The sequence below is a fragment of the Squalius cephalus genome (genome assembly GCF_949319135.1).
Source record: "Squalius cephalus genome assembly, chromosome: 3".
NCBI lineage: Eukaryota > Metazoa > Chordata > Actinopteri > Cypriniformes > Leuciscidae > Squalius > Squalius cephalus.
In genome coordinates this window covers 55,842,335-55,986,513 of record NC_137124.1, presented here as the reverse complement: position 1 = coordinate 55,986,513, position 144,179 = coordinate 55,842,335, and the positions used below count along the sequence as shown (strand labels likewise).

Here is a 144,179-nt window from a genome sequence, read left to right as displayed (position 1 = left end):
ATTTACGGGAACAGATATTTACATAGAGATGAAAACAAAAGTTGTGGTAACTCACAGAATCAGACAGAATGCAGATGGACTATACATATATGTACAGTATATCAGATTTAAAGGGATAGTCCATCCAAAAATTAAAACTGTGTCATCATTTACTCACCCTCATCTCGTTCCAGACCTGTAGGAAACAGTTTTGGTTCCCATTGACTTCCATTGAATGGACAAAAAATGGGAAGCAAACCTCTTTGGTTTCCAACATTCTTCAAAAATATCTTACTTTATGTTCCACAGAAGAATGAAAGTCATAGAGGTTTGGAAAGACGTGAGTGTGAGTAAATGATGACAGACTTTAAGTGCTCTTCATGGAGACTGACTCCATTATTCGATGTTCAATACTGTCATTTTTTTTTGTGTGAGAATGTTCTTGACGTTCAATAATTTACTTATTGCAGAAATGTGAGTGCTTTTTAAGTGACTAGCACACAATGAAGTCTCAAGTGGTCATTTAAAACTAAAAAAAGTCACAGAATTGAGGAAATTTATTCTATACTATTCTTATACACGCCAAACCCAGACAAAAAGGTCAATCTTTTCGTTATGGTCTCCACCCTGCAATCCCATAGGGTGTCACGATTGTCAGAGAGACAGGAATACTAAACCAGCCTCTAAGCACCCTGAGTAACAACAACAGGCCTATTCGCGCACACACACACACACACACACACACACACACACACACACACACACACACACACACACACGTTGTGTTTTCATGTTTAATGGAGACTTTGCATGGACATAAATGAGTTTTATACTGTGCTAACTGTATTTTCTACCCCATCACACTAACCCTACCCCTCACAGAAAACTTTCTGCATTTTTACATTTTCAAAAAACATCACTTATATTAGTATTATAAGCTTTTTTCCTCATGGGACCAAAAATGTTCCCACAAGGACAAGGATTTTGGATATTGCCATCTTTGTGGGGACATTTCGTCCAAATACCATAGGGTTTACCTGAACCACACACACACACACACACACACACATATATACAGACGCAAACACACACACACATATATATATATGTGTGTTTGCGTCTGTATATGTGTGTGTGTGTGTGTGTGTGTGTGTGTGTGTGTGTGTGGTTCAGGTGTGGTTCACGTATACGTGTGTGTGTGTGTGTATGTATATATATATATATGTATATATATATATATATATATATATATATACATATATACATATATATATATATATATATATATATATTTATATATATATATAAATATATATATATATATATATATAGATATATATATATATACACACACACACGTACATGTACACACACAAAAAAAAATTGTTATATATATATATATATATATATATATATATATATATATATATATATATAATATACACACACACAGACACACACATACACGCGCACACACACACACACACACACACACACCACAGAACAACTGTCACATTCATAATAAAATCATTCATCAAGAGTCAAAATTACCCTAACAAACCTTCATTATTCATTCATAATATAATATAATATAATATAATATAATATAATATAATATAATATAATATAATATAATATAATATAATATAATATAATATAATATAATATAATAGTACAATATATATAGTATAATATAAAAGTACTTTATCTATAATAATAATAATCCAAATTACAGTTTAGGTCTATTCATTTTTGTATGAATAATTTGTTAAAGATGTAGACAACAAATGAGCAGTTGACAGATTCATATTTGATCAGTTTCATATATTTTTATTATTATTATTATTGTTAATAAATAATAGTAATGTTTTTTATTAAATTATTAATCCAATAAGATAACTTGTTATTTAAACAATAACGATAATAATATTTGAATAAGATTTAATTAATATTACATTATGTATGATTCATTAACTGATCATAATAATTCAAGTAATAATCAGATGACATGTAAGCTTATAGACTGTCCTGCAACTGAGACTGAGGTCTATATATGGAAATGACCAGTAACTGGCGATCATCCACTGATCTAGCAGCAGAAGCCCATCTCAAGAATTCACGTCCATGGGAAAGAGCCAGGGAAATTATATATATATATATATGCTACGTATGCGGCTGTTATATATAGAACAACGTAGGCTATCTTGTTTTGTAGAGATCACACCCTGCTGTGTGCGTGCGCAGCTCATCTAATGACATCAAGTCTTTTTCATTCTGGACTCACTGTCCACAAACATTACGCTTACAAGCATGAGCCTTCTGGATGCAGAGAGGGATGATGTAATTTCCAGCCAATCGTATTTATGCTGCATCACCACCATCCTCCTGATCTGGAGGACGGTTGCTAAGAAACAGCACAGCGAAGCATCCGCCGCATCACCCAGACCCCTGTCGCCGTGTAGTTACCTCCTGTGATTTGCTATTCCGTGTTGCTGTAATTGATCCAATCAGCACATCTGTCACTGAATCGCAAAACAATCTTCCCATGACCCTTTAAATTCAATCTAAAGCGGCCTGCGGAGGATTTACACTGCCAATCACATTGCATTTAACATGTGAATCAAACAAGAGTGACATTTTCAGAAGTAAAATAATGATATTTATTAAAGATTAACGGTTAGGTTGAGGTTAAGCGTATGGCAGGGAGAAGTTGATTAAATTACTACATTCTGTGATTAACTGCTAAACGTATTCACGTAAATAATCAACAGAAAGCCGCGAGTTTAATTTGCAAAGTACTATGTGTTTGAGAGAAAAGGGTGGGCTGTGAGTTTGACGAGAACAAAGCGATAAGATGAGCTCACACGGACACTGAGATGGAGAGAGAGAGTGTGTGAAAGTGAGAAAGAGTGTGTCGCAGTAGACTGCAACATCACCGCCTGTTCATTCTCTCAACTAAAACCAGACTGTGGTGTACTGAACACGCAGAGATCAAGGAAATGAGCGGAAATCAATGTTTGCATGGCATTCATTCAGATATTGGGTCATTAGATTTAAATTGGGTTTAATTTGAAAACGCTGCTATTAGAGCAACACTAATTCATGTCAGAAAGGTATTAGGTTCACTAATTTAAAGCTTCTGCATTAATCTCTTTGGACTATTAATAACAGTGATTTATCACTGAGTAAGTTATAGCCGACTCGTTAACAATTTACAGAAACTCAATGAGATTTTCCAGTTTTCCTACTATATGTGACCCTGGATCACATAACCAGTCAAATGTTTAACGGGTATATTTGTGGCAATTCATACTTTGCAGTCACGTGACTACCACGGATACCTGGCGGGCAACAAACGGGTATTTTCAACGTAGAGTCCTGTAGTTCCAGGTCTTTCAAGTAGCTATCAAGTCTGTTAGCGAGCTAGCTGCATAACTATGGACTAGGATTAACTCTCTATGGATTAACTCCAAGGTAGCTAAATTGTGTAAAGCAGACAAGGTTTTTTACGATAATCGAGCAGTAATAATTCCTCCGTAAATAATCTAGCTCTACTGTTGGATCATCTCTGGTTCTCATTGAAAACCATAGATATCACAAACCTCAAAACAACCTACTGTATCACACACTTTTGTTGTTGTTAGCAAAAGACGACAGCTGTTACTGTGCGTTCACACCGCCACCGGCGAGAGCGTCAAAGTGCCCGGAAGTCATTCATTTTCAATGAATTTTGCCGAGATGAGTCCGAGCTGCGTCAACAGCAGAGGAGAAAGACCGCGAAATTTAAAATACGACTGTTATTGTGTCACGAAATGTATTTATAAGAGTTTCTCAGTCGAGAATGTAGTTGTTTGAAGCTCAAATATGTTGTTTATTTATTATAAAAAACACACTAACAACGAGAAGTGTTTAATTTCACAATCTATAGCTTCGGTTAAATACTAGTATATTAAACATATAAGTTAAAATACATTAATGACTCGTTATAACGTAGATCCTTGATTAGTTTACTGGGTTTCGTTGCTGGAGAACGACGTTCTTGCCCGCCAGCCAGTACTTGTGACGTCACGTGCAAAGTATGAATAGCCAACAATACATTATATGGGTCAAAATTATCGATTTTTCTATTATGCCAAAAATCATTAGGATTTTAAGTAAAGATCATGTTTCATGAAGATATTTTGTACATTTCCTACCGTAAATATATAAAACATTTATTTTTGTGAGTGAATACCAGGGTTCATACACATTTTAACCAATACTTTTCCATGACTTTTCCATGACTTTTCCAAGACTTTTTGGCACATTTCCATGACGCCTATGTATTCCTGAAAATGTCAGTCGACATTATAAGAATAAAAATTTGTGTTAAAATTTACCCTCAAAATTAATACCGTACATTAGGGGTGCGCAATATTGACAAAAATATGTCTCGATATTTTCAAAATTTTTCTTGATAATAATTAGATGATATTTTACTGATTGTGTTTTTGTACTGGTATCCTGGCCGGTTTAGGCCTGTTGTTGACAGCAGACTCACGAAGATATTCATATTTTTTATATTCTATGCAGTGGTCAGTTCACAGCAGTGACCGAAATCAACATTTTTATTAAGGGGCAAAATTTGCCACATTCATAGAATTTTGCCAAATTCTAACATTCAAATTAAATTATATTAGAATAACACAGTACGAATGTCAAATTAAATCATTGAATTAAAATCCATCCTTGCAGTGCAGAGGTGACACAGAAGTGGCATCAAAACTGGCATTAGCCTACTATATTTATACTTCATTTACAATTGCATAAATAAAGCTATTCAATATTTAAATGATTTATAATTTTAACTTTTTAATTAAAGGATACTTTAAACATTAAACTAAAACCACCAGTAGGTGGCGGCAAGTCACTGTCTTAATAAGCGAGTTATTGGAGTCATTTATTCAACCGATTCGTTCAAACGGCTGATTCATTCAGAAAAACAAGTGATTGTTCATTGAATCGTTAAAATGATTCATTCAAAACGCGGATTTCATTAAATAAATAAATAAATAATCGATGTCTGTTGGACTACAACTTTATTATGAAATTCTCGTCGGCGATATAAAGTGAAAATTGACAATATTGTGTCCAAAAAGTAACTCGCAATGTTAACTTTATTGTTAATTTAACTGTTGTATAAAATAAATAGCACATTTGCAATTGTGCAAAGGAAAACGGCACTCTTGCTCATGTGATATTCTAATATAACAACATAATATGATATAAATATAAGACAAAAACTCATTTGGGGGCATAACTGCACTGACACATCACGCAGTGAAAGCAAGCATGAGAGACAAACGCGATGTCAGCTCGCACTCGCAGTGCCTCGTACATAGTTAAAACAATGATTACAATATCATCATAGTTCATAGACAACATCGCACACACTCCTAAGAACATATAGAATGAACTCACAATTGAACTGACTTTTACTCATTTTCTTCTCTCCTCTCGCGTGCAGGAGACAGACGTAGGCTAATATTCTGCGTATCGTTTCACATGCGGCCAGAGCAGCAATCCTCTTTCCGCTACATTCTCGACCCACCGGTGCTTGCAAAACTTTAGCATGCTCGTGCCACTTTCCTGCCATTTCAATTAAATTTCTGTCAGCACCGACTTCGCCTCAGCAACATCGCAACAAGTGAATCGGAAGTGAACTGAACGTTATGCCGCCCGAAATAAGGACGTTAAGACAACGCGAAATATTTTTTTTATTAAACAGTTTTTGTATTAATCACATATTATGCTGTGTTAAAAAAAAAAAAAAATCCATGACTTTTCCAAAACTTTCTGGGTCTTTTTATTTTTCCAAAACCTTTCCAGGCCTGGAATTTGCATTTTTCAAATTCCATAACTTTTCCAGGTTTTTTCAAAACGTACGAACCCTGGAATACAGGTCAATCGTGAACATAAATGGAGAACTTTAAAGGAGATTTTCTCAATGTTTCGATTTTTTTGCACCCTCAGATTCCAGATTTTCAAATAGTCGTATCTCGGCCAAATATTGTCCTATCCTAACAAACCATACATCAATTGAAAGCTTATTTATTCAGTTTTCAAATTAAGTATACATCTCAATTTCATAAAATTGACCCATGTGACTGGTTTTGTGTTCCAGGGTCACATATGTCCTATTAAAGGGGACCTATTTTTTGGAATTGCGCTCTCACGCTAATTTGCCCAGTTTAGTAAATCTGTCCCTAAGTGTCTAAACCAAAACTATCGGGGGTTTGTTTGATAGCACGCATCTCTGTAACTTTAGCAGATCCAATTTCTTCTTACAAGAACATTGGAGAAATCTGGGAACACAGATTCCTGTCAGACACTTTCCCTCCTAGAAATTGCGTAAAACTAATCAGCCCTTTTGTGAAACCTCTTGCAAATTTTGTGTGTAATTAGTCTCAATCTGAGAATAAAAATAATAAGCAGGGTCTAGATCTACAGAAGTATCCCAGCAGGCAATTTTGCGTTTAAAAGACGTCTAATAGCCGTCAAAACAAAGCCCAGACGTCTAGGCTAAAACAAGGCAAAATTTGGGCTGTTAGTGAAAATTTAATAGACGTCTAAACCATAGCCCAAGAGTAGACTAGTCAACAATTAGATAACAAAGAAATAAAATGAGAGAAGAAATGAAACCAAACACCTTGTAATCACGGTTGACTTTGCTTACATGATGGAATTTCATACATCTCGCAAGTTATTTTGGCAAAAACAACGTAACCAAATTCAAGGTTATTTTGGCTAGCAATGGGTTACTCATAGCCGGACTATATCGTGTCTATAGTTAAACTAGACGGTGAAATGACGACTATTTTGGGATGGCTGTCTGATCAGCAGCCAGGCACATTAAGTGCCTGATATAGCCATTTCAAGATCATTCAATTGTGTTATATCTTATATGATATATTTCAGTGATACGGTGCAAGAGGCAGAGCTATAGTCTAAATATAGACTGGCGAAAGGGCGTTTTTAGGCATGACACCACTTCAAGTGCCTTCCTGCTTTATGGCCCTGTTTACACCTGGTATTAGGATGCGAGGGAGACACATTCACGTTTACAACTGGTGTTTTAATCCACCTTGTGATGCTATCGACCAAAACACATCTTAATACTAGGTGTAAACAGGGCCTATGACAGGGCAAAGATATAGGAGTGTTTGGAGCAGGGTTATTATAGTTTTGCATTTTTCATTAGTTTTTATTTTTATTTCGTTTTGACTTTTTGTTTTCAAATTCAGTTTAGTTTTAATTAGTTTTTAAAGTGGGTTTGCTAGTTTAGTTTAGTTTTTATTTTTTGAAAATGCTTAGTTTTAGTTTAGTTTTTATTAGTTTTAGTGTTAGTTTTAGTCTTTTTTTGTAATTTGGGTTATTTGTCAGGGGCAAGATTCAAAAAAGTCAGAAAAAGTATTGTGTAATAATAAAAACATAATACAATTTTAGAAAAAAATTCACACCCCATTGAAATTCCTTTACCTCTTACAAAATCCACACGCTGTACCAAAAATCTACACATCTTCTATACAGAATTCACACCCTATACAAATACCACAGCTGTACAATTTTCACACCCTATAATAAATTTACCCTATGGGGAGAGTGGGGTGATTTGTGCCAGGGGGGAAGTAGTTCCACCCCTTGTTTCTGGAAAACCATAGAAGAAATTGGTCATGTGACCACATAATTTTGAAAAGCAATCACTTTTACTCATCCTCCAAAGAAGAGAGACACATGGCATGAGAGTTAAGCACATTTTAGTGCAAAAAACAGTTTTTTCCCTTTCAAAGTAAAATTTCTATGATTAAGGTTTTTTGATTGTAGTGTCTGAACAATTATAGACAAGTTTGAAAACATTTCACACATCTTTTAGTAGGCTACACAATGAGTCTATACAGTTAGCATGATGTTAGCTCTTAACTGCTGGATCATGCTAGTTTTTCAAACTTGTGGGTCTGGGGTGATTTGTGCCAAAGGGCCTGGGTTAAGTTGTGCCAGATCCAGACCACCTAGACCTACATACTCACAGGGGATAATCTTGAGAGGTGAGGAGATGGGCATGCCTCATCATTGTTTGACTTAGGCCTGCCTGCTATTTGTTTAATTTAGCTAACACTGATTTCAGTTTTGAGCTTGCACTATGTTATTAAAGAGAAGTTTTATTCCGTTTTTAAGTGGCCTATGTCACAATAGTATGTTTAGAAATTAGCCTAGTCACTTTATTCTTATATGTTACATAATTGACAGACAGCGCTATGTCAACAGGCATCTATTGCCAAAGCCTTTTTGCCTGAAATGAGTCACAAATATCATATATTGTGTTGCTATGGTGCTCTAAATGGTTGCTAGGGCGTAGCTTGATAGCTTCACAATGATCCTGAGAGACTGATTGGTCATCTGAGTAAAATGAGCCCGCCCCCTTGTCTCTATGACACTGTGATCCAGAGTTATGTTCAATACAAAATCCCTATGCAATTGACCATAGTAGGAAAAACGCATGCTATGGTATTCCAGGGTGACAATATCTAAATAAACCTTAAATGAGTCATTTTGTATTGAATTTGTCTTGATTTCATATAGCATTACAGTTCATAACATTAAAATGTTCTGTTTTACTTCAGAAATCACTGGCACAATTTACCCCAATGTATTCCCCTAAAGGCACAACTTCCCCCGCACCAGGGGCAAGTTGTGCCATGAGACCACTTTTTTCCCAAGAGCTATATTTCTGAAACAATTTATTTCAGATCCAAAGTTATTGTTCTCAGGGATGCACCACATCCATCCTGAAATATATGTACATCGTTAAGTTGAAGGCATTACTGCCATGGCCTCACTTTAAAGTCACTTTGAGTAAAAACTGGCACAACTCACCCCACTCTCCCCTACAGTCAATAGCCTACTCATCTGGATTGAAGCAGCAAACATTAAGTGTAAAAGTAAAAAAATGACATAACATTATTTAATATTTGAATCAAAGCTTATATAACATCGACAACCACAACCAAAAAGTGCATTTTACCTCAAACTTGCGACTAGTTAACTTTCTAAAAAAGGCGCAATCGCTTCTCGGGTCGACATTAACACACTGACAAAATTATATTCAGAATTTAAAATATTTTGATACCACTTTTTAATGTGTGATTGTAAGGTGTTCACGAGATAGAGATACTAACCTTTAGCGAACTTGCTTTCAACGTCGAACGAACACTCGTTCTCATGGAGACGCGGTGTGCACGGAGGGGAGGGGCTGTGTGTGTGTGTGTGTGTGTGTGTGTGAGCGCGCGCGCGCGCATGTGAAAGACGCATGTGTGACAGAGAGACGGAGGGACTGAAATGCAGCTGAACGAATACGCTGCGTGTTTTAAATAGCGTTAAAAAATGAAAGACCTTGACAAAGACGAAAACTAAGGACATTTACTCTATAATTTTATTTTATTTTAGTTAGTTTTGCCAAACACACATTACAGTTTTAGTTAGTTATCGTTTTTTTGTAATGCCTCGTTTTTATTTTTATTTCAGTTAACGACAATGTTTTTTCCCTCCTAGTTTTCGTTTTTTCGTTAGTTTTCGTTAACGATTATAACCTTGGTTTGGAGTGATCCCAAAAATAATAATAATTCAATTCGGAGAAACCAAATTCAAGGTTATTTTAGCTAGAAATGGGTTACTCCTAGCCAGACTATATCGGGTCTATTGTTAAACTAGACGGTGAAACGACGGCTATTCTGGGATGGCTGATAGTTACTCACGTTGCGAGTACAGAAGGATCTGGATCTCCAGGAGTGCACAGGTGAAGAGTTGTAACACGTTCTCCAAGCCCAGCAGCTCAAACACCTCCTGCATGGGGAAGTCAAAGAGGGGCAGCTCGGACGTGCTGGGTCTCTGACACAACACCGGCCCGTATACGCCCGAAAACTTCAAGGAACGCCCGGCCGGTGGCAGTGGGACCTCGTAGAGGACGTTGTAGACGTAGCTCTCCAACGGGAGTGGAGGGGGCTGAGGCGAGGTGACGGCCTGGTGCAACTGTTCGAGAACCTTTCTGCAGGCGTTGGCGAAGGCCATGGGTGTGATCAGGCAGATGCATTTGGACACGTAGAGTGTGTCCCGGCTGATATCATATGAGTTAAAACGCTGCAAACGGGACAGGGATGGGGCGGCGTGCAGATGTTGAGGGGTGGGACGGGGGTCTTCGGGACTGCGAGGTGTGGGTGGCGTGTGCAAGATGTCGTACTGTTCTGCATTGTGCATGTGATAGAGTGTCTGCATGGCACTGCAGATCTGTTTGCTGGTCACCTCCTCGAAGAAGGTGAGGGCGAAGCCGTAGGTTCGGGAGCCGTCCTCTCTCGTGATGATGAAGGAGTGGAACTGTGAGTCGCGGGTGTCTGTCTGTGTCCGGAAAGACAGGCCTTTTGGCATACAGAGCTGTGGGGGAACAAAAACAGGTTCTGAGGCTCTACAAAGACCCTTAACTGTTTTTGACCTTCAACAAGCGCCCTTAATTTAAGGCATTGCACTCATTTGAATGACCAATTTAGCAGCCAGGCACATTAGGTGCCATTTTAAGAGTGTCGACAACCTTGCATGGTTAGTATTACATTTCAGCAATCTCAAATGTGTTTTATCTTATATGATATATTTAAGTGATACAGAGGCAGAGCTATAGTCTAAATATAGACTGGCAAAAGGGCGTTGTTAGGCATGACACCACTTCAAGTGCCTTCCTGCTTTATGGCCCTGTTTACACCTGGTGTTTTAATCCACCGACCTTGTGATGCTCTCGACCAAAACACATCTTAATACTAGGTGTAAACAGGGCCTATGACAGGGCAAAGATATAAGAGTGTCTGGAGTGATCCCAAAATAAAAATATTCAATTAGGAGGAATTAGGAATTGTTAGTCATCTATAAAACAGAAATCATGCTTCACTTGTCCGTGTTCACGGGTGAGTGTCTTTTTATTATGAAAGAGTCTTTGAGTCTTTTTTTGCTAGTTTCAGTCCGACGCAGTTTTCATTTTAACGTCCTGAGCCATGTTGTTTAAATAGCAAATGCATTTGCGCCCATTTGTGTGTGTTCTGGCACATTGTTGGCGCGTTGCTATTTTGAGGCAGCAGAAATAGACTGAGCCATTGACCAACTGAAACCTGGCACAAATTTTTTTTTTTTTGTTATTTAAAGAGTGCGTTAGTAATGTGCGCCTATAGGCGGGTCCACAACGCACACACACACAGGGACACACAGTAGCACACAAACATGCCAAATATTTAAAATAAAAGGATTACAATGTAAACGATTATTATTGTGTGCATAAAGATATGGTGAATCCGGCTTGTCCCGTAGATGATCTGCTTGCGCACTTTTACCTCGCGCACGAGCAGATCCGTTTGCGCTCTGGAGACGTGTTCGGTCTTTCCACTATCAAATTCCATCATGTAAATCCGCCATGGCATTTAAAGAGAATAGGAGATGAGACTCTGACTGGTTTAACGCTCTTAAATCCCAAAACACACCCATTACTCATTAAGAGAATAGGGACAACCCTTTTTTCCGTCGTTAAACTAGCAAAAGTGGATTTGGACACTCCCTAAGTGAACTTGCACCCTGCGCTTTAGACCATGCGCTTAGATCGTTAAAATAGGGCCCTTTGAATCATTCACTCAGAAAATGGTTAGCTACAGAAAAAAAACTCCAGAGGAAGTAGCGGCGGGTTCTTGTGGTTATTACAGTACGTCAGAAAGGAAATCCAAATGTTCGACTGTCATCCATAGACCTCCCATATAGCTTATCATTTGAAACATGCAAGTAGTAGCAACTTTAAAGAGAAAATATTCAGCAATGGTGTTGGCTTATGAATTTGCACATAGTTTGTCTTAAAGCATTAAAAACACCACATAGACATACAAAACAACATTAAAAGCTTGATTTTCACCACAGGGGGACTTTAAGTAATTAAATGAATATATAAACGTGCAATAAGTCGACTAATGGTTTAAATGAACGACTACTAGTCGACTAGAAAAATCTTTATTTGGGGGCAGCCCTAGATTTCAGTGTAGCTGGATATCTCCAAAACTGGAACTGCTCACAATACTCACCTGAGATAGAATAGAAAGAAAAAGAGATGAAATAGAAATAAGCTTAAAAGAATTTATTAGAACTACACTACATTGTATCTGCCGGTGGGAACCCTGCTCTCTGGGATGAAACTGGGATTAGTTGTTGAAGAACCCATATTCACTCACCATTCCCACTGCATCCTGGTCAAAAGGGTTCCACTCCACATTGTTGGGATAGTGCGCAAGAACTTTAGATTTAAAAGTTCGCCGCAGTGGACTCTGCTCAAAATTTTCACCTGAGATTCGGACAGAAAGAGAAAAAGAAAAAGACAAAAGACAAAGACAAAGAAAGATAAGCTCTTTTTCAAAAACTGAAAAATTGCAATTCAAGCAAACCAAACCACAAATACACTGATATACTTATTTCTTCTGGAGGAAGACACTGGTCTAGAACGTTGCGAAAAAACAGACATGAAAACAGAAAATCAAACCGAGTCAAAGCCAAAAAAGTGCCAGAACAGTTGAAGCAGAAAAGTGTCGGAACACGCATTGGAAAAACGTGCCTTGAAAATCATTCCAAGTGAAGGAGTTACAGCAGCCCACCAAGCGAAACCTTGGCGAGAGTTCACCAAAGCAAAAAGTTCGGAGTGCTAGTAAGTTTCTGCTGCTGAGAGAGGAATAGGAAATGGAGTTGAAGGGGGAAAAGGGCAGGAAAATCAGACAGGTGATCCCAAACTACCCGACCACGAGCCATCTCACACACGGACAAACAGCGGTGCTGTGAAAGAAGTGCGTAGAAAGGTTTAAAGGTTAGCGGGCACAGGCCGAGCTGTGGTTGATTGTGATACAAACAGGAGCATTGGAGGTTGGGATGAGGGTTACCTTCGTCTGCACTCGCCAACTTTCCTCTGGCACCATCACTGAATCTAGTGGCCTGTATATACTGGCATAAAGCTACACAACAGATAAAACAGTGTAATTAATCACTTACATGAGGAGGGTGAGTGAGCATTACTCACTCGTTACTCATAGAGAACACCATTCGTTATGGAGGGCTAGGAGTGCCGCTTAGAAAATACAATCAGGAAATCAATGATCAATTTATTAATTTCAAAATAAAGTTTCAGCCATATTTATATCTTATTTAAATGTTGTTTGTTAAATCAATAACTTTAATAAATAAATTTAATACATTTAAAACAATTTGATTTCATGTTTAAAATATTCATACTTAAAAGAGCCAACAATACATTGAATTGGTCAAAATTATCGAGTTTTCTTTTCTGCCAAAAATCATTAGGATATTAAGTAAAGATGATGTTCCATGAAGATAATTTGTACATTTCCTACCGTAAATATATAAAACATTTATTTTTGTGAGTGAATGCAGCAAAATCGCGAACATAAATGGACAACTTTAAAGGAGATTTTCTCAATGTTTAGATTTTTTTGCACCCTCAGATTCCAGATTTTCAATAGTCGTATCTCGGCCAAATATTGTCCTATCCTAATAAACCATACATCAATGGAAAGCTTATTTATTCAGCTTTCAGATTATGTATATAAATCTCTATTTCAAAATATTGACCGGTCACCGACAGGGGTGGGTGTTGTGAGGTTGCACGCGAAGTCGGAGCTGAAGAAGAAGCTGGCTCAAAACCTCACAACACCCTCCCCCCCTGTCTGTGATTGGTTGGAACACTATTTGTTTTGGTTTTGAGTGGTTGGTGAAACCAATTGTTTTTGTGTGCAGATCTCAGAGCCTAGGCTGCCAAGAGACGCGTTTTTTTCACGGCATGCTTATAACGGATCGTTAGGAAAGATTAGATGAATGTGATCTGTGGCCTGAAATCACTGATACAACCTTTAATAATGTATTAGTAAATGTTAAAATTAAAGATTAATAAATGCTGTAGAAGTGCAGTTCATTTTTAGTTCATGTTCAATAATGAAACCTTATTGTAAAGTGTTACCTTTAAAACTTAGCACAAATATTTGAATGATATCTGGTTTCCACAAAAAAAGTTAAGCAGAAAAAACATTGATAATTGATATTATATATATGTGTGTGTTTCTTGAACACCAAATCATCAAATAGAAGGATAATAGAAGTGATAATGTAATAATAATAATTCACAATATTACTGTTTTTACAGTATTTTTTATTAAATAAATGCAGCCCTTTTGTGCATGAAACTTCTTTCAAAAATATTTATTTTTATTTATTGTCTTTTAAAAATGAATGTTTCCAAATGTTTAACAGGTGCTGTAGCTAAAAGAAAAAAACGATTATCTTGCAACTTTTTCAAAGTGAAATATGTAAAACTTAAAAACGCCTTGAAACCTTGTTGCGTTCTGTCCACTGTTGTGGAGATTCACGGAGTGTTTGAGCTTCTGCTCGCTGTCACACACATTACACACGGCATGTTGAAACAACGGAGACTGAAGGCAGTGTGTGCAAGCATGAATGTCACACAGTAAAATCTCTTCAGCTTCCACATCAGGGACAATTTAAGATCTGATAACCTGCCTTAGACAATGAATACAGCCTTGATGCAACAAGAATAGACGCGTCTCTGAAGGATATTTCCCTGAGGAATGTGTTCAGGGCAAGAACGTGTTTATTTGTCACCGATCTTCACAGAGAGTGTGTTTGACGAGTTCATAGATGTAAATCAGATCCGGTAGTTTCACTGGTCTGGGATCACAACAGAAATAAGGTCAGGAATGTGTGAAATTAACCAACACACACACACACACACACACACACACACACACACACACACACACACACACACACACACACACACACACACACACACACACACACACACACACACACACACACACACACACACACACACACACACACACACACACACACACACACACACACACACACACACACACACACACACACACACACACACACACACACACACACACACACACACACACACACACACACACACACACACACACACACACACACACTAGGGGCTGCTGGGCTGTTTAAACTGTCAAGTATGACCATATGAAAACATACTTCTATATGTGGTGTGCTATTAAATTATGGATTTTATTCCATTCTTTATTAATGTTTCTGATCTGGCATCTTCCATGAGAATCTTGTTTCCATGCAAGTTTTTTCTTTCTCTTTGCACTTGACATCATTATAATATCTGTAAACATTAAATATGAGATTCTGTTGAGAACTGGAATAAAACTAGTAAGAGATAGTACAGTGTGTATACACTAGAAACCCTTAAGGGAATGTTATATATATATATATATATATATATATATATATATATATATATATATAACGCATGTGAAGCAAACACCAAGGCATGTTAAAATCTTTATGTATGGATGGTCAAATTATTAAATTATTAAAATATTATTTCGTTTTCAACTCTCACTATAAGAAATAGCTAAAGGAAATAAAGGAATTTCTCTTAAAAAAAAAAACCTTAAATAACAGATTCTTGCACTTATTTATTATTTATTATGATCTTTAAGAAGAACTGATTGACATCAGTTATGAGGATGTTTTTAAGTATCAAGTTCAAAAGACCCAAACAAGACGTTTTCCTGCTTAATGAAGGTTAAGATTTTGATGTGACAGCTGTTTGACATGATGCATGTAAGAATAACTGATGATAGACCATTAATGTACTGAAAATGTAAGTATATTTGAAGTGGTAACGTGACCATCCTGCAAGACAAACTAAAACAGCTTCAAAGCTGTGCAATAAGTCTATATAGAAATTTAAATTAATCAATCAATCAAAATTAAACTTTGGTGTTTTGTAAATTAATGTCATACATTATATGTCATGTAGATCAAACTGAAACCAATGCACTGAATTAGCCTGGGTTTCCCCATACTGCCTTGAGCAGCGCGATTTTATTCACGCTGCAAGGTAGTCTGGACACGCAGATAACTGGTAACAAAGCCGTTCTATCGAACGGTATTTTTCATATTTAACACTGTTAAGTATGTGTGGTGTGCAGGGTGTGTTTGAACCCAAAATTGTCAGATGTAGGCTAGACGAAATTGTGTGGCATATAGTGGTGTAGCCGCGTCTGTTCGATTTGTGTGGTAACGTTAGCCATGTTCTTCATGTATCGGCCTTTTGACAGCTTCGGCTGAAGTTGTCCTTAATGGTCGTGTAATAACTTCTGTATGACCTGGCAATAAAAATGTTTGTTTGTGTGTCTATAATGTGATAGTCTAAACTGATTTTTTATTTCGGGTGCGGGTCGGGTGTCGGTTCTATTTTAAGCGGGTCGGTGCAGATTTTTATTAGTGCTGCTGTTGGAAAACGGGTCGGGTGCGGATTTACAAAATCGGACCCGTGCAGGACTCTCTGGTGTACACATAAATCTCTGACCCATCGTCGTCTTCTTCGTTGAATATCTGTCGCTCTACATACGTCATCTGGTATAATTTGAAATGATTGGCTATGAGCTGCGTACAGGCGCATTTGATAGACATTCGTAGCGCCCAATAAACGGCTCTGGGCATTCGTAAACCACGCCTCAAATACGAGAAAATGTACATGTGGTTTCCAGACCACGTCTCAAAGAGAAAGTGGTCTGACGTTAGCCAGGCTAGCACTGAATATCTAAAGTAGCAACAACTTTTTTTCAAATGCACCAATGGAGAGAAATTAGGGGTGTAACGATACCATAATTTCACGATTCGATACATATCACGATACTGAACTCACGATACGATATTATTGCGATACTCCAAGACATATAGTTAAAGGTTAAGAAAAAATGTACTGTTGATTAAATGCTAAATATTTGATATAATATTGTGGGTGTAAACAAATAGGCTTGGACAATGGTGACACCAGAATAAATATATTCATGATTCTGAAGCTGAAAATACAGAATTATTGTAGACGAATATGCTTGCACTCTGTCAATGGCTAGATATAGTTAAAATAATGTAGGCCACTTTTTACTGGTAACATAAGACTTATATCATAAGCATTATCAGGACCCACTAATATTCCCCCATTATTATACATTATATTCAACATAATATATTGTAGTTTAATGTAGTACTGACTTTGAAAACTTCAATTTTTTCTCACAGGGTAATTTTTATTTTGGGTGAACTATCCACGATACATATTGTTGCATTTTTGTATTGTGATATATTGTGACACGATATATTGTTACACCCCAATATTGTTATATTGTTTAAGAAAAATACAAATTAATAGTGATACGATAAAAAAAGAAAGCCGAATTCCTAACCCGTTTATGGACTTAAAATTTGTATATATTTTTGGGGATTTTTTTTTTGCATAATTATAGGGATAATTCAAGTAGGATGCGAGTCTTTTACATTTTTCTTGCAGAATATCCATTTTGCTAATTTTTTTATGTAGAAATTCTGGATTGAAATATTCTTGCATTAACTGAAACCAATTTAATAATAAAAAAAAACATTATTGTGCAGTTATTTGTACAGTTTACTAACATTTATCTAAGACACCTTATAAAAAAGCATGTAAATGGCAACCATAAAAAAATGTAATTTGTTTATATTCAATATAAAAACATATCTAAATCAAAATGTTAACCATATGAAATTCTGTTTTATTGTAGAAATGTATTAAATCTATTTCACTTAACCAAAACAGGTACTGGCAGCAAATGGTGTTCACCACAGTATCCATCCAAAACTCACAATCACACCAGAATCACTGCACAGCGACTCAATGCAAGGACTTCCGTGTTCTTCCTAATAACCTGAACATGATTTCAGACGCAGAGGACAAAAGCAATCAGCTCTGGTGATGAATGAAAACACTTGGTCATGGTTCATGCCTTGTTAATTCTCTGCCAGCACCTCACACATGATTTGTTTCAATCACGGGACGGTCAGCACAAAAGGCCCGAGTTCAAGTGAGGATGAGCTAAACGGCAAGCCTTTGAAAACTAAACGCTCATCATTTTGTCAACAGCAAACATGCTTTAGATATTATGAACTGCAAACAGATCAATAAGGCCGAGGTGAAAAGCACCGGTGATGTAAACCAACTAAATAAACAGCAGAAAGAGCACCAGCGGCCTCGTTCAAAACCACAATAAACACCAGGGCCCCAAATATCAATGGTACACCTTTCTGTTTTATTTTTCTATTTACGTTTTTTTAAATCTATAAACAATTAGTTGCTGATCAGAGTCTGTACCGTACAATTTTATTTGATTTATATTTAAAAAAACGATTAACAAAAAAAAAAAAAAAAGTGATTAATCTGTTTGGAATTTTTTTTGTTGATGAAATGACACCTGTAAAAAAAGCTCTGGTACTTTTACAGAGAGCATCAGAGGCGTAAAATTATGCGGAGGGGAAACACACTGAGGTGAAAAGACCCTGTGGTTTCTGGAAAGGTCAGTGCTTAAGAAAAACAAACCAGACCTTATTTCTTACTGCATTTGGGGAAAAGCACAAACATGCCAAAGCAACCACATTCAAATAATTGGTTCAACAAACCATATACATTGAAAACACCCACAATGCATGTTTCGCTCCTTTTTTTCCAATTTTTTCTGTCTGGCCCATAGTAATTTCTAATATCTAATAAATATAGTCGGCATGAAACAGAAGGTGAGATCATTTTTTCTTCCCTATTGTGAAAAAAAAAGAAAAAAAAAGTAGGGCGGGACTTTATTCCGTCCATCTGATAATTGGATCAATGTCGTTTTTTGATTATTACAAGGGCACATGAATAAAAAAATAAAATAAAAATACTGATGTGTCATCAATCAATTATTATAAACAATTCAATATTCCATAAAAAAATATATTTTATGGTGAATTTACCTATTATTTCCTTTGAAAAATAAAAAAAAATGCTTTTAATTTGCTATAATCGTAGAATAAAGCTAGACTATAACAGATGCTTTTTGATTTACAGTACACAAACGGATTTCATGGCTCTAGGCTAAGAGGGAAGAGATGAACTTTATCTTATAAAGTACTTCCGTACGATGGCTGAAAGCTTAGGTCTGTTGGCCAGAGAACAGCCCGAGGCCACGAGCCTGACGTGAATGCATGAGGTCTGAGAGCGTGTTCGTGATGCTCACTGAAGACAACATTAATACATCTAAACCAGCAGTGACGGGCCCTGAAGTACCAGCAGAAACCGATAGCATGATTTTAAAGGCATAGAGCTGAGACTAGTCATCTAAACAGCTGCAGGAAAAATATTGAAAAGAAACCCCAATAGAGTGCAGGGATGACGTGTTTTCGTAGGCCAAAACCCAGAAACAAGCAAGCATTTTAGTAGTTAATCATCCTTCAACGCTGGCAGAATAGGCTTTCAATAAAACTTGGCTGCCTATTCAGTAGAAAGGCAAATTTTTTATTTTTAAATCAGTGCTGACTAGAGAAAACAAAGAAAAACGTCTGCTGTCTTCCCTTTTGCCAAATATGTAGGAAAACTTCAACACCCATAATGCACTGGGCATGTTGCCTTCCAAGGCCACGCCCACCAGTCTGCGATGGATACGCTTCGCAGAGTCAAATACCACCTTACTTTAGTAGGGAATACTATTTAGCAAACTAGTTTTAATGGTGTCGATAGGGGTGTGCCAGTTTCAGAATTGGTGATGACGGTTATGACGTGAGTCAAATGTGACGGTTCGTAACATAACCGCCGTCGGGGGGGGGGGGGGGGGGGTGACGATCGTCTGTTATAGGACAACTTAGTTTGAATAAAATTAATATTTGTATAGTGTTCAATGTTGTTATCAATAGAGATACGCGGATGGGGTATTAGTTCATCCGCAACCGCATCACAAAACTCATCATCCGCACCAACGTTTTTTGACCAGATTTCAAAGCCGCACCCGCCCGCCATCCGCTGATTGTTTTGCGGTCTATGGATGATGCAATGCTCTGCTGATGCGAGCCGCAAGAAAGCCCTTGTCTGTTCTAGAAAGGATGCAGCAAAGATATTTAATGCTAATGTATGAGGCATAGGCCTACGCTGAGTTTCATTCATTTACGATGAGATGCGCTCTAGTTCAACTTCACAATGCAATGCAAGTGAACACGGCGCATCGGAGCCTCGATGTCACGGTTATTATATTGTCTCCTATTATTCTCCTATTTATTAAATACATGCAATTGGTTGATGAAACATTTATTAAAATTAAGAGACAATTTGTACAAAACAAAATTCCCTTTAAAGAACAAAGCAAAACTTAATGAAGTGGTAAAAATCATGTCTGACGATTTACAAAACAAAACTTCATTAAGTGGTAAAAACAATGTCTCCCGATTGCAAATGTTCATTGCTAATGTTTATTATTGCAAATGTTTTTCATTTGTTTAATACATCTCATAATGATGGCACATCACTATATCATAGCTTTTATTTCTGTTTCAAATAATTGGCGGTCGGTCAGGGGGTACTTGGCAAAGAATCAAATACAGTTGGAAACGACGTAGACCATTAATAACACAGACTGTTAACAATTGTTTTTAATTAGTATTTAAACATTCTCTATGATAAAAAATGTTTGTCAAAAATATTTTAACACGGTTTTGGCGGTTATAGAGATCTAATGACGGTGTTCAACTATAACCGTCGGTCTCACGGTTATATACTAACCGTCACACCCCTAGGTGTCGACTTGTAAGTGAACGTTTAACGGGAGTGAGTTACTTCCGGTTTCCAGTAAAGGATCTAGCGCAATGTAGGCAGCGGATAAAGGAGAACGGCGCAACGGAAAATCTGAAAAACCGCCGTGTTGTAGTGAACTGGATGACCACGAACACAGTGTTTTGGGCCAAAAGAAGCGGCCTAACTTCTTGCCAGATCCGCCCAACCTCCCGAAGCAAAACGTGTTCTGTTAATAACCCTCAGCCAATCGGATAGTACATGGATACAAAAATGCGCAGATGTACAATCTGTAGTATTCACGAAAGTGCAAGCTCAAGATAGAATAAAACGTGAAACTAAGGCAAAATACATCAGTGCTCCCTTGGGATTTTTCTATGGCTGTCACTTGTCTTGAAAAAGGAGGTTGCTAACAAGTGGCTAAATGGGACAACAGAGGTTGTTGGGGACATTAAACGTCATCACACTGAACAGGTAAATCATCTACTCATACGCTTTCACAGACTCATTTTGTTAATAATTATGCCCTTGCTTTTCCAACTCAAACTTTCAGGGAAAATGTTTTAAATGAAGGCTGAAAGAGTTGTCGGAAGCTTATGGTGACGTACATTTATAGCCTTATGATAGCTCATTTAAGTCGTATTTAGGTTTAGAAATTCATAAAAGTTGTGTTCATAATGAACAAAGCGTGTAATTACAATTATCAAAACTCCAATGGGAAAATCCTATTTGGTTTTTGTCGAGGGAACCAGGGTGATGCGAACCCGGCCTACAGAAACACGTCATCATCGTAGCGCTCCATACTGGGAATTTAAGAATGAGAAATGACAGATTGATTGTGCATCACTTGTACGCCTCTGCTAATGAATAATTGGACTGGGGTTGATGTGATGACACAATGTTGATCCTTGCAGCACAATGGCGTCGGATGGATGAGAGACAGTCACTCTTAGAAACAAAGGTTTCAACGGGGATCTATATTTGACTGAATTTTAAAGAACCCTTTATGCCAAAAAGGTTCGATATAATGAGAAATGTCCTAAATAATTGCATTTACTTTCATGTTTAGTGGTTTTTCAATTGTTTTCTAGTGATAAAGTATGTTTAAAACTAAATGATAATGAAAATAAAACTAAACTAAAATGGATCCCTTCAAATGTTCTACATATGAAGCGCCTGAAAGACGGTTTTCAACCTTTTCTTCTAACAGTGAGTCTACATTTGTGTGAGCAAAGAAAGGGCCACAAAAAAGAGCAAATGAATATCAGAGTAACAGATGGCGGATGACGTTTTCCTGTGAAAATTCGCTGCTGAAACAAACATATCCAAACAGCTGAGATCAGCCTCTTCACCCCCGCATTTCTTAAACGTACTCAAATATATGAGATATTCCAAGTTAAATTCGCAACTTTGAATAGAACTAAAGCTAATGTTTTCCTTTTTGGTCACACTTTATATTAGGGGTCTTTATATGGAAAAAACAAACAAACAAGGTTACACTTTATTTTAAGGTGTCATTGTTACAGTGTAATTATATATTTAAGTACTGAGTAATATTAATTAACTACATGTACTTACTATAGTGTTAGATTAGGATTTGGTTGAGGGTTAGTTGCATGCAATTATGCATAATTTATAGTTATTACTATGGTAAGTACATGTAACATATGTACACTGTAAAATAAAGTGTTACCAAAAACAATAATTGTTAAGTTGAATTACTTATTGTGTTCATGTTGTATTGCAAAACACTTGTGGTGCCATTGAGGTGGGATAAGAAACTATGTAAGATGATCAAATCTTATACATCATTTGTTAACAAACATGTATTCAATGAGCTCACTGTTTCTGCCTTAAATTATTACATTGTTTAAATGGATACATTTTTAGCTAACTGTGTGATTTTGTATATGTGCATTTCTGAAATACATAACTTAGACAGTTACCTCTGATAACAGATCACTCTATATTGTAATGTGGACTCATGCATTTTCTGTAAAGCTGCTTTGAAACGATGTGTATTGTGAAAAGCGCTATACAAATAAACGTGAATTGAATTGACTAGAACCATAGCTAGTGTTTTCCTTTTTGGTCCCCCTTTATATTAGGGGTCTTTAACTACAATGTACTTGCATTGGGGAAAAAAACAATAATTATTAAGTTGAATTACTTATTGTGTTGATGTTGTATTGCAAAATACTTGTGCTGCTATCGAGGTGTGATACGGGGAAGGTTAGGGACAGGTTTGGGGGTATGAGTAAGTTTAAAGGTGGGTTAAAGAGATAGTTCACCCAAAAATGAAAATTCTGTCATTAATTACTAACCCTCGTGTTGTTCCAAACCTGTAAGACTTTTGTTCATCTTCAGAACACAAATGAAGATCTTTCGATGAAATCTGAGAGCTTTCTGTCCCTCCATTGACAGTACTTTGGCGCTTCAAAAAATGAATGAATGAGTGAAAAATGAATGAATTGAGCCACGATCGCTTTATATGAAGAACAGATTGAATTTAGGCTTAAATAAAAAGCTTTTTCTTTTTTACACACCCTGGGATGTGGTGTACAGGTGTAGTAGAGATATTTAAAGGGATACTGCATGTCTTCATCCCGCCCATAGGGGGATCTCACGATAAAACGCCGTCTTTTCAGTTTCGAGTCAACTAGCAGCCTAGCTGTATCATTTCTTCCGATACTGCCCTCTGTAACCGGTAGGCGTGGCATGGGAGTGGCCTCGTAGGGGAGCGAAGCAAGTGCGTTCTGGGAGTTGTTGTCTTTCATCCACATGAGCCAGAAATACATTTTCTGGCTTTTCTCAGTCTAGAAGGCACCAACTTCTAAAATAATTTCACATTTCTACTACATAAATGACTCAATTTAAATACACATTCATCTTTCCAGTGAAATATCCCTTTAATTGTTGAAGAATGAATCAAGACCATTGGGGCACAGTGGAGATTCATGGTGATAAGCCCTTCTTTGTGCAACCTCAGGCTATTCAGGAACATGCAAGGTCAAAATAAGCACGCTAACAACACTGTGTTCCTCTGCTCCAACAGGAAGACAGAAATGAGCTCATTTTTACACAGGAACAAACACACTCTACACAGGGTTAAAGACAATTGTGACTAATTTCTGTAATTACATGGTGTAGCATGAAACGGCTAGAGCTGGACTGCTTCAAAACGGCTTTAATTGAGCGGTCACACATCTTTAAATTATGCGTAAAAGATGGAGTTAAGCCAGTTTAGGAATTTACGGTACATTCAAATCACAGAATTTCATGACTTTACATGGATGTCTAGTTATTGAGTTCTCAATGCAGCTTAAAAATCATTAAATAAAGCTGCTCTTAAAACGTCTTTATCATGCACATGAGATTAATGACTAATCAGAGTACGAGGAGCTCAAAGGAGCGCTCTTTAATAGTGATGTCACTGAGAAAGAGCTCAAGACACGGGGTGCATGGGAAACTCCTAGGGGATAGTGTTTAAATCGGTATGTGTGTGTGAGTGTGTGTCGAGCGCAGCTGCCGTCCTCAGTGTACCGAGGCCTGATGGTGTGAGCCAGCCAATCAGAATGCTCTGCCAGCAGGGCCTCTCATGCATATGCTAATGAAGCCCTCACCCTGTGCCCCGTCACTGGGAATAAAAGAGGGTTTTGTCACAAACTTTGCAGAATTCTGGCACATGGAACTACTGCAGTTTCATTGCAAAAGCAACACGACAGAGGATGAGAGGGCTAATTTAAAGAAAAAAAAGCTGGACTTTATGTTCTGCACCCCAATTAGCAGCTTTCATTTGATCAGTGATATAACAGAAGATATGCTTTGTTTGGTCACACTTTATTGCATTAAAAAACACATTTTTAGTGGAAAGTAAACAGTTTAGTTAAACTATGAGGAAATGTCACAGCAGTACTAGCCTAAGTGTCGGTTATAAGGGTGTCACGATTTCGATTTTAAATCGAAATCGGTCGAAATTAATGCTCAATCTCGATTATCGAATCAAAAAATGGAATCGTCGATGCTGCCACGCCCCCATGTCAGGTCAGAGCGGAAAAAAAAAAAACACATGTTGAAGTGCTGCCAACTCTCACGCATTCACCGTGAGACACACGCAATTTACACTTTTCACACGCTCTCACGCCACACATCCATTTTCTCACGCACAGAAAAATCGCGAAGCAAAGAGGACACGGAGACCGACAGACTAGAGCAGGTTACTTTATGATATTAAAAAAATCTCAGCTCTCAGATTCTGTCAATTTTATTACGAAATTCAAACAATAAATACCATTTTGGCGCTTGTAAATGTTACGTGACAGATCCCTAGCGCACGTGAACCGATCATCTCTACTAGCTAATAGTAAATAAACACGAACACTGTTGAAAGATACAGTAGTAGGCTACAACTTACCGAAATGTATATTCCTCATACAAAATATCGATCAATCAGTGTTTTTATCAGCGTGAAGAGGTCAATAACATAGCTGGAGAACAATTGTGTCACATTTACCTCAGGAAAGCCATTTAATGAACATATAGGCTATAGCACGTAGTTGGCAAGAAAAAAATAGCTATAGGGAGTATTTTGCTAAATATGTGTTCTATATTACATATTTATTATATTTTTTACTTATATCATTAAATATAAAGTTGTTATTATAATAAAAAGACGCATTATATTTAATTATTTTTAACCTTAAATAATAGCCTACTACTAGCGGATAGGGCTCTCTGTATGTTTACAGCATTTAGGTGAGTTGTTTTTTTTCTTGAGACAAATTAACGCCTATCTTGTGTAGCCTACCTAATATTTATCCAAATGAGTCTATATTAAATCAAATCACAATAATTGAATTGAATTGAAATAATAAAAAAGCGTAGCTTACCAGAAATTGTACCATGTAAACATTGTAACATGTTGTCACTAAACCTAATAAAATTCAGTTTAGTTACTAAAATGTTAGTGACAATCACAATACACTTATTGTGATGCAATTTTTTTTTACAATCAAACAAATCGAGAATCGAATCGAACTGTGACTTTAGAATCGAAAATGTAATCGAATCGAGGATTTGGAGAATCGAGACACCCTTAGTCGGTTAGCATTGGCGAAGTGTTAGTCACAGAGAGACGTCCGTCAACTTCGTCAGTCTCTAAACCATCCCAACACTTCAAAAATATGTGTTTGTCTAAACAGTTCACACTGCCATTTAATGAGTAGAGCAAGCACATCTGTGCAAACTGCATTCCTCTTGTCATTCTTGCTCTGTTTGTGAATGCGATGCTAATAGCAAAGAAGGAATGGTACAGGAAATGAGAACATACACACAAAAGTTCACTCAAACAGGTCATAGACATGAAACCACACAGAAAGGGCTTTTTATATACAAGAACAGATGCATCCTTTCTGGTCCAAGATTTAAAAACATTTTTTAACTTTAAGAGTTTTCTGATGCCACAAATATAACTCAAGATCACAATCAGTGCTTGATCTCTACGAGTTTCCCAGTAGATGATTGAAATGAACACTTATTTTACATAGTGCTTATTCCAAAAATGTGAAGACATTTGTATCCAATTCAGGACTGCTTTTCTGAATCTCAAGCAAAAAGGCAAAATAATTATTTTTGCCCAATCTGTGAGCTTGCTGTGACAAAACGTCTTTCTATTAGAGCTACACGATTCTAGATAAAGTGAGAATAACAATTTTTTTTTGGTTTAAAATAGAGATCATGATTCTCACATGATTATGAATAGACAACTAGCAAAAATAACTGCATTTACTAGAGGTTCTGACACAATGTTAATTGCTGTAGTCTATTTAAAAATATATGAAGAGTTCAGATGCAAAAGCCTCTAAGTGCCATCTGAAATTTTCTTCTAGAATGATCATATTTATAAAGCTTGTATATTTAAGTTCAGTAATTTCACTCAAATGGCAATGCAAATTACCTATTAATTGTCATTTAAGTGAAATTACTTAACTTAAATATACAAGCTTGATAAAAATTATCATTCTAGAAGAAAATTTCAGATGGCACTTAGAGGCTTTTGCATCTGAACTCTTCATATACAGTACTGTGCAAAAGTCTTAGGCATGTTAAAACTGAGACAAACTAAATCCAGAAGAACTGCGGGAACGTCTCCGAGATGCTTGAAGAAAGAAACCTTCCTGCAAAGCTCCCTGAAAAACTATGCGCAAGTGTACCTGGACAAAAGCCGTTTTAAATGCAAAGGGTCGTTACACCATATATTGATTTGAATTAGTTAATAGAAGTTAAATCATAAATAAATTCAATTTGTGATTTTATTTTTGAAAGCATTCTCACTTTACAGCATTTTAACACAAGTGCCAGTACTTTTCACAGTACTGTAGCTTTGCAGGAAGGTTTCTTCAAGCGTCTCGGAGACGTTCCCGCAGTTCTTCTGGATTTAGTCTGTCTCAGTTTTTTCTGTTTCTTCATGTAATCACAGACGGACTCGATGATGGTGAGATCAGATCAGACCGGCTGTTGTCAGACTCCTTGTGCATACACAAATCTCACTGGATTATTACAATTAATAGCAAAAAGAATGTTTGGAAATGTAAACTGATATTACTGACAAACTACAGCAAAAGATATAAATAACTTATATCTGGACTTAAAACCATTTTTTTTGGGGGGGGGGGGGGGGGGGTATTAACATGCCTAAGACTTTTGCACAATACTGCATATAATTTGAATTCTTTTTTTTTTTTTCATCTGTTTGAATAAATGATTCAATTCAACTATGTAAAAATCACTGGCAGTGTAAATGTACCAAAATCAAACGATCCCGGGACACATTATCCGTCTATTTTCCAGAATCTCTGTGTGAAATCGGCTTTTAACTAAAGTTACCACAGTCTGATTTAGTCTGACAGATCCTTTATTGGACTCACTGAATTCATTGGAGCGGTTACTGGATCATTATCCGACTCACTTAATGAACTGAAAGTCATTTCGAAATAAAGCAAGTTTTATATACTTTAGCATCATTACTGACTTTTCTAAGATAACTAAATTAGTTAAAGATGCACACTGAGATTTTTTTTTCTACCCAAGATAAATATTTATTCTGCCTTGTCCTCATTAAAGCACACATTTAAAGGAGGGCAACATATCAGACGTTCACTGAAAAAATCGGTGCTCTTAAACGTTCTTGAATGCAACAGTGACCCACTTTCAACGGTCTAATGGATGTTTTTCATTACTGCTAAATCAGGCCCGACCGTCTGGCCCAACAGAGAAATGCAAGGAATGACAATGGCTCTTATTTTCTGCATCCTTGCCAAGAGATATACTAACTCTTCAGCAATGCACATCATTCCCATCGCCAGCGGGAAGGGTCACGGGATGCTCACCGGCCCATGTGGAGCACTTTTCTCAAAAGTCTATATCAGAATCCATTAAATACAAATGATGGAAAAATACAAGCTAAAATAACGGTTCAACAAAACACAGCGCATTACAGAGATAATTCAATTTATTCTGTGTGGAACAAAAAATAGTGTTTTTTTGTTTATACAATGGAAATCAGTGCTTTCTAAAACTACTTGGTTATCAACAACACACTTCAAAATATCTTCTTTTGTGTTCCTCAGAAAAAAAGAAACGACGTGAGTACATGATGAACTAGCCTACACCTTTAAGCTGTGGTCATGTGATGCAGCACAGCCCTTCAGATGTAAACAAGAGCTGAGAAAACAGACTCATGCGGAAGGCATAAGCAGCTTAACGGCATTATGATTTAAATCAACTGAATGTACTTTGAAATTCGGAAACAATCGACCACAGCAAACAATGCATGTACTGAAATACTGCTGACAAATCAGCTAATCACACCAGCGCCCCTTTCACACAGCGCGTTGATCCCGGGAAATTGCTAGAGTGCCTTCTGTGTGAACGCAAACACGTCCCGGGATTGATACCAGGATGGGGACTTAGTAACATTAGTCCCGGAACGTGCCCTGTGTGAACAAAAGCCAGGACCAATGCCGTAAGAGATGACCTTTCTACAACCTATCCTACAGCATATGTGGAACGAGCCACTCGGCAAACCCAGTGGCGCTACTGGGGAGTATGGACTCGTCTTCATGTAGAAATGACGAAGAGGAGTTATCGGCAGAACTGACATCTGACAGGAGTTATCACATCCTGACGTCACGTGTCTGTGTCTTTACGGGATCTTTACGGGATGTGTGTGTGAACGCACTCACAGATTCCGGAAAATCACTGGCAGTGTGAACGAACCAAAAACAAACGATCCCGGGACACATTATCCATGTATTTTCCGGAGTGTCTGTGTGAGAGGCAAAAAAACAGGCCTTCCTTCTGCCCTCACTGAAGCATGACAAAAAATTCCAACCATTTTTTAGATTTTTTGCACAAAAGAACACCATGTCCTCATCAGGTGCAACACGATAAGTTTGCAGTGAAGTAAATTAACTTTACACTGTAAAACCTAACACTGAAAGTCACTAAATGAAATGAGTACATTTAACTTATTTAAAAAAAAAAGTTAATTTAACTCAAAAACTGCAATGCATTAAGCAGAACTTAAACCGAATAATTAATGAATAACCTATTTGTTATTTTAGCTCTAAACATTTAAGTTGATTTTAATTAATTTAATCTAGTTTATGTTTATGGTTGAAAATAAAAAATAATATTAAAAGTAAATTAGAAACCAGTGGGTGGGTTTACAATTTTTGGGGGGGGTTTCTAATTTCTTTTAAATTTTATTTTTCAATAAATTACTTTTGTATAGGGCCTATACTTTTCATAGCTCATGAAATAAACACATAAATAAATAGATTTAAGTTTTCAGCTTCATTCAAAGCCTACATTTAGGTGTTCTCCCTCACGCACCAGAAAATTTATTTTCGCACCGCGTATTTATTTCAATCTGCCCATCCCCCACACACAGCTCATACGGAGTAACTCGTCGGAACAGGATGGCGGCCATGAACAGGTAAGCACGGCAAACTGCTTCACCCTGTTTAGAGCAATTTTTAACGTTGTATTGTCGTGACTCTTCTTCTTAAAGGGATACTCCACTTTTTTGGGAAATAGGCTCATTTTACAACTCCCCCAGAGTTAAACAGTTGAGTTTTACCGTTATCGAATCCATTCAGCCGATCTCCGGTTCTGGCGGTACCACTTTTAACATAGCTTAGCATAGATTATTGACTCGGACAAGACCATTAGCATCTCTGTCAAAAAAAATGACCAAAGAGTTTCTATATTTTTCCTATTTAAAACTTGACTCTTCTGTAGTTTCATCGTGTACTAAGACCGACGGAAAATGAAAACTATACTCTCATTCCTGCGTAATAATCAAGAAACTTTGCTGCCGTACCATGGGTCCAGCAGGCGTAATGATATGACGCAGCGCCTGAAAATAGTCCCCAGCTCGGTAGACTAGGGTCGACTATTTTCAGGCGCTGCGTCATATTATTACGCAGGAATGAGAGTATAGTTCCTAGCCATATCAGCCTAGAAAATCGCAACTTTTCATTTTCCGTCGGTCTTAGTACACGATGTAACTACAGAAGAGTCAAGTTTTAAATAGGAAAAATATCGAAACTCTTTGGTCATTTTTTTGAGAGAGATGCTAATGGTCTTGTCCGATTCAATGATCTATGCTAAGCTATGTTAAAAGTGGTACCGCCAGACCCGGAGTTCGGCTGAATGGATTCGATAACGGTAAAACTCAACTGTTTAACTCTGGGGGAGTTGTAAAATGAGCCTATTTCCAAAAAAAGTGGAGTATCCCTTTAAGAAGACCAACTAGCTAAAGTAAGTAAGTTACTTATTACTGTAGTAAGTTACGTCATTTGTGTCACGTCATAGAAATGTATGTGTGAACGAACCAAAATCAAACGATCCCGGGACAAATCCTCGGTGTGAAAGGGGCTCTATAGAGGAAAAAAAAAAAAACAGGCCTTCCTTCTGCCCTCACTGAAGCATGACAAAAAAATCCAACCATTTTTTGGATTTTTGTACAAAAGAACACCATGTCCTCATCAGGTGCAACACGATAAGTTTGCAGTGAAGTAAATTAACTTTATGTAATGAAAACAAAAAAACATGAGACACTGAAACACAGCCAATGAGAACATGTTCAATGTTAAATATGGTAGGAGTCAAATATTTTATATAGGCTATAGACTCAAAAAACAAAACCAAAAATTCAGGATACTGCATTTTGTAAAATCCAAATAAGCTTGACAGATCTTTACTGGAAATGGTAGTTTATTTTCTTCTTTGCGGAGTATATCTAGCCTATATATATAGACAACCATGACCACACTTACAAATGCATGATAAAGAAAAAAAACTGACTCGTTTCCTCTATAAACAGCATGTAAGCAGTTTCGTTCCCCTAACTAGGCCAGCCCAGACTCACAAATGTCACCCATGTACTTTTTACAATAGTGACATGTTGAAACATTTCAAAACAACCAAATCTTCTTTTTTCTACACATAAACACATCAGAGCATCAGCAAACCCTTGCAACAACAACGCGGTTGGATGCTGCTTTAGAAACTGGTGTGTTTTTGTATTCCCCAGAGCATCTCAGTGACCTCTCTTTGTCCTGAGGGTCTCGTGTGGGACACCCTCCATTGATCGCGCTTTTCCCCAGGGGGAACGTCATGATGGACACCGGTCACTTTCACTGCAGGCTCAGTTGCACTACAACCATCTCTAAATGTATCATTTATTGCCCATCAATGCATCGACCCTCAACGGACATGGATGATTGCAAGCTTCTCCATGACTCAAAGTTGCACACATAACCGTACAATCATGCTCTCTACCAAAACGCACATCAGGATAAGGATGGTTCGATGGCCTGGGACCAGTGTGAGAGTGTTTCAGAGCAGCTTTATTACTATATCTATGTTTACAATGCAAGCCTTAGTACTCATTTCTGATTTATAGCTCAGATCCGATTTGTTTGTTTGGCTGTCCACATTTTTTTTTTCTCAATGCGGCCAAAATCAGATTTGAGTGCGAACAGTATCCTGAACTGCGCAAAAGAACGATAACAAAGACGGCGCGCAGAATGCTATCATGCGGAAGTAAATATTTATGCATTCATTTATTATCGTTCTTTGTGCACAGGCAATAATGAGGACAGAGACAAAGATGAGGAGAAAGAGAGCAACGTTTTTCTCATATAGTTTTTCCACAAGTTTCGCTTGTATAGATTCAGATTATTTTATTTAATGCCATGTCAGCAAGCATTCAAAGCTATTTTCTTGGCAAAAATTCAATTACAAAAATACAAATATCATAAAAACAAAACAAACAAAAACAGCAAGTCATATTATAAAAGATATTTTAAATTAACACATGATAAAAAATCCAAAAGCTTTTCAGGCATAATCTTATTAATTATGTCCTTAAGTGAAGTAACTTCATAAAAGAGCATTCTGCTTGTTCGCTTGTATAGAGCTGTCGTCGTAACACTTATGAGCATAACAGCTCACCGTCCCTGCGCTGACTAACTTCACTGCTGGCTTTCATTTTAAACAAGTGACCAAAGAACTACCAGTATGTAAAATCTTTGGAGTGACTCCCATCAGTGCAAAATTGTGACGAATGTTGATCTGATATTTTAACCTCTTCAGCTCTGAGGCCTCCCGCGGAACCCCGCGGACCCACCGGTGGGTCCAATATTGCATAATCATAATCATTTAAAAAAATCTATAAGTTGTGCAGCACAAAACTATACATATATGGTATTGTTTGAAAGCTTAGAACCTCAGCTTTCCTGACAACCTCATCACTTTTGCATTTATGTTACATAGAAGAAGATAATAAGGTCTATATTCGACCCCCCCGCAATGACCCCCCCTTGAGAAAATCATATTAATGATATTAAATTTCATATTTATATCACACAAACTCACCAAAAATAAACAAGTCATATATCAAATGAAAGCTCTCACTCTCAGGAATATCACTGTGCAGTTTATTTCACCGATCCAACACTTTACAGTAACATTATTATCCAAGGAATCACGAAAACAGAATCGATTCTTTTGAACAAGCAAACACATGAGTCACATTCCTGGTCGGATCACTAACTCCGTGTGTAGCTAAACGCCTCAAACGCTATATCAGCTCGTTCCTTAGGTTGTTTTCTTCAAAATGAAACCATTTTCACATGTCTATGAGCATGCATGGCCAAATGGCACTGTATTATGTCACCGATGTCCAGATCAAAACATGCGATGCAGACAAATAGTCTTATTATCCTTAGTTTTGATGGTCTATATAGCAGCGATTCCCGATGACGTCATCACGTATTGCGTCATACGACAGAAAAGCTGGGTTTCTAAACTATCAACGGAGACGTCGATCATGCTTCTAGGCCAATCACAGCCCGAGATATCCTTTTGGAAAGTTGAGGAGGCGGGTCTTATTACGCGGCTGACAGAGATCCTCGCAGTTGAGTTTGGGTTAGTTGGAGAGTTTGGACAGTGTTTTTTGAGTAATTGCGAGGTTTTTACAACTGGTTGGAGTGTTTTGTCTTTGGACAATGGCTTCAAGAAAGTTTTTTGTCGGCTTGGATGCTGTCTTGGAGGAGCTTGATGCTTGCAACGATGTCAGTTTCGATTCTGTTAGACAATGCTGGCGAAGACTCTGAATGTAAAAACAAGTAAGTACACATTTCGAGCTTATAAACATTGTATCTGTGTATTTCATGGACAAATGCATGCAACAATGCAAATTATGCATGCAACAGAAATCGAGAAATATCACAACCCATGCACGTGCTAATTCAAATTAGCATGGTTGGTATTGCTAAGCATGTGCGTATTTTTTTGTGCGTCGCGTAAATGTTTTTGTATGTCTGTTGCATGCATATTTGAGATGATTTTTGCAATAATAAACGAGCACAGCCCATGCATATATTCATGCCATAGTTCAAATAAGCTTGGTAGCTTTTGCTAAGCTTTGTGTGCTGTTGTCGCCCACATGTGCTAAAATAACATGCATGTTTGTAGTTTTGCACGCGTTGTTCATTAGTTGCTTTGATTGCATGCATGTGGGCAAGCGTTGTTCATCAGTTGCAGAGATGCATGCTTGCGTGTCAAGCATCCATACAACTGATGAACAAATGCCTGCTAAAATACAAATCTGCATGTAACATTATTTTAGCACATCTGGGCATCTGTAAAAGCACATTTTTATCTCTACATGAAATGCATTCTACATGTTTGTTACATTCATATTTGAATCAGTGCATGCATGAGTGGTGCTCATTCATCTTTGCACATGTATTTGTCTTGTGTGGATATGCAAATATACTATATTCTTGTATCTGTTATATGCATATGTGAATTATTTTTGTGCATGTAATATTAGCATGCATTTCTGAATCGCAGTGTGGATTTATAAATTTACATTTATGCATTTGGCAGATGCTTTTATCCAAAGCGACTTACATTGCATTTCAAGGTACACATTTTACATTCTTATCAATTCTCACAAATTTGTTTTGTTTTGCAGTCTGGACAGTGGTGATGAATGGCAGCCAGATCTGCCATGCACCAGCAGCAAGGAGGTTCCAAGACCCCCACACCCTCTGTTGGTGATTCTGTGAGGCCACAGAGCCACACAGCTTTTTATGGACAATTTCTACACGAGCCCGTGCCTTTTTATGGACCAGCTCACTAAGAAGACTCTGGCGTGTGGCACAATACTTCCCCAAAACCAAGGCAAATGACATCAGCCGCAAAGCCCAAAGGGGAACCATTCGATGGCTCCGAGACGGGAAACTTCTCTTTGTTAAGTGGATGGACACACGAGAGGTGACCATGTGTTCGACAATGCACAAGGCAGATGACGGTGATGAGGTCCTCAGGCGTGTCAAGAATCCAGAGGGTGTATGGGAAAGGCACAGAGTCCCGATTCCAGTGGCAGTGAAAGACTATAATAAACATATGGAAGGTGTGGACCTGTCAGATGCCCTCATTGGCATCTGACTGCACATTTTTCTCTAAAACATTTAATTTAATTTATTTTGTTGAAGTTTATTATCTCTGTGTATAATAAAATACAAGAACTGCTACATTCTCATACCTCTCATTTTTCCTCCCTTCAGTTAAATCTAAATAACTTTTCTTTAGAAGGTGATATCAAGAAGATTCTTTTTATCCCGGTTTACTGCCACACAGAGGATTCAAAAGAAATCTTCCGCAGGGAAATACACCAAACAGGTCCTAAATTACATACTCTCAAATAAAAACTTAATTTAAAAATTAATCAATATCTGACTTTTTATCCTTGTTTATCATAAAATTGTGAATAAATACAATAAAATATATGCAATATTCCACCACTGTGTTAAAATGTAGAGTGTTTTCTGTAAAATGAGACCATTTTCATCCATTTACTCCAATGTATGTGGGTAGGACGCAATATTACAATCAGGTATGCCCAATTCTTTTAGCAATCAAAAATGGAGACTGTAAAAGTAGATTTGGAGACACCAGTGACTCCTTTCAGATAAATCTCAATAACTTTTTTTTAGAATGAGATATCAAAACAATTCTTTTTGTCCCGGTTTACTGCCACATAGAGGATTGAAAAGAAATCTTCCACAGGGAAATACACCAAACAGGTCCTAAATTACAGACTTTCAAATAAAAACTTAATTTAAAAAATCAATAAAAATCTGACTTTTTATCCTTGTTTATCATGAAATTATGAATATATACAATAAAATATATGCAATATTCCACCACTGTGTTAAAATGTAGAGTGTTTCCTGTAAAATGAGACCATTTTTATCCATTTACTCCAATGTATGTGGGTAGGACGCTCTTTTAAATTCAGGTATGCTCTATTCTTTCAGAAATAAATAATTTAGACTGTAAAAGTAGACTTGGAGACACCAGTGACTCCTTTCAGATAAATCTCCATAACTTTTTTTTAGAATGAGATATCAAAACAATTCTTTTTGTCCCGGTTTACTGCCACATAGAGGATTGAAAAGAAATCTTCCGCAGGGAAATACACCAAACAGGTCCTAAATTACAGACTCTCAAATAAAAACTTAATTTAAAAAATCAATAAAAATCTGACTTTTTATCCTTGTTTATCATAAAATTGTGAATAAATACAATAAAATATATGCAATATTCCACCACTGTGTTAAAATGGAGAGTGTTTTCTGTAAAATGAGACCATTTTTATCCATTTACTCCAATGTATGTGGGTAGGACGCTCTTTTAAATTCAGGTATGCCCAATTATTTTAGCAATCAAAAATGGAGACTGTAAAAGTAGATTTGGAGACACCAGTGACTCCTTTCAGATAAATCTCCATAACTTTTTTTTAGAAGGAGATATCCAAAAAAACTTTTTTGTCCCTGTTTACTGCCACCTAGTGGAATCAAAAGAAACTTTCTGAAGGGATATAGAAAAAAAAGTTTTTTTTAATTTTTTTTAAAAAATAAAATATTAATTAAAAACTGTATAAAAAAATGACTTTTTATATGTGTTTATCATAAAATTGTGAATATATACAATATAATATATGCAATATTCCACCACTGTGTTAAAATTCAGAGTGTTTTCTGTAAAATGAGACCATTTTTATCCATTTACTCCAATGTATGTGGGAAGGGCGCTCTTTTAAATTCAGATATGCCAAATCCTCTAAAAAATTCAAAATATGCTGCAGAGCTGAAGAGGTTAAATCACCAAAACGAACATACCCCTATCATGATAGCTCCGCCCCCAAATTTACAAACACATTATAGGTGTGTTCGACATCGGCTGCGGCTAGATGTAACCGATCGGCGAGAGTAGCCGCGTGCAGGCGGGGAGGAGCTGCAAATGGAGACGTGCAGTCGGACACTTTCTGGTTCCCGTAGTGACCGCTCACGTGGTGTTTGCATACTTTACCACAGCTGAAGTGAAATAAATGCAATATTTGCCAAATAATACACAGATGTTTCAGAGACATTTCATTCAATACTTTATGTAGCCTACTGCTTCATACAGCGTCTGTTTGAACAAGAATAAAGTTCAACATAAGCTACTATTCAATGAAGTGGAGTCTACGTTTTTTAATCAGTTTTAATTTGATAAACATGACATCTACCATCGCAACTACATGAATATACCATCGCAACTACATGAAAGAGTGTTTACTGTTATACAAAACTGATTTGTGAGCTTTAGAGGAACTAAAGGTGTTCGAATAAACACGAAACACACGTGATCGTTGTCATGCGGTGAATCCGGCCAATCGTGGAACAGCTGTGTCATCAAACTCCTGCAGCCGCTCTGGAGAAGCTGCGCTGGCTGAGTTCTCCGGCTACTCTCGAATCGCTCTCGCGGTACTTTGATGCAACACAGGCACCTCCCCCCTTAATGAGTGGACACGCCCCTTACTGCTGATTGGCTATAAGTGTGTTGTGGTGCTCGATCAGATCCACGTTCAACAGCGTTTCTCAAAAATCGTTACTTACTGCACCTTTAATAGGCACCAGTAGCCTAATATGTGGGCAACGATTAATCGCGATCAATCGCATTCAAAATCAAAGTTTGTGTTTACTTATATATGTGTGTGTGGTGTGCATAATTACTTTGTATAAATACACACACATGTATGAATATATTTAAGAAAAATGTGTTATTAATATATAACATTTATATTTTTATATAATCTAAATTAGGTATAAATATATACAGTATATACATGCAAATATTTCTTAAATATATACATGCATATGTGTGTATTTATATATACAAAATGATTATACACACTACACACACATATATTAGCCTAAGTAAACACAAACTTTTATTTTGGATGCGATTAATCGCGATTAATCGTTGCCCAGCCAAATTTAGCAAACAAAATTCAGTGACTGAATAGTGTTTTACCTTTTACATATGATTTAAAACACCAACGGTGCAGTTCACAGAGAGGCACAACTATCACCCCCCTGACACCCCCTCATGCAACAAAACACTTATGGAATAAAACACATTGATCTGCATTAATGAAATACCACTTTCACAAAGATCCAAGAAACTTTAAGAGAAAACTGATGTTCTGATTGCATCAGTGGAGATCTAGCAAAAAATGCAATGCAAGATGAGGAAGCCCGAAACCACAGGAAATCTGAATCTGCACTCTCGCCCTACAAGACTGCACGTGCTGGTTGAAAAAGCCTTTAATATGAGAACATGTTGTAAGTTATTCACTGTAAAAACGTATAAATATAAATATATAAACGTAAAATATATATCTATCTGGGGCGTTTCCTCCGAGGAGGCAAGGGAGGGCAGTGCCTCCTCATTGGATGAGAAAATAATCCATATCACAAAAATAAAACAATGCAAATATTACAAAACGTGACATTAAAAAAATCACTTGTTTTTTTTAAGTAACACTTTCCAACAGGAACACCCGCTCAAGTAAAGTTAGAGCGGGACGCCGCGTCTCTCTTGCCTCCCCTGAGACCATTGACTTTTAACAGACCCACTAAAGTGTGCCGTGGGTTTGATGGGGGGTAATTGAGAATGAATGAAGTCACATGAGAGGAGGCAATGCTTTCATCGTGATATGATTGGATATGATCGGTTATGATTGGATATGATTGGTTAGTGCGATAAATGCAACCTCTTGTTTTCGTGAATCAGTCTGAGTGAACAAAATGATGCTGTTAAATGGGAAGACTAATTAAAAAGTAAGTAAACAACTCATCCATTTAAATATCATTACTTTATATCACGTCAAAAGAAAACCTGAAATGGCCAGAAAACATGATGACTGTTGGGTTTTTAGTAAGCTATCAGCTTGGTGGAAATAAAGATCTTTGTGTCTTGATAACTGATGAAAATAAGTTGACTATTAAAAAGAACAGCTAAACATCGGTTCACAAATAAAATGTATTGTTTAAATTGTTACTGCCTTTAGTTATTGTTTTGGAGTAAAGGAAACAAATGCTTAAAAACACAAATACCTATATTTTCTTAATTATATGTTTATGTTTGTGTGTGTGTGCTGGAGATGAAGGAATTGATCAGATCCAGATGTTAGGTTGAAAAAGTCTGAAGAGATTACATTATAGTACAACCTTGTTTTGATGAATGCTGGAAATAAAAACAACTGTTTATGAAGAAATAAAAACTATTGCACAAATGAAGTCAACACAAATAAACCCTGAATTGAAGCAAATACAAACCTTGAATATACAGGAGAAGATATTGCAGAATATAGATTGTATATCATAACACTGATCCTCATTCTTTGTCTTGTAAAACAGAAGTAAACAATGTCAATTTGGTTTGGTTTATGTTATATATTCAAGAATATAGATGGAGGAGCTATTATGAAATGACAGATGCTTGAGTTTAATCGACTTAATTTGAATAAGCTTTCCCAATAATAAAAAATTAAGTACATTTTTAACAGCTTTCCTTTAAGAATCAATAGTCTCTTCTTTTATAAGGTCAACTATCTAGAACACTCCTAAAGTCCAGTGTCTATGCATAAAATGAAATGATACAAATGTCAACTCGTTTACCCAACTGAAAAGACATTTCCACGCATTTTCAGCCGCTGTAGTCACTATTATTGTGGTTTAACATCACATAACTAACACCTTTAAGTAAATACACAATAAAACCTCACAAATCTGTCGAAATCAGAGCGGTGAAGTGATCTGGTCTTACCGGACAGCTCGTCTGGCTCTAAGCCGCTCTCGGTGTCCAAACCGCAGGTCACGAAATAATCCGCGAAGCGGCAGGAGCTCGAGCTGAATCCGGTGCTCATTTTGAGACGGCTCCAGTTGTGCTCTTCTGTTTGTGGGTTTAGAGGAGCGCATAGTACGAGCTCTCTCGATCATTCTGCGTAGACATTGCGGATGAGGATCAAGACAGGAGAAGCCCCGAGCGCCAGTCGCATTGTGGCCTCCGGTAACGTTACAGCTGTTCTCTCTCCCCGTCCTCCGAACCCTCAGCGCGCGCGCTCGCTCGCTCTCGCGCATGCGCACTGCTGTGCTCGGGATGACGTTATGCGCTTCAGCATCATCGCGCGTGAAGAGACTGAACGCCGCTGCATCAAACTACTTATCGCTTCTCTGGCAGAAAAATAACGTCAACAAATCACATATTCAGTTATCATCCAGGAGCTAACTATGAAGTAACTGCCGTCGCCCGCAATTTAAACAATTTGTCGTGATGATAAATCGCAGCAGCATGCAATAAATGTTGTTTGATGTTGCCCTCTGGTGCTGGATTTGGAAATCGCATGCATCTTATGAATGTAAAATGTGATAAAAGTAATAAAGTAATTATACATTTAAAATGAGAAGGGTTTAATTATAGAGTCTCCAAAAAAAAAAAAAAAAAATTTGGCTTACACAGAGGTTTGAAGATAAATACTTTTTAACTAAATTTGAAAAGGCAACACTAAATACTTTGCAATAAGTGCAGTCCCAAAAAAAAAAAGATTATATGTCTTCAAAGATTCTTCTAATTGACGACAGAAGGAGCAAATGGGGGGAAATACTGTTATTAAATTATAATTTACTAGGTAGCAACTGTGTATAATTTTAATAGAGACTTCAACAACTTTATTTAAAAAAAAAAGGTGAATAAGCCAGAAATCTTCCCATTCTGTGTATCTACACTTTTATTCCAAAAATGAACACAAATCTCTATTTTATGGATTTCATAGTTGCAGAACAACAACAAACAATGTAAACCTCCAAGTGAACTGAAAGGAAAAAACATTATCATCACAACTTAATGCCATTTCTGATGTCCTGGCAGAAATGCGAATGTATGACACTTTTATTATTTATGTATTACTTTTGTAAAACTAAAAGGAACAAAAAACTGCACACTTGCGTCTGCACACAACTGCACCTAATGAATTGGGACACCAATTTTTTGTTATAAAAACATTGTACACATGAATGCCAAATAAATTGAAATATGACTTTTAAGCAAGATTTATTCTGATTTCAACATTCAAACCTTTACATTATAGAGCGGAAGTTAAACGGTCTGGGAGGTAGACAACCAAAACATTTCACAAAAGCATGTGTTTTGAGAGATAACTGATCAAATATTAGATATACTGTACTGTACAACAAAAATACAAATCATAAATTGCTCAAAAAGTGCAGTTTGTTATGATATAATATGTGCAGATGCTTCATTTTAAGGGCGAGCCACTGTATAAAAACATATGCATTTTTTAAAAAGGTTGTATGTAATATGTAAATGTTTTAAAACAACTTTAATAATCATGTCAAACAATAAATGGGTCTTTATTTAAAGATGGAGTTATAAAAATGAGTGCATACATGTACACTGTGATTCAGTGAAAATGAAGAGGCAAATGTTACTAATGTATTTAATCATCATATAATAAATATATTAGAAGATGGTCAGACATGAATAGATTTTAAAAATACAGGACACAACAGTACATTTCTCATTTAATCTTGTGTAATACTGTAAATCAGTAACCTTAATTTATTGATAAAGACAATTCAGTAAAAATATGATAGAGAATAAATCAGGATGAGAACAATTAAGGAAATTATAAATAGGTGAGAGAGGTTAATATCAACACACTAACCATCATAACAAATACAGTTTGGTGAGACTTCTGCAGAACAACCGCATAACTCTCTCAGTTCGGTACAGCGTTACATCAAGAGCTGCTGGGAACATTTCGAGATGAGCAAGAGATAAATCAAATGAGGTAACAGGGAAATAATATCCGGTGTAAGACCGTCCCTCATCGCACCCTTCCACTTAAGAGAAATTTCAGTGCAAACTATGTTCATTTATTCTCATCCAAACATAAAGTCAATCAGGAAACTATAGCGTATTGAAGGTTTAACCATTTTCAGGTGTCCAGAATGTACAAACAGCATTGTATATTAGACAGACGCATGACATTTTCGTAAGACTGATTTGTTTTACTGAAAGGCAACTTTAACCCCACTGAGCTGCCTCGATTAAATAGACATGTTCCATATCCAACAGACACGTATGTTTTTAAATGGTTTTAATATTCCTTTTAAACCATTTTACAGTGGCTTGACTTGACTAGGTCCAGGATACCAACTGTAACAGTTACAAAGCTCCTACATTTCCAGGCTCAGAATGTAATACTTCCCCTCAAACTAAAAACTACTTCTTTTAAACAAAGTTCAGAATCAATCATTTGGCATTTTGACCATTTCATCCCAATGTAAAGTGAGAAAATTTGTGTTTGAAATGTCTCAAAATGAGAATTCTCTCCGCGTGTCATCCCTGATGTACAGGACTTTCTTTCTTCAGATGAACACAAACATTTTTTTTTTTAGGAAAATAATCCATTTCTGTGAGTCCATGTAGTGCAAGTGAATGGGTGACGCTTGGTTGACGCAAAAAAAATGAAAAAACGAAACCCCAGTGGATGAATCAATGTCTTCTGAAGCGAAACTATGGGTGTGTGGAGGAAAAATACTAATATTTTTTGATCTACTGTCATTTGAGCATTCAAGAGAGGGACGTTGTGACACTTAACGAAGTGAAACTATGGTCGTAAGTGCGTTCGGGAAGTGACGCTGAACTGCCACTTCTTGTGCGAGCTTCACATCACACTTACGACTATCGTTTCACTTCAGAAGACATTGATTCACACTCAGATCGCGTGGATTACTGCCATGATCGCTGGGTGTAGTTAGCATTATATGGACTCCTAGAGATGGATTATTTTCCTAAAAATCTTCATTTGTGTTTATCTGAATTAAAAAAAACCATTGTGGATGGCATGAGAGAATGGATAAACCATCCTTTTAATAGTTCAGTATGTGAGACATCAGGCTATTAGTTCCATTTCTTTTACTTCAAGTAACCTGTTATATTAAGGCAATACCATCTAAATGCAATCTACAGTCTCGATCTGTAATACTAACGTGGCATCATCCATATTTATGAGTATTTTAGGTCTATAACAAGAGCTAAGCACTACCATCTACAGTCGGCAGCGGTTCACGGGACACTGTTAAGAGATCGGGTCCCGACTGCAGTCTAAGCTGGCATAAGAAATAAGATCAGAATTAGAAATAAAATCTGTAAACCCACAAAGCTCGCCCTCGAAAAGTCTCTGAAGCATGTAATAACACATTTGAATATTAAATTAGCTGTAAGACCAAAGAAAAGTAGAAGTTGGCACTTTCCATTTTAGCTCAGCAACTTCAGAGGGAGTGAAACTGTCTCTTCCAGTGCATCACATATTATTCATTACTGTTTTGGAGAAAATATTGAGAATTTTTTTAATCCGCTGACTGAAGACATTGATGTGTGGGAAATATTGCTTAGCGCTAATGATGATAGATAATAAGTGATGATGGAATTTTTATCCAATGAAAGTCCTGTCCAAACAATGGAAGGCCGGTCCTGACAGCCACTGGCTGCCCGTCATATGAAGAAACGAGGGTTTGTCGCACATGCATAAAGGATAGGAAGAAAGCAAGGAGAAGTTTAGAGGACCAGTATCATTCCTGAGTTGAATCAAGCAGGGCTGGAGATCTCTACTCAAGCTTCTGCTGGAGTTTCTTCTGGAAGCAGACGGGCAGGATCGAGACGACGGCTAAAACCCCCAAGACGATGAGAGAGTTCCAGGACACGGCCTCGCCGGCTGTGGTCAGCTTGTACAGCGTCGTCCCTGCGTTTATCGCCACAAACGACGGAGGAGCCACTCCTGTAGATCAGACAACAGCTATCAGAGGATTCATTTGTCAACTGTGCAACATTTCAGTAAACTCTCTGCTGATCTTCGGTTATTTTAGACTGAAGTTTTGTTTTACTTTACCAGAATGTTGCGAAAATTTGTGACATTTGTGGCACTGGCTGTATTTTCATTTTTTACATAGTCACACTTGTGATCTTTGCATAGTATAAGCATAGTAAATTAATTGAAATATGAGTACAATCTATAGTAGCCTTTAATAATGTCTATATATATATATCCAAATGCAAAACATAATAAAAGTAATTATATATATATATATTAGGGCTGTTAAACGATTAATCGCATCCAAAATAAAAGTTTGTTTATACATAATACATGTGTGTGTACGGTGTATAATTATTTTCTATATATAAATACGCACACATGCATGTATATATTTAAGGAATATTGGCATGTATATACTGTGTATATATATTTATATTATATATAATTTATATTATATATAAATTTTTTATAAGTAAATAACACATTTTCTTAAATATATATATGCATGTGTGTGTATTTATATATAGAAAATAATTATACTCCGTACACACACATAAATTATGTAAACACAAACTTTTATTTTGGATGAGATTAATCGCGATTAATCGTTTGACAGCCCTAATATATATATATATATATATATACAGTGCTGACCAAAATTATTAGAACGGTGTTTTAGAACATTTTTTTATGTTTTAAAGTTAAAGTCTCTTCTGCTCACCAAGGCTTCATTTATTTGATCCAAAATAAACATTTATTTGATTACAGCAAAAACAGTAATATTGTGAAATATGTTTACAATTTAAAATAACTGTTTTCTATTTGATTATATTTTAAAATGTAATTTATTCCTGTGATGAATTTTCAGTGTCACATGATGCTTCAGAAATCATTCTAATATAATTCTAATAAATTCAAAAGAACAGCATTTATCTGAAATGGAAAGCTTTTGCAACTTAATAAATGTCTACACTGTCACTTTTGATCAATTTAATGCATCCTTGCTGAATAAAATGATTAATTTCTTTAATTTCTTTCCTAAAAATTTACACACAACTGTTTTCAACATTGATAATAATAATAAATGTTTCCTGAGCATCAAATCATCCTATTAGAATGATTTCTGAAGGATCATGTGACACTGAAAATTCAGCTTTACAACACAGATATAAATTGCATTTTAAAATATATTCAAGTAGAAAACAGTTATTTTAAATTGTAAAAATATTTCACAATATTACTGTTTTTGCTGTATTTTGAATCAAATAAATGAAGCCTTGGTGAGCAGAAGAGACTTACTTTAAAACATTTAAAAATGTTACCGTTCTAATAATTTTGGCCACCACTGTATATATACACACAGAGACACACACACACACACACACACACACACACACACACACACACACACACATACACATACATACATGTACCCGGTATGTATGTGTGTGTGTGTGTGTGTGTGTGTGTGTGTGTGTGTGTGTGTGTGTGTGTGTGTATATGTTGACTGCAATTTTTGTTTCCAATAAAATTTTCTTTAAAATGAGAAAATGGCATATGACAAGCTCTTCCATGTGTCTTACATGCAGCAACACCACACAAACTTGTGTGACTGTGAATCATTCTTTGTGAAAGTGATTTGTTTGAAGATTGATCTTACCGAGAAAGGTGCCCAGGAAGAAGACACCCAGAGGCACATTAATGACCGGTGAGGTGATGTTGATGAACCAGTTTGGAAGGAAAGGAGTTATTCTCAAAAAAATGATGTAATTGATGAGGTGTTCTCTATGCTTGTCCACCTGCGAAGACATTAAACATCGGCTCAGCGTTACGGTCAGTCAATTTACATGCAAAAAGGAAAGCTTATGATATGAAAATATCACCTGTTGTGACCATTTCTGAGCTCTCTCTGTGAGGTACTTGTAGACCATCGGCCTCCCGACTAAATAAGACAACATGTAGCAAAAAGATGCTCCTAGGCCTGAACACTGTAAAGCACAAAACACAACAGCATTTTTACACAACAAAGTCACTTTTCATACTAGAAGCCAAAGTTTGGCAGACAGACCATTTTGAAAGGAATATGCATACAAACAAGGAACTTACCAGACAGACGAGGAAGAGAGCGAGTGGAAAAGGGTAGAGGTAACCAGACAGTATACTGAGGAATATGGAGCCTGGGATGGCAAACGTCTGAAGACTGAGAAAGGCTTAGTTAAGGCCTTAAATAAATACTGAATAAACACAGAGCCAAGCTGAGACAAATCATACATACTGAACTATCTAACAAACATGAATAACAAATACTCCAAGAGATAACCTGTTAGAAAAGATGTTTGACTCATCCCTCGGTTCGCAAAAAACAAACAAAAAACGAGTGCAATAATGCACTTACAGCACAATGGAAGTGTAAAGGCCGCTATATACTCACGCAAAACTTATTTTGTTCTTCGCTTAGGGGCTAAAAAGAAGTTTGAAATAAGTGAGCAGCGGTTTAAGTAACTCACACACTGTGCGATTTGGCCGTCTGAGACTAATTTAGCAGATCCTAAAAGATTCCTCTTATCCTAGGCTAAAATCTGAAGTCTTTCATCGTTTGTTTGACATGTTCACCGACAACCGATTAATGACTGTTGCGATCAAATTTTACCTCAGACGAAAAACTCTTGCGTGCGTCCACTTTTAACACGCCTTGACTGTCGTCCAGTCTGACATTAATGACGACTGAGATCTTACAGTGTGACATGGCTCACAGCGAGGATCATGTTCGTACAGTCTGACAAGCAACAATCGCAAAGGACTATTATAAATCGCACAGTGTGCCACCCGGCTTTAGCGAACATCCCGACACTGCTGAGATGAATATGTAAATATGTGCTGTGCGCTTTCCTCTCAATAACAAAATAAACACACGACTAAAATGACAGCGGTGAGAAAACAGCAGTTCAGAAAGCATCTGATATCGCGATGTGGATGTTTGCACCAGCTCTGCAATTCGACACTTCAGTCATGTCACGTTTATTTATATAGCACTTTATACAATAGATTGCTTTAAAGCAGCAGCTTTGCAGTATTAAACATGAAAAACAGTGTCAGTGTCACTTCGATTAGAATTACAACTTCAGTTTCTACTATAAAGCATCTCTCCAGTGTGTTTATTTAATTTTTTTTTACTCACGGACGCCTGACCTCGACGGACTCAACAGAAGAAATGAACCGGAGAAGATTTCCATGTCAAAAGAAGGCGGAGCCTCAGAGCCACACCCACCTATGACATAATCGCCATGAGCCAATAGTAGTTTGGAGGTGTTTACCAGCCAGAGCAAACTTTTCCAGAAAGGGTTAGGGTTTGCTTTGGCAAGCTGTTTTCAACAAACGATCTTCGTTTTGGCCTGATTTTGTTTGAAATGACAGTTCACACCAGTTTGTTCATCGGTTTCGCTTGAAGTATATCGGGTTGCCTTAAACTTAAAGGGATAGTTCACTTTGAAATTAAATTTTGGTATGTTTTAGCTTACCTCAAGGGCATCCAAGATGTAGGTGTCTTTTTTTCCGCAGTAGTTTCAATTTTGATATTTTTAGGTCAAACCGTTCTTGTCTGTCAGTCCTATAATGCAGGTCTGTGGTCACTGTCTCAAAGAGCATGCACAGAGTCCAAATTAAAACAATTCCCCATCGTCCAAATTAAACAATTCCCCATCGTAAGTACACATTGATGGCCTAAGACACGAAACGAGCGGTTTGTGTGAGAAAACGAACAGTATTTATATCGTTTTTTAACTCTTGTACACAGCCACGTCCAAGTGATCTGAGGGCGCTCGCGCATCCTGGTGTGTGACGTGTGTGCAGACTGGTGCATAGATATATATACACTAGATGTCGCCTTGGCTACGGCAGTTCATTGGAACGAATGCCATAGGCAAGGCGGGATCTATTCTAGTGTATATATCTATGCACCAGTCTGCGCACACGTCACACACCAGGATGCGTGAGCGCCTTCAGATCACTTGGACGTGGCTGTGTACATGTTGAGCTGAGTGCAGACCACACCCCTTCAGCCTGGGTGCTTTGGTACTGGGTGTGGCTCCCAGCTGTAGGCAGCTAGTTAGCCACCAGGTGGGAAGAATCTGGTGATTAGGGGAATTGGAGTCACTCACAGCATGGTAAGCAGACTGGGAAGATGTGTGGAGAAACTGGGCCTGGAAATGATACTGCAGGACTAAAGCTTGTTTGAACAAGGAAGGAGTCGGTGAGCATTCGTTTGTGCAGTGTGGTGGATTTTAACATTTAAGTGAATCATATAGTTATACTTGGGGAAAAAAAATGTGTGTATTTAAAAAAGAAAAAAAAAAATCATGTGCTTGAATTGTAAGCTAAAATGTTATACATTTAACATCATGAAGGTTTAAAAGTACAGTTAAAAGAAATGTATTGTAAAGATTTTAAAATGGTAAAAGTTGAAAGTGTGGGATTGTGTATTGTGTTAAAGCTGCTAGAGTTTAAGGTTAAAATCATTTGAGTAGTGTTTTAAAAGTGTCTTCAATTTATTTGGGTGCTTTAGATATGAGGTTTCTTTTTTTTTTTTTTTTTTGCTTATTGTCAAGATTAATTTCTAGTGTTTAAAATTAAGTATTTGATCCTTTGGTATGATGTTTTATTATGGTTATTTGGGTTTATTGTATTTTTTCTTGACCCACTTGTGTTTGTGTTTAAGGTTTTTTACCTGCTTTTGACCACGACAACTTTCAAATAAAAGAAAGAAAAGAAAGAATTGATTCCTGGTCATTGAGTAAAATCCAGTCCAAACCTTCAGAGGCAAGCGTACCCTTTCAAGTGGGGGAAACTGCAGGGTTGAACCTCACAAAAGTGAGGGCACTTGACAGTAAAAAACCGCTGTGAAGACTGGAACAGAGAATCCTGAACAGCAACCAGCCAGGCCTGATAAAACGGGAAATCATCTCACCCAATCCTGCTGAAAAGAAGATGGCTGACTCAAAGACACTGGAGCAGCTTAAAGTCAATAGGACATCCGCAAAGCGGCAATTTTCACGGCTGGCTAACAACGTAGTCCGGATGCATGCCATCACACCTGAAGAGGAGCTCAGGGACAGTTTCAAAAAGCTCATAATTGAGGCCAACAAGGTTATGGAAGCCAACGATGACGTAGAGGCCCAGTACCTTGTAGAGGCAGAGCTGGATACGGATTCCGAAGAAGTTCCCATGTTGAATGAGCAGCAAAAAGCCGATATTGGGAAAACTGCAAGTGAGTGTGAGATGAGACTGAACGAGCTCAAGGAGCTTATCCAAAAGACACTCTGGGCCAACTTTGGAGAAGAGGAACTGACGATGGCAGTAAAGGCTGCGGAGGAGAAAGTAGAGAGTGTGACGTCCTTTGGACCTGGTGGGAATAAAGAGGCTTTTGACTTTATGTTTGATTACATGGAAAAACTGGTTAAGAGGGCAAAAGAACTGCACACACAGTGGAAGTGTTGGGCTCCTCCTGCTGAACAGAAAGATTTCCAGCTGCGGGTCAGAGATCTTGAGCAGATCATCCCCAAGTTAATGTCAAGAAAAGCAGAGTTCATTCAAGCAAAAGCTGAAGAAGACGCCGAAAGAGTCGTGAGTGCAGCTTCTATCAGCTATCCAACAGCAGCCATTAGACTGAAGCCTACTTCCCTCCCCAAGTTTACTGGCATCCGGCGAGACTTTCATCGCTGGAAAAGGGACTGGGAGGCCCTCCAGAGGCAAGGGGAACCCACTGGTTCAAAAGAAGTCAAAAAGTTCCAGCTTCTTGACAGCTTGGATGAGAAAGTAATGAGAGATCTTCGATTGATGACCTATAACACAGCAGACGACATTTTTCGTGTCCTAGAGAACCGGTTCGGAAGCCAAACAGCGATCGCTATTGAAATAGTAGAGGAGCTCCAGAGACTTCCAGCTGCCAAAGGTCACCAGCCCAAGAAAATTGTTGAGCTCATCCAAGCCGTGGAGAAGGCCCTTGAAGACCTGAGTGACCTCGGTGACACTGGCGCTTTAAAGAATCCTCTGGTGACAAAGTCAATTGAAGGCAAGCTTCCGGATGCACTGAAGAAAGAGTGGCTTCTCTATGCAGCTGAGAGAAGCAGTACTGACCCAGAGAAGCACTTTGACTATCTTCTGGCCTTTCTCAAGAGTCAAGAGAGCATCTACGAACAGCTGGATCAATTGAGGGATGAAGAGCCGCTGAGGAAAGAAAACCGACCTGAGCAAAGGCAAGCTAGAACCAGAGCCTCAAACCAGTCAAGTAGCAATCTCTCAGGATGTGTCGTCTGTGGGGACATCAAGCACAAAAAGAAGCTGTACTTCTGCAAAAGGTTCCGTGTGCTCAAGCTCACAGAGAAAAAGGACGCAGTGCGGAAGCTGGGAGCCTGCTGGAAATGTCTGGAGGTCCATGACGAGGGTAATCACTGCAAAACTTTGTTTCTGTGCAGAAATCCCGATTGTAGAGAGCAGAGAGCCACAGACCATCACTACTATCTGTGTCCCAGAGCTGAGGCACTCAGAGACAGTACGGCTCAGAGGAGGAGAAAAACCAGCACAGTGGGTGGTGAGAGCTGGAGGAATTACACCGAGGCCCAGGAGGAATTCTTCAGAAAACTCTCACCTGAATTAGCCCAACAATGCCGGGACGCATTCTGCAACACAGCAGCGAGCACCTCCCATATTGCAAAGAGTCATTCAAGTCTTCTGGTAGAGAGTGGCCTGGCGGAGTGGCCTGTCATCATGATGTTGTTGGAGGTAACAGCCAATGCTGGGCAGAAAATTGGGACTCTTATCGACCTAGCTTCCGATACTAATTATATCACCCATGAGGCAGCAGGTCGGCTCAATCTTAGAAGTGAAGACATCACGCTTGTAGTCCATGGTGTAGGAGGCATGAAAGTCTTTGTTAAGACAAAGCGGTACCTCCTGAAAATTCGGGTCAACACCTTAAGAGGCACTCTCAGATCCCACCAGCTGGTTTGCTATGGCTTAGACCGCATTGCAGACATTCAAAGACATGTGTCAGCTAAAAAACTGCAAGAGTTCTTTCCAGACATTCCACTCAGCGACCTGGCAAGGCCAAGGGAGATCCACCTCCTTGTAAGTCATAAGGAAGGCCAGCTGGCTCCACAGAAAATCCGCACAGTGGGGGACCTTGTGCTGTGGGACGGACCAATGGGAAAGACAGTTGCTGGCACCCATCCTGAGTTGTTTGAGGCGGTAACTGTATCAGCCCACACATCGAGAACGCATTTTGCAAGGTCTATGAGAACTGCTGCTGTAAAGTATGAAGAACACACCTGTGTGGTCCCCATTCATCGTCAACAAAGCCAGCAACCTCAGGGATTCAGTTGTGTAACTACTACATCCAGCTTCCTCGAGTGGTGGAAATGGGATAGTATCGGTGCTGGCTGCATCCCGAAATGTGGGGGTTGTCGCTGTGGAAACTGTCAGCCAGGCGGCAAGGAAATGACCCTCGCTGAAGAAAGGGAGCTGGAGGTGGTAAAGAATGGGCTCACATATGTAGTTGCTGATGAGCACAGTGAGAGGCCTCACTGGCATGCCAAGTACCCCTGGGTAGAAGATCCAGCCACATTACCAAGCAACAGGAGTGCAGTTGAGGCAACATTCTTCAGGACTGAGAGGCAGCTGACCAGGGAGCCAGAGTGGAAGGCTGCCTATGCTGCTCAAGTTCACGAGATGGTCGAGCGCCGGGCCGCAATGAAGTTGTCTAAAGACATCCTTCAGACATGGACTGGCCCAGTGTGGTACATTAGCCACCTCATCGCACCCAACCCACACTCCGTCACAACTCCGGTGAGACTGGTCTGGAACAGTAGTCAGAAGTGCAGAGGGGTGAGTCTGAATGACCTCCTGTTAAAGGGCCCTGACGTCCTCAATTCTATTCGTGCTGTGCTTCTCAGGTTCCGGAGGGGAGGTTTTGCGGCTTTGGGAGATATAAGGAAGATGTACAATTCAGTGTGGCTTGAAGATCGGGAGGTGCATTTGCATAGGTTTCTGTGGCGTGATTCTGAAGAGGAGAAACTGGGCGAATATGCAGTCACAAGAGTTAACATTGGTGACAAGCCAGCAGGCTGTATCGCTCAACTCGCCATGAGGGAGACAGCGAATCTCCCCCAGTTTAGCCATCTTGAGGAAGAGCGTCGAGTGCTAGAGGAGGACAGCTATGTCGACGATATCTTGACCTCTCATAACAACTTGGACCAGCTCAAAGTCATTACAGAAAATGTGGAGCAGATCCTGGGAGCAGGAGGGTTCAAGTTGAAGCCATGGGTCTTTTCTGGTGAAAGTAGGAGGGAGTTTGTTGGAAAACAGGAGCAGGAGGCTACTCCAAAGACTGTAATCCTGCCAAATCAGCTCAAGGAGGAGGACAACAAAGCTCTTGCCCTCGGCTACACCCTGGAGGATGACAAGCTTCATGTTATGGTCGGGATAAACTTCTCAAAGAGGAAGAGGAAAATGAGACTTGGCCAAGACCTTCAACTGGAAGAGGTGAGAGCTCAAACGCCAGACCCACTAACACGACGAGAGTTGCTTAGTCAAGTTTCTGGGCTGTATGACCCAGTTGGTCTGACGACACCTGTAAAGCAGAAAGGAGCCATTTTGGTTCGAAGAGCATTTCAAGAGGCCAAACCCAAATGTAGCACTGTCAGAGACACTTGGGACCTTGCACTATCAGAAAAGCTCAGAGAAGATGCCATCAGGCTTTTTGAAGAATATGCTGAGCTGAGCAAAGTCAAGTTCCCTAGAGCCCTGACACCAGTGAGCGTGCCAGCTGAGCCTGATGCAATTACCTTTTCTGATGGCAGCGAGCATGCTTATGGTGCCGTCCTGTATTTGCGGTGGGACTGTGACCAAGGTCCGACGGTGAGGCTGGTGGAGTCCAAAGCTAAGCTGGCTCCCCTAGACCATAAGGGGGAAGCAGTCAAGGCAGAGCTATGTGGAGCAGTATTCGCCGCCCGGTTAAAGAGGTACTTTGAACAACATGGGCGAATTCAAGTCAAGCAGTGGTACCACTTTGTTGATAGCCAAACAGTACTTTGTTCAATTCAACGTGAGAGCTATGGCTTCCAGACCTTTTTTGCCAACAGGATTGGAGAAATCCAAAGCAGCACACAACTTCAGGATTGGTGGTGGATTCCTGGACCTCTGAACATCGCTGACATCATTACTCGTGGGGCTGGCCCAAAGGAGTTGGCTGAAAATTCACCATGGCAGCAAGGGCCAAAATTCCTGAGTCTACCAGCTGAGAAGTGGCCGATTAAGTCTGCAAAGGATGTATCAGCAACTGCCAGAGAGAGTGTTGGAAGGATGCAGAAGAAATCATTTGCTGCGGCGCTCACAAGAGCTCAGGTGAAGAAGGAGCCACCAGACCGGGAGCATCGAAGACCACCTGCTGGTGCTGCTGTCCGAAACCTGGTGGATGAAAGACGGTTCAGCAACCTTACTCACCTGGTCAAGATGATCGCCTGGGTCTGGAGGGCAGCAAAATGCTTTGCAGCTAAAAATAAGATCCTGGGAGCTCCAAAGTGGGAGGCGGTTTCGTCAACCGGGGTCATCACCACGACAGAGCGCCAAGATGCTTTAAGAGATCTTTTTCTTGCCACACAAGAGGGAGTGACCTTTCCAGCAACCACAATAGACCGGCTGGTAGTCTTCAAAGAAGAAGAAACTGGGTTACTGGTTTGTGGTGGGCGAGTCCAAGCCTTTAATGAAGACAGAGTTGGTGTCCCCCTCTTACCTTGCAGCGCCTGGGTCTCAACATTGCTGGTTCAGGAAGCTCACAGCAAGGGTCACGAGGGTGTGGCTGCGACTCTATTGAAGGTGAGAAAGAGAGCATGGGTCATTAAGGGACGAATAATTGCTCGAAAGGTCATTGAAAATTGTGTGGTCTGCAAGAAAGCCAGAGTGAGAAGATGTCAGCAAGTGATGGGTGATCTGCCTCAAGAGAGAACCAGGCCAGCATCTCCATTTGAGTTCACAGCAGTTGACCTGTTTGGACCCTATCAGGTCAAAGATGATGTCAGGAAAAGAGTCACAATGAAAGTCTGGGGAGTCGTATTTTGCTGCATGGTCAGCAGAGCAATCCACACGGAGCTCGCCAACACAATGTCAACTGAAAGCTTCCTGATGGCTTATCAGAGGTTCACAGCAATTAGAGGCCACCCTAAGAAGATATGGTCTGATCCAGGGACAAATTTTGTTGGTGCCAAGTCTGTTCTGAAGGAGTTGTATCAGTTCCTGGACAGCCTGGATAGGTCTGCTGTGGAGGATACTTCAGCTCAAAATGGAACTGACTGGCACTGGGAAATTATGCCAGCTGATTCACCTCATCGGAATGGCTCTGCTGAAGCAGCTGTTCGTATTGTGAAGAAGGCGTTCCAGAGTCTGGGAAGAGAGTCAGGGCTCTGTTTCAGCGAGCTTCAGACGACGCTTCAGCTCGCCGCTAATCTGGCAAATGAGCGGCCCATTGATGCCAGGGTGCAGAGCCTTGAAGATACAGTGCAGTACATCACGCCCAATACACTTCTGCTGGGACGAGCATCATCAAGTGGTGACTGGAAGACATTTGATTTCACAAGCTTTCCCTATAAAAGACTCCAGGAAATGCAGCACCAGGTCAACAAATTCTGGAGGTCCTGGAGCCAACTTGCTGGTCCTAATCTTTTTGTGAGAAGTAAGTGGCACACCGTACAGAGGAATGTCGCAATTGGAGATATTGTTTGGCTCTGCGATCAGAATGCATTGAGGGGCCACTTTAAGCTTGGAAGAGTCATCAGTGTCAACCCTGACTCCAGAAATATTGTACGGGATGTGAAAATTAGAGTTGTGGCAAGCTCCTGTATTCCGGAGGTGAGGCCTGCAACATCAGCATCCAAGTATCCTGCATCCAAGCATCGCGTCTCCAGCATTCGGAGGGACCTTCAGTCCACAATTCTTCACCGGGACGTCCGACGGTTGGTGGTCCTACTGCCAGTGGAGGAGCAGGCAGGGAGCACAGGAGGGAATCTCTGACTACTGGGTCGCTGTGTGCGATCTTTCCAGCGGTTTCCGTGGGAAGATCGAGTGGGAGGTGTTGAGCTGAGTGCAGACCACACCCCTTCAGCCTGGGTGCTTTGGTACTGGGTGTGGCTCCCAGCTGTAGGCAGCTAGTTAGCCACCAGGTGGGAAGAATCTGGTGATTAGGGGAATTGGAGTCACTCACAGCATGGTAAGCAGACTGGGAAGATGTGTGGAGAAACTGGGCCTGGAAATGATACTGCAGGACTAAAGCTTGTTTGAACAAGGAAGGAGTCGGTGAGCATTCGTTTGTGCAGTGTGGTGGATTTTAACATTTAAGTGAATCATACAGTTATACTTGGGGAAAAAAAATGTGTGTATTTAAAAAAGAAAAAAAAAAATCATGTGCTTGAATTGTAAGCTAAAATGTTATACATTTAACATCATGAAGGTTTAAAAGTACAGTTAAAAGAAATGTATTGTAAAGATTTTAAAATGGTAAAAGTTGAAAGTGTGGGATTGTGTATTGTGTTAAAGCTGCTAGAGTTTAAGGTTAAAATCATTTGAGTAGTGTTTTAAAAGTGTCTTCAATTTATTTGGGTGCTTTAGATATGAGGTTTCTTTTTTTTTTTTTTTTTGCTTATTGTCAAGATTAATTTCTAGTGTTTAAAATTAAGTATTTGATCCTTTGGTATGATGTTTTATTATGGTTATTTGGGTTTATTGTATTTTTTCTTGACCCACTTGTGTTTGTGTTTAAAGGTTTTTTACCTGCTTTTGACCACGACAACTTTCAAATAAAAGAAAGAAAAGAAAGAATTGATTCCTGGTCATTGAGTAAAATCCAGTCCAAACCTTCAGAGGCAAGCGTACCCTTTCAAGTGGGGGAAACTGCAGGGTTGAACCTCACAAAAGTGAGGGCACTTGACAGTACAAGAGTTAAAAAACGATATAAATACTGTTCGTTTTCTCACACAAACCGCTCGTTTCGTGTCTTAGGCCATCAATGTGTACTTACGATGGGGAATTGTTTAATTTGGACTTTGTGCATGCTCTTTGAGACAGTGACCAAAGACCTGCATTATAGGACTGACAGACAAGAACGGTTTGACCTAAAAATATCAAAATTGAAACTACTGCGGAAAAAAAGACACCTACATCTTGGATGCCCTTGAGGTAAGCTAAAACATACCAAAATTTAATTTCAAAGTGAACTATCCCTTTAAAGGGTTAAAGGGTTGACTTGTGTACAGCCATTACCGGAAGCCAGTGATTATAGTTTATAAAGTTACAAATATGGATATTTTTTCTTACAAAAACCCATCGCTTCACTTCATAAGGCCTTTATTAACCTCCTGGAGCAGTATGGATCACTTTTATGATGGATTTTAGGGCTTCAAAATCTCAGGTTCTACTCACTCCCATTATAAAGCTTTGAAGAGCCAGGATATTTTTTAATATATCTCCAATTGTGTTTGGCTGAAAGAAGAAAGTCATATACACCTAGGATGGCTTGAGGGCGAGTAAATTATGGGATCATTTTCATTTTGAACTATTCCTTTAAGGGGAAAGACATTTTAGAAAGTTAAAAATGGGAATAAAAAAGCTACAAATGTCAACATTCGTTAACTTCAAAAGTTAACATGAATTAACAATTAAAAATATTTCTAAACAATTGATTAATCTTAGTTAATATTAATTTCACATTTACTAATGCATTATTACTTTACTAATACGTTATTAAAATTGTTAATGCACCAGAACTATTGTAAACTACCAACAAACATTATAAAGATTAATAAATATTGTTAATAATTTGGCTAAAACTTTATTTTAGTGTCCATGTAACAAGTTACATGTAGTTACTATAGTAATAACTGTAAATTATGCATAATCACACGCAACTCACTCTAAAACAATCCTAACCCTACGGTAAGTGCATGTGAATTAATATTACTCCGAACTTAAAAGTATAATTACACTGTAACAAGGAAACCTTAAAATAAAGCGCAACCCCAAATTGATTGCTCATTGTTAGTTAATGCATTAACTAATGTTAACTAATGGGACCTTATTTATGTGAAATGTTGTTTTAGTTATTTGAAATGTCCTGTTAAAGGTTAGTCAACTGTTCTAAGTTGTAATCCATTTTAATCACCATTCAGTCTAAATATTCAACAACAGAATATTCATACTGGTTCATTCAATTCATTGAAAGATATGAACAATTCATTCTCAAAATGGACATTGTTAGGTGGCATTCTTCAGGGAAGTACCAAATTTCGGCTTGTTCTTTTGTCAATAATATCCCGAGAAAAATTCAAGATCACTCATGATGGCACAAAGGATACAAGATATATGTAGCGAAGTATGCTACAAGCACTTGAGTGTAATATGTGTCCTTGTATTTAGACAGCACTGTGCCCAATGCCTTGGCATCATCCATGTCTTTAGGAATTTTGATGTTTCCTTTCTCGTCTCTGCAAGACATCAAGAAAAGCATCAAACCATAATAAAGCACCCGTTAAAAAACTCCATCAGTTCAGAAAAGTGCAGGCAGACTCACTCGCTCAGCTCTGGGAAGTTTCTGAACACGAGATACATGACACAAGCAGAACAGGCGAAGATGGAGACGAGGAGGAGGATTGACATGCGTGCAGAGGCTCCTCCGGGTGACTGGACTCCTTCGAGAATAATTCAAAACACAGCATGAATAACCTCTCAAATCATCTGTGCAATGTGTTGCATACATTTGCATCACTTGTTCACGAACCTCAGGGAGATTCAGGCCCGTGAGAGCGCTCCTATGCGGTGAGCTAGACTAGAGAACGCCAAAATCATGTATAATAATGTGACATCATCTTAAAGGAGCAGTGTGATTATTATCGACACCAAACCGGTTTACAAAAATAACTTTCTGAGGAAAATCTAGGAGTTAAGCCCCAAGTAATTGACATATATAATACATATTAAGCATAAATAAAATTAATTTAATATAAATTATTATCAGGCTGAAGATGTTTTTTTCACATTTAAATATTGTGCTTTTTATTAAATCCAGCTCTTTTTTTTCTTTTTTTTGTATGTTTGCTTAAAATAACCTGTTATTCTATCAAATCACAAATCCAGCATGTTTTATTTGTTGATATTTCTACTAATACTATTTAAAAGTACTATAATATAGTCGGTTCACTCCAAGTTATTACAAATCAGAAATGCATGAAAGATACGATTCTCAGTTCAGTTGGAACAACTCAAATCCTAAACGAAAAAAATGAATTAATAAATCACACACTGCACCTTTATTTCGCCTTGTGACATCACGGGTCACGAGTGATGTTCAAATGTATCAGCCAGTTTAATATATATTGTATCAATAACAAAATTAAAAAAGTATCCTATAATATACAAATATAGGATTTATTATCCAGTTAAACATGTTTTGGAAAAATTTAAGCAGAATATACCTGTGAATTTTGTGGACTGCTGAAATAAACTATTTTGCATTTGATTTAGCATGTATTTAGGTAATTTTGGAAAGGAAACCTAATATTAACAGACAACTGGGGTGTATGAAAAAAAAATGTGTGTATTTGATGTGTTTTTAATTTTCAGAATGGCATTTTGGAATGTAATAAAAAATACATTATCCGTTTATTTATTCTATATACAGTGCTATGCATAAGTTTAGACAACCATGCTAAAGTTGACTAAAAAGAGGAATAAAAAATCATATTTTGCAAATTGAACTTAATGCCTTATTTTAAAAAATTAGGAAAAATCCAACCTTTAAGGACACCAATTTTCTTTGTGAATGAATAATGTATCGTAAATAAATAAATGTTCTTCCTTAAAAAACAGGGTGCATAAGTTTGGGCACCACTATGTTAAATTCCCATAGAGGCAGGCAGATTTTTATTTTTAAGTATTTTTTTTAATTTTTTTTAAGGATACTATGCATCCTGATAAAGTTCCCTTGGCCTTTGGAATTAAAATAGCCCCACATCATCACATAGCATTCACCATACCTAGAGATTGGCATGGTTTTATTTCGGTTAGCCTAAAAGCTAGTTTGATTTGCATTGAGAGAATTAAAAAAAAAATTTTTTTTTAATTTAAAAAATACTTAAAAATAAAAATCTGCCTGCCTCTATGGGAATTTAACATAGTGGTGCCCAAACTTATGCACCCTGTTTTTTAAGGAAGAACATTTATTTATTTACGATACATTATTCATTCACAAAGAAAATTGGTGTCCTTAAAGGTTGGATTTTTCCTAATTTTTTAAAATAAGGCATTAAGTTCAATTTGCAAAATATGATTTTTTTATTCCTCTTTTTAGTCAACTTTAGCATGGGTGTCTAAACTTATGCATAGCACTGTAAATAAAAAAAAACTGGCTTTTTGCAACAACAACAAAAAAATATTATATTATTTGATAAGTGACTTTAAATTATACATAAAGCTTTTGGAACAAACCACAAACAAAAACGCACTAATGTTTTAAAAGCACTGAAATTGATATAACTTTTTTTTCTAGTAGCTAATGTTGGTAAAAATGTGACTTTGTAATAACTCTTGTTCTTGTGGCATTAAATAAAAACAGTTCAGTTTAGAGGATGACCTCTGACTAAAAGTATGAGTAATGCAAACACATCATCAGTGTATTACACAATACATTTGGCCAGAGTCACATTTATAGTCCATTTCAGATGATTATTTCTTATTTCTTCCCTTGTAAGACACAGTTTAAGAGAAGAAATAACACAAAATCGAATAATAATCGACAAAACATTTGATCCCTGATCTGAAGAGTTAGTTAATTTTATGTTAACGTTAAGTCAGTCCTAGATATTAAAGTTCCAGCTGTCATGTTTTCTGGTCGTGTTCAACAACAGATTCTCAATATAAATACATACATATATGAACTATTCCGACTCCGAATAATCGAGGGACATTTACATAATAACTGTGTGAGATTGATATCAGGACACCCAGTCCGAATTACCTTTGGGAAGTGGTGTTTCGATGGAGGGCCTCGGTTCCTGCTCGACCAGAGGACTGCTCTCTGTCTCTCGGTTTGCTCTCTTCTTGGCCATGACGATCTGTTTCAGCTAAAGAAATTAACGAAGGCAGATCTCAGATATTAACTGAGATCATATGTCAATGTAAAAGCTGAAATCTCCTCCTACTTCTCAGGACACCGGTGACCTGTGACAGTTGTCTTCTTCCTCGGTGCTGTTCCGTTCAGATCTCAACGGCATTGTTAGGCCGCTATTGCCATCTAGTGTCAACACTCAACACAAGCGCCTTGGAGTGACACGCAAATACCATGGTAAAAATACATGGGCTGAATCCGAAAGCGCTCCCTATATACCCTCAAATATGGCATTATTTGAGGGGACAGCCATTTGCAGTGGTATCCGAAACCGTAGTGACTTATTCAATCCCACATGGCACCGCAATAACGAATTCGCTCGCTATTTTTCATTCACTCCTTCAAGTGAACAGTATTAGTGGACTAACGGGATAGTGAATGAGGGTTTAGGAAGCAATTTCGGATTCAGCCATGGATAACCTTTATAAAAAGGGTTACTGCGACAATATCACCTAAACATTAAGTAGTAACAGTACCAGGGTGTTTATTGTTGTTGTTGTTGTTGTGAGTTGTGGTAATGTTCAGTATCTAAAGCAAAATATAGGCCTACAATAAAAAGCATCTCTATATTATAGGCCTGTACATGGTTGCAAATGTTAAAGCAAAATGTAAAACTGGGAAACTTGAGTAAAGACACAATGTAGTATTTTAATGTTTATTTATAGTGACAATAATTCATTTCGTCCATGTGGGGACAAAAGGTGGATACCATTAACCGTGTAAAAGTAGGAACACAGAAATAAATAGGAATTTGTTTATACTAAGTGATAGAAAGTGAAGAGCTGCCTGCATGCCTGCAAGAGCATGATTATAGTTAGGTTATTTAAGTTATCACTTTACTAAACGATGACTATAAATTACTAACCAACAATAAAAATCGCTTGTAACTTGGTTCAGCCAAAATTACTGGGGAGACACAAACTGGATTTATTAGAGGCCGATCTATACATAACAATATAATATTCGACTGGTTCTGGACTTGCTGGAGTGTATAATCAAGAAATAGAGGATGATGGGGTTATTTTATTTTTGGATTTCTATAAAGCTTTTGATATGTTAGAACATTCTTTTATTTTAAAATGTTTTAAAATGTATGGGTTTGGTGAACATTTTTGTTATTCAGTTATTCTACACAAATAGCAATAGCTCAGTTTCCCAGCAGATTTGATATCAAGAGAGGAGTTAAACAAGGCTGCCCCATCTCACCTTCTTTATTTATTCTGGCTATAGATGTTGGCTCTCCTAATTAAAAACTTGGACAGGAAATTGTGCTTATAGTCAATTGGCTGACGATACAACATTATTTTGATAAAAGGTCTTGACCAGATTCCTAAAGTATTTGTGATTCAGGTTTAAAGCTCTGGCAAATGTGAAATTATTCCCATACATGAATGCCCTCGTAAAATGTCATATAATATTCTGATCAAATCAAGTGTCATATATTTAGGCATACATATTTTTAAGGACGAGGTCATGATGGAAAAGCAAAATGTCTGGAAGAGAATGAATGCAAAGGTAGACTTGATGCATGGATGCTAAGCTATTTGTCTATTTTTGAAAGGATTTATCAGCTAAAATGGAAAGTTGTTATGTGTCACTGTGACACCTGTCTTGGACTTTGTTTTGCTTTCTGTGTTTGTGCACCATGTGTTTTCTTGTTAATCAGTTTCAGCTGTTACCTGTCATCATCCTCATCAGTCATCATCACCTGTTGTCACTCAGTCTACTCATTTGTCTATGTCTATAGTCTCCCTAGTTTCAGTTTTTCCTTGTTGGTTCTACGTCTTTATTGCTTGCTATGTTTGGTATGTGTCTTGTTCATAAATAATGAAGAGTTTAATCATTATCCGTCTTCTTCGTCTTCCTAAACGTGCCTCACACAGCCCAAGCGTGACAGAAGAACCGACTACACCCTAAGAGTTGGTAATATAGACTGACTAAATTAAGGAGAACATGGGCGGTCTCCGTACCCTGCTGAATCCTTCAGATCGGCTTGTAACCCGTTTCCAGGACGGCCAATGGATTGAGAAGTATGTCGAGAGGTTCCTCGAAATTTCTCACCTCATGGACTGGGCAGATGACGTCCTAAAGATTGTATTCTGGTACTGACTGGACGATCATCTGCACCAGCAAGCAGCAGCGATCCCGGGTACGTTTGAACAATACCTGGATCGTGTGCTGTGGTTGTGCTCAACCACCGTCACCAGCCATCTTCATCACCACATCTCCTATCTTCGTCCAGAGTCTCGTCCCGTCGAGACCACCCCTCTAGAGCTTCTTCACATCATGCCTGCCCAGCCAGAGACTGTTCACGTCATCCCTGCCGTGCCTGTGTCTTCGGACAAGATGGCCGCTGCGCCTGAGTCAGCTCTGGAAGATGCAGCACTGATCGTAGTGGCCACAGCTATTTTGTGTGTGTGGGCAGCACAGACATCAGCTACAACCCGTGAGCCCTCGGCAAAGATGTCCGCCTCCTCAACGCCTGAGCCCTCATCTCCGGCCAAGATGGCCGCCGCCACGCCTGAGTTGGTTCCTGAGCCTGAATTCCCACCCAACCACCCTCTCCCGCCCCCTCTCATCCAACCGTCTTCCTCATCTCCTCTGCCTCCTGTCAGCTTACAGTCCTCAGCACCATCGTGGACTGTGTATGCCTGGAATCCTACTCCAGCCACTGTGTCCAGGATTCTACATCGGCCCATAAATCCACTAGCTCACCCTTGGCTTCTACCTCCTTCTCCACCGTGGCCCATCAGTTCACCAGCTCCACCAGCTCCACCACGTTCCCCCGGATCTGCCTTGGTTGCTCGTCCACCTTCCATCACCCCTGAACTGCACTCCTCTGGCTTCGCCTCGTCCCTTCGTTCCCCCAGTTCTATTGGACTCCTCACTCCCTTCTGCTCCTCCTTGGTCCTCAGTCCCTCTCTCCACCACGCCCTTCTGTATCCCCGTCTACACCTCCGTTGCCCAAGCCAGCGGCTTCCCCGTGTCCCTCTGAACCCTCTGCTCCACCATGAACTTCCGTCTCCCCCTGTCATATTCCCCCATCGGTTCCGCCTCAGTCCGTCATCGCCCTAGAACCCTCTGCCCTTCAACCTCCATGGCTCCTCCCTCCATCGGCTCCACCATGGGTCACGAGCCTTCCCGTTGGATACACCTCCCTTCTGCCTGTACCCTCTTCTCCCAGTAATCCACCGACCTTCTCCAGCCCTCCGCCTCCTCCCAAACCCCCACCTTCATCTCTTTCGTTACTGTGACACCGGTCTTGGACTTTGTTTTGTCTTCTGTGTTTGTGCACCATGTGTTTTCTTGTTAATCAGTGTCACCTGTTACCTGTCATCACTCGCCGTGTGCACTTGTCACTTAATCTCCTCATTTGTCTGTGTATGTAGTCTCCCCAGATTCAGTTCTTCCTTGTCGGTTCTACGTCTTTACTGCTTGCTATGTTTGGTACGCATATTGTTCATAAATGATCGTGTTATCCGTCTTTGTCTTCCTGAACGTGCCTCATGCAGCCCAAGCGTGACAAGGTGTATCGATCCTGCATCTTGTCTCTCTATTTCTAATAGAGCTATTAAGACCAATATTCAAATTACAATTTTATATGAAGAAAATATGAAAATGGTGGTTTACAAGCCTTTAACTTTATTTGTGTAAATGAAGGTCAAATGGCTTACTTTTTTTTTTTATAACAAATGAAAATAGTTTCTGGTTTTGCATTCTGTTATATTTAGAAAAATGGGTGGAATTGATTTCCTACTGAGATGTGATTTTACTGTTTCCAGACTGCCAATCAAATGATCTTCCTTTCACCAGCAGACTGTTATATTGGAAGCTATTATATAGGGATGCACCGATACTTTCATTTTTGGTACTTTCTGATACAGAGTATCGATACCTGTATTTTCACTGCATTTGTAATTTTTTAAATGTATTGGGTAGAGAAACCAAAATAATATAAATCATATTAGTTGGCTTAATTTGTTCAGCAAATATATATTTCCTTAAGTTATTTTCATGCTTAATTAAGCCTGCTAAAATGCATTGTATGAGCTTCTGTACTTTCACTGTTCATTATATTGCTCATATTTAATAGCACAGTGTATATTTAGAGCTGCTTCCGCAGGGCTCAGTGCTGAGGATTGTGTAACCGTGCTATGTGCGCCGTAGCTACTTTTGTGTGTGTGTGTGTATTAATCTGTATGCCTGGAATCTCAGGATACACGGTAATGGACCAGAACTTCAGGTTCGCTATAGAGCAAGAATGAGGTAAAGCACACTAACACAAAAACCAGACAGACCAGGAAAATGACTTTTACCAAGATGGTTTTCTTTTACTTTGCAGGAAAATTTAAATGAATGTAAAAATGAAATGAAATAACAAACAATAAAATAAAAACCAATGAAATTGTCTCTCTCTCTTCCCCTTTAAGAAATGTAAGTTTTGAGTAGACTTTGTATTTACTTGATCTATGTTATGATTCCGGTTTATTTTTGTTGATTGCAAGTGACGTCACTTGCAGAGGAAGCGCAAGTGGCTTATGGAAGGCCAATAGAGCTAAAACGTGTGGGACTGACACGTTAACACGCTATGTATGTGTTAGCGCGTAATTGCGTGTAAACGTGTAAATGGCGTGTTAAGACGTAATTACGCACATTTTGGCCCTGGTGGCCTTCCATACTATCCCTTCGGACTTGTCTCTCAGCCACCTGCCCATAGAGATCAATTAAAGCTTGTTTTTGAGAAAATCGTTTTGTAGCTCGTTGTCAACTTTACTATGATTGGAAATAAGTGTAATTTGTGATTTAACAACGTTTAGCTCACGAGTTATTGATCCGGGAAGTTCGAATCTGTGAATATATTGCTAACGTACCTTACTGAACTCCTTGAGTTAAGCACTGACCACATTTCTTTAAAGCTACACTGTGTAATTGTTTAAGTTGATTCTTAGCAAAAAAAACACTTTGTTCTTTCAAAATTATATGTGCTCATTCATGTGTAATTTTTTCTACCACCATGTAACTTTAGGGGCTCTGTAAGTGCCCATCTAACGAGTTTATTTTTTAGAAGACGACAGTAAATAGACACTGCCAAAAGAAGATGCCCCTACAAACCTGTTATCTGATTGGACAACACTTAGCATTAAAGGGGTAGTTCACCCAAAAATGAAAATGACCCCATGATTTAATCACCCTCAAGCCTTCCTAGATGTATATGACATTCTTCTTTCAGACGAATACAATCGGAGTTATATTAAAAAATGTCCTGGCTCTTCCAAGCTTTATAATGGCAGTGAATGGCCGTTTCTGTTTTGAAGTCCATAAAAGTGCATCTATTCATAATAAAAGTGCTCCACACGGCTCTGGGGGGTTAATAAAGGCCTTCTGAAGCGAAGCGATGCGTTTGTGTAAGAAAAATACCCATATTTAAAACTTTATCGACTAAAATAACTAGCGTCCGGCAGACGGCCGTACAGTACGCATCAATTTACGGTGAAAGAGTAACACTTGACCTGGCGCACAACATAATGACGAACGCGGAAGCGCAGAGGATAGAGCAAAACAAAACACCAGTCACGAATTAGAAGTCTAACACGAGAGTTTTTAAAGAGAAATGTCGGAGGAGCTTGAGTTTGTTGCCCAGCCCTGTTTGCTTGAACCGCGAGGGGCGTCAAAGCTTACGCTACTCATCATACACAATCAAGTGTTACTCTTTTGGCGTAAGTCAACTTGTGTACGGCCGTCTGCCGGAAGCTAGTTATTTTAGTCTATAAAGTTTTCAATATGGATATTTTTCTTACACAAACGCATCACTTCGCTTCAGAAGGCCTTTATTAACCCCAGAGGGGTTAATATCAATAAATATCAATAAATATCAATAAAATCATGGGCTAATTTTCATTTTTGGGTGAACTAACCCTTTAACCTTGCTTCTTGGCATGCTTGAATTTCTCTTTTCAAGTCCTGTTCCATCATAGCCACTAAATTCAAGTAAGGAGTTTGACTAGCAAACTAAAATATTTTCATAGGTCGACCTGATATTTTTTGGGATCATTGTCTGGCTGACAGTCTTCTTCTGAATTGCCTGGTATATTTAATAATATTTATTTAATTCATGCTTCCTGCAATGATAAAGCAGAAACATACAATCACACAGAAAAACAGAATGTTATGGTGAGTTGTGGATATCAATATAGTTATATATCATTATAGTTACGGTACCGTTCAAAACTTTGGAATGATTACGATTTTTTAATGTTTTTGAAAGAAGTATCTTATGCTTACCCATTTTGATAAAAAAATACAGTAAAAATTGTTTTATTGTGAAATATTATTACAATTTAAAATAACTGTTTTCTATTTTAATACCTTCTCAAGTTTAATTTATTCCTGTGATCAAAGCTGAATTTTCAGCATCATTACTCCAGTCTTCAGTGTCACATGATCCTTCAGAAATCATAATAATGTGCTGATTTGCAGCTCAAGAAACATTTATTATTATTACCAATGTTGAAAACTATTTTTACTTAGTATTTTTGTGGAAACTGTGATACTCTACCATCCAAAAGTTAAGAAATATTTAAAAAGAAATTAACACTTTTATTCAGAAAGGATGCACTAAATTGAAAAGTGACAGTAAAGACATTTAATAATGTTGCATAAGATTTCCATTTCAAATACTTTCAAATTCATCAAACAATCCAGAAGAAATGTATCACGGTTTCCACAAAAATATTAACCAGCGAAAACTATTTTCAACATTCATAATAATAACAACCGTTATTAATACTATTTTAACACTTTTGACCAAAGCTAATGTTACAGATGATGCCATATATGCTACCATGTTTTTGTTTTATTTCCCAGAACCTTACGAAAATGAACCATGTTTTTACTAAACAAACAAACAAACAAACCAAAAAAAACATGGTTATTGCTACACTTTTGCAACACTTACCATAGTTTAACCATGGTATTTGTAGTAAAACTGTGCTCATACTAATGCTAATCAACCAATCCGCCAAAAATACATGGTGTCTACACTTTTACTATAATAAAACCATGGTTAATTTTCGTAAGGGTTACTGTTCTTTTAAGTTTTTAAAAAAGTACAATATATTAGGACGGATAAGAAGAAAACACAATGCATAACCGAAATGTTATTGTATACACGGTCACCATGGAAACATTTTGTTGTATTGTACTAGGTAATCTGGAACTCTTTTAAGTGAAAGGCAAACGACAAAAACTACAACTCCCTGCACGTCCTACTTGTAGAACGGAAATTCGCTGTGGAGAAATTGGCGCTGATCTATCCGGCCCATCTCGACTGCTCTTCCTTTCGCGCCGGTAGCAGAAGAATTGAGCGTCCATGTGCGCAGCGCCCGCCCGGGACTTCATAGATCACTGAGCCTTCCGAATCCGAGCCAGACCGCCACCTTGTAATGGATCTCAACTCTTTGATCGAGGCCCTTCGGGGCACCATGGACGCAAATTTGCGTGAGGCCGCAGAGAGACAACTCAACGAGGTAAAGTGATCGAGTGATGATGATGATGGTGGTGGTGCGCCTCGGGCCTTGCGCAGCAGGAATGCTGTAGCCGTCATTTAACTTGAACAAAATGTATTTTTTGAAACCAATTTAGTTGGCGTATAGCCCTTCAGTAATATGTAATATGAGTTTATAATATGTTAAAGGGTCGAAATCATATATTTTTAGCGTTCTGTATCACGCGCTAGCTGCTCGTGTCCGTGTACTACGTCACCGCGATAATGGCTCGCGGAAAAGTGATAGTGTTAAACAGACGATACGGCGCTTAAATGTAACGTGACTTTGAATAGTTGGTTGGAATTGATAAGGTTGTGTGCGTCTTTGTGTTTTGAGGTCATGTATTAAAGTGTGTGAGCATGTTGAGGCTGTTTATTTGGTGTGCGCGAATGTGCTAGCGCGTGAGATGCTAGGCGCTAGTCTCTCACGTGTCAACATGAGGCAGGAGGCTTGTTGTTATTTCGCGCTCTTCATAAAGCCCTTCACCAACTTAACGCTCACATTTTCCGTGGTCATATTTAAACTGACACGCGGACAGATTACGATGCTTTTTAATGTGTTAAATCGCTATTCAAGCACTGTTTGGGCCCATTACTTTAGCAAACTGCGTCAGTATTTTAAAAGTACTGTGGTACCATGGTACAGTGATGTGTCAGATGCTGACATCATGATAATTAGATAAATCTGCAACACTACTACAATGTCTCATTTGTTAACATGAGCAATATATTTCACACGGCATTTATTGCTTTGTTAATGTTAGATAAAAATAGATCAGTAGTTAAAAAATACACTCGATCCTTCATGTTAGTTCACAGCATTTCCTGTTGATTGGAACAATGTGTTAGTAAAAGTTGAAAGTAGATTTAACTAAGAATAATACATGTAGAAAGATTAATTATAAGTTCATGTTAACTAATATAGTTAATTACTAATGTTAATGAATGAAACTTTATTGTAGAGTTACTGATTAAAAATACAGAATATGGATATACATGGTATTTACCATGGTACATGTCCTTAAATCAAAGCTTATTTTTAGGACAGTTATATTGACAATCATAATAGATGGTGTTGTCAGTTCTGGTTGCTTTTTTACATAGCTTATATGTAATTGTCACTTTAACTTATTATATTGTTGTTTACATGGCAATACCTTGGTTTGGGGGACATATCAATGGTAATACCATTGTTTTATGCCATGGTACAACTAGTTTTCTTCATACTTCATGGTAATGTCATGATATTGTCATATGATGCCATAGTTTTACTTCCAATAACTAGTGTCAGTCTAATAGTATCAAACTATGTTGTTGGGGGCAAATGTCATGTACTATGAAGAAGATTTAAGTCTTGTCATGTGTTCTTGTTTAAAGTAATGTTTCTAATAACCGAGGTAGTGCTTTTGATTTCTGGCCTGTGTATTAGTTTGTCACCAGACATTTTTGGTAGATGTCTAGTCAGTTATATCTGTTTTTTCGCTTGCTTTGCTTCATATGTCAGGATCAAATAGCTATTAGGTGGTTAGTCAACTTTTATTGTGTGGTATCTAGGTGCTTGGGTTTGTTTAGTAGGACTGGGAGACCCGTGAGTCTCATTTAGCAGTAATCTCTGTATACAGTAGTAGTTACTTGAGCAACACGAGTAAGACAATACCTGAGCGATCAGCCCATAGACCTGCCTGGAAGAGATTTTGAAATCTCAACCAGCTCAGGATGACTTAAAAGTATTTCAAATAGTACATTATTATTAATATATATGAAAATCTAACTCTAATAATAATTCCACTGCTAAAAAACACAAATTTTACTCAATTATTTTGGTGCCACATGGTAATAAGTAAGCTTAGGTACTACTAACCCTGAACCTACCCCTAAACCTAACCTTAAGGGGTCATGAACTGCATTGTTTTATAATGTTTCTTGGGGTGCACTTCTGTTAGTAAGACTTTTACATCAAAAACTGTCATAATTTAGGAATAAAAGGCATTTTTCCTACCCTGATTTTAGCCTCTGATTTGAACGTGCTGTTTGAAGGGGTGTGTCTGCTTTGAGAATTCAGTGTAAACACCCACTGCTGTGATTGGCTAACATCTTTACATATGAAATGGCTGAGTATTACATGTGGAACTCTCTCAAAACACATTTTTACTATTACAGAAAGTTAACTTAACGTGACAAGTGTTGATTATAGAATTACATTTAATCAAGGTTGCAGTGATCTCCTCATGCAACTCGATTTCTGCTTTCATCATAACTAACGGTGCAAACACAATGTAAATAAGAGATTCGTTGATTATTACGAAAGTTAGCCTATGGCGCAAGTTCAAAACTCAGTTACTGATAAACTCACGCTGTTTGATTGACAGCTCCAGCGACTGACTGTAAAGGGAGCGTTCTTTGATCCCTTTCGTTATATAATTGTATCACTGTTTAAATAACAGAATATTTTGATCCTACTAAGAGAAACAATGTGAAGTTGACAGTTTAGTCACTGGTTTGATTTACTGACACATAGACAAAGAACATCTGACTGTATCTACATGAATCATTACATATCAGAAAACACTGGTCACAGATGAGGCATTAGAATTAACAGTTACTTGCATGTTGTGGCATTATTGTCGAATCCGTATCGTAAAAGTCTGTTTGCAAAGCCTGCGCCGAAATTGCGACTGATTTACCAAAGAGTCCACAGTAATGTACCGCATACAAATAAATAATGCTAAACTGAGACGTTCACATTGTTGATGATAACCACATTCCTAGCATTAAGATCCTTTGGAAGTTAATGTTGTTTTTAGTCCATTGATCCTGTATTGCTCTTCTCGTCATCTCACGAACACGCCAGTGGGCGAGGCCAAAGTTGCAATGATGAAGTAGGCGTTGATTTTTCTTCTGCAGAGGCGGTCTTTCGTCGCACTATTAGCTTATGTCATAAATAGGCACATTCCAGGACGAGTCGTTCTCTGGTCTCAGTTACAATAAAAGCTGTTTTTGGACTAACAAGGAAGTTTTCCGTTCTGAAACTCACAGGACATTCTTATAGTATGCTGACCTCTTATGTCAAAAGCTCAAGGAAAATTTGATTTCTCAGTTCGTGACCCCTTTAATTCATGTAGATACCTTATATTACCCAATACTGTAAGTACACACACTGTAAAATAAATGGCAACCAATGATTTTATCGAAGAACATGCAGTTATGGAATTCACAACAATTTTGTTTGATGTTTATTTTGGGTTACACTCTATTTTAAGGTGTCATTGTTAGTGTCATTATATATTTAAGTACTGAGTAATATTAAGCAACTACATGTACTTACTATAGAGTTAGATTAGGATTTGGTTGAGGGTTAGTTGTATGTAATTATGCATAATTTACTGTTATTACTATACAAGTAACATATGTAACAAGGACACTGTAAAATAAGGTGTTACCTTATTTTGTTTATACATGGTGTGTGTGATGAATTGATTTAGCCAGTCAGGCGTTAAGTTAGTTGGTTAGTTAGTAGTTACACTTTATTTTAAGGTGTCCTTGTTACAGTGTAATTTTACATTTAAATTAGGGCTGCACAATATATCGAAATATCACGATATGCACATCACAACGGCTTGCAATAACTGGGGTCATGAGGAAAAAACACTCGCTGCTCTTGGCTGAATATGTAGGTTATATAATCTTAAATATATTTTAAAGATAATGTAAGTTTATTTTACACACTTTAAGCATCATCGTATCGAATATCGCATTATTTAATTGAGTAATTGCATATCGCATTTTTCTTCAATATCGTGCAGACCTAATTTAAATCATGAGTAATATTAATATCATGTACTTTCTATAGGGTTTGGATTTGGGTTACACTTATTTTAAGGTGGCTTTATGCATAATTTACTGTCATGTAGTAACGTGTAACGGTCACCTTAAAATAAAGTGTTACCATGACATGGTTTAGTAACTACATGTAACGTGTAACAAGGACACTGTAAAATGAAGTGTTACCTTTTATTTAGTTAGTTTAGTTATCTACATCTGCATTTTTTTTTTGTCTTTGTATGTTTTGTTCTTATTCAGCTATTATTGTCTACTTTGGCATAACATCGCTTACCCAGCCTCATTCCTTTTGATCCTACAATACATTCTCAAAAGTCTTTCTAGATAACAAAACATTTTCCTTGGGCTTTTACATGAATTCTTTTGACAAAGTACATTTGATTACGGGAATCAGTGAATAGTTATCATGGTCGTTTGGGAATTATTGCGTATTAAGGATTGATGCCTGCTGCGGTCTCCTGTGACAGTCGCTGTCTGAGCTGGCCCGGCTCCAGGCGGCCCATGTGGACGGCAGGCTTGGATTCCTGTGCGCTGACGCTTTAGTGTTCGGGTGAGAACGCTGTCATGGCATTTCAGCCTGCATCCTTTTATTCTGAGCTTGTTACGATAGAATCACCCCAGGACACGTTAATCTCAGGACGCTCTGTTTTTGAAAGGCCATATTCAAAGGAGGGAAAACTCTTTGAGATGACCATAAATGGTGGCGCTTCATAAATTGTAGTCAAGCTGGCTAGATGTCAGTGGTTCTCTCCACAGAAGTCTTAGCTGAGTAGTGCGTTTTGTAGCTTTATGGTGTTCAGTGTGAGAGGCCAGAGGTGGATGTGGTGTGTGTTTGGAAATGAAGTTCTCTGAAATGCTGTTTCAGTTCATCAATGCAGCAATACAGGCCTGTGCAGTTATTATAAAAGTCTGATTCATGACGCAGCATAACTGCAACGTTGCGCGTTGGACCGACGGCATTTCTGTGGTGTGACCAAACCGCGGCTGTATTTGGAAAATAAAGAGATTTCGCACTTTCCATACTGAATATTTCCTTGAATAACAGCCATAAATGAATAATAAAAGGGTCAGTTGGGAATTATCGTTAATTGTCATGCAATCTGAATCGCTTTTACACCTAAATGGTTATCATAAAATGACAAAAAGCAACTTAAATTGAAACTGAAAATGAAAGCTAATTCAAAATATGAATAAAACCATAATGACGCTGATCTACACAGAACTGTAGCTTAAATCATCCAGATTCAGTCAGGTGTGTTATGGGAAGTGAAATTGTGCATTTATTACATGTTTGATTGTTTTCCTCTCCACAGGGCCATAGCCAGATGAACTTTGTGTCGACACTACTGCGGGTGACCATGTCGGACCAGTTGGATTTGCCTATAAGGCAAGCAGGTACGGTTACGACTCTCATGACGTACATCCTCGACGCTAACCAGTGTTACTCCGAATGCTGCTGTCATACTATTCTAGATGAACTGCACACTCACACCTCCTCCTCCTCGCTGTCACTCCATGAGTGTCCCTGTTTCTGCTTTAGTATCAGATGTCATATGTTGACACAGAGCTGAGACATTCTGTCACTGTGTGTTTGAGTAACACGCGTGCACACACACACACACACACACAGCCTGCATACGGTTTTCATTGAAGTCAGGGGGGCATTTTTAATCTTAGAAACGGGTTTAATCTTTTTAACCCTCTGTTGCTTCCTCTGTTGTAATAAACATTAAAAATAATTGTTACATTATCCTACTACTTTTCAGATGCACATACTAGTGGTCGACCGATATATCGCCGAGGCCGATATATCGGCCGATATTTGGAATTTTTTAGATATCGGCATCGGCCGATAAATATTTCCGTTTGGCCGATATATTTCAAAACAGTTTGTGACTGTGCATTAGCGCTTTTTTCCACTGACGCGAACAGAGCGAGCGTGAATGAACTGAATACACTCGCTCTGCTCCGCCCAGCACCGTAAAACAAGCCACTCAGAAGTGAAGCAGACATCTGACAGACACAGTAAATGACCATTCGCATTCGCTTTCTAACCTGACGCTACATTGTGTTACACACAAAAACACTCCGGCGTGCAGCAGAGTCTATTCAGACAGTACCGTGATATGTCAGATCCGCAGCCCAGCGGTAGTCCAGTGGGGGTCACAGATGTGATATAAACGAATTCAAACAAAACTGAAAACATTTTACCTCACAAACAGTCAAAAATCCTGTGACTGGCTGTTCCTCAGATACGCGCGTTGTTCTCGGGTTACGTTTAAACTAGACGCTGTTTTCCAACGGACTCGCGTGCACGGAAAAGCTGGGTCGCGTGCATTACAGATCAGTTGGTTGCGTGAGGTGGATGAGAGGAGAACACTATGTAATAATATTACGTTTGAAAATAAATCATTGAAAATGTTATTCACTATCTACTGTATTTATTTATCCATGATTGGCGTAATATCGTGTGTAGTATACATTTTCATATGTTCATGTATGTCATGCAAATACATGTGACGGCTTGCAACGTTTTAAAGAAACAAACAAGCAAAACTAAACACATAAATCATTATTATTTAAATATTGTTTTATTATTTATATATATACTTGAAGTAAAACAACCTGTTTAAAGTAAATAGTGTAAATAAACTGTGATATTTATATTTAACTATGTATTGTACATAAAATGTATAATTTCACATACTATTTTGTCATTAATTTATTAATATTGTTTAGATTGGTTCATTAATGATAAATGTTATTTGTAACCTGCAGTAAGCAGCAGTAATTATTTGACTGAAAAAATGACTAAATATTAAAGCAGACAAGAAGCTGCACTAAAACTTTATTTATTGAAGTGTTACCTTACCTTTTTGTTTACATTTTAACTTCTTAGTAAATATTTATTTATTGCAAAAAGAATTTTGCATAAATAGTATGTACAATAAATGTTCATTTAGTTTCACCAATATTCTTTATGTCTCTCATTTACTATATTCACATGTATTGTATCGGCCTCATATCGGCCAATCGGCCAGATTGCTTTCTCAATATCGGCATCGGCATCGGCCATTAAAAATCCCATATCGGTCGACCACTAGCACATACATATACACATACACTCACACATACATACACTCACACATACATACACTCATACATACATACACTCACACATACACTCACATATATATATATATACATCTCACACACACATGCATACACATACATGCATATACACTACGTGGCTGTTGAATGCTTGATTCTGATTGGTTGACGAACGCTCTAAGGTGTGCAATTATTGAAACGCACGGCTAAAGTAGTTCCAGGCAGGGCTTGACCGCATTAGTTTCTTTTCGCTTCGCCAAATGATTTCAGTTTTTTCAATGGTCTTTACAGACTACAACAACAAAAGAACCAAACCCCACAACGACACTGACCAAGCAAATATAGTACACAATAGTATAAAACCACAAATTATTTCCAAGTTTTTTGCCACAGTTACGTTAAGCATTTATTCGGGGTTTTTTTTTTTAAAGCACATCTCTCTTTCTCCCACTCAAACGCACACGTACAGTACGGACACACACACACAGTACGGACACACACACACTCGCAGTGCTGCTCTGATTTTGTCAGTAAAATAGTTCAGCAACTTAAAAAGCTGCATGGTGTTTCTCATTAGCTTGGTGCAGATAAACGTAGTTTTGTTGGTGCTGGACACTGTTGAGAGACGCACAGACTGAGGTACTCCTCTCTCTCTCTCTCTCTCTCTCTCTCTCTCTCTCTCTCTCTCTCTCTCTCTCTCTCTCTCTCTCTCTCTCTCTCTCTCTCTCTCTCTCTCTCTCTCTCTCTCTCTCTCTCTCTCTCTCTCTCTCTCTCTCTCTCTCTCTCTCTCTCTCTCTCTCTCTCTCTCTCTCTCTCTCTCTCTCTCTCTCTCTCTCTCTGTTAAGCATATTCTGACTAACTTAAACATACCTAACTAATAAGTACCACCTGACACACTATTTGTCAGTTCAGTGATCACATGCCCAATTGCAGATCACAGCGTAGATTCGAGGCATGAGAAGAGTTGCTGATTCAGCAGCAGCGGGCAGGATTACTCTCTTCCGGCTTCATGAACCCGTCTGTTATCGCTCTGCTGTTTGATTGTCTCCGGTCTAACTCATCCTCACTGTCAGCTATTTCTGGTTACATATTCAGCACTCACGCTGGCATCTTTGTGTGCTTAAACCGTCCACAGACTGTATTGCACATATATGGTCTGGCTGGCCGGGAGTCGGGAGTAGAGTTTTTTATTTTTTTATTATACAACCAGAAGAGATGGAGGCTGCTGATGCTGAATAAAGGCCTCAATCCCCCCCCCCCCCCCCCTCCCAAATTCTGTTTAACTACATGAGCGTTTTTTTAGTGAAGCTGTGAATAGAATTAAAGCTGTTTCTGGCCAGGCCTCAAGTACACCTGCTGGGGTTTTTCAACAGCTGCACAGCTGCACTGAGTTCCTGACATTGCTCAGGCTTTCTTGACATCAAGTGGGCATTCAAGCATGTTAACCTCAGCCTTTCTTTGTGTAAAACTGGGCTAGGCTTCAAGGCCAACAGGTTTTCAAATATGTTCAGAACGGCATGCTATCATGCCACTTATACTATATGTATTTTGCAGAAAGCATTAAAGTGTGAATCACATTTACTTTGGATTTCGCCCGTGAAAATTCACTGAACAGTCATTTCAGTAGCAATCCACATGTTTGAGAGATTTTTGTGAGGGCAATGCATTTCCCCAATTTTTTGGGTTGTTAAAGCGAATTGCCACTGACCAACACAAAGAATTTGACAGCGACTTCTGTGTGAGTTGTGCTTCATACATTGGCAATATTTATATATATTGGCAATACAAGAGTTTCTCTAACATGACCACATTTTTATATGTATTTTTTTCCAAACAAAGCATAAGCTTTGGGACTGAAGCTCCCCCCCCCCCCCCCCTCCCCCCACGGAGCATATGTGCCCCTCAGTTGAAAAATTTAGGAACACGTTAAAAAACTTTGCAAAGAAAATGGATTGAATAATGTGTTTTCCCTTGATAAAAAGATACAAGGAGACATTTATAAGCTCATTTAAAATAAGGGAGATAAAATGTGCACTCTTAGGACCATTTACAACATATTACAACATAAACACTATAAAGTAAACATTCATCAACAGTAGATCATAAGCAATCGTGTGTGCAGCATTCCCTGGTGGCGAACTGATCTACAGTGTTGCGCTTTGACTTGAATGTGCAAGCGCTCCTTTATTTAATAAAGCCATAGCCTTTTAAAGTTTAATAATCACCTTAGGCTGTATCGTGATTCAATCCCATATTTAAGACCTTTTAAAAGGATAATTAAGATATTTCTTTGTACACCATTTGATATTAAGACTTTAAGACAGTAAGGCTTGGTTTCACAGACAGATCTTAGACAAAGCCGGGATTAGGCCTTTGTTCAATCAGGGCATTTAAAGTATATTTTATAAACTCGAGACAAAACAATGGCACAGACAAATTTTAAGATATCAGTGCAAGTTGCTTTCAGTTTAAACGGCTCAAACATGCATTTTAGTCTGGGACTAGCTTAAGCTTTGTCTGTGAGACCAGGGGTCAATTTCATAACTTGAGGACTTTTTGCACACATTCCTAAATGCATAGGGAAAAAAAAGAGATCTGACCCTGCTGTCTCTGACCTCTGTCGTTGTCATTCAGGTGTGATCTACCTGAAGAACATGGTGACACAGTACTGGAGTGAAGGAGATAGTGCAAGCACTGAAACGCCTACCAGTAACATCCCTGAAGAGGACAGGCAGTTCATTCGAGACAACATAGTGGAGGCCATCATCCAGTCCCCAGAGCGCATCAGGTAACACACAGCCACACGTACACGGGAGGGGGAGTCGGATCACTTTCTGTTCTAACCTTTTTTTTCTCACTTTCAAAGAGTGCAACTCACAACTTGCATTCACCACATGATCAAGCACGACTACCCCAGTAGATGGACGGCTATCGTGGACAAGATCGGCTTCTACCTGCAGTCTGACAACAGTGCGTACTGGCTGGGCATCCTTCTGTGCCTCTACCAGCTGGTGAAGAATTACGAGTAAGCATAAACACGATATCTGAGAAACTGAAGGCACTGAGTGTCTGATTTGATATTTCTTGTATTTGTTAGTGCATTCGGTTTCTGTTATATCTACATTGGTTGCTGTAGTCGTCAACATGATGACTGTTCTACAAATCGGTACATTTAGCCCTCTTATGGCTCGCTGCTGAGGTGCATGACATCATTCAATGATCAGCGAAATGCTGATGATTATCAAAAATGATGTCAAGTCTAAAACACAAGAAAAGAGCGTTTGCGATTTACAAATTATGAGATTGTCACATTGTGGTTTTCTGTTTTAACCAAAATATTGACCCCTGAAAAAGCTAATACCGCATGCATAAGCTGTTCTGTCAAAGCAAAATTAAAAAAACAAAGACTTCTAAAGGGTTTTAGCCTAAACTGTTTTAACATTTTTCCTGATTAAATAATTTAAGGCATTTACATGATACTTTACACACACTTTATTTACTTAATTGTGCATGTAGCTAGGGCTGTCACAGTTATGAAATTTGGTAAAAAAATAACTGCGTTCTTGCGACTATGGTGATTTAATTATCTGTTTTAGGGCTTTGCTGGACATTTGTGTGCTTTGTTCATTAGATAATTGTCACAAATTATTGATAAAGTGAATCCTTTGCAATGTACAATTGACCGTTCGCAAAGACCCGCCCCCTTTAGTTACTGTTGCTATGTCCAACAAGCCACGCCGCTCTCACGCCACACGTTCTCACGCAGTGAAACATACATTGCGGAGCAGAGAGGACACTGACAACGCGCAGACAGACAGGACAGACCAGGTTACGTTTGATATGAAACAAAGAAATTTATTTTTTTAAAGAAATTTAAACAATAAATACCGTTTTGTGTCTCTTTAATGTGTCTGACAGATCGCTCCGTTAAAGCTGCTCGTGAACCGATAATCTCTTCCTTCTAGTTAATTTATAGCATCAAATAAACATGAATGAACATCAGAAGGAATGTTGTTTTAAACACAGAAAGACGTCAGTACACACCGTTTTACAAGTTCAAATCCTCCAACGTTAATCTACTAACTCATGACTGATTTGTCGGACAAAAATGGCGGATAGCGGATTATAATAATTAATAATAATAAGCGAAGGGTCAATTAACACCTTTTAAATATTAATTTATTTTATTCTATAAATAACTGAAACTATCCCAACAAACATGTAGCTGTACTCATTTTTGTATTTAGTACTTATTGTAGCTGTAGTTACTTTTTTTTTTTTTTTAAGACAGTATTCAGACAAACAAATCCGATTTCGAACCACATTTGATTTATTTGAGTGTGTATGTCTGTTTCTTAATAGTTTAAACATCTAAACTATATTGACTGGTATACCAAAAAATGGATTTGGGCAGTCAGTGTGAGCTTACGGCACTACCACCAGTTGTCCTGATGCAAGTCTGTATTTTTTCTTTTTTGTAAGGTATAAGAAGCCTGAGGAGCGCCAGCCGCTGGTCGCTGCCATGCAGATCTTCATGCCGATGCTGAAGGACCGGTTCATACAGTTGCTGCCGGACCCCTCCGGCGAGTCTGCGCTGGTTCAGAAGCAGATCTTTAAGATCCTTTACGCTCTCTTCCAGGTACTGCCATCATTTCTCTAATAAAGGAGATCACAGCTTATCCAGAATTAAGCTTTTTTTTTTGTTTGGGTCTCGCATTAATTGATTGGTGTTTTTACAGTACAACCTCCCTCTGGAGCTGATCAATCGCCAGATCCTGACTGAGTGGATGGAGATTCTGAAGACCGTCGTGGACAGAGATGTTCCTCCAGTAAGGATGTGCTTCTGGTTATCATAATTTGTCATTTTTGCTAGTGACGTAAGGCAGTTTGGGTTTGTATATATATATATATATATATATATATATATATATATATATATATATATACATATATATATACATATATATATACATATATATATATATATATATATATATATATATATACATATATATGTATATATATATATATATATATATACATATATATGTATATATATATATATATATACATATATATGTATGTATGTATATGTGTGTGTGTGTGTATAATGAATTGGAGTAGAAACAATTATTGTCATTAAAGTTTATATAAAAACTGCGTTATGTGCATTTTATATAGAACACTGTTTTTGAGTGTTGATTATTAAATAAATTTGATTAGTTCACCTTAACGTTCTGAAAGTGTCAGCCATTGGCTGTTAGTGGACGGTGTGCGTAGTGTCCGTCTACGTTTAGTGCCGTCTCCGGTCTGTGTCTTACAGGCTGTGGGACGGCTCTCACGCCACACTCACAGCCACAGAGCCACTGGAGATCATAGTACTGGCCCAGTGACGTCTACACGACTCTACCACTGGCCAGCCTCCATATTCTCCTACAAAAGCCTATAAACTCTACCTAAAGATCTCAAATCGATGTTCTACATACTACTACAGTAGTCAACATTTGAAGTGGATCAAAAAAAGTTCATCAAAGTTGTTCTAAGACAAGAATGGGTATTGTTTAAAATTCATGTATAACTTTGATGAAAGGTTTTGATCCACTTCAAATGTTGTTCAATTTCACATACTTTTTAATAGTATGCAGTGTTCAGTTTTGACACGTGATCTTCTAAAGCGCTTCTGTGTGGCTTTGCAGGAGACCCTTCAGGTGGATGAAGACGAGAGGCCCGAACAGCCCTGGTGGAAGTGCAAGAAGTGGGCGCTTCACATCCTCGCCCGGCTCTTCGAGAGGTACAGTAACGTAACATCACTTCCTCCCAAGAGCGCTACATATAAAGCTTTCGCAGATGACTCATGGTCCATTTGAATTTCAGCCCACGCTGAGCAGTTGGAAACACTCGATTAGTTATTTTCAGCGGAAGGTTTTGTGTGTTTGAAACCGTTACCGGATTTTCATGCATGTTTTTTTTGCCCCAAAGGTATGGCAGCCCTGGCAACACAACCAAAGAGTACACAGAGTTTGCAGAGCTTTTCCTCAAGGGTTATGCCGTGGCTGCACAGCAGGTAAACAGGAGACGTCATTAGATCGTTCAGTGCGTTGTTGACATGACGTGTGCTGATAACTGATGAACTTTGACTCTGTTTCTGATAGGTACTGTTGAAGGTGTTGTATCAGTATAAGGAAAAGCAATATGTGGCTCCTAGAGTTTTGCAGCAGACACTGAATTACATCAACCAGGGAATCGCACACGCCGTCACCTGGAAGAACCTAAAGCCACACATTCAGGTTTGTACATGTGGTTGAGTGTTTGTTTGACTAAGGGTTTTATGAAATATTAGGCAAAGTAGACCTAGGTTTGGACGATAATCATTGTGAATATCAATATTTAAATATTTTCTTAAATGTCTTAAAAGTTAATCGTTCACAATAAGATCAATAACATACATTTATGCATTAAATATGGTTAATTTACATTTCATGCTGACCAAAAAGCCAGTGTTGCCAAAGGAAGTGAAATGCAGTTTTAAAATGTTACGGTTTCTTTCTTTTCTTTTCTTTTTCAATCAAAAATATTTAATTTATTTTTGTAATTGAGCAATATATACCGATTCATTAACTGCCATGTTTAGCAAAGTTTTTAAGACATATGAAAGCAAAACACCACAGTGAACTTCTGAGGGATGAATCAGTATTTTGGATTGATTATTGGAAAATGATTTGCAGAAATGATTGAGAGTGAGATTTCTCATAATTCTGTCACAAGTTAACTAGCCATATTAAAGATGCTAACTAAATCATTGTGACTTCATTATTTAATATCTCCTTTTTTACTGTTTTGCTAGTAATGAGTGACTGTGTTGCAGTGATTTTTACTGCAAGCGTGTTACCTAAAAACCTCATTAACCACTGCCTCATGTCATACACCTTATCCAAGTTCTTGTTGTGTGTGTGGTTTCAGGGAATCATTCAGGATGTGGTGTTCCCCCTCATGTGTTACACAGACAGTGATGAAGAGCTCTGGCAGGAAGACCCGTACGAGTACATCCGCATGAAATTTGGTTAGAGCAACACCATATTTATCTGAACCACCAAAAGATTCTTGCACAGTAGAAAACCAAAACCAGATCGTTCTGCTCATGCTTTCTCTCTCTCTGCTTCCTCTTAGATGTCTTTGAAGACTTCATCTCCCCAACTACTGCAGCTCAGACGCTTCTCTTCACCGCTTGCAACAAAAGGAAGGAGGTGGGTGTTTGGAAGCGCCATCTGGCATGATGAGGCCTATGACGTGATTGTGTTTGGCTGAATTCTGTGTATATCTTACTGCCAACACTCATGTATCCAATCAGCGCCCTGCTGCTCCAACAGAACTTTAGATGCTTCTGACGCCGGGTGGAAAGAGCTCGTTCGCAATCTCAAAGAGCTGTCTCTCTTATTCAAAGGAAGCGCTTTCCTTTCTTTGCGATGTGATTGTTTTAATATAGCTGCAATCAGCAGTTATCAAGTTTCAAGCTCAAACGTCTGTAGATGATAGTTATACAGTGGCCTCTATTGACAGATTATTATAAGTACTATATTACAATAGACAAAGAATATTGTCTCTTCATTCTCTAATTGGGCAGCAATACATTGTCATGTCTGGCAACTTGACAGATGTTTTCAGTAAGATGGGCTTTTTTCAAAAATATTGTATTAGAATATTTGGGCTTATAAAAACAAATATTCAAGTATTAGTTTATTTAAATGATGTTTAACTAGAAAGTTATTTTTGTTTATTCATCAAGTTTTTGTCACCATTTCTGAAAAGCTTACGATTAGGCAATATACAAAACAAGCTTACATTATATTTTAAGATTTTATTTTAGTTAAAAACATTTAACAGTGTGCAAACAAAAAAATATTAAAAACAAAAGCATTCAAGCTCAAGCAGCGCAAAGAGGGGAAAAACGCTAATAAATCAGACTGCGCCAATTATCGTACATAATGTACATTTACACTCATATATGGTTATTGTGTTTATATTGTTTCACATGTTTATGTTGTGTGCAAGTAGCCTAAGAGTTTGAGTTCAGCCTGTGTTCTGAAAGTGTCAGCCATTGGCTGTTAGTGGACGGTGTGCGTAGTGTCCGTCTACGTTTAGTGCCGTCTCCGGTCTGTGTCTTACAGGCTGTGGGACAGCTCTCACGCCACACTCACAGCCACAGAGCCACTGGAGATCATAGTACTGGCCCAGTGACGTCTAAATGACTCTACCACTGGCCAGCCTCCATATTCTCCTACAAAACCTACACATGACATGAATCGTGAAACGTTTTGAAACGTATGTTAACCTTCTCATTGTATAACAGGTGCTGCAGAAGTCCATGGGCTTCTGTTATCAGATCCTCACTGAACCCGCCTCTGACCCCAGGAAAAAAGACGGAGCTCTTCATATGATCGGCTCGCTGGCTGAGATTCTTCTCAAGGTGATTTTGCATTACAGTTCAGGGTGCAACACTAAGGATTTATTCTCCTGGTTGGGCCAGTGGTTACATTTTCGTGCCCTGCCAACATTTTCTCTGGCCCCTCCCCAAAAAAATTTAATAAAGATTATTTTCATTATTTCTGACCTTGTATTCTAATAAGCTTATGACACAAACATTTTAGATACTAGTGAAGTTTCTAAATTCTCGTTTCCAATTTCAAAACCACAGCGAAATATACAGGCCTAACTAATATGAAGTTCAAACAATATTAAAGAAGGGTGCACAGTCAGTTTTAAAAGAACAAACAAGTACAATATAACAAAGATACAGTGCTTTAATTTGTTCATGTGGGTCTAACAGTTGTCAGGTGCAGTAACTGAATACTCAAATATACACTGGCCAACGCTGTATAGTCTTCACTGTATAAATTAAATATAGATTAATCTCTGTTAAAGCTACAAAAGTTATTCAGTTAAGAGCAGTGAGTGATTATGTCTTTTTGTTGTTTGATTAACATTGACACAAACAGCGGCAGGTTTTTGCTGTCATTTTAAGGCCGAATGCACAGATCCAATAGACTGATACACGTTTTCTTTCTCAACTGTTTACCTTCACACAAGACATAACCAACTGTGTTTATTAGGAAACTCATGAGTATTTTGACAATTTTGTGTGTCCACTCATGCTCACAGATGCCAAAAAGAACTCGATTTGGTGTTCACGATGGTTAAAAATTGCTTGAATGTTTTAAATTTGAAAGATTGACGCATGCAAATCCTTTTCAATCCAGCAACGCAGCTTCTTGGGTAGTTGTATTGATGATTTTAATTGTTTTCAATCAGAGGAAGATCTACAAAGACCAGATGGAGTTCATGTTGCAGAATCATGTCTTTCCTCTGTTCCGCAGTGAGCTGGGTTACATGAGAGCCAGGGTGAGAGATGTGCTCATTGCAGTCTTGCGCTATTAAAGAATAATTCAATCTTGAGTGGTGCAAACTCTGTCGACTTGTCTTACTTCATGGTAATTCTGCCTCTAGGCCTGCTGGGTGCTTCATTACTTCTGCGAGGTCAAGTTCAAGAGTGACCAGAACTTGCAGACAGCCCTCGAGCTCACCCGCCTGTGTCTGATCAACGACAACGAGATGCCTGTGAAAGTGGAGGCGGCCATCGCCCTCCAGGTCCTCATCAGCAATCAGGAGAAAGGTGAAGATTTCACTCGCTTATCTCTCTTTCTGTGTCCTCCCTCCATCTTGCATTTATTTGAGATGGCTTTAATTGTTTGTTTTTTTTTTCCTTCAGCCAAAGATTACATCACCCCGCACATTCGGCCCGTGATGCAGGCACTCCTCCAAATCGTGCGCGAGACCGAGAACGACGATCTTACCAACGTCATCCAGAAGATGATCTGCGAGTACAGTGAGGAGGTCACCCCGATCGCTGTAGAGATGACCCAGCATTTGGTAAGAACTGTTTTATGAGTCCATGGAAGTCTTACATTTAGTTTTATCAAATCTGCATTTTTGAAAGTAAAAACGCATTCTACATGCTCGTGTTTTCTGAGTTATATAAATGTGTATCTGAAGGAAACCGACTGTCTTGGATGGCATTTTAATTTCATATTATCTCCATATAATGGCTAATAAAGTAGTGTTTATAATTGCAGCGCTGCTTCGTTTAACTGATATACACTGATATATTTCTGCTGCGCCATCTACTGTCAGACTGAATTAGCATTTTCTGCCGTTTTTGTTTAGACCAATGTGGAGATCAACCCATATTTTTACACCGCTTGCACAGTGTTGTAAATGTTAACTGGTGGATCGATAAGAAGCTAATGTGTATAAAATATTTTAAATAAATATATACACAAACAAACAAATAATTTGCACAAATCTTCTGAGTAAACATTCAAGCTTGATTCCTCTCTCTCAGGCCATGACCTTTAACCAAGTGATCCAGACGGGCCCTGATGAGGAAGGAGGTGATGATAAAGCAGTGACCGCCATGGGCATCCTCAACACCATTGACACACTGCTGAGTGTAGTGGAGGACCATAAAGAGGTGAGAAAATAGAAACATGGGCGGCAGAAGTTCCTCCCGTCTCTCTGGCCTGTAGAATTACTTCCAGCCGCCCACAAACTCCAAGGCAGAACTGTCTTTAAATAGCCTTGAGGAAGTCTATCTGCATTTTATATTTATATAGCAAATGCTTTCACTGTGTACAATTTCATGCTAATCCCTTTAATATGAATTTGAACTTGAACTGAATGTATGAATGTCATTTATTTATGGAAGATGAACCATGTGGAAATTAGGGAGAGATGGCACAATTACACTTCCTTGTAGAGCTTTAGATCTACAGTATATATACTGTTGAGAATCTGTGTTTTACTAGTACTTTATATTTTAAATGTTTGTTAATTGACATTTTTATAAAGTATTTAAACATTTTCACGTTAATTTGGAGATTGAGTGTGAAAATATAAGATATCTCCAAATTCTTGTGGAAATTTGTTTATAAATATTAATTGTTGGTGTGATTTAGTCGTGAATTAAAGTAATCTGTGTGGATTAAACTGGTAATCGTTCAACTTCAAAGTTGCTTAAATATTAAGGTGGATCATGACTTAAGTCTGACATATGGTTTTATTAAACCATTTCTACAGGTATTTACATGCTGTATGTTGAGTCTTTTTTTTACGCCAGCCACCGCCAGTCACCGCCAGCCTTTTTGATAATTTTCACAATTTCATGGCCTCCAGAATAAGATTAACATGCAATGTCAAAAGTACAGAGCCTCTGCTTTAAGAAAAAAAAGTAAAAAAAACAAAAACAGTGAAAACACAGATATTCCATCAATGGCGGGGAAAGGGTTAAAATGCCATTGTGCTATTTTTTTTTTTTTTTTTTGACTGGACAGTTGCCGCACGCACTATTTAATTATTACACAAATATCTGAGCACACTGTTTGTTAACACACTGCTGATTGGCTGATTTCAGATTACCCAGCAGTTAGAGGGCATCTGTCTGCAGGTGATCGGCACAGTCCTGCAGCAGCACGTCCTGGGTGAGTTTCACACACTAGTGGGAAAGCCTGTTTTGCGTGCCTTTGGTTGTGTGTTGATTGTTTCTGGTTAATGTTCCCAGAGTTCTACGAGGAGATCCTGTCCCTGGCCCACAGTCTGACGTGTCAGCAGGTTTCTCCTCAGATGTGGCAGCTCCTCCCTCTGGTCTATGAGGTCTTCCAACAAGACGGATTTGACTATTTCACAGGTAAGCTAGCGTTAACTTTGCATGTTCACTCGATGAACTTCCTCCTTAAACTGTAAACAGAGCGTCAGGGAGATTACACAGATTTCTGTTGGTTGAGAAATGTGTGACGGTTGTTTACTTTAACTCATAGATATTGAAAATTCAAGGGAAATGCTTCATGTACCTTTTTTGTTTCAGATATGATGCCACTTCTCCATAACTACATCACAGTTGACACAGACACGCTCCTGTCTGACACCAAATACCTTGAAGTAATCTACAGTATGTGCAAAAAGGTACAGCAGTCCCTCTACTTTAATACAAACCAAAACTAAAGTCAGTTGCAAATGTGTATGTGCAAATAAAGCACTGATAAATATAAGGTAACTACTTGTACCTAATATGGATTAAGGTTCAGGTTAGCAATAGCATCAGGTTGTTAGCATTATAGGAAGAACATGCATGTAAAGCAGGACTAAAAGTGCAACTGAAAAGCCCTTGATTTTAAGAAAGTGTGTCAGATTGACTTTGTGTTAATTAAACTGTGTGTGTGTGTGCCCAATCAGATTTTGTCAGGAGACCCAGGGGAGGACCCAGAATGCCATGCGGCCAAGCTCTTGGAGGTCATCATCCTACAGTGCAAAGGTCGTGGTATTGACCAGGTGTGTTTCTCGTTCTTTATGTCCACGTTAGATTTGTCTTTCTAGCAGTGATGTATGAAAACCAGGGATGCGGAGAATTATTATTATTATTATTATTTTTGCTAAACTTGCTAACAAACTTAGTTCCAACTTAGTAATTGCTTCCAACAGTAAGTGATTATAAATAACAATTATAATTAGGGCTGTGAAAAGATTAATCGCGATTAATCGCATCCAAAATAAAAGTTTGTGTTTACATAATAAATGTGTGTGTACGGTGTATAATTATTTTGTATATATAAATACAGACACATGCATGCATTTAAGAAATATTTGCATGTATATACTATATATATAATATATATTATAAATATAAATATTTTATATTTAAATAACAAATTTTTCTTAAATGCAAGTGTGTGTATTTCTAATTTCTAATTTTAAAAGAAAAATATATCGACCATGATGCCTACAGTATCATATTTGATGTGCACATTTCTAAGGCCTCTAAACGATCAACATGATCAATTTTGCTGACAAACCGGTTGCACACAATCTACCGCATGCCTTCTGTCGACTGATTGAGAGTTTATACTTTTTAGCAAGTAAAATGCATTTTAGTTTCATTTGTAAAATTGTGTGTCTTTGCTGTGAAATCATTACTGATTTTTATACAGTGAATATAAGGACAATTTATCTTTGAGTAATATTTAAAAATGTCCACTTACTAGACAAAAGCAACTTCAGTTTGCTTGCTTATCCATATTATTATTATTATTATTATTTATTTTTTTTAATCTAATGCGAGTCAAAAATTATCCGTCATGCTTTTGATGAGTTGATTTGTTAATCTCTCAATTATCATTGAATTGCGTCGCATTGTTTTAAAACTACTAACTTGATCATAAAACGAAGTGCTTAAATATCTTACTAAGACATTTTTGGGAGATATAGATAGTGACAACTGATATTTATATGCATTTTTATTTATGAATCTGCTATACTTTCATAAAAATGTATAAATCTTAAAAGCTATCAGAATTTCATCTTACTTTTTGGCCATATATGCAATGCGATGGAATTGCTGATATTTATCTACTCCGTTTGGACCTCAAGTCTCCTACAGGTGAAACTCGAAAAATTAGAATATCGTGCAAAAGTTGATTTACTTCAGTGATTCAACTTAAAAGGTGAAACTAATATATTATATAGACTCATTACATGCAAAGTGAGATATTTCAAGCCTTTATTTATAATTTTGATTATTATGGCTTACAGTTTATGAAAACCCCAAATTCAAAATCTCAGAAATTTTTTACATTTTCGTAAGCTGTAAGCCATAATCATCAAAATGATAACAAATAAAGGCTTGAAATATCTCACTTTGCATCTGAGTCTATATAATATATTAAGTTTCACCAGTTGAGTTACTGAAATAAAGAACTTTTGCACGATATTCAAATTTTTCGAGTTTCCCCTGCATGTCTTACTATTTGAGCATAAAGGCCTGATGTATCAAACACTTTTGAAATATTTTGTTTAAACGTTCAACTGTTCAGTTTCAAAAGATTCAATTGTTTCTGACCGTTGATTCATATGTCAGGCTTTCCAGAGTTAATGAGCTCGGTGTCCATTCCTGCAGGTGGTGCCTTTGTTTGTAACGACCGCTTTGGAGCGTCTGACACGTGAGGTGAAGACCAGTGAGTTGAGGACCATGTGTCTGCAGGTGGCCATCGCTGCGCTCTATTACAGTCCTTCTCTTCTCCTCAACACACTGGAGAACCTGCGCTTCCCCAACAACACCGAGCCCATCACCAACCACTTCATCTCCCAGTGGCTCAAAGACATCGACTGCTTCCTCGGGTACGCGCTTCATACCGTCACATCTACCGTGACAAGCGTTTCTCAGGGCAAGAGTAACATGCCATCTCTGTTGTTTGCAGGCTCCACGATCGGAAGATGTGTGTGTTAGGACTGTGCGCGCTCATGGATCTGGACCAGAGGCCACAGGCTGTTAACCAGGTCGCAGGTCAGCTCCTTCCCGCAGCCATCCTCCTGTTTAACGGCTTGAAGAGGGCCTACGCCTGCAGGGCCGAGCACGAAAACGATGAGGACGACGATGAAGAGGGCGGAGAGGAGGAAGATGAGACTGGTAAATGAGCTTTTGCCAAGGCTTCTAAATGAAAGCTTTTACATACTAGTTGCAATAAAATATAGTTCTACATTGCATTTTTCTGTCATGTGTGCAGATATTGTGCATTATTGACAATCTGTTATCTGTTCAGAATGGATACTACTTGTTTTACTAATTATGCAACAACCATTTCAAACATTAGTCATTATTTATGTTGCTCTTTATTGTTTCCTAACAGCTTCACTGTAATAAGGAAAATAAGTTTAGACTTTAGCTGTATTTGACATTCAGCATTCAGCTCAATTTGATTCAATGTTGATTCAGTTCATTAACAGTGTTTATGTTGCAAAGTTTGTAAGTTCAGCTGTAAAGTAGCTCTAGTGTCATTATTCAGCTAAAGTCAGTTCGTTTTGTTCTTATCTGATAGTGTCAGTGCAGTCAAATCAGTACAATTTCTGAATAATAATTGTCTTAAGTTTTTAAGTATTCGTATAATATGCTACATTGTCACATGACCTCATAATAAATATTTATATATATTTTTTAAATCCAATTTGGAGTAAAATGTCATAATTGATCATTGTTGGCTGTCCGATCAAATGAATCAAGCTTCTATTACATCCAGATAATTTGTCACACTGGAAATTGAATGTCAAGTCGAGAAAAATGGTATATTTGAGATATTGATGCATTTCCTTTTTTTTTTCTTTTTTTTTTTCTCTCAATGTAATGAACTCTAATTGTATAGTTGTTCTGACATGTGACTCGTTGTGTACTTGTGCAGCGGAGTTGGGCAGTGATGAAGATGACATAGATGAAGAAGGACAGGAATACCTTGAAATGCTAGCTAAACAAGCAGGAGAGGACGGTGACGATGAAGACTGGGAGGAAGACGACGCAGAGGAGACCGCTCTTGAGGGTTACACGACCTCGGTGGATGATGAAGACAACCTTGTCGATGAATACCAGATCTTCAAAGCCATAATACAGAGTACGAGTTTCACTTGTAGTGTGTATGAAAAAACTACAGTAGTCAACATTTGAAGTGGATCAAAACCTTTCATCAAAGTTATACATGAGTTTTGAACAAACCCCGTTCTTGTCTTTTTTTGATCCACTTCAAAAGTTGACTTCTGTACTTGAAAGAGCGTTTTACTCAGATTGCTCTCTCCTTCAGATGTCCAGGGCCGTGACCCCGCATGGTACCAGGCGCTCACACAGTGTCTCGATGAGGAACAGAGAAAACATCTTCAGGATATTGCAACACTTGCAGATCAGCGGCGAGCAGCACATGGTGAGGCAAAAAGCTGTTTTGAGTAATCCATTGCGCAGCAGTTTCTGTTCCCCTATTGACATAACCAAATAACCAAAAACACCAAATTTACATTTTAGCTGTTTTCTGACAAATATTGGACCCAAAACATGTTTGAAAAGCTCAAAACACTCAGTATACTGCCAAAATGTTACCCATTTGCTCAGCTCGCTGATTTCCCTCCTGTTTTGCTTTTGTTTCTGATTGATTTTAGAATCAAAGATGATCGAGAAGCACGGAGGATACAAGTTCACAGTTCCCGTGGTGCCATCCAATTTCAACTTTGGTGGCAGCGCCCCTGGGATGAATTGAGTCCTCTCTTTCCCCTTCCCCTTTCTAACTGTGACTGAATGTAGTGAAATGAAAACACTTGTGTTGCTCCCTGAAGTAGTGGTTCCAGAACTGGTTCTTCTTCTCTCACTCTTCAATCTGACTATCAAATTTAAACAGCACCAGAAGATGTGGGAAAGCAACCAAATGCAGCCAATGCCCGGGAAAACAAACCAAGAACTTGAACGCTAAGCAAGTGGGGGGGAAAATAAAGCTCTGAACAATGTTGTCTTATGGAATCCAAAAATTAGGAGAGATCCCATAACGGCAGCTCCCACACACACATACTACGGGGGGCTAAAGAATTGAAATTGAGGCGTAACGTCAAATTCATTGTCACTGTACGGGCCAAAGGGCCTTTTCAAGATTATACCTCTGGCAGTTAGTGTGTCAAAGTTTTCTTCATCAAAAAACAAAAAAAAAAAAATTCTCATATTGTACATAACTAGCCAAGGCACTTGATTTTTAAGTTGCCTGGTCAAACAACCAGAGGCATTTGTAAGGTGTCAATGTGTATTCAAATGTAGCATATTGGATACTTGTCATAGCACTATGTGATGCCTGATCTCTGTAAATTAATGACTAGCACTTTCATATTGTTCAGGTCTCTTAGCCTTCTGTATCAGACTGCAAATTTTTTAACTCAGTTGAAAACTATTTAAGAATTGGAACATTGTTACCTGGACGGTGACTTCTCCTATAATGGTTGGTGTTCAGAGGGCTTCAATAATAGTGTGTGGCAATCATTTGCTGCTTGTAATGATGTTTTAGGCTCCAAACAGAAAATGCACTTGGTGTTCTGGATAATGATATTGTTACAAGCACTGTCATTTAAGTAATTGGAGCATGAATTGAGGAGGTCTCAAGCATTTGGTTGATGTATGGATGAACCATCAAGTATACACAACATTAAAAAAAAAAAAAAAAAAAAAAGCTTTAAATTTGAGAATCTGTTCGTTTCTCCAGTAATTTCTCTTCACTTTCAGGGTGATTGGCTGACTAGTAATTCTGTAGTCTTGCAATATTATTGGATCTCATCTGGGTAAAAACTGAAGCAAGCAGAGAATATATCTGTGTGCCATGCACATTGTGAGGTTCAGTACACAAGGTTTTTTTTTTTTTTTTTTTTTTTCATAAAGCAATAAAGTCCACAAGTCCCTAAAGCATGGTCTTGGTAATACCACCAAGACATCCTAATAATAAAAAAAATCAGGTTGTTTGACTTTGTCACAATCTGAGCCAACAGTTTGCAAACTTACTGGACATTATGACCTGATTGGGGATTTCCAGTAAAAGTAGATTTTTGAAACTCCTGATCTTAGCAAACTTTAGAAAATTTTCTCGTAAAGCAATATTGTGTGTGTGTATATGTATATATATATATATATATATATATATATATATATATATATATATATATATATATATATATATATATATATATATATATAAAATCACATCTCTACATATATCAGTCTAACTTTATGTATATAGTATACAGATATATTTGACATGAGTTAAAAAAAAAAATCACTGCCCGTTGAACAAAACTCCATAGGAAAGTGGATCTCTAGGATCAGGAATGAAGATCCCTACATTTCACTGAAATTGTTTTGGTTATTCAAAAAGCTTTGATAACTTCTCATATATGTTGTCTCAAGATTACTTGACCCAAATGTGGAGAGAAACTGTAAGATGAGTTATAGTAGTGAAGTGCAGACTGTCCATCAGTCCACTGGTGGCTTTCATGTATTTGTTAATGTTATGACATCAAAGTCCATCTGTTTCCTCTTAATTCTCTATAATGTGTCTGTGTTGGTCAGTTCTCTAATGAAACACTGAAATAAGATTGTGTAATTTGCATCAGTGAAGCTAAAATACATCATCTGAATGTAACATGGTAAACCACAACACTGAACTAGGAAAGTGATTCTGTTTGAGTGGAAATTTAAGCCAGGTACACTGAATAAAGGTTCTGGGGAGTTTTTTTTATAGGGTAACTCTCGACAAAATTGAACCTAGGCTCTTTTTGTTAATGGAAACGCCACTTTTTAGATTTAAGAGTATTTTCGTTTTAGGTCAAAATGCCATTTTGAATGGGAGTGCATGGGGCACTTCTATGATAGCATCAAAATCGCTATTTTTAAAACACTAAGAAGGCTCGACACAACATAAAACTGTGCTGGAAGTATCACCAGGGGCTCTACACATGAACTCAAGCATTGACTACATTGTTTGTGTACACAAAGTTTACTAAAAAGAAAAGTTTTGTACGACTCACTTTATCAGTTAGTGTTTCCGGTGGCTGGAATTTTGTCAGTCAAAAGTAGTCGATCTCCGAATGCTACGTAACATGAGGAGAGTAAAGATGGAAAGCTCCTAAAGCTTGTTTCCATATAAATTCACGGATAATTTTTTATCTAAGTTATCATGCTTTTCGTTGAAATTACAATTTCATGACTTTTTCTTATATGGAGTCAGTTCATTACGTTGCATTCGGAGATCGACTACTTTTGACTGACAAAATTCCAGCCACCGGAAACACTAACTGATAAAGTGAGTTGTTCAAAATCTTTCTTTTTAGTAAACTTTGTGTACACAAACAATGTAGTCAATGCTTAAATTCATGTATAGAGCCCCTGGTGATACTTCCAGCACAGTTTCATGTTGTGTCGAGCCTTCTTAGTGTTTTAAAAATAGCGATTTTGATGCTATATTAGAAGTGCCCCATGCACTCCCATTCAAAAGGCATTTTGACCTAAAACGAAAATATGGTCAATCTTAAAAGTGGCGTTTCCATTCTAATTATGCTTTTACACGAGAGTTTGCCTCGGGCAGATTAACAAAAAGAGCCTAGGTTCAATTTTGGCGAGAGTTACCCTTTAAGACAGACCTCAAAATTGCCACAAGTAATGTCTGTCCAATAAGAATGCCAAATTTCACAACCGTTTTGCATATTGTTCTAGAGGCTGGCATAGACTCCTCAACACACATTACAGATACTGATAGTTGCAAAAACTTTGTTGCCAATGAAACCAATGGGGAAAAAATCTCTAAACTTGATGAATTATTTGTAAGACTGACTGATTTAGGTCTTTTTGCTATGTCTGGTACATTCTAGACATTTATAATGGCTGGGCACCCAAAGGCCTTTTTGTTCCTTCTTTTTCATGGTTATGTGGATGAGCTTACTGTCCTGTTCAAGTCATTTGAAGTTGACGCCTGAAAAACAGTCACAGGCCAATTTTTTTATAGAAGTCATTGAGGTCATTGACTGAGTCAATTTGGATTGATTGACTTGCTGCATTAAAAAAAGAGACTTAAATGCATGGCAGAAACATTGGTGGTGTATATGATTCAGATCCCTTCGTGTGTCAATACTTGTATGCAATGTGTTAGTTTAAATAGCTTACACAATTTCCCAGATGGTCACTTTACTGCACGTTTTGTTCTACAATTATGCCACAGGGAAAAAAATAAATATTAATCTGCTATCCACAAAAATCTGACTTGAGATCAAATCTGAGATGCAATTCAGTGATGTATTAGGGCAAAAATTACCAGACAGAGTTCCATATTTCATGCTTAATATTTGTAATAATAGCATTGACAAACGTCCCAACCGAACTAATAGAAACAATCTGCAAGATAAATGGAATAAGCTTTTTAAGATTATAGTAATGTACAAGAACAATTACTAAGTTTCCAAAGACCAAGAGGCATTTTACAATAAAGCTTGGATTGACTATTGCATGGTTATAAAGATAAGCGTCATTTCTACGATGTGACTGAAGCTGTAGTCTTTGAAGCGTCTGCATCGATAAGCTTTTTCTTGCACTTGATGCCAAGGAGACTGCAGATCTTCATCAGCATCAGATCTACGATCTCCTCTTCTTCAGAGGGCTGAGGAAAAAGAGATGACCATTCAATTAACTGATTTAGAAAGGTGACAGCACTGGATTAATTGATTATGAGAGATTTACTGTGGGATGAAGTTGCTCTTCATTGAAAGCCACCAATATCGCGGATATAAAGAGGTTGAGCACTACGAACGTCATAAAGATAATACAGGATCCGATGAGGAAAGCACCCAGAACTGGATTGTAATCCAAAACCTGTTGGTAGAAGGAAAAGATACAATGAACAATACAAGTTCTTAACCAGACTGGCAGAGTAATTCAGTATAGGCCAGTATATTTACCTCATCATAGTTAAAGATACCTAGTTGTAGGCAAATAATGGTCTGTGCAGCCTCGAGCAGAGTTCTGTACGAGTAGAGCCTCCAACCGTACATTAAATTGCACTAATGGGATACAAAATTTAAACATTTTGGACAAGCGTAAATGTGCAGTCAACATGTACATCGCCAGACTAACGCATGTAAATGTTCTTGTGCATACTCAAAATTAGCATCAAATGGCATTGGTTCTTATGTCTCGCCATCAAAATAAATGTGCGTAATATACAAATGAGAGCCATGGTGGCAATCAAGATTTCCAGCAAATAACTTGCATTTCAGTTTGTACCTCACGCTGCTATCGTATGACGCAGCACCTGAAAATAGGTCTAATAGGTTAGACAAACTTAGTCCCGGTCACTTTGGAAGTTACTGAGCTGGGGACTATTTTCAGGCGCTGCGTCATATCATTACGCCTGCTGGACCCATGGTAAGTTTCTTGATTATTACGCAGGAATGAGAGTATAGTTCCTAGCCATATCAGCCTAGAAAATCGCAACTTTACATTTTCCGTCGGTCTTAGTACACGATGTAACTACAGAAGAGTCAAGTTTTAAATAGGAAAAATATCGAAACTCTTTGGTCATTTTTTTGAGAGAAATGCTAATGGTCCTATCCGATTCAATGATCTATGCTAAGCTATGCTAAAAGTGGTACCACCAGACCCGGAGATCGGCTGAATGGATTCGAAAACGGTAAAACTCAACTGTTTAAAGCTACACTGTGTAACTTTTTTAGTTGATTCTTAGCAAAAAACACTTAGTTCTTTCAAAAATATATGTGCTCATTAATGTATATTTACTTCTTTCAAGTAATAAAGTATTCTCTTAAGTTTATAATCTGCCATTGAAAGTACATACGGGTGAGGGGTTCGAATGCCGGTCGCCATGTTGCCCCTCCATCTTGAAACTACATTAGCCAAAGAGGGACATACCTGTAAATTCAAGCTTCGCCTTTTGCGTTTTTCACTCAGTGACACCGTGACGAATGCGAGGGGGAGATTACTCGCGAGCCGCGAGTGCCGGCAGATTTGAAAGATAGTGTGGTGTGTGTGTGTGTGTGTGTGTGTGCGTGCGTGCGTACTCACATTTGAAAGAGAGAATTAAAACGTCAACGCGACAGACAAATCAGCAAGACCATAGTCAATATTGGAGTAACTTTTCCCAGATGGAAAGAGCTCATGAGGAGAAAAGATTTTAAAACGGACGCCGAGGTTGCCTGCTTTCTTCTCGACAGGTAATTCAGCCTGTTGTAATTCATTTGTGTAAATTCGAAGTTTTATAACTTTGCTTGTCTAACCATAGCATGGTTGTGCATAACGCCAGAACGACCTCTAGTATAACTTCATCCTCGCGTCAGTGGTGAAAAAGTATTGTTTACCTTGTAACATAAATCTGTGCTGCGACGGATCACAGGTGATGAATAGTTTTAAAGGCGCAATTTTTTAAGCTATATAAAAAAAAGGACACTGTAAATTTTAGTTATTTTTAATTGCTTTTACTTTGTACACATTGTAACGTTAGCCTAATCTGATTATGCTGGGATAGCCGATTCCAAGGGTGACGTTTACCTCCTGACATCTGTCCTGTAGTTTTATTCATTTTAGACGTATTGTTTATTATTGTCATGGACGAAGTCGATAACTGGAAGCCATGTTAATCTTGGAATAATACGGCCACCGTAGGAGTTAAAACGCCCTCGGAATTGAGAGGAACAGAAACTAATATTCACTGGGTAGTCATATACAATTTCACCGCTAGATGGGGGTAAAAATCACACAGTGTAGCTTTAACTCTGGGGGAGTTGTAAAATGAGCCTATTTCCAAAAAAAGTGGAGTATCCCTTTAAGAAGACTTGTATAGTGCATAAGTAGTGTGAACTGCTACTTTGTACTTTCAGGAGCTTGTAGGCCAGTGGAGCCAAACTCAGATCAAGGAGGATCCCAGGCCTGCAGAGTTTAGCTTCAACCCTAATTAGACACACCTGATCCAGCTAATCACGTTCTTCCGGATTACTTGGAAACTACAGGTAGGTATGAACACATGTTTCCGCCACAGAATAAAACATTTGAAAAGATAATTGTGACTTTTTAACTCACAATTGTGATCTTTTCTCAGAAGTGCGAGTTATAAAGTCCAATTCTAAGGAAAAAAGACCGACTTTTTTCCTCAGAATTGCAAGTTTATATCCCACAATTCTGACTTTATGAATCGCAATGGCGACTTTATACCATGCAATTGTGAGAGAAAAAGCTTACTTTTTAAAAAGTAACCATTTTTACTTTACTTGTAGTGGAAACAAGCTTCCATTGGTAGGTGTGTTGGAGCAGGGTTAGGACTAAACTCTGTATAATTGTGGCCCTCCGAGAGCTGCCTCTGTTGTTGCCCCTGATCGTTGTCTAGATTCCACAAATTGAGAGGGATTATGATACTCACAGCAATGGAATAGGCCAAAAACATGATGGTCATGACCACGATGAAGCCTGAGATATCTGTCCATGCTCGCTGCAGTGTAGAGGTGATCATGTGTAGCTTGGGGTTGAGTCTCAGCAGATGCCACAGCTTGATGGTGGCCAGCAGAACTAAGAAGGCTATTAGATAGCCCAGTACAGCATCTGCCGTGGCCGTCTCATAAAAACTGACAAACCTGTTAGAGAACCAGTTGTATAAATTGCGAAGAAATTTGAAGTATCAAGTCTATTTTGTGCAGTATGTAGAAGTCTAGCATTCCATTCCGAACACAGTCATTGATCTGAAAGGGTTTAAGACTTTCACTCACATGTCTTTGTTATTTTGGTAGTAGTCAATGTCCCGGTTACCCAATATTGTCCTCTTGACAAACACAGATAATGCACTCCAACTTAGAATAATGATGACCAATTCCAAAAGATTCCACTTGCTTCTGAAATATGCCCATTTCTGCTGCTTCATTAGTTTGCCCTGTTAAAATCCAGAAGATATTGCGCATTATAACTTCACTGATGCAAATACACCATCTTATGTTAGTGTTCCATGGGAGAGCTGACCTGCACAAACATGTAGTAGAGAATGAAGAGGAAATAGATGGCCTCTGATGCCATAACAAATACATGAAAGCCACCAGTGGACTGATAAAGATGGACAGTCTGCACCTCACTGCGATATTGAAATGCACCTGCAAAAACAATAAAATTACTGTGAGTCCAGACTTTGAGAACATGAGAATCTTATGAGAATTTCAACAGGAGATGCCTTACCTACTCCTGTGGTCTCAAATATGAGAGTCAAAATGCAGAAGAGGTTCACATTTGCATTATAAACTGTGAACTCCACAAAGACAGCTCGTGTATACACGTCCAGCCAGACGTCGTCAAGAAGATGCTTTAGAAGTCTGTAGGATGGGAAAGGAAAGATCACTTGTTCTAACTTCTACTTGAAACTACAGTAGTCAACATTTGAGATGGATCAAAACCTTTTATCAAAGTTATACATGAATTACAACAATACCCATTCTTGTCTTAGGACAACTTTGATGAACTTTTTTGATCCACTTCAAATGTTACTACTGTACTACTACGACTACTGTAGATTACATGTTGTTACACATTATGCTACCTGCTAGCATTCTTTTTATCCGGGCCTAGGTCTACCACAAATCCTCCACCTCTATAAAGGGCCAATCCACCCCAAATAGAGTTTGCCCGGAGTTTGGCCTGAGTTTGGTAGTGCCACGGTGTGGGTACAGTCTGATAGCCATTCACATTTTTAGTCTGGTTCCAGCCTGGACCATAAGAGCTCATGTCCTCCGCTTCCCAGGAGTATGGGGCATGGCAATCAGGAATAGCGAGCTGCATGGTCTTGGCAACTTTACAAGAGTCTTTTTTCACCCTAACCTGACGGAGTCGAGCGTTGCCAACAAGTTTTGAGTTTCCATCAGTTATGAAGCCTGAAAAGGTAACATACATCAAAGTACATTTAGGTCTAGAGGTAAAATAAACAAGCAGTTTTTAACCTTGATCAAGTATGTAGAGAATACATATTGAAGGAAATACCTGGATATTTCCCAAACAGATTACCGAGCAAGGAGGATTTTGCCCAGTTGAATATATCTTTATGGTTCATACTCTCTGAAATGCCACTTCTGAAGCTCTGCCGGATGTGCTGAGTGAGGTAGTACGCATTTGGATCTCGCTGACCATATGCGACCAAGAGAAGCATCCACAGGAATCCCACATAAACTGCAATGTAAAAGGCTGTCAAACAAGCTGATCTGTTCAATTAATTAAAGAGTAATTGTGTTCTTCTTACTGAGAATCTCCCGGATGAGTGCAAAAACTTTCTGCTCCTTGATCATATTGTTTTTCATCCTTTCTATGTCGGTGGGAGGAGGAGGCTGATAGAAACTACATGTGCTGTCTCTTCTGGCAATTCTGACTGCATCAGGATCATCTGTGGATAGACGTTTTATCTGAAGTTTTGCCACACTAATAATGTGATTACCAAAGAAGATACTGTAAATGCACTCGTTACCGGTGTTGGGTAGAGTCCCGTCAATCGTGACATCTCCATACTCTTCTTGATCAACAGTTTTGAGTACCAAAGCAAAAAAGACTGCAAAGCCAAGTACCTAAAGAAACCAATACAGGGTTAACAAGTCTCTGTAGCAAAAAAACAACTAACGGACAATCATGTAACCACAAGCTTTACAGAAATTGGTAATGTACAATACAGATAAATGTACAATCTTAAAATTTAAAAATCTCTTACTTTTACAGGTTGAGTGATGAAGAGGCTTTCAAAGAACGACACCACCATTGAGATGAGCCAGCTAATGGAGCGATCCTTGCCATAGTTCAAGCCATACATCATAGTGAAGTATGCTGAAACACCACTGGTGGCTACAACAAGAAACCAACCAACGAACACAAACCACCAGGGCAAGCCTTTCTGACAACACTTTTTGCTGTTTCCACTGCTGCCCCCTGTTGGGCTGGAGCTACGAGTATGCAGACCACTGGCAGAACAGGAGGAGACATGAGGTTCAAGTTGGTTCTTCATGCCTTGGACCTGCAATACAGCGCGGTTGTAGCCATCTGCCTTAGAGAAGGATGAAGGCCCCAGCAGTCTCAGCTCTTTCTCCACATTTTGGAGTTGTTTGTAGAGATACTGGCTGTAGATACTGTATTTTTCATTTCGCTCTGAGCTCTCACAAATACTGCTCTCTGCAAGAGGAACAAAAAATATTGTTTCACATATAATAATGTACGTATGTATGCTGAGCTCCATTCAAAGTTGGAGGTGGGAATACACAAGTGGGAGTATGAATGGAGGTGGGAATACTCCACTTCCAATCTCAAAGCATTCCAGTCATACTGCATTCCAGACAACTAGGAACTTGGAATACTCCCAACTAAAGAATATTGCTTTAGTTGTCAAATGACACTCACCAAAGTTAGGGTTGCTCTATCCAACCCAACTTTACAAATGCCAGTGGTGAACTTGAATGTTTTAATTGACATTCAAGTTCATGTTTCACATTGTCTGGAGCTAAGACATATTATACAGGCTGATATGGATGGACTCACCTTTCAGATTTATACACCCTAGGGAAGCCACAAGAGTTTGCTCCTTTTTAGAAGAGTCAGTGTAAAACTCATTTCCAACTTGATTGTGTTGGCAAATGATCTCTTCAACCAATGACAGCAGATTGTTAATATCTGTTTTGGTGGAGTCCAGTTCTATCCTTGGAACAGGTATTCGCATGACCTTATAGAGTGACTGTGCTATTCGTTTGATGTCCTGAAAAAGAAAATATTAAAAATTCAGAAAACCGCAATCATTATGAGTGAGAGATGGACCTATGCAGGATCAAATTCTTGAGTAGGACTTGCCTTTATCACAGTGTCAGGTGTTATATCCTTATGATTATAGTGTGAAGGTGGATTTGGAGACACACGTCCAGTTTTGGCTTGCTTTGTGGGATCTGTCTTTGACTGCTGCTTTAAAGACGATTCAGACTTTTGCTCTCTTGGACGAGCATTTCTGAAGATGCTCACAATAAGGAGATTGATAGGAAACATGATAATGGAACTTTGGATGCCAATCATGACCTGTTGCCAGGTGAACTCAATCTTACCTGTAACCCATGCAAGGACAGAAATTTTTATAATCACTTTATTATAAATGTAATTATGTTTTGAGTCAAGTAAAGACTTAAAAAAAACTTTAAATTATGTTTGTAAGTGCTGTTAACAGAATGAGGGAAGTGATGGCAATCCTAAAGGATATTGTGCTCTCAAGTAACTTGCTGCAGATCCCTTGACTACTCTACACCAAATCAAGGTCTAAGTGGGGCTCAATTCCATGTGGAAATCGGCATCGCTTTTGGCTTAGATGAGTATTAATAAGATTCTCTGTGATAAAACCCTCAAATCTAAAGATTCTAAGGGGTTATTTCGAGACACCGAGCATCCAAAACCAGGGACCTCATTACGGAGCCAACCGACTTAATAAAGTCTAAGGCATTTGAGGAAATGCATGGCAAGCAAGTGTGCAGCAGGCATGGTCCCACTGAAACCCTCATGGCATTTACATAACCACCAAGTACCCTCTCTCTACAGGAATCTAGAATGAAAATAGAGATATCAGGGGCCGGTTGCACCAGCTTTGCGCAAGTTACAACTTAGCCTAGTTTTGACGTAATTGAGCACTAAGTTATAACTTACGCACTACTAAATATTTTTGCGTTGCACCAGTAAACTTAGTTGAAGCATAACTCTACATATAAACTAAATATTTATGGAAGCCTCTGATCAGGAGTAATGGTTGGAATAAAATAGCAGACTGACTGAACTGCATCAATAAACTCTTGTTTTACCCGACAGACTTCAATTCTTTAGACATCCAGTATATGATAATGCTGGCATGTACACTCGCTTACATTTTAATAGACAGAACATTATGTGACAAGATTACCATGTTAACGGCTCTTCAACACGAACACGTCCTACAGCACGCCGCTGTGTGCGCATCGCTCCGTGTTGTGTGTGTCAGATAAAATCAGTCATAATCAATAAATGTCATTTGTTTTGTTTTTTGTAACCCTAACCCCACCCTATCCTAACCCTTTGTTTGCCATATGTATATATACCCTGTGTTCTCCCTTAGCGTTTGTATTTGGTTTTGGTTGTGATATTCTTTGTACTTCTCCAAGTTAATCATTAAATATTGTTCCAATGTATTCTTCTTTATTGTGCGTTCTCTTCATCACACCAGACCGTAACAGTATCGTATTTAATGGAAACTTATTTTTTAACATTTGTTACGTGAGGTAAAAGTAGTTAGAATGAAGGATAAACTGAAATTCCCCGCATTTCAACACAACTTCTGCTCACGTATTTGAAGGCTGCTATTGGAATATTGGTAAACATCATAATATGCGACTACGCATTTCTTTATGGAGAGCTTACGACTAGCTATGTTCTGCCTTAAGAACAAATGGTGCAAACGAATAAAGTACAAAGTTAGTTACAAACTAGATAGTAGTTACTAAGCCTCTAGTGTGGACTTTACATTCCAATTTAAGAAAGAACTTACGAACGGCTGGTGCAACCCTACCCAGGACATTAGACCCTTCAGTACAAGGGCCCTCTTGCTTTCTACAGGACCTCTTGTGTTTTTTATCATAGTAATCGATCCCTGCCAATGTGTCCTTCAAAGACTTTACCTGCCCTCAACTTATTTTCCAGGGGTGCGTTTCCCAAAATCGTTGTTAGCCAACTGTGGTCGCAAGTTTAATTGAATTGTGTTGGTAACGATGGAAATTGTGATCATAGTTGGCTTTGGGAAACGTACCCGAGATCAGCACAGACGGAGAGAATAGAGTCTTACTTAAATCAAACCCACATGTGAGAGCTGAGCAACAAAAATTTTGAACATTTGTCAGTTTTGTTTTAAACTTTGTGTTATATTGTGAAACACCACTAATGACTTAATTACTACTAACAGTTCAGCTAGGGGGTGCAATGTGATTAACTATTGGCATAAAAAAGAGTTATAAGGCACATGTAATTGCATAATTGTTTCATAAATGTGACACTTTGTGCCCTTAGTGGACAAGGGTGACTTCAGCAAGCCTTGTTGGAGTACAACATCCCAAATGCAGTCCGGAGTGTACGGACTGAATAATGAGCTGTGTCCCAATTTAGAGGCTGCATCATTCTAAGGCCAAATGCATCACAGCGGCGCAACGAAGGATGTCCAATTTTAAAGGATTTCCAGTCCTTCAAATGCGGCCTACAAATGCGGCCTTTTCCCAGGCCACAAAGCCTATACCCAAAGCCTATATCCCAAAAGTGCATTCTCCTGAGTTTGTCCATGGATATATGATTAAATACAGTTTATTTCTCTGAATCTCCTGTGTTGTGTGCTTCACTGCAGCCTTAAAGTGACATTTAGTTAGTCTAGTTGCTGCTGATTTGTGTTCATGATACAAGCAGAATCAGAATCGCTAAAATTCAAACGATACCCAACCCTAATAACAACTCGATATTTTTGAGAGAAAATAGCAGATTACACTTTTAAATGTAAGAGTTAGATTTCAAGTTACTCTAACGATACAAATGTAAAAAAAAAAAAAAAAAAAACATTAAAAAAAAAACATTAAAGTGGTTCCAATGTTGACATATCTTACTAAGATTGACAGGTTGAGAACTTTTCTTTTTCAGACAGTTGAATATAACTTTCAAAAAAGTTCAGAACAAACATACTGCCACTTGTCAACAGCAGCTGTCTCAGGAGACCAGAGCAATCCTCCGTAAGCTAGACAGTCCCATTTAACAATGCTCGGTTCGACTTTCGCAGACTTTGAAGGCGTGGCCCTTGAAATCCACACCCTTCGAAGGATGCAGCCTCTGTATTGGGACACAGCTATGGACGGACATGTTCTACTTTGCTGATAAGAGCTTTCTAGTTGAAGTAAGACATTGTTAGATTAATGTTTTATTGGCCATACCTAGGTCCATGGTCTGCTCTGAGGGGTCTGACGGGATACCCCAGAACATGATACTGGTCAACATGGTGCAGAGCAGCAGCGAACAACAGCAGGAGACACGCTGTACCCGTGTGAAATTACTACTTGGGGGACAACTGATTACAGAGAACCAGATGTGACCATCACGGAAATCTTTTGCAGTCTTCATGAAGAACAAATTACTGTAACATTTGAAGACAATAAATTAAACATTAATGAGAAAATACCAAACATTTTGTGAAAATTATAATTAGTTCTTGTCCCAAACGTTTTTGTCATCTCACAGCTACATACCTAAACCTTTTTAAGTCCATTTCTGTTGCAACTGGAAATACTTTATCTAGTGTGCATTCTCCCAAGTCAATGGCCAACCACGAGCTGCACAGGAACTGCCATTTCTGCCCAGTTTTCAGGTCCTGTACCATTACTTTGTTAACATACCTGTAACAATTACAAAGAGTCATATACAGGAAAGTACTGAAATTACACAGACGAAAACAACATGCCTCCCAGGAAATCTGACAAAGTACTGTGTGACACATTTCCCATAAACTTTACCAAGAAGGATGCTGTCCTGAGTTGTCATGCCAGAGCCTGATACTTTGTAGCTCTCCCAGTGAGTATGGGCTGGTCAACAAGAATATGTCCAGTCCTCCCCTTTCAAACACTGGCTTTTCAGGGTCAGTCAAATGATGAGGTTCACTCTCTCCCTCTGTGCCTTGTAGAGTCACTGTCACCTGGAACAATGTTATGTTGTGTTAATTTTGAACGACACAAAAGTGTCCCTGAAAAAATGCTGCAACAAAATATGGTCGACACTAACCTGTGAAGAGGTGGAGGCACCACGACGATGTCCTGTGTTGACACTCAACAAGTAATGATATTCAGCTAAGGGATCATTGTCCTCAAGTACTGTGACCTTCACCTTTAAATTGGCAGATTAACATTAAAGTTAAACAAAGAAGTTTTTCTTATTAATAGTATTGGGAATTATCTATACGTATCTCAAATTGGCTCTTTAAGAAAACCAGCAAACCTTGACTGCATCCTGAATGTCTTTTCTTCGTGCCCACATCACAACCACCAGGTAAGCCAGGATAATGGCACCTACAAAACACACCACCACCGGGTTGTTGACGAAGGTGCCGAAGAGTTCAGCAGTGCGGGACACATCAACCACGTTGGGCATTACGAAGAAAGAGCTTCCAAAAAAGGTCAAATGGGTACATAGGCATTGAGTAACCAATCTCGTAGTACGAGGGCCAACCTGAAAAAAAAAAAAGTAAGGCTCTAACCATGAGGTCCTAAATGACATGCTTATTCAGTTTAAAGGGGTGTTCACACCAAGAGTGATTGCACCGACATACCAACTGGAAGTCACAATGAATGTTGGCAATTTGCGATATCAATGATTGTTGGCAATGCAATGTGGGCAGTGACTGAACAAAATAGAAAGACTTTATGAGATGAGAAGTGACACCTCAAAACCACTGTATAGCCATTTGGTGATGTCCAGCGATAAAATCACTGTCAGTGTGAACTGTCCTTAAAAGACATTGGTTGTTCAGCTTACCCTACAGCCATCACCACTCCAATTGGCCTTCATCTCATCCCAATACAAACAGTGAGCAGCAATGGTTGTGATGAAAACTGAGGCATTTGTCGAATTCACCCCTGCACCAACAACAGGCCTCACCAGTAGATAGTAAACGCCTACTTCCACTGTCATCTCCATAGGGTTAAGCACCCATGTGTACCTCTCCTCTGCACCACAAAAAAACAAACAGAATAATTATCTTTTGCAAATATTATTTCATAAATTCTGTTGAATTGTTTATATTTGTTAATAACCTTCAGAGTTGCCCCCTTGAGGCAGTTGGATCCGAGCCTCATAATTTGTGTCATTAGGGTAGTCCTGAAAACCCAGGAGCAACTGCAGAGGGATCTCCTCTGAGGGGTCTAACTTGAAAACCAGAAATATATTGGGTGCAGTCACATTAATGACCACAGTGCTGAAGTTTCCTAGTTCCAGAAGAGTTTGGTTAACCTCTGCCATATCCATCCTTGGTAGGAGAATCTAGAAAATGAAAAAGATAGATAAGGTCTGGGTGTTTTATATTTACAGTAGCCAAGCTTTTGGACACTTGCTGACAATCTTCTTTTACCTCAATCTCCTCAGTGAGATTTGCCACTGTAATCACAGAGCCATTTGTTTTGGTAAGAGAAAGAGACCCCACTGATCCACTGATACGGTCGCCCTCACACCATGAGAATGGATTTATTCCAAAACTTGTCATCTGTAAATAGGTTCAAGAATAAATTAACATTACAGAAATCTAATCTTTGAATCTTATCTCTTAGGGTTGTCTTAGTTTCAAGGTTGCCTGGAGGGGAAAGGTGTCCAAAGCACATCAACTAGTCACGGGGTACCTCAAGGGCCAGTGCTTGGACCTGTACTCTTCTCCATATACACTACATTACTGGGAAAATTTGTACAGGCACATGGTTTTTCCTACCACTGTTATGCACACAACTCTACTTTTTATTACAACCAGATAATCCCATCTCCAACTCAACCTATCGAAGAGGTTTCTTGTCTTTCCAGCCACTCCAACATTTCAACAATAATTTCAAACAGATCTGCCAAAAACCTTTGGGTAATCTTTTATGACCAACTGACATTCAAAAAACTCTTTGCAAAGACAGCACGGTCATGAAGGTTTGCACTGCACAACATTAGGAATATCAGGCCCTTCCTAACTGAGCATGCAGCACAACTCTTCATCCAGGCCCTTGTAACTTCTAGACTAGACTATTAAAATGCTCTTCTGGCTTTTGTTATTGCCTCCTTAAAATGAATCACATTTGTATGATCACACTCTGTATAAAAGCATCTGCAAAATGAATAAATTCACAGAACTCACCCGTACATCTACTGGTTCATCTGCAGACAAAACATCAGAGCCCAGAGATGGGAGCATAAAACTGGCAGAGCTGTTCTTCTGAATGTTAAAGGGCTGTTTCTGAAGACCATCTGGTGATAATCTGAAAGATCACAGCAGAATGATTTGTCTTGTGGCTTAGGCTGCAATGTGAAGACCCCATAAAATTAACATTTGTGCTTTTGAACAATTAATTCGCATTATTCTCTTACCTGTTGACATATAAACCAAAAACGGAAGTGCTCAGTATGGTGGGCTGCTGGTTAACCTTTTTCCCAGCCAACAAGGCACTCTGAACATTGTCCACAGTGTTTAGTAAATGACTGGAGATCTCACTCTGTAACAGAGGGGAATGAAAACAGTGTCAAGAGTGATGGTTTTAAATCAGCACGTGAAGCAGGGCTCGGGTGTTGTGAAGTACCTGTTCAGAAGTATTGGAGGAAACTTTGAGGATGTTACTAACAGCGTCAATTATTGGTGTGGATGCTTGCAGTATATGTTCAGAGGACTCCTCACCAGAAAGCGTCAAAGAGACCAGGGCCTTACTGAGGTTCGTCAGCAGAGAACTTGCCTGTAACTGTAGCCAAAATGGATGAGTTAGGAAAGAGGTGTATTACTACTAAGGTATTACTACCATCTAAATCCATCCCGACTGTTTCAAAGTACCTGCGCAGTGCCTGTCAGTTCGTGACCTTGTGTGGTAAGGCCTGCAACCACATTAGCACTCATCTGCACCTCTGCTGGATTATTTGGGGAGATGGAGCGTGTGGCAACACTCAAACTCAGCAACATCTCTTGTCTCAGCTTTAGTCAGAAGAGACATACTGTATTTGGTTATTCAGAATTACAACATATTCAATTCAATTCACATTTTTTTGTATAGCGCTTTTCACAATACACATCGTTTCAAAGCAGCTTTACAGAAAATCCATGAGTCCACATTACATTTTAGAGTAACTGTTAAAAAGTTATGTATTTCAGAAATGTACATATACAAAATCACAGCTAAAACTGTATTAATTTTATGTAATAATTAAAGGCAGAGGGTTCAAATAAACACTGGGAATATAAAAACAAATAACTGAATGTGCATATTCCCTATAGACTACCTCTTTTTTGAGACTGTCATGCCGTTCGTCAAGTGATGCATCATTCAGTCTGTCGGACACAGACTGGAACATCTGAGCCAGCGCTGGCCCAGTGAGTCGACCTTGTTGCTGCAGCTGAGACACCTGACTGGAAACCAGTGCCTGAAGATCTTCAACTGTGTGCTTAGTACTGGTGTCCTTTACCTGGAATATCATGCACAACAATTTCATTTCCACAATTCTGTCATTATGTCTGTCTTGGCTGTCACTCTTTTCCTTTTATCTGACTAATTCTCACGTAATGGTCACATGGTCCCCATAACCTAGTACTGACATTTGATTAACACGATAAATCATTATATAGGCTTTATACTACATCCATTGATAGATTACACTCTGTTTAATTGTCAAGGTATGTGGCTGATATGAACATGACGAAGGAATAAACTAAATATTCTTTAATTATAACTTCCAACACAAGAAATAGGAGAATAACATGAAGAAACATAACCTCGTAACTTAAACAATACAGGACAAGGGACAGACTGAAACCGAGAGCCTAAATACATTTAAGGAGTTAAGGATCTAATTAATAAGGGACAGGTGAATGAGATGAACTAATGAGACAAACGGGAAAACTGGGTCGAAGGAAATTAGCAACTGAACACAATGAAACCAAAGACAAGACAAAACCCTGACATTAATATGTAATGCAAAATAAAATATAAACATACATTTTTATTTGTTGCAAATTTGCATGTTCCCATTCATCCCTATTACATATTAATAAAAAAAAAAAAAAAAGAATTTGGTTAAAAAACAAGATTTGTTTGACCTAAATATTGCATTGATTGAATTTATTGGTTTACAATGTCATTGTTTACTTTCTATATAGTTTTTTATGATCAGTGATTATAGTTCATTACTGATTTTCCTTTTCTTTTTCTTGAGACAAAATATACTAAATGTACAAAATATGTTTTGAAAGAGAAATCAGTTCGTTTTTCATTTGTAATGTTTGATTTATTACAAGGCAAAACTGAATAACCTAACTACTAGAATTTTCTCAGATATATAATCATATTATCAAGCATAAATAAGTAAGTACATAGATTCCAATCTTACTGTGTGTGACAGGGCTATATTAGGGTCAAGATTAGTAATGATAAAAAACTAAAACAAGCCATACATTTAGGATTGGTCATTTGTTATATTATCTGAATATTCATCCCTCTGTGCTGGTCCCTCACTGTGTAGTCGTTACAGATCTGGTATTTTAGGCCTGAAGTGGAAAAATATCATTTCTTGAAATTTGGCAGTGATTTATTACATGTTTGAGGGACTACTGGCAGAGTTATATGAGAATGAGCCATCTGTTTAATTAATTTAGCTGAACTGTAAGTGTTTTTTTTGTTTTTTTTGTTACTTTCTTTTGAAAAGATGCTCATAAACAAATAAGCTCAACTACAAACCCAAGTGGTTACAGCAGTGTCAGCAGTAACACCCGCTGCGTTCCTAACAGTGATGTCCACTTCCAGACTGTAGTTGTTATGTACATTCCCTAGAGGGAGGTAAAGCGACTCCACGGTGGGCTCGGCGCCACAGTAAAAATAATGACCTGCAAAATAGGTCAAAGTACTAGGAGTTAACTTCTATATGCATAGGCCGATTTTACTTTCATTAGGAAGAACAAAATTTAGAATAAAAATCGCATTTCTCACCACCGGCGGTTTTGAAGCAGAACACACAGGGCCTGGCTTTGCAGAAAGATGGATCCACAGAGCAGCTGATCTTAAAGGGAGAGAGAACATCACCCACGAGAGGGCTAATGATGCAGGAGGGAGGACGCAAGACGACGGGGGGCGTTACAGGCTTGAGGGGTTCGTCGGTAGTATGAGAAGATTGAGACTCTGTAGTCGACAAAGGCGGAATGACTTCTGATGAGGAATCAGGATCAGTATCGGATGCACCAATGGGAACAGTGTATCTAGCAGATCCAGATAAGCTGTCTTTGATAGCTAAGAGAAAACACAGATTTGGCATTAATCAATTGGCGTCTCAAATTTAATTAATATTAGTCACACAAGTTAAACTTTATTTTACAGTGTCCTTGTTACAAATATGACATGTACTTACTATAGTAATAACAGTAAATTATGCATAATTACATGCAACGAACACTAAATCTGTTTTGTTTGTTGTCATTGTCATGTTTCTGTGTCTTGCCATGTGATTCCCTGTTTGTCATGTGATCCTGCCATGTTCACAGGTGTTCCTTGTCTTGTAATTAGTCTATGTATTTAATGCCGCGTTCCAGGCAACCTGTAACCTGTGTATTTCCAACCTTATACCCGTGAAAGTGCACTGGAATGGCAGTCAAACCCGTGGCTTCCCACCCGTGAACTCGTACTAGATCGATGTACTCCCAGTTACGAGTTGGAAAAACACGGGTTACAGGTTGCCTGGAACGCGGCATAAGCCCTCGTGTTTGCCCTGTGTCTTTGTCGAGTATTTTAGGATTGTGTCTAGTCTATGTTCTTGCTTCTAGTTTCCATGCTTTGTCATGTTTTTGTTTTATGTTTAATCTTGTGTTTGATAATTAAAGTTGCATTTGGGTTCTCTACATCTTGCCTCCAGTGGAATCATTCATAACAAAATCAAACCCTAACCCTATAGTAAGTACATTAATTAATATTACTCAGTACTTGAATGTATAATTACGCTGTAACAAGGACACCTTAAAATAAAGTGTGACCAAATATTAATATTAGACATACAAATAATTTGGAGTTAAACTTTATTTTAAGGTGTCATTGTTACAGTGTAATTACACAAATAAGTACTGAGTAGTTTTAATTAACAGAATGTACGTTTTAGGGTTAGGGTTTGGTTTAGGATTAGTTACATGTAATTATGCATAATTTACTGTTTTTAGGGTTGCACTTTATTTTACAGTATGTGCATTTACATGTACTTAGAGTTTTCTTACCTAAGAAAGTACTGGCAATATAAGGTAACTACATGGGTTAAGGTTGAGTTTAGCGGGTAGGTTCAGGGTTAGTGCCTAGTTATTACCCAGTTATTGCAATTACTAAAATACGTACATAATATGCACATGGGGAACAGGACTGTAAAATAAAGTGCTACCGTTTTTTAATATGGCTGTTAAACGATTAATCGCGATTAATCGCATCCAAAATAAAAGTTTGTTTTTACATAATACATGTGTGTGTACGGTGTATAATTATTTTCTATATATAAATACGCACACATGCATGTATATATTTAAGAAATATTTGCATGTATATACTGTGTATATATATTTATATTATATATAATTTATATTATATATAAATATTTTATATATAAATAACACATTTTCTTAAATAAATATATGCATGTGTGTGTATTTATATATAGAAAATAATTATACTCCGTACACAGACATAAATTATGTAAACACAAACTTTTATTTTGGATGCGATTAATCGTGATTAATCGTTTGACAGCCCTAATATTTACATGTATTACAAGGACACTTTAAAATAAAGTGTAACCTAATTTGGTGGTCCCAAAAATCCACAGCTAAAAGTATGAATGTCACTGCATTAGATAATAATGTCAAACCAACTGGCATTTTTTATATATATATTTAAAGACTGCACAAATACTCTTTTCAAGCAAAAAAAAGAAAAAAAAAGAAAAAAGTTTTAAATGGTAAAATGACTCTTTCTGGTTCATAGTTACTGTGATTAAGTAAAACTGTGTGAACTTGAGGAGAATTGACTTTATACATCCACTAACATCACTATAACAGCATTTATGTAGAAGTGACCAAAAATGGCATGTGCAGCTGCTGCTGTTTTGATATGTAGTTATCTGTGCATTGAAATTCATATTTGTTTAAGTGTGATTTCAGTCATTTTGGGGCCACTCCTCAGAAGAATGGGTACAATTTACAAGTAAAGCGACTCTTACCATAAACCACCACTGTGATATCCCGCTTTGCTTTTTGAAGTACATCACTCTCGATGGTATACGAGCTGCTGCCCTCTGCCTGCTGTATCAATGGCTTTTTCACTGACTCTGAGTAACAGTTGCTTGGCAAAAGCTGTAAGAAAGTCATTTGTATTTTAATGCACCATCCAAGCACATTGTGTCACGTTTAAAAAGACTGATGTGGGTCACTTGTGAAAAAGAAGTGAGATTAATTGGACTGATACTTCAAATTTTACAATGAGATATTTCAAACAATACATGCAGATAATATTAATGGTAGCCTATATTTTAATTATAATATTAATTAAATAAAAGGCCATTTAAATAGAGTATGCTTTCATGACTATGTTTCTTAACAGTTAAGTGCACTTTGTAATAATGCCAAATTGAAAGTTTTACTTTAAATTACATTTTATTTTTTAATCTTTTGTCATGCTTTAGTGAAGTACACTTGTTTTAATGTGTTGGCTAACATGCTAAAGTACATGTTAAATCATTTTAACTGTAGTGTGTTAATAGATATTACATTTAAAGTTAATATATTTATTTTAAATGCAACTTTATCATTACAAATACATTTAAAAACAAGTTTAAACAGAAACAACATTATAAATGCTTGTCAGTGCGTTCGGCAGTACACTTTCATCATATTTCAACGAAATAGAAGCAATTAAGAAATTACATATAAAGATGTACTTAAGTGGGTTGAAAAAGCACTCTAAAGTTCAGTTAACTGCATTTGTTATAAATTTAAAATATAATACATTTTATAATAATTACGAATTAACATGCAATTAAGTGTCTGTTAAACGCTACATTCAGTTCACACTTTTAAGTATATTCTTTTAAAGTATATTATTTTCGTATTTTAAAAGCATGCTAAAGTATACTTCATTTTCAGAAGGGATCGCATGCAAAACTGGATTGATTTTCATAAAGCACACTGAAAGATCACTCTAAAGCTACAGGTTTAATGACTGTCATGTCATAACACAACATAAAAACACTTACACTAAAACTCTTAGTCTTCTCGAAGTACCAAACTATTTTCTCACATCCTTCACACTGCACCTGTAGCTTCACACTGTCGGCAACGTTCACTGGAGCGCAGTTGGAACAGCTAAAGAGACAGGACATAAAGTATAGACCGGTTTCAAAGTAGCACAAATGACAACAAAGACATTTTGACCGTATTAATCCAATCGGTTACATTCTTCTTACGTAAGAGTGAGCTTCATATTTTCCCTTGGAATCACAGTGATGCATCTGGTTCCAGTTTGCCTGCGACCATGTGACGTGCTAAGTACAGAATACTCTGAGAAACTGTATACTGGTGGAAGACAAGTTTCGGATATCTCGTAATCTCTAGCTCTCACTTCAGCCGGACAGGGGCAAGAGCCACCTACAGTACAAAGAAAAGGGAAAGAAAGCGTGAATGTGATTTCACCAAGTCCAACATGCTCTTCTTTGATCCTGGAACATCATTCCAATCAACCAATCAGATCTGAGGGACAAGTTTACAGTTTATGTCAAGTTTAGGCTTAATATCAGGGTTGTGTGCTTCTACATCAGTGTTATTCACCATCATTTCCCTCTGATTTTTAGGGATAACTTATTAGATTTAGGGATAGGGATAGGACTACATTTTTGGACGGGAATGTTGTTCCAGGTCAGGATCAATAAAACACGTTGATCCAGGAACATGTTGCACTGCAAAATCACGGTGACCACCCCGATAATATCGGTTGTCCTAACAGACGTGACAAAAAGCATCTTTCTCCACTGATGGCTATTCAAAAGTATCCATGTTTTCAGACTAAACTGATTGCAAGCAACATATATTGCTAGTATTTCACAATAATATAGTCAATGTTTCATCATTGGCCAGTTTCTTTAGAAATCGTAAAACTGTCCAAGTAACTGCTATTGAGATTTCTTCAGTTATTATAGACATCCCTGGATCAAAACACAGTATTTGTGATTGAGTTATAGTGGTACTTACTGCACGTCCAGAGAGCGTTGTCATCATTAAGTTTATCAACAGATAGCTTGACGCTGGTAGTGCCGATGACTGGGATCTCTGGATCTACAGTGATATGCAGATTAGCTCTGGGAATTCTCACATGCTCACCGATCTGTTGAAATTATAGAAGTGTAATGGATGTGCTGCCTTTTTTACTGGAATGTTCTGGGTTCAGTAAAAGTATTGACAACATATATGGCATCCAGGAAATTATTTGAATACCATCACTTTGTGTAAAAACCAACAAAAATGGGTAAAAATTTAGTTTAGGGTCCAATTCTCACTATTAACTAGTTGCTAATTGGCATGCATATTACTAGGATATTGGCTGTTTATTAGTACTTATAAAGCACATATTAATGCCTTCACATATTCTGCATGACCTTATTCTGCATTCCTAATCCTAAACTTAACAACTACCTTACTAACTATTAATAAGCCGTAATTACGAGTTTATTGAGGCAAAAGTCGTAGTTAATAGTGAGAATTAGACACTGAACTAAAATGTGACACAACAATGTATGTACAATAATGCATTAACAGTGGAACTCTAAGGTGCAAGTCGTTGCACTGGAATAATGCTAAATTACACATTATTTCAAAATACAGCCAAATTATTTAACCAAAATAGACTTGCATGCATTACATTATTGTAAACACGATTTGTTTTTACAAACTAATGATGTTGAAATGATCTTCTGTGGTAATCAACATCATCTCACATAGAGCTCTTGAATTTGAGCTTAAGTATTGAATGCGTGTATGTGTTTATGTGTTTGACTCTGGATCACATACTGTGTCTCCATCCTGTTGGTTCACTGTTTCGTTGTGACAATAAACTGTTGTGTTTCCACCGTCCGTTTCCATGCTTGAGAATGAATTCTCTGCTCTGACCACAATATTAAATGTGCCTAAATGATAGGATAGAGAAACAATCAGACTGAAGAACATGCAAATTACACACGACTACATGACCAAAAGCGTTAGGATATATATTTTTTTATAATAATGTATATTTAAATGTACAGTATGTCCAAATCCTTTTTCATATTTTCAGTGGCGTGAAGGCCTGGAGGGCAACTTAGCTTAATGTGTCTCATTCATATTCTGTGCACATCTGCTTATGTGTCATCAATAAGATACTGAATTTGGTCTTTTAATAACAATATAGTACATTAGCACAAACCTGGAAAAAAAAGTAGCGTATGGGTTACCAGAGGAAAGCATTGTTTTGCCCTTCAGGTGGGCTTTTCTATAAGTATGTGACGTCACGTGAAAACTACAAATGTTTTGAAATGAAACATCCACTTTTGGCCATGCAAAGTACATGTCAATCAAATGGAAGCACCTTGCATTGTGTTTGAGACGTGGAAAAGCTGTGGACCTCCATGCAGCATCTCATGCATCTCAGAGAAGGTGTGATTGGCTCCAGACAGCATGAAATGCAGTTGCACCGGAGCTCCCCGAGCCAGAGTCACGTTGACCTGGAGGACACGCACCGGACACTGCTCGTGCTCGAGCTCCACGACTGCTATGAGGCCTTCCACCGGCTCCAGCAAGCACAGATCCAGGACGGTGGAGACATCTTTCGGCGTCACCCCGTTGACAGCCACAATAGTAAGCTGGTGGCAGCCTGGCCCGAGCTTCTGCTGTACCTCTGGAGATACAGGGATGTCATGGGGAACGATCCCTCTGATAGCAGATGCGGACATCAGCTCTGTATCTCCATGCTGAATTTTGTAGGTTATATTTGTTCCTAACGGAAGTAAACATTAATTTAGATATTGTCCGTTTTTAACACTTATATAATGTCCTTTGAATTACTATACGTGTTTTTGTCATCTGGTGGTTGAAAATGAATGTAAGTAAATGGATAATAAGACTTAAAATATTGCAACAATTGCAAGAAATACTGTAAGTATAACTTTTTATAAAGTCAGAAATGCAAGATATAAACGTAAAAAAAAATTAAGTCAGAATTGCGAGATTTAAATGTATACAAATAAAGTCAGAATTGCGAGATATAAACTTACAAAAATAAAGTCAGAATTGCGAGAGATATAAACTTGCAATTGCAAGAAAAAAAGTCAGAAATGTGAAATAAAAAGTCGCAATTAACTTTTTATTTTATTTTTATGCCATGGTGGAAAGAAGCTTCTATAAAATTGTATTCCCTTTTCATAAGAAAATAATTAAATAATAATAACATTTATTTTTTACCTGCGTCTAACTCCACTTGGATTTTCAGAGGGTTATTATAAAGTGCTTTGCAGTTGGTATAGTCTGTGGATTGATTCATGCTGTGGCACTTTATAGTCCCAAACTCCCCAAGTGGTTCCTGGATAGTGATGATTTTGTGGGCTGTCACGTGCCATTCACTGGTGCTGCACTCCACTCCGACAGTGAATACTCCAGCGCGACTGTACTTATGGACCACATTCTCCATCCTAAAGAGTTCTCACAGTCAAGCATTAGTCAGTCAAAGTTCCCTTGTGATAAAGAAGTGTGCTTAATTGTATTGAGTACTTAAAATCTTGAAGGCATATTTTATACTTGAAAGTATAAAAAAAAGCTATGCTAATATAATATTAATGAAATAAAAGACCTCTGAAGTACACTTAAAGAAAGGACATTTCCATGTTTCGTAACACACTTAAGTACACTTTTTTAAAACTTTTTTCATTATATTTGAATAATCTTTAGTGAAGTACTTATTTTGATGTGTTAAACATACTAAAGCACTTATAATTTTAATTGTATGTTATTTGATAAGTTAATGTATTTTAAATGTTAATTACAACATCATCTTTACAAATGTTTAATTACAAACATGACATGCATGTTTCAACAGTAATGTAATTAAGTCTAATTTAGTTTACCATAAATGCTTGTTCGTAATACCCTATAACAATATTCCGAAGACAATAGATATAATTATAAAATTATATATAAAGATTGTACTGAATGTACACTTTAGTTTACTTCAAATCTTGAAGGTATATTTTATTCTTGAAAGTATAAAAAAACTATGGTATACTAGATAATATAATATTAATGTAATAAAATATCTCTTAAGTGCACTTAAAGAAAGAACATTTTCATGACTATGTTTCTTAACACACTTTAAAAAAAAAAAAAACTTTTTTCATTATATTTGAATAATCTTTTGTCATGCTTTAGTGAAGTACACTTATTTTGATGTGTTGGACATACTAAAGCACATGTTAAGTACATGATTATAATTTTAACAATAGTATGTTATTTGATAAGTTAATATATTTTAAATTTGCATCATCATTACAAATGTTTAATTACAAATACATGACATGCATGTTTCAACAGAAATATCATTAAAAGTCTAATTTAGTTTACCATAAATGCTTTTTAGTAATACTTTATAACAATATTCTGAAGACAATAGATATAATTATAAAATTATATATAAAAGATGTCCTACATAAGTGGGTCCAAAAAGCATTCTTACACTTAAAAATAAAGGTTCTTTATCCGCATTGATGGTTCCATGAAGAACCTTTTACATCCATGGAACCTTTCCATTCCACAAAAGGATTAGATTATTAAAATGTTCTTCACACTAAGAAAGAAAATGGTTCTATTAAGAACTTTTCACTGAAAGATTCTTTGGAGAGACAAAAACGGTTATTTTATTGAATTGCTGCCAAAACATCATTTTGGAACCTTTATTTTTGACAGAGTAAGTCTAACTAATTGCATAATTTCAACTATAATACATTTCCATTTCATTCAGTCCTGTACATTCTTTTAAAATATATTATATCTGTAATAAGTAATCTTTTTAAAAGTATGCTAAAGTGTATTTCTTTTTCACAAGGGATATATATATATATTATGTTTCATCATGCCATGCAGAAGGGCAACACTCACTCCTCTGGACTGTAATTATCAATGATGTGTCCATCTCCAGCACTCAAAGTGCACGTGAGGTTGCCTTGAAATGGATGCAGCAACCACTTCACTGTGATGGTAATGTTGTCAAAGACAGCAGCCAGTTTGCTCATCAGCAGATGTAGAGCTGATAACAAGAAGCACAATGACTTAATATCATCCGAAAGTATAGATGTCAATATTATTCAAATTTGGGAATAAAAAACAAATCATAAAAAAGTTCAAGATTAGAGTAGATGTTAAGACATTTTTCAATGGGGAATTATTTAAACATGGTCAACTTTTGATTCGGTAAAGTCTCAGGACAGTTTTTTGTCCTAAAGGTTCAGTATGTAACTCTAACTGCATGCATTTTGTGGAAGAACATTGTTTTGGTTGTGCTTCGGCTCTGTGTGACTGTGCGGATGAATATAACCGTTCGTTCTTAATAGATAATGCTTTGCATTGACCTCTGTCTGAGAGCTACATATGGACATCTATCTGTTCAGTAAAATACTTACTAACCTGTCGAGTGTAAAAACACCATCATCTCCATGTCGCTTTTACAACATTTCAAATCCCTCAGTTCTCGACATCCCTGAAAAGCCAAGCCGATGTTGATTCTTGTTTTATTACGAGCTCTGTCGCGTTCTCTTCTCTCTCCTCTGTTCGCCGTTTGTTTAAAACGGATGATTTCCCGGAGGTTGGAGATTTAGCGGCTCCATGTCAACATTTCTCAACAACTAACCGACGCCACTTCCACACCAGACACACGTCAAAGTGTCAACTTTTCTCTATTTACGGATATGACAAGACACGAGTGACGTATGTCCGCAATTTCCCATGAAAACCATCCAGGTCTACGATATAAACACTTATAATAGGCTCACCATAGTGAATCAGGGAAAGACAAAAACGGATTGATGATGAATTGACTTAAATGTAGTTCATTTTGAATCAGAAAAAGTTACATAGTGTACCTTTAAGTATTGCTTGTGTAACTGAAATGTTCTTTCGACCGACATGTCTAAATAAATGGAGGATTGTGCAACAGATAAGATGACAGAATCCATGCAAACAGTCACGTACCGGGGTAATAAACAAAGTGTCTAAAGGCCACAGTGAGTATTAGATATGCACCATATTATCAACATCAGATATGATGCTTTTTATGTAAGGAAACTGTTACACTGAGATTTCATTTGCCGCATTTGCCGCAATACAGCATTTGTAGGACAAAAGAGTTCTGACCATCTTTGCAATGATATTCCACTGATAAGTAGCTTCCCAGCGCAGGGCACGGCTCTCCAAAAGATGATATATCGGCAGCAGCCTGACACACCTGCAGCCCGTGGCAGTGCTCTTCACAGAAAACAAGAAACAGAACAGTTTACATTCAGTGTGCAAATAATCGCGGACATTAATCACTACATGCTGCTGAATACACAATTGTACATACTCAAATAAACCATTGTGTGAATACCTCTGTAAATATTGAATCCGTGCGTACAGTTGGGCATAATTTCCTTTTTAAAGCTAAGAAGCGTGTAATCTGATAGTTGTCGAGTGCTTTTGTAAATGATAAAGAAGCTTTTTGCGCTTTATTGCCCTTCATGGTTTCAGTCACAAAAAATAATGCTTTTTGCAAAGTCCATATGTTCCCCACTAATAATAAACTGTATAGGTTAGGGAGTGGTTGCATGAAACACTTTTGCAAATATGTAATAAATCTTAAGTTACAAAGCCTGAAATCATAAAATGTACTTTATTGTTTATGGCACTTTCCACTAATACAGTAAGGTAAAAAAAAAACTCTTACATTTTTTTTTAACAAATTGTTAGCAAGATATTTTTAACACATTGCTATTGATTGTAAACCTTGCAAACAAAATATTATATGAGCTGCTGAAATTTCCAACTTTTTATATGGCGTTTGGAATTTTCACAAACATGTTGCCAAATTTTGGGTGGCATTTTATTTTACAGTCCTGTTCCCCATGTACATACTATGTACTCATTATAGTAATTGCACTAGGTACTAACCCTGAATTACCCCTAAACCTCACCTTAACCCATGTAGTTGCCTTATATTACCAGTACTTTCTTAGGTAAGTACACTTTAAGTACACGTCAGTGCACGTACTGCAAAATGTAGTGGGACGTGTAAATACAGTTTAAAACTCTGATATGAGTGTTTTTTTAGGAATAAACAGTAAATAAACATACAACTCAAAAAGACCAAACTTAATAAATTCATTGAGATCAATGGATATGTGAAGGGATAACAGTTAACAGATAACACATGTAAGTGTGTTTGGGTAACAGAGTTGAATGGTTGATCTTAATGGATGCAGTAAGGAACCGTTTGAATTCATGGGACACTTAAGTGTAACCTATTCATGGAAAGTGTGGTATAATAGTGGGAGAGTTGCAGTGGATGTACCTGAGACAGTATCTACTATATCGATCCAGCTGCACTCGTCCTGCTGTGGAGAAGTGTGTGAGGGAGCGTGGCTGGACCTGCAGTAATGCACCGTCTTCCTGCCGTAGAAGCTGTCATCAATCTCTATCACTTGACCAGAGCCACACTGAAGCGTAGCGTTGTGGTCCGCGCAGGCTAAAGAGCGCCCAGACTCTAAAAAAACATTGTTTGATTACTAACTCACGCTCAAAAAGGAAAGTTAAGGAGGAAAATATTTGGTTACACTATATTTTGATGGTCCACTTTAGACATTCTAAGTAGCTTTGCAACTACATGTCAGGTACATTCACATTTACATTTAGACATTTAGCAGACGCTTTTGTCCAAAGCGACTTACAATTTAGGACTAAATTAAGCGAGGCATCGTGAAGAGGCAAAAACAATGCAAGAAGAGCTCAAAATACAAAGTTCAGGCATTGCTCAGAGTAGCATAAGCCTGATAAGGGAGGATTAAAGGAAAAGGAAAGTTTTTTTTTTAATGAGGTTAAGTGCTCACGGAAGAAATTAGTTTTCAGTTGTCTTTTGAATGTTGTCAGGGATTCTGCATCCCGGATGAGGGTGGGGAGATCCTTCCACCAGCATGGAACCGTGAATGAGAATGTTCTGGAAAGTGATTTTGTGGCTCTCTGTCTCGTAGGCGTAGATAACTCTCATTAGAGTATAAGTAGGCTGTAATAGACTGTTAGGTAAGGGGTTCGGATTAGTATAATAAGTTGACATGTAGTTGCAAAGTTACTTGTAGTCAGTAGCATGTCTGTTGGGGAGCATCAAAATAAAGTGTTAGCAGATATTAAGCAGACAGTCTACTAACACTAATGAGAGTTAGCTGACATGTAGTTGCAAAGTTACTTATATAGTAGAGTGTCTAAAGTGGACCATCAAAATAAAGTGAAAATACCAAATATTTTCATATAAAAAAAGAGACCAACCAAACTCGCAGATGAAGTAGAGCTCCTGGCTGCAGTTACTGGTGGCCTCCCACTGAAATCCAGAATTTCTTCTGATGGAGCCACAGGATGCGTTCGGCGAGGGATCCCGGAGCCAGTTGGAATAACTAACATCCGAGCCATCCAACCAGGACAAGGGACCTGAGAACAAAAAGTAACAAAATAAAACAACAACAAAGAGTTACACCCTACATATATCCCTCACAGCCTTGCTTTCATCCACGTTAAATTCAATATGGTGTCTAACATGACTAAGGTCTATGCCTTCCTCACTATATGAACCGAATTCAAACACTTCTCACAAACCGTATTATTGCTAAAGACCAATAACTGATTTAGTGTCAGAAATCAGATAAGATGATCCAAATTTGTTTTGAGCAAGTCTGTGTTAAGGATGTGTTAATTTACGATAAAAAATTTGATAGCAAAATGATAGCAACCCTGTTAATACAAATATGTATCCTTTTTGCCGAAAACAAATACCTAACCTAACCTATCTAACCAGGTGCTGGATATAAACAGCACAACAAAAGACTGTACTCCCTTTTCCTTCATGCCTACAATAGCCATCCATAGAAATGGAGACAAATCTAGCACAAAAGGGGACATGGCAATAAAAAATGTGTCTTTGTAGAGCCAGAGATTGGTGTCAAGCCACAGGCCCATTAACAACCTTCTGCTGTGTAGAGATAACCCGAGTCAGCTGGCAGTAATGCTGGAGATGTTACAGTGTGGGTGCATGATTGAAAAATAGTTTATCTGTATGTGAAACGCAGCTGACAAAAGAGATAAGACATTTTAACAGTCCGTGTCTTGTTGGCTTATTCAAAGCATCACTGACAAGTATGGCCCAAATATATCTATCTATGTATCTATCTATGTATCTATCTATCTTTCTATCTATCTATCTATCTATCTATCTATCTATCTATCTATCTATCTATCTATCTATCTATCTATCTATCTATCTATCTATCTATCTATATATATATATATATATGCCAAATATTTTAGTAATCATCAATTAGGTATCAAAATCAATGAATTAAGTATCATACGAAAGCTTGAACACTCAAAATTAGTCCTGTGAAAAACGTTTTAAAATTGGACATTGAATTACCATAAGTGTACTTCAGTTCAAACCCTTTAAGCGGGCTCACTTTGGGTGATATGAACTTCAAATTTGGAAAACAACTTGGTTAGACATATGGCTTTGATTTTCTAGCAATTTTAGAGTCCAAATTTATTTGTAAAATATGTATTTTGTATAAAATTGTAATGTTTAGATCAATACATTTGCTTTACAGTAAATATAAACTTCTATAAGTTTTATACACATTCATTTTTGTGAAGCCTCTTTCACTTCTGCAATAAAGAAGTCTTCATTTTAAAGAGACCAACCTTAGGTCTGTATTCGAAAGCATTCATGAATTACAACCATTTAAATTCACATACATATGCTTAAAAATTAAGGTCTTGAGAAGCATAGCAAGGAAACTTTCGAAATATACCTTCAGTGTCAGCAGAGTCCAGAGTGAGGTTTGTGGAAGCTGGTGCGAGTCCGATCCACCAGTCCTGCTCCGCCTGCAGGTGTTTTTGGAGAAACTGTTGGGTTTCATCAATCTGGATGAAGGCCAGGTGCCCACCGCCCCGCTCACACCAAGCCTGAGCACTGAGGAAACTGCGCTGGAGAGCCACAAACTCATAGCAGGAGCTCTCAAAGGCCTGCTGGTGCTCTGGACAGGAGAGAACCTCCTCATCGTCACTCCAGACCGAGATGACATGAAAACTCACTATTAGAAACAGAGTGTAGAGAGTGTGATTGTCCATCTTCATCCTTCACTCTGTACATGAACAGAAGCGGCCTGATCCTGGTGTATTTAAAGGCCACTGACGTCCGCCCCCCAAAATGAGAGTCTGATGCTACCAATAGACTTGGACCAATAGACAATGGTTTGACTGCTAGACGGCTGGCCTTTGTGATGTGCTCTTAGATGCATTAACACAATCAGGCCCCTGTGTAAATAACACTACAGAACCATTGATGTCTACATCCACAGCCTGGGCAGAAAGAGATAAGACAAGTGTTGAATCCAAAAACAAAGCTGGCATCTGAGGACCAATTACAAAAATCTTTAATACAGTTTAAATCTAAATCGCCTTGTTGTTTCTACTGTCCATTCTATAAAAATCCAACAGTAAATACAATTAATTAATTTTTTTGAGGAAAATATGAGAGAAAAGCGTATTTCTATGTTGCATACAGTTAAAAGGGCCCATCCCCAAGTTTCTGTGATATTCCGGTTACTATAGATGGTTCAGGTCCATCCTTCAGTGTATTAGATATTTCCAGCTGTTTTATTGTCCACCAGGCAAAAACAATTAAAAGTCTGACCACTTAGAAAAACAACAGAAGTAGGCTAAATGATAAAATACTAATTTTGAAAACTAATTAAAAAATGTAAATGTTTATCCACAAAATTATTACCTTGTAAAAAATGGCGATTAAACAGATTTACAGCACAAACAATACACAATTTGTCACATAAGAATTAATGTTAGTTGACTTTATAAAATTATAAGCTTCACATTTCTACTTTTTAATTATCCAATAATTATCGTAGGTGCCTCACTGTTCTATCTTAAAGACAGGTAAAAAAAAAAACATGTGTGTGCCAATCAACATTTATACCAAAAATAGGAATAAATACTTTGTCCTCCATTCAGTATGCTCTTAATGTTCAGTATGCTCCTGACATTCAGTATGCACCTGATGTTAAGTATGCTCCTGACGTTCAGTGTGTGTCTGATGTCCAGTATACTCCCGACGTTCAGTATGTTCCTGATGTTCAGTATGCACCTGATGTACAGTATGCACCTGATGTTCAGTATGCACCTGATGTTCAGTATGCACCTGATGTACAGTATGCACCTGATGTTCAGTATGCTCCTGATGTTCAGTATGCTTCATCATGCACCTGATGTTCAGTATGCTTCTGATGTTCAGTATGCTCCTGATGTTCAGTATGCTTCATCATGCACCTGATGTACAGTATGCTTCTGATGTTCAGTATGCTTCTGATGTTCAGTATGCTTCTGATGTTCAGTATGCTCCTGATGTTCAGTATGCTTCATCATGCACCTGATGTACAGTATGCTTCTGATGTTCAGTATGCACCTTATGTTCAGTATGCACCTGATGTTCAGTATTCTCCTGACATTCAGTATGCTTCATCATGCACCTTATGTCCAGTATGCACCTGATGTTCAGTATGCACCTGATGTACAATATGCACCTGATGTTCAGTATGCACCTGATGTTCAGTATGAACCTGATGTTCAGTATGCACCTGATGTACAGTATGCACCTGATGTTCAGTATGCTTCATCATGCACCTTATGTCCAGTATGCACCTGATGTTCAGTATGCACCTGATGAACAGTATGCACCTGATGTTCAGTATGCTCCTGATGTTCAGTATGCTTCATCATGCACCTGATGTTCAGTATGCTTCTGATGTTCAGTATGCTCCTGATGTTCAGTATGCTTCATCATGCACCTGATGTTCAGTATGCTCCTGATGTTCAGTATGCTTCATCATGCACCTGATGTACAGTATGCTTCTGATGTTCAGTATGCTTCTGATGTTCAGTATGCTCCTGATGTTCAGTATGCTTCATCATGCACCTGATGTACAGTATGCTTCTGATGTTCAGTATGCACCTTATGTTCAGTATGCACCTGATGTTCAGTATTCTCCTGACGTTCAGTATGCTTCATCATGCACCTTATGTCCAGTATGCACCTGATGTTCAGTATGCACCTGATGTACAATATGCACCTGATGTTCAGTATGCACCTGATGTTCAGTATGCACCTTATGTTCAGTATGCACCTGATGTACAGTATGCACCTGATGTTCAGTATGCACCTGATGTACAGTATGCACCTGATGTTCAGTATGCTCCTGATGTTCAGTATGCTTCATCATGCACCTGATGTACAGTATGCTTCTGATGTTGATGTTCAGTATGCTTCTGATGTTCAGTATGCTTCTGATGTTCAGTATGTTCCTGATGTTCAGTATGCTTCATCATGCACCTGATGTACAGTATGCTTCTGATGTTCAGTATGCACCTTATGTTCAGTATGCACCTGATGTTCAGTATTCTCCTGATGTTCGGTATGCTCCTGATGTTCAGTATGCTTCTGATGTTCAGTATGCACCTGATGTACAGTATGCACCTGATGTTCAGTATGCTCCTGATGTTCAGTATGCTTCATCATGCACCTGATGTTCAGTATGCTCCTGATGTTCAGTATGCTTCATCATGCACCTGATGTACAGTATGCTTCTGATGTTCAGTATGCACCTTATGTTCAGTATGCACCTGATGTTCAGTATTCTCCTGATGTTCAGTATGCACCTGATGTTCAGTATGCTTCTGATGTTCAGTATGCACCTGATGTTCAGTATGCTTCTGATGTTCAGTATGCTCCTGACGTTCAAAGACTCACACTGCATCCGAAATCGAATACTTCCCTGCAATATGAGAAAAACAGTAGGCCAACAGAATATGTCCAAATACATGGTTTTCAATATAACATACTTTTTTAACAGTCACAAAGTAAATTCCAATTCAAATGTAGTACCTACTCAGTATACGATTTCAGACACACTGCCAGTCTCTCTAAACTCTTCCTTTTCGCAAGCCTACTCTGCTCTGATTGGTCAGCAAGGCCCAGTCTGTTGTGATTGGTCTATTGCTTACAGCATGTGTCGAAAATGAACCACCAATTACCATATCAGAATTTCAGCTCCAGAGGCTTCCTCGGCGTTGGTTACTTCGTATCAATTCCAGCGTTCATCCTTTTGAAGTGCATGCAAAGTGAAATTGCAGCGCTGAAAACAGCATCTTCTCGACATGTCAACAACACAAACCAAGGCACAACTACAGTGTTTGAGGGCGGGTCGAATTAGACGTTGTTCACATGCAGCCAATGAAGAACATAGGCTTGCATTATGTAAATTTGTTACATTGTTACGCAGATACCTCATAAGAAGTGAGACTGTAATTGCTGTCAACTCATTTCAGCAGTTCAGAATCGATTCTTTCTTTTAGGAGAAAATTACTTTATTTGTCGTGCAACTTTGATCTTTAATACTTTGCAGACCTTTTAGATTTACAAACAACTAGCTATATTACACACTGCACAAAAGTTTATATATTTGAAAAAGCATAATAGGGGCACTTTAATATCTCATGCAATTAAAAAATCATAACCAACAACTGACAATCAACAAATGGCAAATAAAATTCCTGGCACACTACTAAACCCTTATCAAAACTGTTTTTCTTTTAGACTGAGGTAAAAGTGCATTGACATTTGCGTAGGCTACTGGCAAGCTCTGTTTATTTGTTTATCATGCAGGTTCATAGCCTACAATTTACCTTCATTCATTTTCCATGGTGTTTATGCTTTACTATTTGTGCTATACATGCATCAGCCATCTGAATAAGTGCTACACACTGAATTCTTCCTAAATAGGCTACTTTTGAATTAATCTGTTTATTGTCAGATCTGTGAATGTATACGTTAGCTTTATGATTAAATATATGAAACGAAAACAAACTTGTTACATTAGTGAGTTATGTCAACTGTGTTCAATGTAATTGGTTAAATCTGTTGCTTACAGTAACACGAATATGGATTAATCTTAATAAAAGCAGTGGTATAAGGCTCCACTAAGACCGTGAAATGTTCAGGAGAGTACAAACTTCGGTGAACTTGTCCTCGTTTACACTGACTTGTTTCCTAAGAGGAACTCTGCAGCTGTTACATAATGATTCAGAAACGCAACTATGGTGACGGAGTGTATGTGTGAGATACCGTACTAACGTGTGTGTGTATTATCAGCCTGTGGCAGCACAGTTATGTCATTGACCGCTCAGCTTCTGCTCAGCATGTTGTCTTTTTTCTGGAGAAACGGAGTGGAGACACCGGAACCGCTTAAAGCAGACGTGTCAGGTAAAGTTTCTGAAGTGGACATTTTCATGTAAGGAACACTGTTGTGACGAGCTATATCCTCAAGGCCAGATGTTAAAGGAATAGTTCACTTAAAAATGAAAATTCTGTCATCATTTACTCACCCTCAAGTTGTTTCAAACCTGTGTGAATTTCTCTCTTCTGCTAAACACAAAGGAATATATTGCGGTGTTGAACCGGCCCATTGACTTCCATAGTAGGAAAAAGAAAATACCGTGGAAGTCAATGGGGTTGTTTGCTTACCAACATTCTTCATCTTCTTTTGTGTTCAGCAGAAGAAAGAAATTCACACAGGTTTGAAACAACTTGAGGGTGAGTAAATGATGACAGAATTTTCATTTTGAACTGAACTAATCCTTTAACTTGCAGCAAGAGCAATGGAAAACTGTGCGTTTTTTTTAAATGCACATTTGTGAAAGAACTTATACATTGGTTTGTCTACGGAACAAGGAATTTGACCATTTGTAGTAGGCTATGCGTCCGAGTCGTTCTGGGCTGGACCTTTTCGATGAATCGTTTGAACCAGTTCACAAAACCCTTTCACACAGTTTTTAAAATAGGCTACATGTATAGATATGGGGAATATTTGCATCTTATTTAAACGTGCAAAAACTTTTATTTGAATAAAAAATAAATAAAAATTAAAGTTTTTTTTGGGCTTTTAGTATTCACTATGTTAGCCTTACTGTTATATAACCCAGTGTGCTCCAAAACATTGACAAAATGCGCATTTAGAAGATATAAGCATTCAAAGCTTTACAGTATTTCACTTAGGCCTATGCAAATATGGATCAATGATTTTGAGGTAACACTTTATTTTGATGGTCCTTTTTGAACATTCTACTAACTAACCAACCAACTACATGTCAACTAACTAACTGTCATAACAGTATTAGTAGACTGTCTGTTTAATATCTGCTAACTCTTTATTGTGATGCTCTAACAGACATTCTACTGACTATAAGTAACTTTGCAACTACATGTCAACTTATTCTAACCGTAACCCTACCAGTGTATTTATACTCTACTTACACTCTAATGAGAGATAGTAGACATGTAGGTGCAACCTTACTTATAGTCAACAGAATGTGTAAAAGGGACCATCAAAATAAAGTGAAACTGATTTTGATGACATCAGCTTCTCATCTGATTTTCTGTCCAATCAAATGCTCTCTAGAATCTAATAGCTGTTCGATATGTCCCGCCCTGTCTTCCTGTTTCAGTGGAAATATCAACATATTGAATGATGCTGCTCGTTTCAAGGCATTTCAGTGAGCCATTAAATCTTAGACTTTCTGTTGAAGCCATTGCTACACGTTTTTTCATCTTAATTAAAATGTAAAAAATAAATAATAATAATAAAAATAAAATAAATAAAAATAAAATAAAACTTTTAAAATTGCAATTCCTGGTGGTGAAGAACTATACACTACCTACCTATGATCCTGCAGAAAAATATCCACCAATCATAGAGTGCAACAGTCCGGTTCCAGAAGTAAATATGAAAATCCCATTCAATTTTGAGATACTAATCCCAGAATTATTGCCGGCACATTGAGACTCACCGTAATCAGCATACCAAATTTCACAACTTGGACAAACAACCATATGTGACCCTGAATCACAAAACCAGTCACATGTCGCGCAGGTAAATTTGTGGCAATAGCCAACAGATTTTTATGCCAAAAATCATTAGGCTATTAAGTACAGATCATGTTCCATGAAGAAATTTTGTAGATTTCCTACTGTAAATATATAAAACATTTATTTTTGTGAGTGAATGCAGCACAATCACCAACATAAATGGAGAACTTTAAAGGCGATTTTCTCAGTGTTTCGATTTTTTTGCACCCTCAGATTCCAGATTTTCAAATAGTTGTATCTCAGCCAAATATTGTCCTATAACAAACCATACATCAATTGAAAGCTTTATTCAGCTTTCATATGATGTTTAAATCTCAATTTCATAAAATTGCTCCATGTGACTGGTTTTGTGGTCCAGGGTCACATATTACTTTGGACTAATCATCCACCCAAATACTGTAATTGTGCACCTTTTTGCTCCCTGAATTGACATACTTCTCATAGATTTGTTGAAAGCCACATTACACTATAACCTCAATGGCCTGTTCAGTTCACACACTGCATTGTCTGCTTTATTTAGGCTCCATCCCACCATGGCTTCAGGGGACACTTTTGCGCAATGGTCCTGGTCTGTTCTCAGTTGGTAACACTTCATACAAGCACTGGTTTGATGGAATGGCACTCATTCACAGTTTCACCTTTAAAGATGGTACGTCGGGTGCATGGGCAAGAACCTTTTAAATTACATTTATGAAAAGTACTACAATGAACATTGTTGCAGAAATCTGCAAGGTGCATGTGTCATTTTACTATATCTAGGAAAGTGTTAACAGAGTGTTGGATGAGCCATAAACAGTTAAATTGTCATTTTCCAGGGGATGTGTTTTACAGGAGCAAATTCTTGAAGAGTGAAACATTCAAAAAGAACATTGCTGCCGATAGGATCGTTGTGTCTGAATTCGGGACCATGGTGTACCCAGATCCCTGCAAGAATATATTCTCCAAGTAAAAAGATCATTCTTTCTGGACTTTTTCAATTTTGTATTAAATCCAATCAAAATGACCTGGATAATTGCTTCGTGTTGCTTTGTAGAGCCTTCAGTTACCTGGTGAACGCCATTCCGGATTTCACAGATAATAATCTCATTAACATCATAAGATATGGTGAAGATTATTACGCGTCATCAGAAGTGAACTACATTAACAAAATTGACCCACTGACACTCGACACATTAGGAAGAGTGAGTCCAAATGTGTTCATTATTTCAATTCTTTGTTCTACCAACTGCATCTCAAGATATTTTTTTTCAATTTGCTGCTGATAAATTGTCCTTTATTATCTTTTCAGACGAACTACAGAAACCATATCGCCCTCAACTTGGCAACCGCACACCCTCACTATGATGATGAAGGGAACACGTACAACATGGGCACTGCCATTATGAACTTTGGCAGACCGAAATATGTTATTTTCAAGGTGCCCGCCAATGCCTCAGGTAACCAGAGAAATAGCATTAGACCATGTTAAAGGAGAACTCCGGTCAATTTTAACATTGAGCTCATTTTTTTGTACATTTGGAGTGCTGTCAGTACAGAGAACAACGACAAAAATCGGTGTTGCCTACACCGTGTTATCCTCTTTTTAAAATTTGCACCCTGTTGACTTCAATGGGGCAAGTTTTAAACCTGCTTTTAGCCTCTTAACATCCTTGATGTGTCATTACAAGTGCACAGGTCATGTGAGTGATTCCTTCGGAGTGAACGCGGGTCAATCTGACTGCAGTAGATGTGAAAGATATTAATAAAAATGATGTTAATTCAGCCAGCGCAAATACCTGTATTTACATCCTGTTTTCGGTCGAAGTCCATAGTAATCGATTGTTGAGTTCACGCGCATGATCATAGGTACTAAACCAATGCGCGTGAACTCGACAATCGATTACTATTGACTTTGACCGAAAACAGGATGTACAACATTTTTATTAATATCTTTCACATCTACTGCAGTCAGATTCACCGTGTTCACTCTGAAGGAATCACTCACATGGCTGTGCACTTGTAATGACACATCAAGGATGTTAAGAGGCTAAAAGCAGGTTTAAAACTTGCCCCATTGAAGTCAACAGGGTGCAAATTTTAAAAAGAGGATAACACGGTGTAGGCAACACCGATTTTTGTCGTTGTTCTCTGTACTGACAGCACTCCAAATTTACAAAAAAATTAGCTTAATGTTAAAATTGACCGGAGTTCTCCTTTAATCTCGTAAGACACATTCACACCAAGAACAATAACTATAAAGACAACTATAACAATAACTATATTAGTGTAACGGTCACCAGCTGGAGTGCCCTTGAGAGCCACCAGAGGGCACTCCACACCAGACTATTGTCACTCCACAAACTACATTTCCCAGAACTCACTGCCCGGACTCATCATCACTGATTGCATTCACCTGTATCTCATTACCTTGTTAGTTTCAGCCTATTTATTCCATGGTCACTCATTGTGAAGTTTTGTTTGTGTCACACTGCATTTCTGAGCATTCTCCCTGGTTTCATGTCTCTTGGATTTCTTGCCCTGTTCACTGGCTATCATGAACTACACGAAGGTTGAGATCCAAATGCAGCTTTATTTAAGGCATAAGCCAAAGAACAGGCAATAGGTCAAACACAGGCAGGCAGTCTGTAAAAACAAACAAACCAGGCAGGGGTCAGAGGCATAAGAGTAGTGATGTTACATATGACACTGAAGCTTCGATGCGCGTATCACATAAGCGACACAATTTGTAGAGGCGTGTATTCGTTTACTAGAGTCACGTGATCGATGACAAACGAAGCCTCACTTTCTGTCCAGTCACGTGCGCGTTTCGCTTTGGGTGTCAGAAGGCTCGAACTTCAGATCGTATTTAACGAGTCATTGTTGCCTCAGTTTGGTTGATATTTACAATTATTGATATTGACATTTAATAACAGATGATCCTATCAGACAATGTCCTTATTCATTGTAGAGAGAGAGAGAGAGAGAGAGAGAGAGAAAAAAGGCCTACATTAAATCTTATTGAATCATATAAGCTTATAAGCTATTATATTTTATTGTCACACTTTAATGGGAAAATGAATTTATTTAATGAACAAATCAAACACAAACATGTAAGGCTTTTATTTGTACACATAACATTGAAACTATGGAGTGTGTTGGGGTTGCTTCATCTGCCAGAGCTTCTAACACAGGCTTCTGGCTGCTTTATTTTAAATAAGCACCAGATGGCGCTGTTCTCGGCGCTGTTCTCGACACTCTCGAAGCTTTGAATCTTTTCCCGGAACAGTCAGGGGAAAGCCTCAGTGATTCATGAGGCTTCATTTCCCCATCCCTACAAAAGAGTAATCCAGGGAACAGGGCAAGAAATCCAAAAAACCAAGAGACATGAAACCAGGGAGAATGCTCAGAAAGGCAGTGAGACACACTCAAAACTTCACAATGAGTGAACATGGAATAAACAGGCTGAAACTAACAAGGTAATGAGATACAGGTGAATGCAATCAGTGATGATGAGTCCGGGCAGTGAGTTCTGGGAAATGTAGTTTGCGAGGGAGTGATAATAGTCTGGTGTGGAGTGCCCTCTGGTGGCCCTCACTCCAGCTGGTGACCGTTACAATTAGCGTCCCCACCGACGTTCAACATTGTTTAGTTTATTCTAACGAAATTATTCTAACGTTTATTCGTTTGTTCTGCAGTTTTGTCATCTGCTGCTTTAAATGCTCAAGCTCTTCAAAACAGGGTGGATTCTGATTGGCTGTTAATCATTCATCAGCTGGAAAAAATCAATCTGAAAGTAATTCCAATGATATTGTTTATCTGTGCTGTTATCGTTATAATTGTGGTGTGGACTCTGCTATTCTTTTACATTTAGAAAGATTTTTAAAACTATATCAGTATCATTATAGTTATCATCCTGGGTGTGGACGGGTCTTTAAACTTGTTTTGAACCCTTTGATGGGACTAAAAATTTACGTTTGGAATTTTTTAAATGGTACCAAACTTAGTGACTTTTGTCATATTTGCTATATGAACACACAAACAATTTTAGACATGATTAGAAAAGACTAATTGTCAGCTGGCAAAAAATATGAAACAGTTTCTATATGTAAAGTATTTTTGGGTTTGTAGATTCAGTTTATAAATAAAAAGAGGAATCAGCACACGAAACAAACTCAAAGTTCAAGGTCCATTGAAAAAGTGCTGAAGATAGTCCAAGATGGACTGAAACGTTTGCTCTTTGTTTTCTTTTTCTTTTTTGTGCACAGTCACATATTTGTTAGGTATTTTGTTGTCGCTTTATATGAGAATCTTAAGTACAATATTTTTCAGTGGACCTTGAACTTTGAGTTTGTTTGGTGTGCGGATTCTTCTTTTTGTTTTTCATAAAAAAATAGTCACACTTGTGATCGCCACGGTCAAAAATGACCAGCATAGGAAATACAAAAAATACACAGCAATTTTTTGGGGTACAACATACAAATCAGCCACGATAAAGCAGTCTTCGATAATCTCTAAATATATATCCAAATGCATAACCTCATAAAAGTAATTATGTCTGAATATACTCTTATAAGCAACAAGTGAATTCACAGCCTTGTATATTGTGTATTTATATATATGTCACAATATGTGGCTGTCGTAATGAGCGCACGACAAATGGAGTACAAACAAGTACTCTTTAATCCAGATACCACTAGAAGAATGCAGGAGAACAGAATAACTCAACCACATGAAACGCGAAGGATACAGGACAATGGACTGAGGAAACTGAGGGCTTAAATACATATAGAGTAATCAACGGAAAACAGAACAGATGTGTGGAACTAATTAACAACCAAGGAAACTAACAAAGCAACACAGGAAAACTCCGGTAGATGGGAACAGGGAAAACAGAACCTGTATTAGGCTAAATGAAAATAAAATAAAATAGTTTTTTTAATATGTGACCCTTGACCACAAAACCAGTCACATGGGTAAATTTTTTGAAATTGAGATTTATACATCAGTGTAAAAATGAATAAATAAGTTTCCACTGATGTATGGTTTATTAGGATAGGACAATATTTGGCCGAGATATGACTATTTGAAAATCTGGAATCTGAGGATGCAAAAAAAATCTAAACATTGAGAAAATCGCCTTTAAAGTTGTCCATTTTATGTTCGCGATTGTGCGGCATTCACTCACAAAAATAAATGTTTTATATATTATATATATACGGTAGGAAATTTACAAAATATCTTCATGGAACATGATCTTTACTTAATATCCTAATGATTTTTGGCATAAAAGAAAAATCGATAATTTTGACCCATACAATGTATTGTTGGCTATTGCCACAAATATACCCGTGCAACTTATGACTGGTTTTGTGATCCAGGGTCACATATTTGTATTATTTTATATATATATAAACAGTTAGAGGTAATTATTGTCTAGTACAATGAAATCCACACAAAATACGAAATATTAAAGAATAATTATTATAGAAACAAAATGAAGTACATTCGTTTAATTAACACAAACAAACAAAATATTTTACGCTTATTATCTTCAGTCTGTTTCAACAGTCAAAAATCACAAGTGTGACCCCTAAAAGCGAAGAATACTATAGATTTCAGAAAGAACACCTACATAATGTATGCAATTCTTATTGCAGATAAAGGGAAGGATAAGCCAGCCCTCAGGAAGGTGGAGCAAATTTGCTCCATTCCTTTCCGCTCCACGTTGTTCCCAAGTTACTTCCACAGCTTTGGCATGACGGAGAACTACATTATCTTTGTGGAGCAGGCCTTCAAGCTGGATATCCTCAAACTGGCCACAGCTTACTTCAGAGATGTCAACTGGGGCAGTTGCCTGAAATTCGACAAAGATGACATTGTGAGCAAAAATTTTTTTTTTTTTTTTTGTTTGTTTAAAATAGTAAAATCATCTAAAATAGTACTTTATCCATTCTTTAAATGCTTCAGTAACTGTCCAAAATAATCTAACAACTGTTGGTTTTGATCACCACATAGACACTGATCCATCTGATCAATAGGAAGACTGGGAAAACTGTGAGCACAAAGTACTACGCAGACCCATTTGTGGTCTTCCATCACATCAATGCTTATGAGGAAGATGGCCATGTCGTCTTTGACTTGATTACATACCAGGACAGCAATCTGTACAATATGTTCTATCTACACAACATGAAGCAAGATGTTGCAGAGTTTATAGAGACCAACAAGGACTTCTCTCGACCAACATGCCAGCGGTTTGTCCTTCCTCTCAACATAGACAAGGTAATATACAGTAAAAAGGATTGAATTGCATAAGGCATCATTCCTTAGTCTTTATGGACGAGTTGGAGCAAGAAAACTCTTCCACATTTTTCTGTATATAATTATGAATTTTATCAAATGGAATCCAACTAAATTATGACCAAATTTCAGATTCCATATGCACTTAGATTTGATCAAAGTCCCTTTAAGGCAAGTCATTTCACTCGGCGGCCATCTTTGAAATAACGTTCGGGCATCTATTTCAGTCATGCCAGTACAGCTCCTGTCTCTTTGAATGGGGAAACATCAAATTCTCCAAAGCTGTTCACCAAGATTACGATTAAATTTCATGTTTGAAATCACCAATGAAATCTGACGACAACTGTCTCATAAATTTTGTTTCTAAATGTTCAAATCATGACGAAAAACTGCCTTTTTCAGTCTGGACCAGCCACTGCGCATGTGTAGTCATACGCGCTCGTCTCAGAACACTGATTGTTTTTAAAGGCATACTATGCAGTTTCCGTTTTTGTCAAACAGCAACTCTAGGGGTACTTGTATTTAACGTTACTGTCGTAAATACCACTCACGCAGAGCCGTCTCTGCACTCACGGCCCGATCCCCTCCCCGCTTTCTTCGTTTTCTTCATCGACTCTGCCATGATTCACGTCTGAAATGCGTGCTAGTGTCTTCCACAGAGGCTGCTTCATATGTTGTTGATGTATGTGACGTCGTGCCGTAAAGCAAGTCGTGATTGTCGCGAGATTTGGCGGGGCGCCACCTCTCAAACTTGCATTGCAGGTTTTGCCAGCGGCGTCCCCGCCTGCTTTGCTATCGGGATGATTCGCCCTACAATGAGTTCGTTTACCATGGAAATGACTTCAAAGCTGTTATATTAAGGTACACATCTTGCATAGTGTGCCTTTAAATCAGCCGCCAGCTGCAGTGACGCGATGACTTTACCAATTGGTGATTGGCTCTTTTATTTAGAAGACGGCAGACGGGACTTATTCGGCCATATTGCGCGTTGCACTTTCTCCCATTCATAGTGATATGAGTGCACCGTCTTTGCATACCTAAAGTCTTTTATTTGATTAGATTTGCCTTAATTTAACAATCCTTTTTCCTTATGATATCAGGAAACTCCCCCGGGCACCAACCTGGTCGTGCTGCCGGACACAACGGCCACAGCAGTGCTGCAGGAGGACGGCTCACTCTACTGCACCTCTGACACTATTTTTGAGGGTGATTCCTAAATTTAGAACTTGATCTTGATGACTTCATGACTTTTTTTTTCTCTCATGTTGACTTACTGTGTGTTTCTTGTATGATCACAGGTCTAGAATTACCAGGTATCAACTACAAATTCAACAGTAAGAAGTACAGATACTTCTATGGCACCAGGGTGGATTGGTCACCCTATCCAAGCAAGGTATATATTTCTAGCATTCTGGACATTTGTATTTACTTGAACCTTGTTTAGCCAGTTGAGCTATAAGACCACATCAACGGTTTTTGCAAAAAATGCAATGATTTATTAGTAGTTTCTCCTGTTGCATAGATCGCAAAAGTGGACATAGTTACCAGGACACATAAAGTGTGGACAGAGGAGGAATGTTACCCATCTGAGCCAGTGTTTGTGGCATCTCCGGATGCTGTTGAAGAAGATGATGGTGAGTATTTAGTGGAAATATTGGACATTTTTGCAAAATATGAAGAATGTTTCTGCATAATGCAGGCTGACAGAGTAAAAGATTTGAAAACAGTTAACTAGTTCAGTCATGAAACTCTAGATGGCTCAAATCCTTCACATGCAATCTGCTAGCAATCACACATCATTAGCACATGGCAAAAGATGAATGTTTGCTGTAGGATAGGGTAGTTCCTCTAAAACCCTCCCACTTCCCCAGCTCCACCTGCCTACGGGATTTATATACTGTATGTCTATGCAGCAGCAGCATAACTTACATGCTCTCAGCAGTGTGTCTGTGTATCTATTAGCAGTAGCAAGTCATTCTTGCTCTGAATCAGCAGCAGTATAGCAGAATAAGTCCACCAAAACCAAATACATTAACATGTTTAAAAGTATTCAGTGTTGTCATGACTGAACTCTATTTAATTTAACTATTTAATCAATTGCAAGTTGATTCTTCTTTGTTAAAATTGTGTGGCACATGAAGATGAGTGTCACGAACTGCTCCGAGACTTGAGTTGAAGATCCAAATTCAGCTTTATTGGGACAATCCAGAATTGTAATCCATATAACAGGCATAAGGGCAAAACGATAAAGCAAACAATCCAAACTTACGATAGGGTCCAAAAACACAGGCAAACAATGATATCCAGGACAATGAGCGAAGAACAAGAACAAGAACAAGTGAAAGGAAAGGAAAGGAAAGGAAAGGAAAGGAAAGGAAAGGAAAGGAAAGGAAAGGAAAGGAAAGGAAAGGAAAGAGGCACTCAGAATGGCAGTGTTACACAAAACAAGACTATGCAAAGTGAGAATGAAAACACAGGGCTTAAATAGGCAGATTTTAACAAGGGTAATCACACTCGGACACTGGGAAATGAGGTCCACAATGGGAAGGCCCAGGAGTCGGGATGGAGATTAAAGGAGACATTTTTTTGTAAATTTGGAGTGCTGTCAGTACAGAGAACAACGACAAAAATCGGTGTTGCCTACACCGTGTTATCCTCTTTTTAAAATTTGCACCCTGTTGACTTCAATGGGGCAAGTTTTAAACCTGCTTTTAGCCTCTTAACATCCTTGATGTGTCATTACAAGTGCACAGGTCATGTGAGTGATTCCTTCGGAGTGAACGCGGGTGAATCTGACTGCAGTAGATGTGGAAGATATGAATAAAAATTATGTTAATTCAGCCAGCGCACATACCTGTATTTACATCCTGTTTTCGGTCAAAGTCCATAGTAGTCAATTGTCGAGCATGATCGTACGTACTAAACCTATGCGCGTGAACTCAACAATCGATTACTGTGGACTTCGACCGAAAACAGGATGTAAATACAGGTATGTGCGCTGGCTGAAATAACATCATTTTTATTAATATCTTTCACATCTACTGCAGTCAGATTCACCCGCGTTCACTCTGAAGGAATCACTCACATGACCTGTGCACTTGTAATGACACATCAAGGATGTTAAGAGGCTAAAAGCAGGTTTAAAACTTGCCCCACTGAAGTCAACAGGGTGCAAATTTTAAAAAGAGGATAACACGGTGTAGGCAACACCGATTTTTGTCGTTGTTCTCTGTACTGACAGCACTCCAATTTACAAAAAAATGAGCTCAATGTTAAAATTGACCGGAGTTCTCCTTTAAGGGCACTCCAGCTGACGGATGTCACTATGAGGCTTCCAAATTGGTCAGTTATGAGGTTCCATGATGATTAGGCAACTCTCACTATATCTTGACAAAACATTCAGTAAGTGATTTTTCCTAATTTTCAGGTATTATCCTGTCTTCTGTGGTTTCATTCAATCCCCAAAAGCCACCTTTCCTAGTGGTCCTGGACGCTAAGTCCTTTGAGGAGATCGCTCGCGCTACCATTGATGCTACTATTCATGTGGACCTGCATGGGCTTTTCATCCATGAGAAGTCTACCTAAAATGGACATCAAAATGATGCACCAACCCATTGTGAAGGGTTTAAAGAACAATTCTTATTTGTTTATTTGTACATTTATGTATATGAAATATAAGAAGAGAAACAAGATCTAAAAAGAGAAATGAGTATATTAATTATTTTTTTCATTATTGTAAATTGTATTATATTTTTACAGACATTCTGTAAAACAGGCTATTGTTACATTGTAACATGATTATATAAAATTATCTCTCCTTAATTGTTTGTGACAATTGAGTGGATTTTAAATTGTAAATCCTGTTATTTATTATTCCTAATCTAGCCGTTTAATAACCCTGGCCACAAATGTATTGTTACAGCGGCGCTAATATGTTTCTCATTTGTAAGTCGCTTTGGATAAAAGCATCGGCTAAATGAATGATCATTTTTATAGACATTCTGTCCATTAAACAGGCTATTGTGATGCATGCAATTTAAGATTATCTGTTCATTGAGTTTAAAGCTGTAAAACATTATTTTACTGTAATTATTTGTATTGTGGTGCCATTAAAAATGTTTTGACATCTTATCCAGAGAATAAAGAGCAGCCAATTACTTCTGATGCTGATTATGCAATGACTTTGGACTAATATTGAGGGTAAAGTTCAGAAAGAGCAATGTACAGTTTGGATAACTATAAATAAATTAGTTTATTATTAATCACAAATCTGATAGGACTCAGCCAATGGCGTGTTTCAATCTCATATGTGTGGGTTTAATTGCCAGGGACCGGCACTATGTGGTGCCTAATGTTTCTTCAAGTCTCCCTACATGCAGGATCTTCCTTGAATATGAGGCTATAGGATTTTTTTCATGCTTAGTATAACTCTGATTGGGTAAAAGTATCAGCACATCTTTCCTCAGCAAGCCACGTGATCTGAGTTATTATTCATATCACAAGTTATTCATGTCACCAAACTTTAACAGGCCTACTTTAAATGGGTCCATGGAGGTTGTTCAAGTACTTAGGTTTATTAGTTTGTCAGTTGAAACATCAACATATGGTGTGAGAATTTTCTAGCTATTACAAAAGATGAGGTCATACAGTACATACAGTTCCAGTTTTCTTGAACGCACTATCTTATCTTTTAACAAGATGTTTCCTAAGACTACAATTATGATAAAGTAAGGCAGTAAATATTTTACATGTGCTCATAACAAAAGACAGCTTGCATGCATTAGTTTTTACCACAATTACTAATTCATAAACACAGTCCTCAATCAGATCACATGGAAGGATGTTTTTCATAACAAATCATTGTTCAAAAACAAGTTTTTAGTTCTACAACAGTTTTGCTAATGTTCCCTTTAAGTTATGAAAAAGTTTTGTATGTTCTCTGAATGTTTGAAACATCCAGTTTTTACAGGTTTTCTTGGCTTTGCGAACGTTAAGGAAACATTCCATTTGATATTTTTTTAAACATTATGGGAATTTTACTTTTAAATGTTCTCTGAATGTTCTGAAACAAATTTAGAAAATGTTAAACGAATGTCCAACTACTGTACAAAAAAAAAAAAAAAAAGTTGCTGCCTTAAGTGTTTAAGTACAATCAACATGGATGTTTAAGTCATATCGACTTAAATTACATTAAACTGACTTAAAAATAGTTGAATCTTGTAAAAAAAAAGTAGATTTGAATTTCGATCAGTTAAAGCAATGTAAAAACATGTTGTCATAACTTATTGATTATATATATTTATTTACATTGAATGTTTCAGAAAAAAACACTCCATGAACAATGTATAAATACTGCTATTGTTATTAAGACCATAACTTTGAATAGACATCCTATTAATGTTACTTAATAACTTTGAGAGAACCTTGTCAGAAGGTTAGCCAAAGTTAAGAGAACATTCACTGTTAGCTGGGAAGTTCCTTCTGAAATGTTGTTCCCATTCCAGTAATGAAACAAAGGGAGCTTACAGAGAAATGAGCAGCATCATTGCATGCATTCTATGAAATTATTTTTGAAACAGCAAACTCTGTTGAAGCTTAAAGGTTAGTGTAGTGGCTCTTATGCAGTGCAAATTGATTCAGATTCTTCCTTCTCCTCCGTCTGCATATGGCCACGGCTCTTGAAAAGGCCAATTTTTATGATCTTTCAGTGCAGTGATCATGTGGCCTTATTTCACTATCTGTATCATCATGGTGGTTATCAGTAAATTTTGGTCAAGGTCAAGAAGGCGGCTGGTATATTAACATATCAGTGATTTATATACTGTATGGCTATGTGAATTGTACAAATGCAACAAAATACCATTCTGTAATGTTGTGAAAAGCATTTTATTTTATTTTAAGTACAAAAAAAAAAAAGGTCCAGGGTTCAGTCAGGCCCTTAGCATAGCTTAAACAGTAGAACCTTTTAGGGGTTATCATTTTATGGATATCAAGTGTAGCGTTAGTTCTCAGTCATGCTTGCAACGGCTGACTCTTAACTGATCCACGTCTACCTATAGGAAATTGCCTATATCCCTATATAATGTCCATTCAGTATTATCAGCAGCTTTATAGCGTTGCTCAGGAGCTAATTTCCCTCCTCCATCCCCAGCTCCTTCTTGTCAGGACTTGACCTTCTGATTTTCCTCTTCAAATCAGATAGTTCAAAATACGTGAGCAACGATGTACGTTTATCGAACATCTGACGCCGCCCACACTGCTGAGAGCGACGGTTAGATGAATATGTAAATATGTGCTGCATGCTTTCCTCAATAACAAAATAAACACATAACAAAATTGAAAAAACTGTGAGCATTTTTTAAAATAAAGCATAAGAAAAGCTTCTGATCATAGCAACGTGAATCTGTTTGTTTGCACAAGCTCTGCAATAAGTTACGTCATGTTTATTTATATAGATTTTTACATAATAGATTGCATAAAATCAAGTATTAAACATGAAAAACAGTGTCCATGTCTCGTTTTATCAGAAGTACAACTTCATTTTCTACTATAAAGCAGCTCATCCACCTCCAGTGTGTTCATGTTTTCACTCGCGAATGTCTGACCTCGACCGACTGAACAGGAGAAATGAAGCGGAAAAGATTTCCATGTGGAAGAAGGCGGAGCCTCAGCACACCTACCTATTACGTAATCGCCACGGACCAATGGTAGTACAAAGAGTTTAACCAGCCGTAGCGAACTTTTCCGTAAAGTTTGCTTTGGCAAGCTGTTTCAAACTTCCAAAACAGACTCCAAACGAAGTTTTTTTTGGCCTGATTTTGTTCGAAATGACATCATATCAGTTTGTTCTTTGATTTCGCTTGAAGGATGTTGAAGTAATGCTCTTTAGCAGCACTTACATTGTAAGGCAAAATTATTTGTAGCACCCTTTAATAAGCACTTGCTCTTTGTGATTAGAGTTTCAATATGTGATCATCAGACCTCAATGAATGAATGATTAAATGAATGAATGAATATTTAGTTCAGTCATGAAAATTTAGAGGGTGCAGTCTGATTGGTCCTTTACATGCAATCTGCAAGCAATCACATGATTACCTCATGGCACAAGCTGATTGGCCTTTGCTGCAGCCAATGAGATTTCTTGCTCAACATTTAAATAGTCTGGTTCAGTGTTTGCAGTAGGTATCAGGGATCCTCTGAAACCCTCCATATAAACCCAACTCCAAACTCCAAACCCAAATATGTTATCATAATAATGAATGCTACATTAAACTGAAATGTATGTTTACTGTATGTTGTGCTGGCAGTTACAGACTCCTAAAGTACCAGCATAAATGAAATTCTCCCATATTGTGATGTATGTATTGTGACGTATATGGAAGCTTGTTTCCACCACGGAATAAAAAAATAAAAAGGTGATTGCGACTTTTTGTCTCACAATTCTGACTTATTTTCTCTGAATTGCGAGTTTATATCTCACAACTTTGAGAAAAGAGTCAGAATTGCGAGATACAGTATATTACCCTGGTAATCCAGAGTTCTCGCGAGAGCACAAGTTTTTTTTTTTTTTTTTTTTTTTTTTTTATTCAGTATTAACAATACAATACAACAACATCTGTTTATGCCAGGGTTGATACACAAATACACTACTAAAACAGGCATACAAAACAAACAATAACCACAAAATAAAATAAAAAATAAAACGAGACCAAATTACATAAAAGGATGCAAATTAAACATATTTAGAGAGTACAAGATCGGTCTTAATAGCCTTTCTATTTTTAAGACCTCTTACAGTGGTGTGATATTGTTTTAGCTCTGCTAAAAGGTGTTCGAAATTTGGTTTGGACTCTGCCCATTTCTTCTTATGAATATGGAATTTTCCTAAGACTAAAAACAATTGGACAAAAAAAGAATAATCCTTATCTGTTCCACCATCTTCAAAGTAAATAAACACATCTTTTCCCCTCAATGTTAAAGTTTGTCCAGTTTTACGTCTTATATAGTTTTCAACATCTCTCCAAAATATCTTACTATATATACAATCATAAAACAGATGACAAATTGTTTCATCATAATTACCACAAAAGGTACAGGAATATTCAATGTCAATTTTAAATCTCTCTAAAGTTTTCTTTGCTGGATATATTCTATGTACAATTTTATAAGACACCTCCTTTATTTTATTATTTAAGAGGAATTTGTCCCCAATTAACCACATTCTTTCCCATTTGATTTCTTCAAACTGAGAAGCCCAAAAGGATCTTGCTGCAGGAAGTGTTTCGCGAGAGCACAAGTTGAATTTGCTCAGCGAGTTACTCTGGTGTCGAGTAATGATGCTCATTAAATATGCCCCTCGATCTGAGCTGCACCAATCACATCGGGTTATCTGATATAGGCGGGCCAGAGGCGATTTAAACAGTAGACGACAGCGCTGTGACGTCGAAGTCATTAGTAAACATTGCAAGATGGCTATGGATGAGCACCAGTTGTTTGAAACGGCTTTGGCCGCTACAATGAACGAGTTAGACTTGGCTTTTTATCTAAAAGAGGAACAGAAGACGCCGCTCGAATCCTTCCTTTGCAAGAAGGACATTTTTGCTGTTTTGCCGACCGGATACGGCAAGAGTCTAATCTACCAGTTAGCTCCGCTGGTAGCTAAGCGTATGGGGTTTATTGTTGTGATTGGTCGCAGTGTTATCCAATTGCGTGCAGTGAGATTTTCAAATGCATGCTTGGTGCCGCCCCTCGAGCTGGCCGAGTTTCATTAGTCAACGCCGGACCATTAATCTTTTAGATTTAGGTCTGGTTTTCCAGGCTACCCAGCCAACACGTTTATGTGGGGCCCATATGGGTTACAAATGGGCGACAGGGGTACAGAGTGGGCATGGGCTCAAAATGGGCTTCTTATCTGGGGCCCATATGGGTTACAAATGGGCTACAGGGGTACAGAGTGGACATGGGCTCAAAAGGGGCTTCTTATCTGGGGCCCATATGGGTTACAAATGGGCTACAGGGGTACAGATGGACATGGGCTCAAAAGGGGCTTCTTATCTGGGGCCCATATGGGTTACAAATGGGCTACAGGGGTACAGATGGACATGGGATCAAAAGGGGCTTCTTATCTGGGGCCCATATGGGTTACAAATGGGCTACAGGGGTACAGATGGACATGGGATCAAAAGGGGCTTCTTATCTGGGG

At 37.9% G+C, this 144,179-nt stretch overlaps 5 protein-coding genes across 7 annotated transcripts in view; 2 read left to right on the top strand and 3 right to left on the bottom strand.

The window, feature by feature from the left end:
- Nucleotides 1-39,882, bottom strand: part of dennd5a (DENN/MADD domain containing 5A) — an 80,938-nt gene extending 41,056 nt beyond the window's left edge. The window contains exons 1-4 of one of the 2 annotated variants that reach the window (XM_079865566.1): nucleotides 39,473-39,793; nucleotides 12,960-13,031; nucleotides 12,264-12,373; nucleotides 9,771-10,443 (exon numbers count right to left, since the gene is read on the bottom strand). In XM_079865566.1, coding sequence (XP_079721692.1) covers nucleotides 9,771-10,443; nucleotides 12,264-12,373; nucleotides 12,960-13,031; nucleotides 39,473-39,572 — 955 coding nt within the window. In that variant the 5' untranslated portion in view covers nucleotides 39,573-39,793. Of the gene's footprint in view, nucleotides 1-9,770; nucleotides 10,444-12,263; nucleotides 12,374-12,959; nucleotides 13,032-39,472 lie in introns of both variants that reach the window. The other variant, XM_079865567.1, reaches the window with a different exon arrangement.
- Nucleotides 39,883-42,315: 2,433 nt separating this feature from the next.
- tmem41b (transmembrane protein 41B) lies at nucleotides 42,316-59,860 on the bottom strand. 2 transcript variants are annotated; one of them, XM_079865590.1, is made up of 8 exons: nucleotides 59,780-59,860; nucleotides 59,596-59,701; nucleotides 57,154-57,271; nucleotides 56,939-57,067; nucleotides 45,651-45,744; nucleotides 45,428-45,532; nucleotides 45,205-45,343; nucleotides 42,316-43,508 (listed from the first exon to the last, which is right to left on the bottom strand). In XM_079865590.1, the coding sequence occupies exons 2-8, from the start codon at nucleotides 59,684-59,686 to the stop codon at nucleotides 43,339-43,341; spliced, it is 846 nt and encodes a 281-aa protein (XP_079721716.1). In that variant the 5' UTR covers nucleotides 59,687-59,701; nucleotides 59,780-59,860; the 3' UTR covers nucleotides 42,316-43,338. The 2 variants fall into 2 exon arrangements, with proteins under 2 accessions (XP_079721716.1, XP_079721715.1); XM_079865589.1 differs by having other exon boundaries at nucleotides 59,596-59,843.
- Nucleotides 59,861-67,036: 7,176 nt separating this feature from the next.
- On the top strand, nucleotides 67,037-90,552 carry ipo7 (importin 7). Its single transcript, XM_079865569.1, has 25 exons — nucleotides 67,037-67,271; nucleotides 72,442-72,523; nucleotides 76,874-77,027; nucleotides 77,106-77,264; nucleotides 78,722-78,878; nucleotides 78,979-79,068; nucleotides 79,936-80,030; nucleotides 80,219-80,303; nucleotides 80,392-80,526; nucleotides 81,200-81,299; nucleotides 81,407-81,483; nucleotides 82,587-82,703; nucleotides 83,546-83,635; nucleotides 83,741-83,906; nucleotides 84,003-84,163; nucleotides 84,636-84,764; nucleotides 85,704-85,770; nucleotides 85,851-85,976; nucleotides 86,154-86,251; nucleotides 86,522-86,617; nucleotides 88,239-88,459; nucleotides 88,540-88,748; nucleotides 89,515-89,721; nucleotides 89,908-90,024; nucleotides 90,257-90,552. The coding sequence occupies exons 1-25, from the start codon at nucleotides 67,188-67,190 to the stop codon at nucleotides 90,352-90,354; spliced, it is 3,120 nt and encodes a 1,039-aa protein (XP_079721695.1). The 5' UTR covers nucleotides 67,037-67,187; the 3' UTR covers nucleotides 90,355-90,552.
- Nucleotides 90,553-94,112: 3,560 nt separating this feature from the next.
- On the bottom strand, nucleotides 94,113-122,835 carry pkd1l2a (polycystic kidney disease 1 like 2a; the record flags this gene model as incomplete). The annotated part of the gene is made up of 41 exons (XM_079865836.1): nucleotides 94,113-94,275; nucleotides 94,356-94,487; nucleotides 94,574-94,675; nucleotides 97,045-97,255; nucleotides 97,388-97,548; nucleotides 97,635-97,762; nucleotides 97,845-97,978; nucleotides 98,203-98,533; nucleotides 98,640-98,825; nucleotides 98,896-99,036; nucleotides 99,118-99,214; nucleotides 99,355-99,809; nucleotides 100,173-100,386; nucleotides 100,479-100,723; nucleotides 103,601-103,800; nucleotides 103,913-104,059; nucleotides 104,177-104,355; nucleotides 104,442-104,543; nucleotides 104,655-104,885; nucleotides 105,192-105,382; nucleotides 105,470-105,695; nucleotides 105,784-105,915; nucleotides 106,543-106,663; nucleotides 106,773-106,897; nucleotides 106,982-107,137; nucleotides 107,227-107,364; nucleotides 107,670-107,852; nucleotides 109,121-109,266; nucleotides 109,370-109,666; nucleotides 111,627-111,759; nucleotides 112,659-112,767; nucleotides 112,869-113,049; nucleotides 113,650-113,782; nucleotides 114,466-114,581; nucleotides 115,019-115,426; nucleotides 115,891-116,117; nucleotides 117,577-117,724; nucleotides 118,828-118,938; nucleotides 120,020-120,211; nucleotides 120,988-121,146; nucleotides 122,517-122,835. 41 exons carry the CDS (start codon nucleotides 122,833-122,835, stop codon nucleotides 94,150-94,152), a joined length of 7,473 nt encoding a protein of 2,490 aa, XP_079721962.1. The 3' UTR covers nucleotides 94,113-94,149.
- A 4,002-nt stretch (nucleotides 122,836-126,837) lies between these two features.
- On the top strand, nucleotides 126,838-139,243 carry bco1l (beta-carotene oxygenase 1, like). Its single transcript, XM_079865357.1, has 11 exons — nucleotides 126,838-127,036; nucleotides 129,219-129,347; nucleotides 129,514-129,643; nucleotides 129,732-129,879; nucleotides 129,987-130,134; nucleotides 134,335-134,555; nucleotides 134,693-134,959; nucleotides 136,078-136,183; nucleotides 136,276-136,370; nucleotides 136,500-136,611; nucleotides 138,405-139,243. Exons 1-11 carry the CDS (start codon nucleotides 126,943-126,945, stop codon nucleotides 138,560-138,562), a joined length of 1,608 nt encoding a protein of 535 aa, XP_079721483.1. The 5' UTR covers nucleotides 126,838-126,942; the 3' UTR covers nucleotides 138,563-139,243.
- Nucleotides 139,244-144,179: the final 4,936 nt, after the last annotated feature.

Coding starts and splice junctions, on each gene's coding strand:
- tmem41b (XM_079865590.1), bottom strand. CDS start 59,686: ATGGCCAAGAAGAGAGCAAACCGAGAGACAGAGAGCAGTCCTCTGGTC. Junction 57,068..57,153: donor AACTTCCCAGAGCTGAGCGA/GTGAGTCTGCCT, acceptor GATGTCTTGCAG/AGACGAGAAAGGAAACATCA. Junction 45,344..45,427: donor CTCAGAAATGGTCACAACAG/GTGATATTTTCA, acceptor ATGTCTTCGCAG/GTGGACAAGCATAGAGAACA.
- ipo7 (XM_079865569.1), top strand. CDS start 67,188: ATGGATCTCAACTCTTTGATCGAGGCCCTTCGGGGCACCATGGACGCA. Junction 81,484..82,586: donor CTTGCAACAAAAGGAAGGAG/GTGGGTGTTTGG, acceptor ATTGTATAACAG/GTGCTGCAGAAGTCCATGGG. Junction 83,907..84,002: donor CATCAGCAATCAGGAGAAAG/GTGAAGATTTCA, acceptor TTTTTCCTTCAG/CCAAAGATTACATCACCCCG.
- bco1l (XM_079865357.1), top strand. CDS start 126,943: ATGTCATTGACCGCTCAGCTTCTGCTCAGCATGTTGTCTTTTTTCTGG. Junction 129,348..129,513: donor CAGTTTCACCTTTAAAGATG/GTACGTCGGGTG, acceptor GTCATTTTCCAG/GGGATGTGTTTTACAGGAGC. Junction 129,644..129,731: donor TGCAAGAATATATTCTCCAA/GTAAAAAGATCA, acceptor GTTGCTTTGTAG/AGCCTTCAGTTACCTGGTGA.